Genomic DNA, 116,090 nt, shown 5'->3' with positions numbered 1-116,090 from the left:
GGCTTATTAGCTGTACCTCTTTGTTTTCTCTTTTTCTTTCTTTTTTCAGTGGTTGCTTTACAGGTTAGAGTGTATATCTTCAACTTATCACATTCTGCCTTCAAGTATTATCCTAGCATTGCAGGTGTAAGAACCTCATAACGGTTACTATTTCTTCTCTGCTAGTATTTGTGCCATTGTTGTCATACATTTTAGTTCTACATTTGATATTTACCCCATAATATGTAATAATAATAATAATAATATTATTATTATTATTTTTGCTTTAAACAGTCAACTATCCATTAAAGTAATTTTAAAAATAAGAAAACATTTTTATATTTAATCACTTATTTCAGTGCTTTTCATTCCTTTGTGTTGATTCAGATTTCCATCTGGTTTCATTTTCCTTCTGCCCAAAGGACTTGCTTTAACAACTCTTGTAGTGAGGGCTGCTGGTGATGAATTCTCCCAGCTTTGTGTGTCTGAAAAATTCTTTTTTTTCACCTTCATTGTTGTAAGATATTTTCACTGAATACAGAATTGTAGGTAGAGAATTTTTCTCTTTTGGCATTTTAAAAATGCCAGTCCATTTTCTTCTGGCTTGCATAGTTTCTGATGTGGAGTTTCCTCTGTTTCTTATCTAAGTATCTCTACATATATGTCCTTGTTTCTCCAGCTGCTTTGAAGATTCTTTCTTTATCACTGGTTTCTCAACTTTGATTATGATGTGTCTTGGGTGGTTTTCTTTATATTTATTCTGCTTGGAGTTTGTTGAACTTCTTGGATCTGTGGGGTTTATATTTTTCATCATATTTGGAAAATTTTTCAGCCATCATTTCTTCAAATATTTTTCTGTCCTCCCTTCTTTCTCCTATCCTTCTGGCACTCCAATTACATGTTGTAGAAGGCAGCATAATGGCTCCCCAAAGATGTCCACATCCTAACCCCCAGAATCTGTGAATGTTAGGTTACATGGCAAAGGGGACCTTTAAAAAGGGAGATTATCCTGGATTATCTGAGAGGGCCCAACGTAATCGCAAAAGTCCTTAAAAGTGTAAGAGAGAAGCATAAGAGAAAGTTAGAGTGATGCAACGAGAGGCCTTGACTCACTGTTGCCGGTTTTAAAGATGGAGGAAGGAGGCCATGAGCCAAAAAATGCAGGCGGCCTCTAGAAGGTGGAAAAGGCAAAGAAAAGGATTCTTCCCTAGAGCCTCAAGAAAGAAATGCAGCCCTGTCAACACCAGTGAGACCCTAGTTGAACTTCTAACCTACAGAACTGTAAGGTAATAAATGTGTGTTGTTTTAAGCCACTAAATTTGTGGTAATTTGTTACAGCAGCCATAGCAAACTAATACACACTAATATGTTAGACTACTTGGTATTGTCCCAGAGGTCACATGGATTTTTTTTTTCTGTCTATGCTTTATTTTGCATGGTGTATATTGCTTCAAGTTCACTAATCTTGTCTTTTGCAGTGCCTAATCTGCTATTAATCCCATCCAGTGTTTTTTTCTTTCAGGATATGGTATTTTTTATTTCTTGAAGTTCCATTTGTTATAAATATATATATATTCATTTATATCTGTCCTCATTACGTTCATGTTTTCATTTATGTTCTTGAGCATATCTATATTTATATAGCTGTCTTTAGGTCCTTGTCTGCCAATTCCTTCATCTCTGTCATTTCCTGGTCTGTTTTTCTCCTAGATGTAGGTCATCTTTTCCTGCTGGGAATTATTGGCTGGATGCTAAACATAGTGAATTTTATGTTGCTGACTGCTGGATTTTGTTGTATTCTTTTATGAAGTGTTGGATTTTGTTTTGGCTTGTAGTTAAGTTTCTTGAAGATCAGTTTGATTCTTTTGAGGCTTGTGTTTAAGCTTTGTTCAGGTAGATCCAGAGAAGCCTTTACCCTAGGGCTAACTGAACCTCACTATGGTGTGACCCTTTCAAGGCTGCTACCAAACGTCCTATGTATCATAAGGCCTCTCCCTTCCGACTGATGAAAAAGCAAACTATTCCCAGCTTTGTGTGAACTCTGGGAATTCTTAGGTCTATTGATTTCCAATTATTGTTTCCCCAGTTCTGAGGAGTTTCACCACTTGCATGCACAGATCATTACTTAACCAAAGACTTCAAGGGAATGTCTTTACAGATACGTAGAGATCTCTTTCTCTGTACCTCCCTCCTCTCCTATAACACGCTCAACAAATTCTATCTTCCTTGAACTTCAGTTTCATCTCAACTCAACAAGACCTCTAGGCTCTGTGTGGGTTACCCTTACCTGTGCTACAGCCTGGAGACTGCTCGAGGCAGTAACCTGGGGCAGTAGCCAAGGCCACTTCTTTTTTTTGCTCTTCTCTGGGGAATCCTCCTCTGCCTCCTGTCCAGTGTTTGAAAACAGTGCTTCCTTCATATATTTTGTCTGGGTTTCTAGTTGTTTACAGCAGAAGACAATGCCCATTGCAGTTAATCCTTCATGGACAGAAGTGGAAGTATATGACTAGAATTAAATAAGATAATATGTAAAAATGTGTAGTAAGAAGGCACTCAAGTGATTATATGAATCAATGAATGATTTGAAATACCTTCAATAATGATAGTAATAATATCAGCTAAGGCTAATTAGGCTCTTACTAGGTGTGAAATATTATAGTATTTTACATCTGATATCTTATTTAATCCATATGAGGTTGGGTAATGCTGTTATCTCCGTTTCATAGATAAGAAAACAGAAGTATAGTGAGTAAAGCAATTTGCATAAGGCTACACGTATAGTAAGCAGCAGAGTCAGAATTGGAACCAAATACACCTCAAAACCAGTAGCTATATGACCCCGAGTATAGTGCTTTTTGGTGTATAGGAATACTTAAAATGAGTCAAGATGATAAAACGGTGAGATTGATTCCTTTAATCAACAAACCAGAATTTATATCTTCAAGTGAGTATTATTCTTCAACCCTTGAAAGAACAAGAACTTATTTTAACAATATTCATAGCAGGGTTAGGGCTCCTGCTGCAAAATGAACTGAGCCACAAACACAAAATAGATTTTATTATAGTGTCCTTATTTTTAACCCCAAATAATAATAACCAGCTTACCCATGCGCAGTATTCGTCAGTCTTGGATCCAACTAGTTTTGATTGCTTCCAAAAAATCAAATTTATCCTTAAAAGATGAAGATATCCATCATTTCATCAAGCCTGTTTTTAGAAATGGGTCACAGATACTCTGGTTAACTCCCAAGCAGGTGTTCCAAACACATCCTAAAGATGGCAGCATCATTAGAATCAGATGATAGCCTCACAAGGGATTACTTTTAAAGGAACATTTAGTTGATCTTTAATGTTTATTAAAAATACTATTGACGTTATTTTATGGTCATATTTTGGATACAATTCCAAATTTACCCTCAAAAATTAATTAGATATTAATGCATTCCCTTATAAGAGAATGCATAGTATCTTTCTTTAAAAAGTGTTTCAATTTTGCAACCACAATAATTACCTATATGTCTGTAAAGATATATCTATTGTAAAAGATGAGATATTCCTGTGCCAGTAGGCTGCATATCCAAACATCTGAAAATAATCTTAGTCCTTGATAGTCAAAGTGTGGTCCATGGGCCAGCAGTTTTAGAATTAATTACCTATGAGCTTGTTAGGAACACAGAATCTCACCCTTACTCCAGATCTACTGAATCAGAAAATCTGTATTTTAACAAGATTCCCAGGTGATTTTTATGCAGGTTGAAATTTGAAACACAGCTGTAGCTGATCCTGTGAAGAGACAACATAATTTACAACGCCAATGAAACAACTATGAAGATACGGAAATTCTTTCCCTATAGAATAGTCAGTGATGACTATCTTAATTAAGGAGAAAGTTAATTCCACAGTTAAGTTTTAGGAATGTAAATCTTCAAGGGGACTTTAGCCAAATTTAGGTGGACCAGAGAGGAGTATCAAAAAATTAAGTAACTAAGCCATAAAATTCCTAAAAGAAAACATAGGCAGTAAGCTCCTTGACATCAATCTTGGTGAAGATTTTTTGGATTTGATACCAAAAGAAAAGGCAACAAAAGCAAAAACAAACAAATGGGACTACATCAAACTAAAAAGCTTCTGCACAGCAAAGGAAACCAACAATAAAATGAAAAGGCCACCTACTGAATGGGAGAAAATATTTGCAAATCATATATGTGATAAAAGGTTAACATCCAAAATATGTAAAGAACTCATACAACTTAATAGCAAAAAACCAAACAATCAGATTTAAAAATGGACAGACGATCTGAAGAGACATTTTTCCAAAGAAGATGTACAGGTGCCCAACAGGTACATGAAAAGATGCTCAACATCACTAATCATCAGGGAAATGCAAATCAAAACCACAATGAGATATCACCTAACACCTGTTATTATGGCTATTATTAAAAAGATAAGAAATAGCAAGGGTTGGCCGGGAAGTAGAGAAAAAGGAACACTTGTGCACTGTTGGTGGGAATGTAAATTGGTTCAGCCACTATCAAAAACAGTATGGAGGTTCCTCAAAAAATTAAAAATGGAGCTACCATATGATCCAGCAATTCCACTTCTGGTTATATATCAGAAGAAAACAAAAACACTAACTTGAAAAGATATATGCACCCCCACGTTCATTGCAGCATTATTTACCATAGCCAAGATAGGGAAACAACTTAAGTGTCCATCGATAGATGAATGGATAAAGAAATTGTGGTATATATACACAATGGAATATTATTCAACCATAAAAAGAATGAAATCTTGCCATTTGTGACAACATGGATGGACCTTGAGGGCGTTTATGCTAAGTGAAATAAGTCAGAGAAAGACAAATACCATATGATCTTACTTATATGTGGAATCTTAAAAAAAGAAAAAAAAAAAAAAAACAAGCTTATAGATACAGAGAACAAGATTGGTGGTAGCCAGAGGTGGGGATGGGGTGGGCAAAACGGGTGAAAGGAATCAAAGCTACAAACTTCCAGTTATAAAATAAATAAGTCATGGGGATGTTATGTACAGCATGGTGACTATAGTTAATAATACTGTCTTACATATTTGAAAGTTGCTAAGAGAGTAGATCTTAGAAGTTCTCATCACAAGAAAAAAATTTTTCTAACTGTGTATGGTGACGGATGTTAACTAGAATTAGTGTGGTGATCATTTCAAAATATATACAAATATCGAATCATTATGCTGTACACCTGAAACATAATTTTATATGTCAATTATACCTCAATAAAATAAAGTAAGTAACTTATAAGAAAGTTGAACCCCTTTAATCTGAAAACACTGCCAAGCTTTGAGGGGTAGTCCTATTGCAACACCAGGCCTGTTTTCAGGACACAGCAAGGTCCTGGGCCTCAGAGAAATAAAGGTAGCTAAGAGATCCCAGGAGAAACCTTACAGGGCTGGGGCAGAAAAGGAGTCCCATGGAACAAATGAGGTGGAAACAGCTGTGACATCTATTTCTTTCCTTCTGGAAGTCCAAACATTTTCCCATTTAGAATAAACTGAGAAATTCTATATCAAATATAACTGCCTGTAAAATTTTAAATTGCTTCAATCTGAGTTTAACAGCCACCTCTCCTTTCATCTCTTACTAAGTCATCTTAAAGCTACATCTAGAATTCAATAAGAAAAATTACAATAAAAATGGGTTTTAGAGTTTTCTCAGATTTATTTAATATTTCTACTGAGAAGGGATAAATCACAGCTCAGAACTCCAGCAAGAAACAATACCTTGAAGCTACACTTATGAGGAAACAAGTTAAATATACAGAACCTCCAGAGACAGTGTATATACCATTTCAAAATAGGCATGAGACTCTTATACATTTTGATTCTCCAGATCCAGCAGAAATGTAGCAAAGTGGAATTCACTCAATATTGAATGCTAGCGTCAATCTGTATTAACACTCAGGGGAAGGGGTCTCAGGAATGAAAATGTACTCTAATATTCCTGTTAGAATAAGATTGCATTAGCCTAATTAGACATAGCGACCAATTGAAGATCAATAGCTGTATTTTTGTACACATTCTGTCCCTCCTGCCTAGAACACTCTCCACCCCGCTCCCTCTGTGCCTGGCCTTAAAGGGCACTTCCTCGAGGAGGTTTTCCCAGCCCCACTGCCTGGGTAGTTATGAGGTAGCACAGTGTCTAGTGACACAAGGGATGCAAAAAATATTTGTTGAGTGAATGCAATAATTGAAAGCTGTTTTTTAAAGTTTTTAGTTTTCCAACTTAATAGGACAATTGCCCTAGCCTTCTCTGACGTATTATTTTTATGATGAACCATAGAGAGATTAGAGAGTGTTTCAGATTATATTAACAAAGAATTAAGCACACTACCATGTTGAGTTCCAACAGTATATGTCCCTATGGCTAGGGGTGGAAATCCCTATGGGAAACTTTTGAAATCTAATGGTATTAAACCCAAGTTTAAAAATAACAAAAGAAATCAGCTTATCTTCAGTCTTTTCCCTTTAAAATATTTGGTTCTCACCTCCTTTTGAAAGAAGGTATTAAAATTAAAATTCTAATCCAAGGATTCTCACATCTTAGCTTTGTAATACTCTAATGTTTTCAATTATCTCAAGATCAAAGAATTGTTTTTCCTATTTAATTATCTTTTTATTATAAAAGACAAGCTCCTTACAGGAAATCTGTAAATGACAAAAAAAGAGAGAAAAGAAAAATTGCCCATGTATGAGCATTGTTAATATTTAGTGTATTTCCTTTCAGTCCTTTTTCTATGGACCCAAAATTAGAATTATTCTGAATATAGTCATGTATTCTGTTTTTATTTTCCCACTAAAAAATGAATCTTAAGCACTTTCTAAATTTAACAAAACTAATAGTTGTTCAAAACAATATTTTTAGTGTGCACAATAAAAAGTAAGGCTGTCTCCCACCGCAATCCCAAACCTTAACAGTAACAACTGGAATTGCTGGGTGTGGATTCTTACATTTTTCTCTCTCATAAGCATTTTGCCATATTATTAAATACTCTGCAAGAAATTCTTCCAAAGACTGCATTATATTCTACCTTATAAATATGCCATGCTTTATTTAACCATTTTCCTAAATTTTTTCTAGTTTTTTCATACTGAAGCAGCTCTGTTTCCTTAGATTGTATTCCTAGAAGTGGAACGACTAGGGCAAAAGGTATGGACTTTCTCCAGACTCTTGAAACTTACGGCAAAATACCCTCCAGATAGGTGGCCCCAATTCACACTCCCATCAGCAGCACATCAGCACGCCTATCTCACAAATCTAGTTTTGATGAAGATTAATATTAATCCACTTAAATGATATTTGATAAGCACATTATTACACTGTACTAGAGCCGGCCCCATGGCTTAGCGGTTGAGTGCGCGCGCTCCACTGCTGGCGGCCCGGGTTCGGATCCCGGGTTCGGACGGATGCACCACTTCTCCGGCCATGCTGAGGCCGCGTCCCACATACAGCAACTAGAAGAGTGTGCAACTATGACATACAACTGTCTACTGGGGCTTTGGGGGGAAAAATAAATAAATAAATAAATTATTACACTGTACTGTAATCATTTATATGGGTTTATTCTTGTCAAAAAGTTAACTAGACTGTGAGTCAGTAGACTGAGTCTATGTCTTTTTTATCTTCATACCTCTTGAGACTAGCATCATACATGAAACATTCACTTATTCAACAGATATTTTTTGAATGCCTATTATGTGTCAGATGGCATTCTAGTTTCAGCTCTAATGTATATTACATTCTAGTGGAGAGACAGAAAATAAACAAGAGTAAAATTATAGTATGCCAGGTAATAAATGCTATGGTCAAAAATAAAGCAGGGCAAAAATAGGGGTGTGAGAAATGGAGAGGGTTTGCTATTTGTTATAGGGCAGTGAGGAAAGGCCTCACTGATAAGATGGAATTTGAGCAGATATGTAAAGAAGCATGCTGTGCAGGTATGTGGCAGGAAGGGTATTTCAGGCAGGGCAAAGGCCCTGAGTTGAGAGCATGCTTAGGATGTATGAAAAGCAGAAAGAAGGCCAGTCTGGCTGGAACAGTAAGGGACAGAATAGTAGAAAACGGGGTCAGAGAGAGTGGGGAAACTCATCATGGAGGACTTGTAAGCCTTGTCAGGACTCTGTTATTCTATGTGAGATGAGAAGCCATTAGGAGGGCTTTGAGAAGACAGATGACATGACCTGACATATTTTCAAAAAATCACAAGCTGCTGTGTTGAAATAGAACGTGGGGGAAACAGTTGAGGCTTTTTTGAAAATTCATGTGAGATATGATGATGGCCAACATTAAGATAATAATTGAGATGATGAGAAATGGATTCTAAATATATGTTGGAGGTATAGCCAGTGAATCTTGCTAAGCTGTTGAATGTCCATTGTATGAGAAATGGAAAGGAGCCAGGCATGAATCCAAGGTTTTGGGCTACTGAGAGGATGATGGTGCCATTTACTCAGAAGGAAAAGATTGCAGAGGAGATTTTTTTGAAGGTGAGGTGAAGAAATTGGGAGTTTTGCTTTTGGGTATGTTGATTTTGAGATAGTAGTCATCTCCCAAATCTCAGTGATTACATTGGTTGTGGGTTACTTGTCTTTCTGTCCCATGTCTTTTTCATTCAGGAATCTAGGTTGAAAAAAGCCCCTATTTGGAACATGTCACTCTCACGGAAGAGGGAAAACAGCTATGGCAGAATCACGCAATAGCTTTTAAAACGTCTGCTCAGATATGGCATATGTCACTTACACTAGCCAAAGCCTGTCACATGACTAAGCCTAATGTCAATGGGCAGTATGGCAAGTCGTATGGCTCCGGGATGATTATTCACCAGGAACGTATAATATTCTTACCACAGGGCAGTGAATAATTGGGAACAATCGTATAATCTACCACATCACCCAAGTGGAGATGTCAAGTAGGCAACTGGGTTTATGAGTCTGGGGTTCAATGCAGGGAATTCAGGTTTTAAGTCATGGGATTGAATTACTCAATGAATGAGTGTAGACAGAGAAGAGACATAGCCCTGGGACACTCCAATGCTTGGAGGTAAGGGCAATGAGGAGGAACTTGCAAAAGAGACTGAAAGAGAGTGGCCAGTAAGGTAGGTGGAGAACTGAGAGAATGGAGTTCTGGAGGTCAAAGATTCAGTGTCAAATGCTGCTGATAGGTAAAGATGAAAATTTAAGACTGCCCATTGTATCTAGTAGTATGGAGGTCAAGGGCAGGGTTAGTCGAGAGATATTGACCAATGCCTAATTGGAGTGGGCTTCTGAGAAAATGGGAGAAGAGGAGAGCAGCAAGTGTAGATGACTCCTTTGGGTTTTGCTGTAAAGAGAAACAGAGAAATGGGAAAGTAGTTGCAGGGTTTTTTGTTTTTAGGGTTTTTTTTGTGAGTGTGTCATTGTTTTAGTCTGTTTTTCTGAGATGGGAGAAATAACAGCATGTTTATAAAAATCCAGAAATTTTGTGAAGATCTTATACATTGTCAAAATTAGGAAGCTTAAGTGAACCTGGAAAAGCAAACAAATTAATTCTTCATGGGCATTGCTCAGAATACCTTCCATTAAGTGGCCTCAGATTAGGATCCCAACATCTTCTATACTTGAAATAGCCTGCCCATCACTGGCCCATGATTACCAATTGCTTGGTTCTCATCCAGGCAGGCCTTAGTGACCCCAAGAAGGCCAGAGGCCACAGCCATGAGTAACTCCTCTCTTCTGGTTCTTGAAAGAGGGGATGATCTGGATGAGACATCCGCCGCCTTTGACCATCAGGAATGATTTAGCTTATCTTGTTGACAACACTGCCATTACCATCCGTCTAGAAGGGTGCTACTGGCTTCTAGTACATCACAGGTATCATAGTATATAGTAAGTGCTCAACAAATTTTGACGTGGGCTGCCAGTCCATACAAAAGTATCATAAAGAAATCGGATGAATCTGAATAATTCCTTAGAACTTCAAGAACTATTGATGTTAGACCATCTATCACCCAATCCCTTAATGCTCTTCTAATCCAACCTGATCTGCCATAGTTCCAGGAGTAATCTAGAGTTAATCTCCTTTCAACAAAATTTAACAAAACAGAGATAATAGCATTCATATTGCAAAAGGATTTCTTTCAATTGTGAGCTCCTCTAGTGCATTTAAAAATACAGATTTAAAAATATTTAATTTACATACCTTCCAGGAACTTACTTCTTGTATAAAGTGTGGTAAACTAAACCTGTAACTCCTTCCTTTCTCACCACTTGAGCCCACCAACCCCGTTTTCATCCCGAAGGCCTTTAGATGACCCATGGTGTCATACTGATTTAGCTCTTTGCTGGAACACCACGTAAACTAACATTAACCCTCAGAATCACATAATTTATCAACCTAAGAATTTTTGATGGCTCAAGAACACTTTTTTAGGGTTGACTTATTCCTTAATGTTCAGCATGCTGATTGTGTATTTGAGAGATGAAGTCAAATTCAAACTGTTTTGAAGATGAGAAATTTACTTGTCCAAAGTAACACTAGTTGGTAGCCTAAAGTTACAGCCCAAGAGCTAATTTATATATCAATACATTTCTAAAAACTAAGCTAGAATTTCTTTCTTCTGCTTCCAACAACAGGAATTATAATTTTTTTTATTGTGAAATTTTTGTTGTACATTTTTTGTTTATCAGTCACCATATAAGTGCATCCCTCCACCCCTTGTGCCCACCTCCCAACCCCCTAGGCCCTGGTAACCACCAAACAGTTCTATCTGTGTGTGTGTTGGTTTATCTTCCACATTTGAGTGAAATCATGCACTATTTGTCTTTCTCTTTCTGGCTTATTTCACTTAACATAATACCCTCCAGGTCCATCCATGTTGTTGCAAATGGGACGGTTTTGTCTTTTTTTATGGCTGAGTAGTATTCCATGGTATATATATACCACATCTTCTTTATCCATTCATCAGTCGAGGGACACTTGGGTGGCTTCCATGTCTTGGCTATGGTGAATAATGCTGCGATGAACATAGGGGTGCATAAGCCTCTTTGGATTGTTGATTTCAGGTTCGTTGGGTGGATACCCAGTAGTGGGTCATAAGCTGGATCATAAGGTATTTCTATTTTTAATTTTTTGAGGCCTCTCCCTACTGTTTTCCATAGAGGCTGCACCAGTTTGCATTCCCACCAGCAGTGGATTAGGGTTCCCAATTCTCCACAGCCTCTCCAGTATTTGTTGCTTTCTGTCTTGGTGATTATAGCCATTCTAACGGGTGTGAGGTGATATCTTAGTGTGGTTTTGATTTGCATTTCCCTGATGACTAGTGATGTTGAGCATCTTTTCGTATGCCTATTGGCCATCTGTATATCTTCTTTGGAGAAGTATCTGTTCATTTCCACTGCCCATTTTTTGGTTGGGTTGTTTTATTTTTGTTATTCAGTTGTGTGAGTTCTTTATATATTATGGAGATTAATCCCTTGTCAGATATACGGTTTGCAAATATTGTTTGCCAGCTAGTGGGTTCCCTATTCATTTTGATCATGGTTTCATTTGCCTTGTAGAAGCTCTTTAAGCTGATGAAGTCCCACTTGTTTATTTTTTCTTTTGTTTCTCTTGTCTGAGTAGACATGGAATTCAAGAAGATCCCTTTATGGCTGATGGTGAGTAGTGTACTACCTATATTTTCCTCCAGGAATTTTATACTTTCAGGTCTCACCTTCAGGTCTTTGATCCATTTTTAGTTAATTTTTGTGTATGGCGAAAGAAGGTGATCTACTTTCATTCTTTGGCAAGTGGCTGTCCAGTTTTCCTGGCACCATTTATTGAAGAGAATTCCTTTCTCCACTGTATGTCCTTAGCTCCTTTGTCAAAGATTAGCTGCCCATAGATATGAGGTTTTACTTCTGGACTTTCAATTCTGTTCCATTGATCTGTGTGTCTGTTTTTGTACCAGTACCATGCTGTTTTAATTACTATCACTCTGTAGTATGTTTTGAAGTCAGGGATTGTGATGCCTCCAGCCTTGTTCTTCTTTTTCAGGATTGCTTTAGCTATATGGGGTCTTTTGTTGCCCCATATGAATTTTAGTATTCTTTGTTCTATTTCTGTGAAGAATGTCCTTGGGGTTATGATTGGGATTGCACTGAATCTGTAGATTGCTTTAGGTAGTATGGACATTTTAACTATGTTTATTCTTCCAATCCAAGTGCATGGAATATTTTTCCATTTCTTTATGTCATCATTGATTTTGCTCAATAATGTCTTTAGTTTTCATTGGATAGGTCTTTCACTTCCTTGGTTAAATTTACCCCTAGATATTTTATTCTTTTTGTTGCAGTTGTAAATGGGATTGTCTTCTTGAGTTCTCTTTCTGTTAGTTTGTTTTTGGTATATAGAAATGCAACTGATTTCTGTAAGTTGATTTTGTACCCTGCCACTTGGCTATAGTTGTTGATTATTTCTAAAAGTTTTCCAATGGATTCTTTAGGGTTTTCTATATATAAGATCATGTCATCTACAAACAGCGAGAGTTTCACTTCTTCCTTGCCTATTTGGATTCCTTTTATTCCTTTTTCTTGCCTAATTGCTCTGGCCAGAACCTCCACTACTGTGTTGAATAAGAGTGGCAAGAGTGGGCACCCTTGTCTTTTCCCTGTTTTCAGAGGGATGGCTTTCAGTTTTTCCCCATTGAGTATGATGTTGGCTGTGGGTTTGTCATATATGGCCTTTATTATGTTAAGGTGCTTTCCTTCTATACCCATTTTGTTGAGAGTTTTTATCGTAAATGGATGTTGGATCTTGTCAAAAGCCTTCTCTGCATCTATTGAGATGATCATATGATTTTTATTCCTAATTTTGTTAATGTGTTGTATCACATTGATTGATTTGCAGATGTTGAACCATCTCTGTGTCCCTGGTATAAATCCCACTTGATCATGGTGTATGATCTTTTTAATGTATTGCTGTTTTCGGTTTGCCAATGTTTTGTTGAGGATTTTTGCATCTATGTTCATCAGGGATATTGGTCTGTAGTTTTCCTTCTTAGTATTGTCTTTGCCTGGCCTTGGTATCAGGGTGATGTTGGCCTCGTAGAATGTGTTGGCAAGTGTTCCATCTTCCTCTATTTTTTGGAATAGTTTGAGAAGGATAGGTATTAAGTATTCTTCGAATGTTTGGTAAAATTCTCCAGAGAAGCCATCTGGTCCTGGACTTTTATTTTTTTGGAGGTTTTTGATTACTGTTTCAATCTCTTTACTTGTGATTGGTCTATTTAGGTTCTCTATTTCTTATTGATTCAGTTTTGGGAGATTGTATGAGTCTAGGGATTTATCCATTTCTTCTAGATTGTCCAATTTGTTGGCATATAGTTTTTCATAGTATTCTCTTATAGTCTTTTGTATTTCTGTGGTATCTGTTGTAATTTCTCCTTTTTCATTTCTAATTTTATTTACTTGAGCCTTCTCTCTTTTTTTCTTGGTGAGTCTGGCTAAGGGTTTGTCAATTTTGTTTATCTTCTCAAAGAACCAGCTCTTTGTTCCATTGATGCTTTCTACTGTTTTTTTAATTTCAATTTCCTGTATTTCTGCTCTGATTTTTATTATTTCCCTCCTTTTGCTGACTTTAGGCTTTGTTTGTTCTTCTTTTTCTAATTATGTTAGGCCTAGCCTGAGGTTGCTTATTTGGGCTTTTTCTTGTTTGTTAAGGTGGGCCTGTATTGCTATGAGTTTCCCTCTCAGGACTGCTTTTGCTGCATCCCATATGAGTTGGTACGGTGTATTTTCATTTTCATTTGTCTCCAGATATGCTTTGATTTCTCCTTTAATTTCATCAGCGATCCATTGGTGGTTTAGTAGCGTGTTGTTGAGTCTCCACAGCTTTGTCACTTTCTCGGTTTTTTCCTTGTAGTTGATTTCTAACTTCATGGCATTATGGTCTGAAAAGATGCTTATTATGATTTCAATATTCTTAAATTTATATAAGTATGGCTTGTTTCCCAACATATGGTCTATTCTTGAGAATGTTCCATGCACGCTTGAGAAGAATGTGTAATCTGCTGTGTTTGGATGGAGTGCTCTGTATATGTCTGTTAAGTCCATCTCATCTAGTTTTTCATTTAGGTCCCTTATTTCCTTATTTATTTTCTGTCTGGATGATCTGTCCATTGATGAGAGTGAGGTGTTAAGATTCCCTACTATTATTGTGTTGTTGTTAATATCTCCTTTTAGGTTTGTTAATAGTTGCTTTATGTACCTTGGTGCTCCTGTATTGGGTGCATATATATTTAAAAGTGATATGTCTTCTTGGTGGAGTGTCCCTTTTATCATTATATATTGCCCCTCTTTGTCTCTCATTACCTGTTTTATCTTGAAGTCAACTTTGTCTGATATAAGCATGGCAACACCTGCTTTCTTTTGTTGGCCATTAGCTTGGAGTATTGTCTTCCATCCTTTCACTCTGAGCCTGTGTTTGTCTTCAGAGCTGAGATGTGTTTCCTGAAGGCAGCATATTGTTGTGTCTTGTTTTTTAATCCATCACACCACTCTGTGTCTTTTTATTGGAGAGTTCAGTCCATTTACATTTAGGGTAATTATTGATATATGAGGGCTTGTTGTTGTTATTTTATCGCTCTTTTTCCGGTTCTTTTGCATTTCTTTTGTTTCTCATCCCATGTGTTTCGGACTACCAATGCAGTTTGGTAGTTCTGTATGGGGTTTCTCTTAGTTTTCTCTTTCTTTATTGTGTGTGATTCTGTTCTGATTATTTGGTTAGTGGTTACCATGAGGTTTGTATAAAAAATCTCATAGATGTGATAGTCCATTTTTTGATGGCCTCTTATTCTCTTAGACTAAGTCGATTCGATCCCTTTCCTCTTCCTCTTCTATGTTATTGTTGTTACATCTTATTGCTTCTTGTGTTGTGAGTTCGTGTTTAACATGATGAGGTTATATTTATGCTTGGTGCTTACCTTCCCTTGATCTTTGGTTTTATAATTAAGTATTTGCTAATCTATTTTGATAGAGGACTGCAATTTTTCTGGTTTTGTCTACCTATTTTCCTCCTTGTCCAAAACTTTGAATCCCCTTTCTCTTTTTTTCCTCAGGGATGAGGGCCTTCTTGAGCACTTCTTGTAGTGGGGGTCTTGTGGCAATGAACTCCCTTAGCTTTTGTTTATCTGGGATAGTTATTATTTCTCCCTCATATCTGAAAGGTATTTTTGCTGGATAGAGTATTTTTGGCTGAAAGTTTTTGTCCTTTAGAATTTTGAATATATCGTTCCACTCTCTTCTAGCCCATAAAGTTTCTGTCAAGAATTCGGCTAAGAGCCTGATAGGAAATCCTTTATATGTTATTTTTTTTTGTCTAGCTGCCCTTAATATTTTTTCTTTGTCGTTGACTTTTGCCAGCTTTACTACTATATGCCTTGGAGAAGGTCTTTTCTTGTTGATATATTTAGGAGATCTGTTGATTTCATTCACTGGTATTTCCAGCTCCTTCCCCAGGTTTGGGAAGTTCTCAGATATTATTTCTTTGAACAAGTTCTCTGCTCCTTTTTCCCTCTGGAATACCTATAATCCTTATGTTGGATTTCCTAATTGAGTCGGATAGTTCTCATAGTTTCTTCATTTCTTTTTAGTCTTAGTTTTCTTTCCCCTCCTCCTCCATCTGGAGCACTTCTGCATTGCTGTCCTCAATATTGCTAATTCTTTCCTCCATATTGTCAGCTCTGGTGCTTAAGGCTTCCAGATTTGTCTTTATCTCCTCTATTGTGTTTTTCAACTCTAAGATTTCTGATTTTTTTTTTATAGTTTCAATCTCTTTTTTGAAGAAACTCCTGATTTCACTGAATTGTCTGTCTGTGTTTTTTTGTATTTCATTAAGGTTTTTTATGATGGCTATTTTGAACTCTCTGTTGTTAAGGTTATACATTTCTGTGCTTTCCGGATTGAATTCTGAATGCTTCTCATTTTCCTTTTGGTCTGGAGATTTAATATATTTTTGCCTGGTGCCTGTCAGTGTTGGCTTACCTTTCCTCATAGTGAAAATATATGGTCACAGTTTCCTCTTGCTGCCGCTGGGTGGGGGTCAAGGGCTGTGTATTCTGGCCCACCTCAGTCTGTGGGCACTCTTGTCAGCCCCTGGCTGATCTGCAGTGTGGCTGAGTGGAGGCTGCTGGGTGGGAAGCGTGGAAACAGCTGGGGCTGGAGTGCAGCTAGAGGCTCGGGTGCGGGTGGGTTGAAGCAGCTGCAGCTGAAGTGCCGCTGGGCCAAGGAAGCTGGAACTGGAGTGCGCTGGGCCAAAGAAGCTGGAGCTGGAGTGCACTGGGCCAAAGAAGCTGGAACTGGAGTGCGCTGGGCCAAAGAAGCTGGACCTGGAGTGCACTGGGCCAAAGTCGCTGGCGCCAAGTCAGCTGGAGCCTGTGCGCAGGCCAAGCCGAAGCAGCTGGAGGGAGGAGGGGTGGTCTAGCCAAAGGAGCTGGGGGCAGGGCACAGTGGAGCTGGGGAAGCTGAGGCCGTGGCTTGGTCCAGCTGGAGCAGCTGGGGCTGTGCATGGTGGGGACTAAGCTGCCGCTGCCTCTAGTGCGGGGGCGCAGGCTCGCCCCACTGCTAGTTGGGCCTGGGCGCCTGGGAGCCGCTGCGTTGGGGACGGGGCTGAGCTGAAGCACTGCTGTGCTGAAGCACCAGTCGGCCGGGCCAGGTGGGGAAGAGGCGCTTACTTTTGCCTCCCTGATCTCAGAGGTTTCTTGCCTTGCTGTCACTCTCTGCTCTCCTGAGGGGCTAACTTGTTGAAACTACCCTCACAGCAGTTCCCCTCCCTCCGTAGGGGGATCCCCTCAGGCTGTGCAGGATCTTGGAGAGCGCCATTTCTCAAAGAGCGAGCCGCCCCTCCCCCTCCTCTGAGAGCCGCACAGTCTCAGTCTCTGGCTCGCAGTCCTTGGGGAAGGAAGGGAGCTCCTCTTACCTCCTTCCACTTCCTCTGGAGAGTCCAGCACCTCAATCCTCGGGTGTACAGCTGCCTGGGTGCTTCAGACGTCCCATGTTGTGTGAATAGCTTATGTTGGAATATGAATGTCCTTTTTGTTGTGTCTTGGGGGGAGAGTTCAATGGGGGAAGCTCACTCTGCCATGATGCTGATGTCACCAGGAACTACAGTTTTGTTTTACACTATAAGGATGCTCTCAAATATTAAAAAAAAAGATTAGGATTACTGTAATCCACCATATTAGTGCTGTTCAAAAATAGTTTCTCTGAAAATGGAACTGTTCTATATCTGCACCATCCAACATGGTAGCCCTTAGCCACATATTTAGCACCTGAAAATGTGGCTAATGCAATTGGGGAACTGAATTTTTATTTTAATTAATTTTAATGTAAACAGCCCCAAGAGATAAGTGGCTATCATACAGTAAAGCCCAGCACTATACCGTGTTACATCCTCTTGATGTAATAACTTTCAGTGAGCACAAATATATATTAGGGGATATATAATATATATATATATGTATATGTGTACAGATATACATCAAGTATCTATAAGGATACATCACAAGCATGTAACATCAGTTGCTTCTGGGAAAAGAAAATGAGTAGCTAGGGGTCAGAGTTGGGACTATGTTCCCTACATATCTGTTTGAACATTCTGAATTTTGGATATGAATATTTTATCTATTCAAATACAATTTTAAAGTATTTTTTAAAATTTTGATTAATGCTAATTTCCAAACCTTTCCATAAATTTCTTTCCTACATGGTTAAAATCTATGACCTGACAGTTGAACTAAATATTATGTTCTGGATATGCCTCTAAGGTGGCCTGTAAGTTATGCTTGAAAATAAATCTCAGAAGTGACAGACAATTCCTCGGCTTTCATAAAATGTCAATGTCACACCCCTGACCCCACCCCACAACCCCATCCCAAGCAATCCAAGTTAGATCCAGCTAGTTGTCTGACTACGGAATATTAATTTAGTTCCTTATTTTATAGCAAAATGAATATTTCATTTCTACTTTCTTTCTATACAGTGTTACTTTTCTTGGGCTCTTCTGCTCAGTAAGCAGTGACCTGTAGAGAGCCAGTCCTGAGTTCAAATCCTGACTCTACCTCTTACCAGCTGAGAGTCCTCAGGCACATCTTATATCTACTGTATCTCCGTTTCCTCATCTGCAAAAAAGTGAATAAGCTCCACTTCACCGGCTCTTTTTAAGGATTAAATGGGTTAATACATGTAAAATGGTACCTGAAATAAAGAGCTCAAATTTTCCCGTTGGTAGCTTTTATAAATCAAACAGGTATGTTTTTACTTTCAAGTCTCTTTTTTTTAATTGAGGGAAACTTGGTATATAAATAAGTTTCAGGTGTACAACATTATACTTCGACATCTGTACACCCTACAAAGTGATCACTACCAAAATTCTAGTACCATCCATCACCATACAATAGACTCCTTTCATCCATTTCACCCACCCCTCATCCCCCTCCCTTCTGGTAACCACCCATCTGTTCTCTGTAACTATGAATTTTTGTTTTGATTTGTTTAAGTCTATTTTAAAACCTCTATAAGCCCTTCAAGACATAGACACAATTCTATATTTTGCTAAGCAAATTCTAAAGTATAGTGCTTCTATTTTCAATATGTTTTGATTTTGGGGAGGGAACTGTACTCTCAAAATACCAAATTACTTTGAATAATTACTTTGGTTTAGTTTCTTGTGAAAAAGAAAAGAAAGTTGGAATTTCTACAGGATTAGTATAGAATTCAACTTGGACCCCAGTGCAGGCTGGCTCTGGGTTGTGGCTTTGGTGTTATGTTTTGTAATGTTTCCCCTTAATACACCATACAGATAAATCTCAAAAGAAATAACCTAATTAACATGTTTAAATAATCTAGTTTTCTCAAAATATAACGATAACGTTATCACTAAGGGACATAACTTTTTGGATTTGCACCTTACCAAACACATGATATCCTAACGGTACATTAATAATAGTTTTCTTTATACTGAAAACTGATTATAAAATGATTAAGAGTTGTTATATTTTGGTTCGGAAAAGCAGGAAACTTACAAACTAACAAGCATATTCAATGAATAATAAATTCTGTTCAAAAACATAGACATGATTTTTAAGGCAGAATTTATCAGATTACAAGAGTTTAGTTCTTAGCACATGAAGTAGAGAAGGATTTATGTTTAATAAACATTTATTTATCAGGGGAAAAAAAAATCCCAAACCAATAAGTGAACGGCTCTTATTTACATAAGACATTTATTACGGAAAAAAGCATCCTGAGAGACCAGGACCATCTTAATCTGCCAGCAAAATCAGACAGATTAAATACAATGAAATGGAAACAAAAATTTTCTTTTTCCATAAAACCAAGTGTACAGATGCTAGTAAACTTAAATGCAAATATAAAGGCTGCCAGACCAATCTTCTAAATAAATGCCTTCCAAAGTTCCATTTCAGAGACAGGGATGAGGGATTTAGGGGAGACAATCTTTGAATCAACATTTTACCTTCAATTCTTTGCTTCACTGACTTCTGACAGTTTGGCAAATTGGGGGTCATCACATTTAAAAGAAATGCCAAAGCTTGACGAATGCAATCTAAGATAGATAGTATAAATTCCAAATGACTGTGCAATTTTCTGTAGTTCCCAGCATTCTACCTCAAAAAGTTATCAGATTTAAAACTTAAGGCATCTCCTTTAGATGGTATAATTTTAGCAAAATGCATTATTCAAATTATGGGATAATTAAGGTAACACTAAAATCCTATAGCCAAAATTCAAGTCTTATGTCATTTTGTTATTCTGGGTTATTTGGTATGTGTGTAGAAGTATGTAGGCAGAGATTAACTTTGTTTTTGAAAAAACTAGAAAATTTTCCAATCTGATCCTATCTCAGTTTCCTCAGTTGTTAAGGAATCTCCCTCTTTGGAAATGGATACTATTGGCTACCAACATGGTCCACTTAAAAACAGGTCTCCATCCCTCATCATTCCACTGCGATGGTCTAAAAAATGTGCCACCTTACATAGTTTGGGACCTGCTACTTACAGTTGATTAGAGATCCATTCTCAGCAAGAGCTGAAAACAGGTATACTTTACCTTTGATAGTTCCCAAATTTCAGTGTAGTACAGTAGGAGTTATGAGCCCTTGACGGCCCTCTTCTCTGTCCAATATTAGTTTTGCAATTATTCAACTACAGAAGCTATTTTCCTTGAAAATATTAAGATTTATATGCTTAAATATTCAAATACTATACCTCAGGGCAAGACATAAAGTAAGAAGTATTAATTTGGAAAAAAGAAACCTGAACAACTAGATATGTATTATCTTATTTTTAAAGAAAGACACCCAAATCCATGGTTTTATATTCAAATTTGACTCTAGTTTAAAAGAGAAAAACAAAAGGACTAGTGATGTCATACATTTCCTGATTTCACAGAAATACTCAAATTCCTAGATATGCTGTACTTCTTTATGTCAAATTTTGCTTAAACAAACTTTAAAATATCAGTGCAGAACAGAACTGGGAATAAAAGTCAGAAACATAAGCGTTCAATTATTATTTAAGAACAGGTATGACTTCAATCAAAATCAGACTAGAGGGGCCGGCCTGGTTGCGCAAACGGTTAAGTGCCTGCGCTCCGCTGCAGCGGCCCGGGGTTCACTGGTTTGGATCCCTGGCGCGCACCGACGCACTGCTTGGCAAGCCATGCTGTGGCAGCATCCCATATAAAGTGGAGGAAGATGGGCATGGATGTTAGCCCAGGGCCAGTCTTCCTCGGCAAAAAAAAAAAAAAAGAAAAAGAAAAAAAAGGACTGGCAGATGTTAGTACAGGGCTGATCTCCTCACAAACACACACACAAAAATCAGACTAGAAAACTCAAAGAAATATCAGGAATTGGCCTCTTTTAGGAAGTCCTAAAAGATCTACCATTTGGAATAACTTCTGGACATCAACTTTGAGATTTTTTTTTTAGTTATTCTTGTCTAGCTATGTGAAATTTTTCAGAGTAATTTTACTAGGAGGAAATTGGATATAATTTGGTACCTTCCCATACAGCAGTGACATGAAATAAATGGCAGGTGGGAAAATGGAGAGAGGAAGACAAAGTATAGAGTGAATTATAATGGGTAAAAAATAGTTTTTAAAAAAGTAGGGGTGAAAAATTTGAAACCATAAGAACAGAGTATCAAATGGTGTGTATGTGTGTGTATATATATAAATAACAATTTTATATCTTAAAAAATAAAACTGGAATGTTATTTCACTTAAAATGTACAGCATGCAAAATGCTCTGTAATGGTAAAAAAAATGTACACCAATGTAAATTTTCACAATTTTCCAGTAAATGACATTTTTGGATCAAAAAATTATCATTACAAACCTTTTAAGCAAATGTTTATTTTTTGTTTCCAGCATTACAATTTGCTGTAATTCATAAACTTCCACGTAAGTTTTTAGACACTGACTTCACACCAGTAGTTAGGTCCTTATGTCAAGCACTCACTTATCCAGCAAAGAGCTCGCCCAGCCACCACTCTTCATGGACAATGCTCAGTGAATTGGACAATGCTACCTGAACAATTTAAAGTGCATATGAGTTGTTTTGATGAATGGAGACACAGCTGTAGTTTTGCAATAAATTTTCAATTACTGAATTACATGTTTTTTCACCTTGAAACCTTATGATCATTAGAAAGTTACTTACTTATATAATGTTATAGTCATACATTATGTTAAATGCCCATTTGTAACTGCAAGAAACTCATGTTACAGACACACTATTGACTAGGATATTATACAAAATCACGGCCACAAGTTTCCGCATGAGAGACTTACTTCTTTCTCTTAAAGCAAGAAATATCCTACAGTTCAGATTTACATAAGTAGTGCCTCTTTTTAAATAAATTAAAAATAAAATGCTGTCCTGTCTGTAAAATTATAAATATTTCTAGTCCATTTACAGAATGTTAAAATGCTTATAAATGCATTATCTCCTAGTAAATACACATTATGGCACTGAAGCCAGTTAAAAAACAAAAACAAAAAACCAGTCATCACACTGGCCTATGGAAACATCTAGGGTTATTTTATATCTTCTACCATTAGGAAAATTAAACTAAATAAGGAAAAAAAGGAAAGGTAAGAAATTTTACAAAATGGCAACTACTATGACCTAAAAAAGTGTACTGAAATGTCTTCCTTCAATTCAGTAACTAAGCCATTTCTGGAATGAACATTTATGGATACCTAGGTTACGAGAGTGTTCCTCATAGTGCTCAGGGCAAAATTACAAGGTATGTAGAAATAATTTCCACATCCTATAGGAAAGATAAACTTTGAAACGGAGTGACTGTTTAAAAAGCACAAACCAAGATTTAGCCAGAATGTTCAAGATTGGCAGGATTTCATGGAGTGAAATATTCAGTGGCAACAAAAGTAAAAATCATAATCCTATGGATGCTGCTTATTTTTACCAATGTGAAGAAAGGAAACATGATCACGAGGTACAATACACCCTGACAGACTAAAATGAGAAATTATGAACAATTTAAGTAACTAAAATGTTTCCTACTGAAACATGAAAACATGATTTCCAATTGATTCAACTTGTAACGTGTCTCTTAGAAGTCGTTTTCACTCTGTGGACCGTTGAATTGCCCTTTACATAAAATATTTCCTCCATCTTCAAAAAAGTTGCTTCTGAATGGTGACTCCTTCAGTTTGGGAGAGCAGGCTGGACAAACTTGTTTCCAAGGCTCCCTCCGAGGTGATTCATTCCGTCAAATCTATAGGATCTCCAAATCTACATGTCGAACTTCAGGATTTCGTTTCTGGAATGAAAAATCACAGCCACATTATTCAGAGCAAAACAAAACCTTATGTTTCCTTTTACTCCTTTTGATCACTAAAGCCACTGAAAACATTTGCTGAAACTATTTCATTGTAGCATACCAGAAAGACAAATATTTGCATAAAGAAAAAAATCAGATCAATAGATCAATTACACACTATAAACAGTACAGGGAGTAGTCCTACCTCCCTGAGTTTGTTCATATGTTCATTAATACAATAATGGACTAGGAATCTAGTATGTCCAAAGCACTGGAAATACACTCTTGTTCATGGTGAAAAGAAAATCACTGCAAAACAATAAGAATCAGAAAGAGTAAACTGATATTCACTTATTTTATATATTTTAGTAACAATCCATATAGTCTTGGGCCAGGCACTGTGCTAGAAAGTGGAGCTATGATTATTAAAGAAGACTGTTCCTGACCCTGAGGGACTCAGTTTAGCCAGGGAGACAAGTGTATCAATAACCATCTACGAATTAAAGCATTATACCTAATAATAACAGTTAACATTAATGAGCAGTGTCAAGTTTTGTGCTAAATAACAGGCTCCACATGCATGTGTGTGTTTTAAAATCCTTGTAATAATCCAATTATTTCCATTTTACACATGAGAAAAACGAAGTTTGAAGACATTAACTAACCTGTCCTAAGTTACAAAGCTAGTAAGTGATGGAGCCAGGATAGATTCCAGGCTCCTATTACAATGTACTAAATAATAACTCTAGGAACAAAAATGTGAGATCTGTTACTTTTGCTATGAGATCTAGAAAGACGTCACTGAGGATATAACATCTAAGCAAGGTTTGAACGTTGTGAGTTTTCCAGATAGATGCTGAAGAGGCAGACAGAAGAAACAGCATGAGCAAAGTCAGAGAGCCTGGAAAGTATGCACTGGCAGTACGGTCGAGTCAGCACAGTTGTGAAAAGGGCAGGATTAGTAACAAGGCTGGAAAGGCAGGCAGAAACCAGCTTGTGAAAAATCTTAAATGATAGCTTAAGGAATTTCAATTCAGTAACAACAAAAAATATCTTGATTACACGCCTGCTCTGTACCAGGCGCTGAAGAATATACAAAGATGAACAGGAAACGAACAGCACTTGCCTTCAATGAACTTACGTGTAGTGAGGAGACACAGGTAGGTAAGCAGGCAATTATAATATAGTCTGCTACTACAGAGCAAAGTAAAGGTTTTTGGGTTTTTTCCCCTATGAGTACATAAAATAAGGACACCTAACTCAATCTAGGGGGAACTAAAAGTGTAATACAGTGCAATATAAAGATATTATGAGAATGGAGAACAGAAAATAGTGTATAAAGTAACTAAATCTATGCCTATCAAAGAGGAAATAATGTTTAAATCAGAGAAACAGTATAAGACTTTTATGTAGAACAATGGCAATAAATATAAAATAAATAAATAAAAGTATTAAGAACAGTTATCTCTGAGAAGTAAAACTAAAGATTGAGGAGAGTGAGGCAGGCGGCCCTTATTTCTGTTAAAATCTTTTCAGTTCTGTTTGGCTTTATAAACTTTGTGTATTATTTGATAAAAATTGTAAAAATAAATCAATGCGGGAAAAAAGCTCTTCTAAGTGATTCTAATAATCAGTCAGGATTAATAATTCCTAGCTGAAAAAACAGTATCCTAAAACATTTGAATATTACTCATATTAAAGAAATTCAATTATAAAGACAAAAATCTGGTATAATACTGGAGCTTAGCTCCAGCTAGAGAATTCTATAAAGTGTACACTGGGATTGTTCTTATAATTAGTGTTGTTCAAGTGTACCCTGGGGGTACTTTCCTCTTGGATCCTGAGAGTGGGCAAGGACCCCCAAACATAGGGGGTATACTTTTGTTCTCATGTTTTCTTTATCTTAAACTATGCCCTGTGTCTAGAATTCCTTAAATTCAATATGGAATAAGGAAAGATTTCCTCAAACAGAAATGAAACTGAATTTTATTTTCCCATTCCAATCAACCCTTATCCATCCCAGTATGAGGTGAAAAATTTAAGCTGTTCAAGGAAAGTTTGAAATTATTCTATCCAAAAAGCACTACATATAACAAATGCGTACTAATAAAAATCTGATTTCAAGAAAAGGAAACTAAAAAGTTAATTTACTCTGCTTTTTTAAAATCAAGTTTTCAGAGAAAAGTAATAAAATTCCTAGAATGTAATATGCCCAATACAAAGTACATGTTTGCTAAATAAATGAATAAAAGAAATAGGATTAATATCCTTAAATTTTTATGTGTAGTGCATAATAAGATATCATGTACATAGTAGAAACTGAATAAATATCTGTTAAATAGAACTGAAAATCAATCATTGTTGTCCAACTTACAATTTTCATTCATTTATTCAACAAATACTTTTTGATCTATTTTATCCCAAGACCATTCAACATGAATTGGAACATTTTACACACTACAGACAGATTTTATTCCAACACTCATATTATGGAGAGATGAAAACCAAATTACATAATTTATTTTGTAACGCTGCAGTACTCAAGTTAAGAAAATACTATGTAAGAGGATGCAATTAGAGAAGCAAAAGACAAAGTAAAGGGCAGGCAGAGCATTTAACTGGACCATTACTTATCAGGAATTTGCAAATGCTGTGGCGTCTTCCCACTGACTCAATTTCCAACAGAATTATTTCCTCCCAAACACAAAAGACTTCATGGAGGGATAGGAGCAAGTTCTATCCACAGATTGAAATACAGAGGTAGAACAAAAAAAATTTATGTTAAATGGAGGGATAGGAGAAGGGTCTATCCATAGATTGAAATACAGAGGTAGAACAAAAAAATTTAAGTTAACAGTTCAAAGAACTTCAAAATAAGAACAAGATATATTTCACACATAATATAATACAGGGACTTTATAAATTAGCTGCTGTTATTCTTAACATCCTTACATAGAACTATGCACATAAATAGACTTTAAGGTAAAAATATCACCTATTCTAATACTTAGATCAATGGCATTACTCAACAGAGATGTCTATACTGCTGCAGAATTTTATCACTGTGTCCTTCCAAATTCAATAATTATTAATTATTATTAGAAGGCAACCATGCTTAGATACTAAAAAGGAGGGAATATGCCAACATACAAAGTTCTAGTTTTCAGAAGAAAATCAGCTTATTTTCATGACAAGAAAGAAGAATTACATTCACGCATTCTCTTGGTTTGGCACCTCAACTATGAAGAACCTTCCTTTGACTTAAGATCAGTTATGCCTTATTATCTTAGAGATGTTTGCACCTGAAAGTGGGGGTTAAACTTGGCTTCCTGGTTTGAAAGGCTAATATAACTCAAAAACACTTATGAGATAGCTCAATCTATTAATGATTTAATAGTTTCTAATTAAAGCAAAAAGTTAGCTAAACAAAACAATAAGCTTATCTGATTGCGATAAGTAAATCTAGTTAAAAATGACCAATTTGTTAATTATTCTTAAATCTGGCTTCTGACTTACTGCTTCTATTAAAAAGTGAAGCTAAAATAAAGATTTAGTTTAAAAGTCCATTATTTTCCTTGCCGAGGAAATAAAAACAGATAGAATAGAAAAGCAAAATTGATTCATTCTCAGGTCACCCTGCACAAAAACAATCATCTCACATTTTATTTAGAACAGTGGTTTTCAAAGTGTGGTCCAAGGATCTCTGGGCTCCTGAGACCTTTCAGGGAGACTCCAAGGTCAAAACTATTTTCACAAAACACTGATGTTATCTGCCTTTTGTACTATGCTGACATTTCCTCTGATCGCATAAAAGCAATGGTGGATAAAAATGCTGGCACCTTTGCACAGTTCAAGGCAACTGGCACCAAAGTATACTGGTAGTCATTGTGTCCCTTTACTGCCAGACACTCAGTTAAAAAAAAAAAAGCCAGTTTCATTTTAAAGTGTCCTTCATGAAGTAGTAAAAAGTACTGATTTATTAAACCTCAACCCTTAAGCACACTTTTAAAAATATTCTGTGACAAAATAGGAAGTATGTATAAAGCCCTTCTGCTTCATACTGAAGTCTGATACTGTCAAAAGGAAAAGGACTTGTGATTGCTTGATTTATGAGCTGAATCAGGTGCTTTTTTATCTGAACCCCATTTTCTTTTGCCAAGGAAGATTAGGCCTGAGCTAACATCTGTGCCAATCTTCCTCTATTTGGTATGTCGGTCGCCACCACAGCACAGCTAACAAGCGGTGTAGGCCTGCACCCAGGATCTGAACCCACAAACCCAGGCCACCGAAGCAGAACGTGCCGAACTTAACCACTACGCCACAGGGCCAGCCCCCTGAACACCATTTTTACTTGAAAGAATAATTAACAAACTATGATTATTCAAATTTGGGTATCTGGCAGGCATCTTCTTAAAATATGAACAAAATGAGTCTGTTACTTCAAGGAAAACAATAGTATTTGTTGCTAATGATAAAATACAAGCTTTCAAATGAAAATTAGAATGTTGGAAAACTCATATCCACCACCATGAGCATGACAGCTTCTCAATACTTAGAAATGTATCAACATTTGAAAGATGAGCATAAATTCAGTGTATCAATATTTTCCAAATGACCAACTCACGTTACAGTCATGCATGGCTTAAAAGATCTATTCAGAGTACAAAAACAGACCAACAGACTTTAATATAATAGTGTTTAGTAGAGAATTAATCATACCCAAAGAGAGGTCTGGCCTTTGCTGTTGGCTACTTGCTGTTGGAGGTGATCTCTAGGCCCTTGGAACGTCCTGCCTGATAATTATGTCTTTGTTTATCTTTTGGCCACACAGTACCTGCTCTACCTCCAGAAGGGGCTGGTGACTAAAGGTGCCAGCTCTTCCTCAGAGGGGCTGGAGATAAAAAGTCAGCTACTCAAGCAGTCAACCATGAAGCCCCAATAAAATTTCCAGATACCAAGGCTCAGTTGAGCTTCCTTGGTTGGCAATACTCTGTGCAAACTGTCACACATCATTGCCAGGAAAGTAATGCTGTCCATGATTCCATGGAGAGAGGACAACTGAAGCTCCATGTTTGGAAATCTGCCCTATGCACCTCTTCCCTTGGCTAGTATCAATCTGTGTCTTTTGATTGTAATAAACCATAACCGTGAGTATAACAGCATTCAGTGAGTTCTCTGAGTCCTTCTAGTGAATTATCAAACCTAAGGGTGGTCTTAGGAACCCCTCAAACTTTGCAATTTGTGTTAGAAACAAGGGTGGTCTTGTGGACTGTGCCCCCTAACTTCACGAACAGTATATGAAAAGTTCATTGATATGATTTCAGATTCCAAATTGCAACTAAGCTTTAAGAGGTTACCAGTGGTCAGGTTTTGGCATAATATCAAAAGAGAATATCACAATTATCTGGAAAGGCTATAAGAATACTTATGGAGGCTCATCTCTTTTCTTCATATTCTTCAACCAAAATAATATATGGCAACAGACTGAATGCAGAAGCAGATATGCGAATCTAGCTGTCAGATGTGCAACAATACCACTCTTCTCACTATTTTTTTCATTTTGGAAAATACAGTTATTTCTTGTTAAAATGTTATTTTATATTAACATGTAATAGGTTTATCATGTTTTTGTAAAGAATAAATATTTTTAAATTTCTCAGTTTTAATTTATAATTTAGTAAATATCAATAAGTAAAACTCAAATAAAAGCTCTTTGGGTCCTCAATAATTTTTAAGAATGTAAAGAGCCCTCAGACCAAAATATTTGAGAACTGCTCATCTAGAAACTTTGAAAATCATGCCTGCTAAAGCTCATGACTTAGAAAATTAACAAAATCACCTTCTTTGAAGTGTTTCTATTAATCTGATATCTAGATTCTAAAAGAAAAGACAGTAAAGTAGTGATAGAAATATTTCCCTTCAATTTTTGTTTTTCTTTCCCTTCAATTATTTATTTATTTTTTTTTTTGTGAGGAAGACCAGCCCTGAGCTAACATCCGATGCCAAGCCTCCGGTTTTTTTTGTTTTTTTTTTTTTGCTGAGGAAGACTGGCCCTGTGCTAACATCTGTGCCCATCTTCCTCCACTTTATATGGGACGCCGCCACAGCATGGCTTGACAAGCGGTGCGTCAGTGCGCGCCCGGGATCCAAACCAGTGAACCCCAGGCCGCCGCAGCAGAGTGCGCACACTTAACCGCTTGTGCCACTGGGCCAGCCCCTCTCTTCAATTTTTAATAAAGCTAAAAATGGTCAACATCAACTGAAGAAAATGCATTGCCTTAAGCTACATATGTTAAATATCACTTATAAGTTTTATTCATTGCAAACCAACAGAACTCAAATGTCAATAAATGACAATTTGAGAGCACTGAGACATTTTTAAAGGCAGTCTGATCAGGCAATACTTCAGTAGAAAACCAATAGGTTGTAATGATCTCCAACTGAACAGAAACAAACAGAAAATATACAGTAATGTCAGATGGACTAAAAGCAAGATGTATATATATGTTTAAGGTCACATTCTATTTTTCAAACTTTTGAACAGAATCTAAAGTTTCCCTTTTACCTTTCTCTAGAAACTTTTGAAGTGCTTCTTATTTAAAAACAAACAAAAAACCTTTGACTATTTTAGAACCTAAGCAAGCCGTATAGAATAGTAGTTAAAAGCACAGAATTTGGAATTGAACAACAAAGGTTCAAATCCCAATTCCCCTACTTCCAACTTCTCTACCTCAGTCATTTTCTCACCCATAACTACCAATACATCAGGAGGTTACTGAGAAGATAAAGTATACATGTAGTGCAATTAGCAAAGTGTCTGACACAGAGTAAGTGCTCAAAAAATAGTTGACATTATTATTATCATGAATACATCTTACTTTCAGTTCCTTCTCAAGTCTATCTACTTCAGCTCCTAAAGTATCAATAATATTTTCTCCATGTTTAAGCATAAAGGTCTCTAGTTCTTCAGGAGTTTTCACTTCTTGAATTTCCTATAAAGAAAATGACAGCAGGAAAACAAAATAAGTTTTTTAAAAATCATAGTGGTACACTGATATTTCTTTAAAAAAAATTATAACAAACACCATTAAGTTTAATGAAAAATGAAAAACTTTCAAGCCATAGGCAAGAGACTACCTATTTCCTAAAAAATTCAATTCAAGAAAAAATTGAGTACAATGATCCTCAGAGGTAGTAATTACGAAATTAGCAGGAAAAGAATAAACTATTCAATGAATAGTGCCAAGGCAATTATTTTTCTATAAGAAAAAAATATTAAATCCCTACCTCAGACCATTAAACAAACAAACATTTCTAAGTGGATTAAAAACCTAAGAGTAAAAAACAAACCATAAAACTTTTAGAAGAAAAAAGACAATATTTTTATGATACTGGGATAAGGAAGGATTTCTCAAGCATGATAATAAAAAGCACAGAGAAAAAGATTACAAACTTGGTATAAAATTAAAAACCACATTAAGGGCCGGCCCCGTGGCTTGGCGGTTAAGTGCGCGTGCCCTGCTACTGGCGGCCCGGGTTCGGATCCCGGGCGCACACTGACACACTGCTTCTCCAGCCATGCTGAAGCTGCGTCCCACATACAGCAACTAGAAGGATGTGCAGCTATGACACACAACTATCTACTGGGGCTTTGGGGAACAAAAAAAAAAGGAGGAGGATTGGCAACGGATGTTAGCTCAGAGCTGGTCTTCCTCAGCAAAAAAGAGGAGGATTAGCACAGATGTTAGCTCAGGGCTGACCTTCCTCACAAAAGAAAAAAAACAAACAAACAATACATTAAATCTTCTGTACAACTACAAATTGAAATGGTAAATCACAAATTAGAAAAAGACACTTGCATATACACAACTGAGGAAGGATTAGTATCCAGCATTTAAAAAATAAAATGTTTACAAATCTGTCAGAATAACAGAAATTAACTAAACAAACAAAGAAGCAAATAGAGGAATTCCCAATGCTCAATAAATTTCAGTGCTTATTAACCTCACTACTGCCAGGGAAATATAAATTAAATCAGCAAGATAATATTTCACATCTCTTGTAATGACAAAAATTTCAAAACTCTGTCAATATAATCGAATGAAAATGTAAAGCAATAGAAACTTTGATACACTGATGACGGAAATTAAATTGACACACGTTAGAGAACATTTGCCAGTATCTAGGGAAGTTGAAGATATGGTCACTCAATGGCTCACCTATTTTAAATTTAGCTCTATAATCCTCAAGAAATTCTTGCACATGAGAACAATGAAACATGGATGAGAATGCCATTGTGGCACGGTTCCTAATAGTTTAACATTGGAAACAATACAATGTCCAACTGGATAAATAAATTGCAGCATATTCATAAGATGGAATATTATATAGCAATTAAAGTAAATTAACTAGGGGTATATATATTAGCATGGAGGAATCTCAAAAACATGCCGTTAAGCAAATTGTAGAGGGAATCATACAGTATGATACCATTTATATAAATTTTTAAACATCCAAATGTTATTATTTATTATGCTAAGAAAAATATATTGAAAAGTATAAGAACCTAAATGGAAATGAGAGGTACTAAATTCAAGATAATTGTTAGTTCTAGAGATGGAGGAAGGAGAACGGGATCTAGCAGAAAACAAGGGCTTCAATTGTTTTTGTAACAATTTATTTCTTTTTTTAAGATCTTAAGCAAATACAGTAAAATGTTAAGATTTGACAAAGGCAAGTGGTAACCCCTGCACTGTTCATTATATTATCCTCTGTAAATTCTCTTTTAAACTACTCTTAAAAGCATGGGTTCTGGAGTCACAGAGATCTAAATTCATATGTGACTCCCTATTACAGCTCTGCAATTTTAGGCAAGTTACTTAATCCTTCTGTGTCTCAATTTGCCTATAAAAATGAAAATAGAATTTCTTTACCTCACGGGGTTGTTGAGAGTAAGTTAGATAACATATATAAAATGCCTGGTACATAACAAGCACTTTAATAATAAGTTTGCTCTTCTGCTGTCTCCTCTGACCCACTCTATAGTAAATAAAAGGGTCTCTGTCAAATTTTAGAACCCTAAGAAGTTGAAAGCTGAAGTGACTTTAAGACTTGTAAAAGAAAAAATTTTATTTTACCTACTTAAAAAGTAATTTTTCTAACCCTTGGCTATATAAGAAAACAATAAATACACAAACTTACTTGTAGCATTTGGTCAAAATCTTGTTTTTCCAAATAGGATCTTGTAACAACTCGTCCATCAAAATCTACTTCTGCCTTAAATCTTACTTTCCCTAATCCCAGATCTGTGGCTTTAACATCATGAATTGCCCTGCAATCAATAACAATGCATACAAATTTATATACACACACATACACACCTATACATTTTAATAGCACAAGGTCTAGACTTCTTGTTTTTTTCCACCAGTGATAAAAATGGACTAAGATGGCTTTCAGAGTGTTCACCATTGTCACCTATCATTTTCCAAACAAATGTCCATTTAAGCTTTTTCGGCATAATGCCATACAAAGGTGTAAACTTAATAAATATTATTTTATGGCAATTTGTATATATATAAATTATATAGATTGTGGTGGATTAAAAAATCAACTCTAAATTGCTTTTCCACAATGTTGTCATTTTCAATCCTTTTTTCAATAGCTTCTTAAAAGTCTTCAATACAAGTACTGTATTAGAATGAGGCTAACAATAAACCTAATGGGACTGATGTGGGGAATAATGAGCCAACACATATACAGAATGTTTAATATGGTACCAACTACATGGCAGGCATTTAATGAATGAGGTTCATAAAGTAGGTAAGATGGCATCTTTACTTTACAGATGATAAAACAGTCCTAGAGGGGCATAAATGACTTGCCTAAAGTAATTCAGCCAGTCAACAGCAGAACCAGGATTCACCCTCAGATCTTCAGATAACCCAAACCCAGTGGTCTTCCCATTATACCATTCTGCCTTCCAGAAAGGGAAACAGATGTTCAAGCATAACTGCTTTTCATCCCTCCTGCCCTAACCCTCAGGAATCAATCTTCCCTAAAAAACTGTTGAGAAATTCTTTTCTTTCTTTACAGGATATATAAAAAATTTAAAAACACTCTGAATCCTGGGGACATAGAGAGCTACTGGGAAAACAAGCCTAAATGAGGCTCCAAGTACTCTAAAAGCATTTGACGCTAATTTCTGAGTGATCTGGAGCAAGTTACTAAATACTGAGCCTAAAATTCTTTATCCAGGGGCCGGCCCAGTGCTGTAGCAGTTAAGTCTGCATGTTCCACTTCGGTGGCCTGGGGTTCGCCAGTTCAGATCCTGGGTGCGGACCTATGCAGCACTCATCAAGCCATGCTGAGGCGGCGTCCCACATAGAAGAACTAGAAGGACCTACAACTAGGATATACGACTATGTGGTGGGGCTTTGGGGAGGAAAAAGGGAAAAAAAAAAAAAAAAAAAGAGACTGGCAACAGATGTTAGCTCAGGGCCAATCTTCCTTAAAAAAAAAAAATTCTTTATATAAAGAAAGAAGCATAAGTGAAAATACGGATTAATGCTTTAATATTTATATAGCTGTATGTACCCAAATTAAAAGAAAACTTGTCCAGACTGGCAAGAGGCTATATAATTTATCCATTTAAAAAAAGTCTATCTTACCTCAGTCCTAATAAAATATTTTATTTGACTAATACTTAAATAGCAGCTAATGAAAATATTCTGATATACTTTTTCCTTATGTTCTTACACATAACTAACTGTAGATATAAAACTGTTTGTAATAGGCAGATTCTATCATGGCTCCCAATGATCTCCACCTCCTGCACTCAAGCCCTTGTGCAATCCTTTCTCCTTGAATGTGGGCTAGATCTAGTGACATCTCCTAACCAACAGAATATGGTCAAGTGATGAGATGTCATTTCCAAGATTAGGTGACTAATCTGTGACTTTTATCACATTCACACTCAATATCTATTGCCTTCTCAGCTTGCATGCTTTGATTAAGCAAGCTGCCATGTTGGAGAGGCCCACATGCCAAAGAACTAAATCCTGTCACAATTATGTAAGTTTAGAAGCAGATCTTTCCCCAGGAGATGACTATAGTCCCAGCTAACATCTTGACTGCAGTCTGTGAGAAACCCTGAAGTAAAGGACCCAGGTAAACTGTGCCTAGATTCCTGACCCACAGAAACTGTGAGGTAATAAAGGCTGTTTTAAGTCACTAAGTTTTGGAGTGATTTGTCACTCAGCAATAGATAATTAATAAACTGTTTAAAAAGCTGTATGTACTTTATAGATTACTAACATTTATTTTTTCCAACAATTTAATCTATACTCTGCCAGAAAATTTCAAATTTTCCACAATGAGTCTTTCCATTCACAGCTCTTTTTTAGACTTTAATTATAAACAATATATAAAAATTATAAACACACATATACCTAACAAAGCACTAAAATACATGAAGCAAAAACTGACGGAAATGAAACAAGAAATAAGCAATTCAACAATAATAGCTGGATACTTTAATATCCTACTTCCAATAATCGATAGAACAACCAGGCAAGAAAATCAACAGGGACATTAAAGACTTGAACACTATAAACCAACTAAATCTAACAGACATCTACACAACACTCCACACAACAGCAGAATATACATCTTCTCAAGTATACACACAACATTATCCAAGATAGATCATATGCTAGGCCATAAAACAAACCTCAGTAAATTTAAAAGGAAAGAAATAATACAAAGAATGTTCTCCAACCATAATGGAATGAAATAAGAAATAATGAAATAAGGAATAACAGAAAGACATTTAGGAAACTCACAAATATGTGGAAATTGAACAACACACTCCTAAATAACCAACGGCCAAAGAAGAAATCAAAAGTGAAATTAGAGGGGCCAGCCCTGAGGCTTAGCGGTTAAGTGCGCCCGCTCCGCTACTGGCGGCCCGGGTTCAGATCCCGGGCGCTCACCGATGCACCGCTCCTCTGGCCATGCTGAGGCCGCATCCCACATACAGCAACTAGAAGGATGTGCAACTATGACATACAACTATCTACTGGGGCTTTGGGGGAAAAAAAAAAAAAGGAGGAGGATTGGCAACAGATGTTAGCTCAGAGCCGGTCTTCCTCAGCAAAAAGAGGAGGATTGGCACGGATGTTAGCTCAGGGCTGATCTTCCTCACAGAAAAAAAAAAAAAGTGAAATTAGAAAATAGTTTGAAATGAAAATGAAGACATAAAACACCATACTTTACAGAATGCAGCAAAAGTAGTGCTTAAAGGGAAATTTATAACTATAAAAGCCTGTATTAAAAAAGAATCTAGATATCAAATCAAAAATTTAACCTACCATCTTTAAGACACTGGAAAAAGAGCAAACTAAACCTAAAGTAAGCAGAAGGAAGGAAATAATATAGATTAGAGCAGAAATCCATGAAACAGAGAAGAGAAAAACAACAGAAAGTCAATCAAACCAAAAGCTGGTAGTCTGAAAAGATCAACGAAATTCACAAACCTTCAGCTAGACTGACTGAGGAAAAAAAGAGAGAAGACTCAAATTACTAGAATCAGAAATGAAAGAGGATGGGCCGGCCCCGTGGCTTAGAGGTTAAGTGCGTGCGCTCCGCTGCTGGCGGCCTGGGTTCGGTCCCAGGCGTGCACCGACACACCGCTTCTCCGGCCATGCTGAGGCCGCATCCCACATACAGCAACTAGAAGGATGTGCAGGTATGACATACAACTATCTACTGGGGCTTTGGGGGCAAAAAATAAATAAATAAAATCTTAAAAAAAAAAAAAAAGAAATGAAAGAGGAGACACTACTAGTAACCCTAAAGAAAAAAAAAGGATTATAAAGGAATACTATGAACAGCCATATGCCAACAAATTAGATAACTCAGAAGTAATGGAAAAATTCCTAGAAAGACACAAACTACTGAAACTGACTAAAGAAGAAACAGACCATCTGAACAGGCCTATAACAAGTAAAGAGACAGAATAATTAATCAAAAAGCTACCCGCACAGAAAAGCCCATGCCCAGATGGCGTCACTGCTGAATTCTACCAGACATTTAAATAAGAAATAATACTAATTCTTCATAAATTCTTCTAAAAAATAGAAGAGGAGGGAACACTGCCCAACTCATTCTATAAGGTCAGTATTACCTTGATACCAAAATCAAAGATATCACAAGGAAAAGATATTAATATGGATTATCTCACATTAAGTTACTAAGCCTAATACTGATTCTAAGAATGTTCAGCTTCTTATCTTGATCCAGCTAGGTAACCACCTTTCAAGAGGAACCATATAGGGCTTAGAATATAAATCTAGTAGTCACTTAGTCATTTGTTTTACTGATTCAGATATACAGGTCATTCTTAAAAGATTTAACTTAAAAGAGTTTAATTATAACACAAAAGAAAAATATATTTTTATTTTCAAGTTTGATATATATATGTAGCTAGTAGAAAAATTGGGATTTTAAGGGTTGGTTCCTTCTACTTTGCTCTGAAACCACACTGCTGCTGAATTTCACTAAAAAGTACTATTAGAACTCTGAATCTCTTCTGATTATCTCCTAAGTCTTCTGTTCTTTATTCTTATGTCATTTAAAAGATAAAAATTATAAGGAAAAACTTTTAAAATAAGCCAAAACAAGAAGTCTATTTTCAGAAGGAGTATAAATTATATTCAATTTGGTAATCACTTCCCCATAAATAAAGTACTTAAACTTAATATATTCAATTTTTAATTGTAATACAAATATAAGGCAAATATAAATACAAAGGTTACACATAAGTGGTTCCACATCAAGGAGGCAACTACTTTGCAAACTCCTGTTCCCATTACATCATCTAACTGTTCCTTATTCTAAAAAATTAAAGATATACAGAATTTAAAAGGAAACTTAAGAGAGTTTCCTAAATGCTTTCACTTGCTTTCTTGTAAGGCTGCAATTCTGAAAAGTAATTAAGATTAAAAAGTTCTGAAGGCTAAGGATCCAAAACCTCTTCTGAAAGTATTTACACACCAAGCATTTCTATTTCTTAATATGTTTTTGTGGATCTTAACAGTGTCACTGGAATAAGCTGACCTTACGGATGGGTCGTTCTCCAGGAGCTCAGTAAGCCGCTGTACTTGTTCTGGCTGGATGGATCGCCCTAAGAGTGCTTCTGTGTTAGTGTAGATGAGGAATGCCGAGACCACTCCTAAGAGGGTGCCCACACCCAAAGAACCTAGGCTGTCATACAGTGGATTGCCTAAAGCAAGCACATAAGTCAGTAAATTAACATTTTCTATTATTTCAATGAGCTTTAGTGAGCAAAGAACCAGAATTAATAAATCAAGGGACTTGAAATTCATCCCTAATTTAACAACTTTCTCCTAATAGTACTATACTACAAAATGGGGATGTTACAACTTGCTTTATACTACAAAGGAGTATTATGCACTTTAATTACTTAGTCTGTTTCTTGCATCTGGCCATCACATGGGTGAGGGTCCAGAGCATTTTCAGATTAGAGACATGATATACATATTAATAATCTAATAAAGAGTCCATTTCTTTTTTATATATCAGTAGCACCTTTCCTACCCCAGGTTGACAAAATAATTGTGAGATCAAAAGCTGAAAGAAACATTTTTTTCTGTCTTATTCTTACCAAGGCTCTGTGAGAGAATTAAACCATACAAAAATAATATGGGTCACTCTTTTCTCATGCAACCAAGGACGATACACGGCTAGCATGACTCTAGATACAAAGGAGAGATGTTAATTCACTGCATGCTATGGGTACCTTAAAGCAGTGGTTTTCAAAGTATGGTCCCTTGACTAGCAGCATTAGCATCACTCAAGAACTTGGTAGAAATGCAAATTCTCAGGCCTCACCCAAGTCCTTCTGAATCAGAAACTCTAGAGGTAGGGTCTGGCATTCTGTGTCTTCCCAAGCTCTCCAGGTGATTCTGATTCTAAAGTTTGCCTTAGGTTGTTAGAACTTAATTCTCTCCCAGAACCAATGAGAAGAGTTGATTTATTATCTATGAATGTATAGGCTAATACTTACACAACAGACATCAATAAATATTATATTTTAAATCTCTCTAATAAATTTTACATACAAGGCTTTTATGATTAGAAGTCTTTTTATTCCAAAGATCAAATGTCAATATTAAATTTAACTCTCTTAACACTTGATAAAACATACATTTATTTTACTAAAAAAATCTCAATTTACATACTAGTTTTACTAACGTAGTCAAAATATAACACTAAAAAGTAAACTGACATCTATTAAAGTGTTATAAATAATCCACTTGTAAAACATAATCCACTAGGAGGTTTGCAATTACAGAGTTTAAAATCAAATATTGCTCTTTAGAAACTGGAATTTAACTAATTATTTTTATGTAAAAATATACATAAACAATGTATAAACAGTCCTACAGAAATCACAGGAATATTAGCTGGAAAATACTTCTTTCTTGGCATGTTAATTTAATTTAAATGAATTAAACTAATTAAATAAAACAATGTGAAACTCTTAAAACAAATATTTTTAAGTTTGATTTGACTGCTTTATATTATTATATAAAAGAAAATCATCTATTAAAAGTTGACTTATTCATCAAGTCACACTTTTCTTAAGCCTAAAATTCTGCTAAGTATTAATTTATGCCTAAAAAATATCTAAAAAGGTAGGTCAACCAGAAAATCAAAACTTCTAGAATTATTTTAGATCACAGTGAACAGAATGCTGATTTAGTCTTAAAATGTACATTCAAAATGAAGACCTACTCATATTTCAAACTATTTTAAGAAACACTGCAGAACTATGGAAGCTCATTACCTAAAATTATTTTAAACATGCAAGGACAAATGAGTAAGAATGGAAGAAGTTCCATTCCAAGAGAATTCCAACCTCAGAAATTGAGTCTTTTCATACTAAATGATTCTTCTGTTTTAGAAAATACAAATAAAATGATTTTTTTTTTTTTTTGTCTTCTCATTCACCTGTACTGAACTGTCTTTCAAAACACTTAACTAGCTACCAAAACAAGGATGGAAGCAACTAGAGAGTCAAGGAAACAGGAAAGCAACAGCAGTCATTATTGGCACTAATAGTGGAAAAAGACAAATGAACAAGAGCCATAATATATATTTATTTAGAACTTTAGAGTTTATTGAAGTTCTCCCTCATCTATTATCTTAATAAACCTGTGAGGTCACTAGGACAAAGATTATCAATAATTTTATAGGTACAACTTAATATATTATGCAACTACTCTACTCTAAGCTTTAAGTCACAGCTAGAAAGGTTTAGATTACAGAAATGCTCTATTAACAGCTTTCCTTATTTCTAACTAAAAGAAATTTCTAACTCAGAAAAATCTGAAAATTTTACCATCTTATTTGTTTTATACAAATAAATGGTTTAACTATCTATTGGTTTAAAATTATTCAATAAATATAAAAGACAATCTCCACATATTAAAGAATTATTTAAGTAGTACAAACAAATCACCTGTAATTTAAGAAATATTTACCTGTTATAGAAGTAAGGCCCATACAAGTGGCTGCTATGGTCACTCCCAAGACTGCTGCAGTATCCTCCAATAATATAACATTTGTACTAGGATCACGACTTTCCATGACTTAATCATTGGGGTAGAGACAAGAAAATAAACTTTCTGAAACCTTAACGATACTATCAGGTAACATTTTAGTAAGTATCCATTTAAAATTAAGATATAAATTAAGGTAAAAAATATATGAGACTGTGATTTTAAAAACCCTGTTTAATGTAAATATAATTTCTTGATTTAAATGTTAACAATAACTGATATTCAAAGTCAAATCACTTTCTCAAGTTATATAAGCATATAAAGGAGTACTGTAGTTCACTTAAGTTAAATCCAAATATAAAGTATTCATGTTCAAATTACACTACATTTCTCTTTTTTAAAAGAGCTGATGTCTATATAAGAGCCACATAGGGAGGGAAGACACTGAGATATATTTTGTACATATCTATAAGGAACAAAGTAATAGTACTAGGCAATTTTAAGCAAATGAAGGAGATGAAATAATACACCTGGTTTCTAAAACACATACCATACTTGTAAAATGACAATCCTTTGGCCCGAGCACTCCTACGAAGTTCATTTACAGCAACAAGAAGTGTTGCTGAAAGAAAAGCATTCATATCAGCAAGGAAGAAACTTCATGCCTCCAAACTTTAAAGATGGCATCTCAAAAGATAAATAAATAGGCACAACACTTTAATGCCAGGTTGTCAATAAGGACAAGTTCTACATTAACTAGTCCTTATAAATACAATTAATCATCATAATACAATGAATCCCATATTTCTAAACCATAATAATTTAAATATCATTACCACAACAGCTGTCTTAATTTATTGGACAGCTACTGTTTGGCAGGCACCACACTAAGCACAATCACTTTGATCCTCCCAACCTTTTGAGGCAGGTGGTATTATCACCATTTTACAGACTGTCAAAGATGAAGGGAACATTATGCATAGAAAATGAAAATGTTTCAGAAGTAAATATACTATGAGTAGGGCAGTGAATTAGGCAGTATCATATATGATATTAGCACTTCTCTGTGATAATACCGCTATAGCTGTAACTTCTGGAAACTGAGTTATTTGTATCACAAAAAGAGACAGCCTTCTCTGATTGACACTATTAAAACATGATTTTTAAAAACTCAGTATATAGTTATGTTTTTACACTCCATTTCAAATGTTCTGAGTATTATGATATGATGCTCAAGAACAAAAAAACAGCTTTTCCCTTGCCCCCATCCATTACAGGAACAACCACAGTACATCATACAAAGTATTTCCTCCCTCAAGGTAGACAAAACTTAGATTCCAATTCCCACAGTTTTCTTTAATCAACGGAACTTAGCAACCTATAAAAATTGACTGCTGGGGCCGGCCCGGTGGCGTGCACGCGCTCCACTGCGGCGGCCCGGGGTTTGGATCCCGGGCGTGCACTGACGCATTGCTTGTCAAGCCATGCTGTGGCAGCGTCCCATATAAAGTGGAGGAAGATGGGCACAGATGTTAGCCCAGGGCCAGTCTTCCTCAGCAAAAAGAGGAGGATTGGCGATAGATGTTAGCTCAGGGCTAATCTTCCTCACAAAAAACAAAACAAAACTGACTGCTGAATATATATTACTAAATTAAGAATAAAGAGATATTGTGACAGTACATACCTCCTTCCGATACTAATGATCCTGCTAAAATACAATATGCCTAGAAAATAAGTATTAAAGAATAAGTTAATATTTTACTGAAGAATCACAATGGCTCAGGCACAAAGTTTGTAATGCAAGACAGAAACATAAATTCAAATCCTAGCCAGATGAAGATCTTGTTGGGAAAAGCTCAAATGAGGACAATGAGATAGATGGCATCTTCATAAGACGAAACAAATAAAAGTTAAAAATTTGATGGCCATCTTACTTCTCAATACTTAGAAGAGTAATCTCTGTATACACTCTATGGAATGTTATACCATACCATGACCTAAGTTAAATTCATGATATAAAAGGTGAAAGAAATACTTAATTAGTATAAAATTTTTTTTGAAATTCAACATGAAAAACATTTGAAATCTGGGGTGTGGATACCAGATACAATAGGATCCACACCCATAACCAATAACTTCTAGATTTTGTTCGGATGCCCAGCACCAAGAGAATCCTTTCTGAATACTGATTCAAAAAGATAAGTAGTTATAAACAATCATCAATTTTTTGAGGGGAAGGTAACACCACTTTCCCTGTAGCACCAGGACACGCTTTTTTTTTTTTTGCTGAGGAAGACTCGCCCTGTTGCCAATCTTCCTCTTTTTGTATGTGAGCCGCCACCACAGCACGGCCACTAACAGAAGAGTGGAGTAGGTGCACGCCTGGGAACTGAACCTTGGCCACTCAAGCGGAGCACACGCACTTAACCGCTAGGCCACCAGGGCTGGCCCCAGGACACTCTTGAATTAAATAAAGATACCAAGAAAAGCTTTAATCTGACGTATACAGAGTTAATCTAGCAACACAAATTTTTAAAAATTTTAAATGAAACTCAAACCAAACATCTGTAGAATTTTCAACATTACCTTTTTGGAACCCTAGGGCTTCCCTGAAACAGAGGTTTGAAAATTTCTCACCTAGTCCAACACTCTCATATTTCTGTTAAGGCAACTGAGATTTCCCAAGGCTATGTGATTTGCTTGGGTGCATAGAAATGATACCAGAGGAAGAACTAGAATACTAGCTTTTCAGTCTCAATTCTAGGTGCTTTCCACTGAATCTTACTGATAATCTGAAATTTAATTAAAATAATAAACAGCCCAACTTCCCAATAATTCTTTTCAATCCTTCTGTCTCCTTCCTGAAAGGATTTAAGACAAGTAAACGTCTCATCCAATAAAGGAGACAGCATATATCAGCCAAGGAATCCAAGACAATATCAAACAAACATAAACTGGTCTATGGTGTGTTAAATCTATTTATTAAAGAAGAGTCACAGTCTGATGGAACCCCATTTAGTTACAAAAAGATTTAAGAGCTTCTAGGAGCTTTAAAACTTCTACACAATTAAAAGTTTAACTAATTAATCAGTCCCTAACTCCAGAGTCATTGACCTCTCTGCCTCTGTAAAGTAATACTATACAAATCAGATGAATGCTAAGAGAATAAGGTGGCCAAACCTTTTCAGAATGGAGAAAATATACTCGCTCTTTTTAATTATATGAAATGTGTTATGGTAAGAAATTAGTCAATAAAAAATGTAGGAAAAGCCTAGTTTAATAGGCTTGTTATTGTGTAGGTGTGTAGGTGTAACAAGATGTTAAAATGAGATGCATTCCAGTTGAGAACAAAATAGGTTACAAGTACCCCCACATTCCAAAATGAGGTGCTATACCATCCATTCAAGCCTTGCACAGAAGGGGTCCCAAGCCTGGTATTATAACTCCTAGCTCCACACCCACTAGCCCATATAAGAAGAGCTGAGGTTTAAGAGGCCAAAAGTGAAGATTTCTTTGGAGAAAGCTGTTGAGCTAGTGAGATTGCTCAGAAAGCTTAATGTGTGTACACCCTGGAGTTTAAGATCACAATGAACTGTGTCTAATGAACACCTTAAAAATAAATTTATAGGCAAGTCTACTAATTGATAATGGCTATGTCAGCACAGTAGATGTTTGTGTTTGGGAAAAAAACTGCATTCTCACAGAGAGTGTGTTAAAGATGTCTGTTTTAACACACAGAGCTCCTACTCAGAATTCCACGTCCATTCCTACTCAGACATGGAATTCTCAGTAGAAATCTTTTGAAAAGAGATCAACTGCCCAAAAGGCCTTCTTGCCAAATGCAAGACAACATTAGCAGAAATAGTCTGGAACTACACCATAAGAAACAGAAGCTAAGAGGGGATGCCACATGACCAATTTGTGCTCGACAAGGGAGCTACAGTAAAAGTGGCCAAGGAGGGTAATCTCCAAGAAGTTCCCAAGAAGGAAAAAGACAGCTGTAAGTATCTACCACACCCAGAGGAAACAAGTGCAAAATGACGTTAGTACCAGTTAATTAGCACTCTTCTGTCCCCTATCCCTACCTTCAATGCTGCCAGAGGCAACTAGGGAATAGGAGAGAAGGGCAAAAGCCCTAGGCGGGAAAATACAGAAAATGACCATGCCCCCTTCCTCTCATTCTACTAGCTACCTACCAAGAGGAAAGTAGAAGGTTTAACTTTAAATACAGTTCCAACATACAACTATTACATGGGACTGGATATTTTAATTACTGATAGGATATTATTCTTGAGACTAAAAGTGAAAAGAGGTTTTCTTGCTCTCTAACAGTAACTAGAGAAACTAATGGAACTCCAAGATTTTAACCAAGGAGGCAGTGCTTAATGACTGTACCTACAGAGATACTCTTGTTCAACATCATTGAATCACACGGATTTAGAGGTCATCTACAGTCGTGTTCTAAAAATCACAACTACAGATATATAACCCTATATTACAGTCAAAAGGTATATGTTAATCCCTTTCTTTAACATCAGTATGGACAATGGCATTCTACTGTACCTAACCACTACTTCACATTACTTTAAAACTGATGGGAAAAAAAAAGGATTACCCATAGAAGAGATTCCATTGGTTGAGGATTAAGCAATCCCATGATTCCATGGTACCAAGATAATCCTGCACCCATCATGAAAATACCAACACCACTAATTAGCGAAACAATATAGCGCATATTTGAAAATCCATACCTGAAAAATGAAAAAGAAAATATAGTTTACAAGAAATACAGATGGTTTCCTTTCAAAATGTATGTCTAATAGGTCAATGAAAAAGAAAACAAAAAACTTCTTACAATATCAAGATGTTATGGTTTTATACTTAAGTAAAATGTAAGTGCCAAACTCAAATCTAATCAGAAAATCAATATATGAAGTGGAAGAAACTGCAAGATCTTTGAAAGTAAATAAAAATAGAGTGAACATGATTTAATTCAGGTATTTTCTAATCCCTTTTCCATATAGTCTGTTTTGATTTAGTAGAGCTACTTTGCTATTATGTATTACAAATGCTGGTAAAATTAATCTCTTTTTAAATGCATTCACATATTCAATGAAGACAACACAAATTTCCTTGTAATGCAGCTTTTAATTGAATATTTTGGTCTTCGTGTACAGCCAATCAATGATTTATAGTACCTATAATTTGATGCTGGATACGTGTTGCTGGTTCTGAATTGTTTAGCACACAGCAGCTAACTACTGTTACTAGGACTAAGAGCTTCAGTTTTTTGGGTGTTTTTACGGCAATTTTTATTTTTAAATCTCAATTATTTTTCAAGAATCTTTGGTCAATATGTGCATTATTTTGTATTATTGTACATACCAATAAAATACTGAGTATTGAGAAGTTCAAAAATATGACATACTGTAAAAGGAAAAGAATCTCTCATTAATAAAAATATTTCTTGGGGCCGGCCCTGTGGTGTAGCGGTTGCTGCTGGCAGCCCAGGTTTGGATCCCGGGCGCACACCGACACACTGCTTGTCAGGCCATGCTGTGGCGGTGTCCCATATAAAGTGGAGGAAGATGGGCAAGGATGTTAGCTCAGCGCCAGTCTTCCTCAGCAAAAAGAGGAGGATTGGCATGGATGTTAGCTCAGGGCTGATCTTACACACACATATACACACACTAAATGAATGAATGAATGAATGAATGAATTAAAAAAAATATTTCCTGGGAAATTTACTGCCAAAATCAAACTATATGGCACCCTTCTGGCAGATACAAATTTAAACAAGAGTTCTCAATTAAAATTGTTTTTTGAATTCTTTTTGTAAATACATTAACCTTGTCATAGTGAACTCTAAGTTTATAGACGTGACAGTGTTCTACCAGCTTGATTTAGAAAAATTTACTTTCTTCTAAACTTTCCCCCCAACGTAATATATAATATATATATTTATTTAGGTTAAAGTAAATTAAGATCTAAATCAAATGGCATTAATTTCATTTTATGTGTTTTCAAAGAATTTATAGGTACTTATGAAAAAAAATTTTTTTTTACCCCCCAAAGCCCCAATAGATAGTTGTATGTTATAGCTGCACATGCTTCTAGTTGCTGTATGTGGGACGCGGCCTCAGCAAGGCCGGAGAAGCGGTGGGTCGGTGCGCGCCCGGGATCTGAACCCAGGCCGCCAGCAGTGGAGTGTGTGCACTTAACCACTAAGCCACGGGGCCAGCCCTGAAAATTTTAATCATGCAGATCTGCACTATCCAATATAAGTCACTAGCCACATAAGGCTATTTAAATTTAAATTAATTAAAACTAAATAAAATTTTAGGGGCTGGCCCCGTGGCTTAGCGGTTAAGTGCGCGCACTCCGCTGCTGGCAGCCTGGGTTCAGATACCGGGCACGCACCGACCCACCGCTTCTCCGGCCGTGCTGAGGCCACGTCCCACATACAGCAACTAGAAGCATGTGCAGCTATAACATACAACTATCTATTGGGGCTTTGGGGGAAAAATAAATTAAAAAAAAAAATTATAAAAAAAAAAAACTAAATAAAATTTTAAATGTAGTTCTTCAATGCACTAGCCACATTTCAAGTGCTCAACAGCCACATGTAGCTGGTGACTACCATATTGGACAGATATAAAATATTTCTATCACTGTAGAAAATTCTATTGGGCAGCACTAAAGTAGCTTGTTGCAAATACTTTAAGAAGAAATCTTTACAACCTAAAATTTTATCCTGTTTTTAAATTTTTGGTGTATAAAACTGGTCAGGAAAAAATTTTTTTTCTTAAGATAGTAAAATATTGTAATGATCTGTAATTAGCAGACTAGAAAGCTAGTTGTTCTCTATACTAGCTTATTGATAGTTCTAGGATATTTAAAATATGTTATCATTTATAAGAAAACAGTAGTGTCTTCCTTTTAAGTAAAGTATTTATATAAAGCATAGAGGTAGATTCCTTTACAGAAATAAAGGTGAACTTTTTATGCCTTAAGAATGAATAAATTCGATTACTGAAGCTTGTTTAAGAAAAATGATACATGTGGAATTCAAAAGTTTGTGCTAGTAGAAGCAGCACAGAAAAATCTCTATCAAATAACTCATATGATGCAAAATAATATATTCTAAAAAGCATACTCATTTTACAAATAAACAATTTTTGAAATAGTAACAGAAAACCATTTCCAAATTACAACACGGGGATTAAAATACATTAAGTATGGATTTAATAGAACTTAAAACTAGAATTTTAGATTGAGTGGCCTATTAGTCTAAATGTGGAATGTTTCCGTTGAAACATGAACTCTAACATCAAAATATGTGCTTTGTTATTAATTATCAAATATGAAGAGGACAAGAGCTCTATGCTATGTTACAAAGCAAAAAAATAATTTAAACTCCATTTTCAAATTATATCTTTTTTTTTTTTTAATTTATTTATTTTTTTTCCCCCAAAGCCCCAGTAGATAGTCGTATGTCATAGCTGCACATCCTTCTAGTTGCTGTATGTGGGACGCGGCCTCAGCATGGCCGGGGAAGCGGTGCGTCTGTGCGCGCCCGGGATCGAACCCGGGCTGCCAGCAGCAGAGCGCGTGCACTCAACCGCTAAGCCACGGGGCCGGCCCTCAAATTATATCTTGAATTTACTTGGACTCAGTGGTGAGTCTTGCATTTTAGATACATAGTACAGTGGAAGAAATGACCAAATCTTTAACATAAAACTGTAGGTACATAAACTGCAGGTTTCTAAAATTCAGTTGCTTTTATTTCAATGACTTGCTGCCAAAACAAACAAAAGCAAAATAAAAGCAATGTCCTTACGGATGAGTAGGATCTGGTGTCTGAACAGACTTACTGATGCCCAATGCTAGTAAACCCTATGGAGATGGAGAAAAAAAAGGTAAATAATCATTAGCAAGAAGGGAGTATAATGTGGTAAAGCCAATCTGGAGGGTGCAATCTGACAATGACAAAGAAACACTTAATATGCATATGTCTAATAGCCCAGCAATTCCGGTTTCCAGTACTTACCTTAGAGACCATAAAGATGAACCCAAAGGGGTTCAAAACACCATTGCTTATAAAAATGAAAAATGTGAAAGCAACCTAAAACTCCATCAAAGGAAATGGAAAAATAAATGATGGTATAGCCAAACCATAAATTACTTCTACAACAGTTAAAAAAAAATGGAGTTGGCATAGAGCTTTCTGTACTGATATGGTAAAAGCTCCCACACATACCTTTAAGTGGAAGGGAAAAAAGCAAGTTTAGGAACAGTATGTGCAGTACAGAAGAACTTACGTTTTTATAGTCTTTGTAAACTACATATAATGTAAAGAATAGGAAAAGGTCTGGAAGAACACACGTTTACCCATATTTATAACTCTGAAGAGAGAAGTAGGATTAGGGCGGTCTGATTTTTTACAGGAAGACTAACTTGTATAGCTGTACAAATAAAAAATAGTAAAAATTTTAAAGAGTATATTGTGTATGGACACATACATTTCCAGTAAAACTGCAAAACCCTGCACAGGAAGGATACACATCAATGTATATAGAGCAGTGATTATCTGGCGTGTGGAAGGAGGAAATAAAGATGTAGGACTAGTTGTAATTAAAATTTTATTTCTTTAAAAAAACAAAAATCTAAAGTAAATATGGCAAAAATGCAAACATGTCTTTAATTCTGGTCACCACCTTTCTCTCTTCCTTTCCTTTCTCCTGTGCCTTCATCTTTTCTTCCTTTCTTTCTTTCATTTCTATTTATTTGGTTTTTCGATTCTATCTTTTGTTAGAAAGTGTTATCCACTGGAACCTCTCAATATTAGTATGCTTGCCCCTAGTGTCCTTTCCATTCTAATTTGATGTGAATTTAGAAATCTGAAAAAGATTACTGTATCAGAATTATTTATTTAATAAAAAAAATAAAACCTCTGAGTGAATACCCTATGTGATTTTATTTGACTAATCTCAGACTTTTCCATTTTTTCAGCATGGTATCAAATAATCATACAGGTAAAGCTTCAAGATAACCAAATTATTCACGGATAGGTTTCCCTGTAGCTTACAAGACATTTAATAGAAATATTCTCTCTAGTAAAATATTACATTTTTACATCACCTTGGAGATTACATCACCTTGAAAATGGCTAAAACAAATATATATTGGATTTTTAAATTTTGATATTGGAAATCCTACCCTAAATACACAGAATATTACAAGTTGTTTTCTACTGGATTCCAAAGGAAAAGAGGGTGAAAACTAAAACACAGATGATGGCCTTTCAGTGAATTAAACCATAAGAATGGGTGTAAATCAAAAACAACATATAATTTTAAACCTATACATTAAAATTGAAATATTCCTAATATTCTTTATTAATTCACACCATGTGTGTATACATAACATGTGTGCGTGTGTGTGTTTACAGTGCTTATGAAAAAGTCAATGAGTATTCAATTATTATTATTTTTTCCTTGATGTATAATTGACATACATTAAATTAGCTTCAGGTGTACAATATGATTTGATATTTGTATGTATTGCGAAATCATCACCACAAGTCTAGTTAACATCTGTTACCATACATGGTTACAGAATTTTTTTTCTTGTGATGAGAACTTTTAAGATTTACTTTCTTAGCAACTTTAAAAAATGTGATATAGTATTATTAACTACAGTCGCCATGCTATACATAACATCCTCATGACTTGTTTATTTTACAACTGGAAGTTTGTACCTTTTGATCCCCTTCACCCATTTGTCCCACCCCCCACCCCACCCCCCACCTCTGGCAACCACCAATCTGTTCTCTGTATCTATGAGCTTGTTCTTTTTTTTTTTAGATTCCACATATAAGTGAGATCAAATGGTATTTGTCTTTGTCTGACTTATTTTACTTAAATAATGCCATCGAGGTCCATTCATGTTGTCACAAATGGCAAGATTTCATTCTTTCCCATAGCTGAGTAATAGTCCCTGATATGTTTTATACACCACATCTTCTTTATCCCTTCATCCATCAGTGGACACTTAGGTTGTTTCCATATCTTGGCTACTGTAAATAATGCTGCAATGAACACGGCGGGGCAGGGGACATACGTCTCTTTGAGTTCCTGTTTTCGTTTTCTTGGGATAAATATCCAGAAGTGGAACTGCTGGATCATAAGGTAGTTCTATTTTTAATTTTTTGAGGAAGCTCCATACTGTTTTTCATAGTGGCTGAACCAATTTACATTCCCCCCAACAGTGCATAAGGGTTTCCTTTTCTCTACATCCTCACCAACACTTATTTCTTGTCTTGTTGATAACAGCCATTCTAACAGGTGTAACGTGATATCTCACTGTGGTTTTGATTTGCGTTTCCCTGATGATTAGTGATGCTGACCATCTTCTCACGTACCTGTTGGCCATCAGTATGTCTTCTTTAGAAAAATGTCTGTTTAGATCCTCAAATAATTTTTCAATCGCATTTTTTTTTGGTATTAAGTCGTATGAGTTCTTTATATATTTTGGATATTAATCCCTTATCACATATATGATTTGCAAATAATTTTTCCCATTCAGTAAGTTGCCTTTTCATTTTGTTGGTTTCCTTTGCTGTGCAGAAGCTTTTTAGTTTGATGTAGTTCCACTTGTTTATTTTTGCTTTTGTTGCCTTTGCTTTTGTTGTCAAATCCAAAAAATCATCACTAAGACCAGTGATGGAGCTTACAGCCTGTATTTTCTTCTAGGAGTTTTATGGTTTCAGGTCTTAAATTCAAGTCTTTAATCCATTTTGAGTTAATTTTCGTGAATGGTATAAAATAGTGGTCCAGTTTCATACTTCTGCATGTGGTTGCCCAGTTTTTTCCAATACCATTTATACTGCCCTTTCCTTGTTGTATATTCTTGGCTCCTGTGTTATAAATTAATTGACCATATATGCATGAGTTTACTTCTGGGCTCTATTTTGTTTCATTGATCTATGTGTCTGTTTTTACACCAATATTGTACTGTTTTAATTACTATAGCTTTGTAAGATAGTTTGAAATCAGGAAGTGTGAAGCCGCCAGCTTGGTTCTTCTTTCTCAGGATTGCTTTGGCTCTTCAAGGTCTTTTGTGGTTCCATATAAATTTCAGAATTGTTTGTTCTACTTCTGTGAAAAATGCCATTGGAATTTTTTTTTTTTTTTTTTTTTTTTTAAAGATTTTATTTATTTTTTTCTCCCCAAAGCCCCGGCAGACAGTTGTATGTCATAGCTGCACATCCTTTTTTAGTTGCTGTATGTGGGACTCAGCCCCAGGATGGACGGAGAAGCGGTGCCTCGGTGCGCGCCCGGGATCCGAACCCGGGCCACCAGCTTCGGAGCGCGTGCACTCAACCACCAAGCCACGGGGCCGGCCCGCCATTGGAATTTTGATAGGGATTGCACTGCATCTGCAGATTGGTTTGGGTAGTATGAACATTTCAACAATATTAATCCTTCCAATCCATAAGCACAGAATATCTTTCCATTTATTTGTGCCTTCTTCAGTTTATTTCATCAATGTCTTACAGTTTTCAGTGTATAGGCCTTTCACTTCCTTGGTTAAATTTATTCCTAAGTATTTTGCTCTTTTTGACACAATTGTAAATGGGATTGTTTTCTTAATTTCTCTTTCTGCTGGTTCATTATTAGACACAATAGATTTCTGTATATTGATTTTGTATCCTGCAACTTTACTGAATTTATTTATTAGGTCTAACGATTTTTTTGGTGGTGTCTTTAAGGTTTTCTATGTACAGTATCATGCCATCTACAAATAGTGAACCTTTTTACTTCTTCTTTTCTAATTTGGATACCTTTTCTTTTTTCCTGCTTAAGTGCTCTGGCTAGGACTTCCAACACTATGTTGAATAAAAGTGGTGAAGGTGGGCATCCTTGTCCTGTTCCTGATCTTAGAGGAAAAGCTTTCAGCTTTTCACCATTGAGTATGATGTTAGCTGTGGACTTGTCATATAAGGTCTTTATTATGTTGAGGTATGTTACCTTTATACCAACATTGTTGAGAGTTTTTTATCATATCAATTATTTTAAAAATCCTTAATATTCAGGTTGGCTGAAGTGTGGGATATCATCAAATATTTTATAAATTGAACGTGGACCATATTTATTGGTTCTTCTTATAAAAATAAGACATCACAGACCATCCTTAATCCTGTTCCCCCAGAGGTACAGAAGTATCAGTTATGTTTGATGTGTCCTTCCAGACCTTTTTCTGCACATTCACAACATATCTATACATGTGTGTGTATATATCAGTTATGCATATATAACCAACATTTGTTTGGTTTACAGCATCACGAATATAACATCTAGTATCTAAGAAGCATTATTAATGCTCCCCACTCCATGATCATCTTTCCCTTTTTTGGTTTTCTGTCATACCACACTATCATGCAACTGCTTAAATGTTGCCTTGGAATATCCTTCTAGTTGTTTTGTGTGTATGACCCGCTTACAGAAGATAAAGCAAAGGGGCTGGCCCCGTGGCTTAGCGGTTAAGTGCGCGCGCTCCGCTACTGGTGGCTCGGGTTCGGATCCCGGGCGCACACCGACACACCACTTCTCCAGCCATGCTCAGGCCGCGTCCCACATACAGCAACTAGAAGGATGTGCAACTGTGACATACAACTATCTACTGGGGCTTTGGGGGAAACAAAAAGGAGGCTCGGCAATAGACGTTAGCTCAGAGCCAGTCTTCCTCAGCAAAAAGAGGAGGCTTAGCGTGGATGTTAGCTCAGGGCTGATCTTCCTCACAAAAAAAAAAAAAAGAAGATAAAGCAAGGACTGTGTCGTCTTCCACACATTTACTACACTGCAAACTCAGGTGCTCAATAAATTCATATGAATTAATATAAAATGATATACTATTATTATTTAGCAGAAAAGTTTTCTAAAATGAACTGGCAAAGAAATTTTAAAACTAGATATCATTAGAGAGACAGGTCTACTTTAATAGTTGGAGGTGTTTTACTCTCTCAAAAGGTAAAAAAAAATTAATACTATGGCATATAAACATTACAACAAATTAAATTTTTTCAAATGTTATTATAGGTTTCAAAAGAAATAGTTTTCAAAAGGACATGAGAAATACAATTTCCATTGTCTCAGTAAGGCTTAGTTGAAATTTTTTCATCAAAGCCTTTCTGACGACTCTAATCCAGACAAACTCTTCACCAAGGAGTTCTTCAAGCACTAGATATCATGTGATCTCAGCTTTTATTTACCTCTACAGTTGTTCAATCTGTTACAAAAGTTGTTATTCTAGTTACAAAACTAATACATGCTCATTGTAAAGACATTCAAACAGTATAGGAGAGGGGACCACTTAAGAGTTTGGAGTATATTTCAGACGACCTTTATATACACCTGTATACAGTTTTTAATGTTGCTTTTGTGAATATGTTTGTGCCAGATTTCAGGGCGGAGGGGTGTGTGTGCTTAAAAATATAATCACAATCTACATAATGTCTTTTTGCTCTTTATTTTATGGAAATTTTCTAAAGTACAGATACGTGGATGGAGAATACAATTCAAAAAAACCCAAGAGAACATTTCAATAAACCCAACTCATCCATTACTCAGCTTCAACAATTACAAATACATGACCACATCTGTTTTATCTAATCCATACCCTACCCCCCATGAATATTTTAAAGCAAATTCCAAGCATCATACCATTTCATCTTTAAATATTTTGGATGAATCTCTAAAAAAAAACTAAGCCTTTTAGAAAATACAGTCACAAGACCATTATCATACTTTTAAAAATTAATACTAATTCTGTAATATTATCAATATTACTGAGTACAAGTATGTACTCAGTAATCACACTTCCACAAATGAAAATTTTTAATTTTGATGTAAAAGTCATACAAAATGCAATGTACAAATCCTGAATGTACAGTTCTTTGAATTTTGACAAATTCACACCCTTGTACCATACATTCCTATCAAGACACAGAACCTTTTCATCACTTCAAAAAGTTCCCCTGTGCCTCTTTTCAACCAGTCCTCTTCCACATTAGAGGAGGATTTTTCTGAAATTTTTAAACCAAAGATTAAAGTTCCATTCCAGAACTTCATATAAATGAAATCACATAAGTACTTTTTTGTATTTGCCTTCTTTTATTCAGCATATTGTTGGAGATGCATATATGCTGCTTACTGAATAAGTATTTCATTTCTTTTTATTGCTAGATAATATTCCATTCTATGAGTATATCACAATTTATCTACTCTACTGTTGATAAACATTTGGGTAGATTCCAGTCTTTTGTCCATTTTAAGTAAAGGTGTTATAAACATTCTTATTATGTCTTTGTGGACATTTCTTCCCATTTCTATTGGATAAATACTTAGAAGTAGAATTGCTGAGTCAAACAGCAGGCATATGTTTACAAGAAACTGAGAAATGTTTTCAAGAGCGGTCATAACATTTTACACTCCAACACCAATGTCTGAAAGTCTGGTTGCTCTACATCTTCACCAATATTTGGTTGTCAAGCTTTTTAATTTTAGCCATTATAGTGAATGTGTAAAGATGTCTTGTTGGGGTTTTAACATACATTTCCTGATGACTAATGGTGTTAAGCATCTTTTCGTGTATCCATTGGCCACCATTCATGTACATTTATTTGTGAAGTACCTGTTCAAATCTTCAGCCTCTTAAAAAAACTGGGTTGTCTTTTTATTTTTTTATTTTTACTATTATTTTATGGTGAGGAAGATTCACTCTGAGCTAACATCTGTTGCCAATCTTCCTCCTTTTTTTTTTTGGCTTGAGGAAGATTAGCCCTGAGCTAACATCTGTACCAATCTTCCTCTATTTTGTATGTGGGATGCCACCACAGAATGGCTTGACGAGTGGTGTAGGTCTGCACCCAAGATCCAAACCCGCAAACCCGGGCCGCAGAAGCAGAGCATGCCAGACTTAACCACTACGCCCCAGGGCCAGCCCCTGGGTTGTCATTTTAATACTGAGTTGTAGAAGGTATTTATGCTAGATACTAGTCCTTTGTCAGATTATATGCTTTGTGAATATTTTCTCCCTACCTATGGCTTGCCTATTTAGTTTAAGAGTATCCATTAATAAGTAAAAATTTTAATTTTGATAATTGGTAAATTTTTTTCTTTTATGGTTTTGTTTCTGTGTTCTGTTTAAGAAATCTCTGTCTACCCAAAGGCCTAGAAGATATTCTCCTAGCTTTTCTTCTAGAATCTTCATAGTCTTAGCTTGTACATTTGGGCCTACAACCCATCTTGAATTTGTATACAGTATGAGGTGGGGGTCAAGGTCCTTTGTTTTTTTTCCACATGGATATCCAATTTTTCCAACACCATTTATTGAAAAGAGTTTCTTTTCTTCATTGAATTGCTTTGATGCCTTTTTCAAAAATCAACTGACCATGTAACTGTGGGTCTGATGCTGGACTCTCTATTCTGTTCCATTGGTCTGTGAATCCTTATCCCAATAGCTCACTGTCTGAATTATTGTGGCTTTACAATAAGTCTTGAAGTTCTTTAAATTTCTTTCTTTCTTTCCAAGATTGTTTTTTTGAATATTCCAGGTTCTTTGCATTTCCACATAAATTTAAGAATTTATTAGTTTTGCAATTTCTACAAAAAAAGTCTGGTGGGATATTATTAAATCTATAGACCAATTTAGGGAGATTTGACATATTAACACCATGTTATCCAATCTATGATCATGGTATATCTTTTCATTTCTTTAGATCATCTTTAATTTCCCCCAGCCACATTTTAAGTTTTCAGTGTAAAACTCTTACACATCTTTTGTTAAATTTACTAAGTATTTAATATTTTGTGATACCACTGTAAATAGAATTTATTAAAAATTTCATTCTCCATTCGTTTGTTGATAGTAGGAATGCAATTGATTTTTGCATACTAACCTTCTTTACCTATTGATTTTGAATGTTAAACTAACCTTGTATTCCTGGAATACTCACTTGATTATGATGTATTATCATTTTTATATATTGCTGGATTCAATTTGATGATATCTTAAGGATTTTTGCATCTAGGTTCATGAGGGATACTGGTCTGTATTTTTTTCTTGTAATGTCTGCAAGGTTTTGGCATCAGGGTTATGCTGGTCTTATTTGAGGAGCTGAAAAATGGTTCCTTCTCCTCTATATCTGAAAGTCTATGTACTACTGGTATTATTTCTTCCTTAAATGTTTGACAGAATTCTCTTGATACTATTCCACAGGTCACTGAGGCTCCCTTCATTTTTTTCAGTCTTTTTTCACTCTAGTTTCAGTATGAATGTTTCCTACTGTGATATATTTAAGTTTACTAATAATTTTTTCCACAGTGTCTAATCTGCTGTTAATTCTATATACTGAATTTTTCATATCAGATATATTTTTCAGCTCTAAAACTTCATTTGGTTCTTTTTCATGTCTTCCGTTTCTCTTCTCATTGTGTTCATGTTTTCCTTTTCAATACATGAACATAGTTGTAATAGCCATTTAACATCCTTAACATCCTTGTCTGCTAACTCTATCATATGTCAATTGAGTTTGTCTCTATTGACTGATTTTTCTCCTGGTTGTGAGTCAGATTTTCTGCTTCTTGGCTGTCTAGTAATTTTTTCATTAGATGCTAAACATTGTGAATGTTATACTGAGTGTTTGGATTTTACTGTCTTTCCTTATAGAGCGTGAGGCTTTGTTCTGGCAGGTAATTAAGTTACTTGTAGATCAGCATGATCCTTGAGAGCTTTGTTATGGAGGTTCTAGAAAAGCCTTTACATCAAGGATAATTTAGTCCTACTACTAAGGTACAAGCCTTCCACTGGCCTGGGTAATCAATGAGGACTCTCTATCTCAGATGGCCAGAACCTGAAATGCTCCCAGGTCTGTGTGAGCTCCAGGATTTACTCAGCTTAATGCGCCCTGATGGTTCTTTGCCCAGACTCATAGAGCTTTACCCCACACATGTGTAACTTAACATTCAGCAAAGATTCAACTCAACGAAAACCCTATGCAGACTTCTGCAGCTTTCTGTTTGCGTAGCTCCCTTCTCTGTGGAACTCTGCCTTGTAATTTCTAGCTACTTCAGACTCACTGAACTCTAATTTCTGCCTTCTCAACTCAATGAGACTGTTATCTCCCACCCTACTCCACTATCCCAAATGTGCCTCAAAGCAAAAAACCACAGAGATCATATAGTTCATCTGTTTCCCTTCTCTCAGCGATCATGGTCTTGCACTGCTATTGTCCAATGTTTGAAAATATTGTTTCATATATTTTGTCTAGTTTTTTGGTTGTTTACAGCAAAAGACTAAGTCCAGTCCCTACTAGTCCATCATGGCTGGAAAAAGAAGTTCTGTACATGTGTAGCAACTTGATTTTTTTACTCAAATCATGGTTATTATTCCAAGTCAATACAAAGCTATCTACTACCATATTCTTTTAAACTCCTGAATAGTATTTCAGACTATGGACACTTAAAAATTGTCTTTGATATTTTAAGTAACAATACTGAAATTAATACATACATAATTAGTACATATCTTCTTGCCTGTATGTACAAATATTTTTGCATTTCAATTTTCTAATGTTCAGATAAGCTTTCACCAAAATAGATATGTGTTATATATCTCTCTCCCATCCCATCTCCCCCCACTCCACATCACAACTGACTGGCAAAATATTATATAGATAGTAGTTACTAAGTATTTATGGAGTATAAAAATTTAATTCAAGAGAAAGATTGTTAGTACTAATAACAAATGTTCATTTTCTTTCTTTACTTTTACAAAAGGTTTTAATCCATTTGGCAGTGACTTAGACAAGTTCTCACATTTAATTTTGAGTTAAGATTGCTCTCCCTGCTCCTTACCATTTTATTATTATTTTTGACTTTGTCTTAAATATTTTTATTGTACCTGTGTTTTTACTGTGTTTTCCCAAATCTGTTCTTATATAACAGGAGTATAAATAAATAAATACTGGAAAAGTTTTCTTTTAATAGACTACATTCTTTAAAATGTGAAATGATACCGAAGTAGAAATTCTGTATTCTTAAAAAAGGCTTAGATTTGTAGTATTCAAAACTCGGATTAAAGGGGGTTTAAGAAGGTATTTTAATTTTATAAAAATCTTGCTTCATGTGCAAATTCAAGGAAAGGAATTCAAAATACTAGTCTAATGTGAAAATCATTTTAATTCATCAATCATATATAACTACTTTATATCTTTTTTCAAAACACTTAAATTCACTGGCTCTTACAGTCATAAGAACTCATTTTCAGACACCAAATTTCTACCTAACATAAGAATCCCTTCTACAAAACGTACAAAAAATCTCTGCGCAAACACTTAGTCAGTGATAATCTTATACTTCATATTCCACTGTTGGAAGTTCTTAAAGCATAACAACCTGCTTTAAAATTACTATGATCATATTTCTATGTACTTCATCATTCAAAAGTAAAATAATTTTGATCTTCTTCCACAAGCCAACTATATAGGAATCATTCAGTTTTTAAATAGGTCAACTTTTAGGCTAAAGCTTAAAAAAAATTACTTTAAAATTAATAAGATAGAAGCTTTTATCACTCACCTGATTACAAGTATCAGATAAAGAGTGTATAGCTTCTGAGAACATACTTGCTGAACCCGTATAAATCCAGGCAAGAAATTTAAAGAAGCAGTTTAATCCATTGCTAGGAGAGAAAGAGAAAATTATTTAGCATAGGTTTGGATAAAAATTTCCACCAAAAGCTTATTTAATTGATATATATATCTTGATACTAGATTCTGTTCAAAGTAAATTCTGTTCAAGAATCCCTAGGGGCCGGCCAGGTGGTGGAGCGGTTAAACGTACGTGCTCCACTTCGGCGGCCCAGGGTTCACAGGTTTGGATCCCAGGCGCGCACTGATGCAACTGCTTGTCAAGCCATGCTGTGGCAGCATCCCATATAAAGTAGGAAGATGGGCATGGATGTTAGCCCAGGGCCAATCTTCCTCAGCAAAAAGAGGAGGATTGGTGACGGACGTTAGCTCAGAGCTAATCTTCCTCACAAAAAAAAAAAAAAAAAAAAACAGAGGAATCCCTAGCCTTCAAGACCTATTATGTTTTAGGTAATAAGTAAAAATTTGAAAAATACAGATTATGGTATCATTAAATACTCAAATGAAGAGGCATGATATGTGTAAGCAAGTTACTTAAGTGCATTTGGAGAACTGATGAGAAAAGAGGGTGTTCTACATCTGGACAGAATGAAATTAGAAAAGAAATTATGTGTCTTAGGTAGGTACAGGAGGATCTGCACTTGATATAGTCCAGTAGGCCAGTGTCAAAGGCAAGACTTTGGTGAAGGTCTGTTTACTTAAGTAGACAGATGCCAGAGGTAAAGACAAAGCTAGACCAAAGCAGTCTCTGTGTCACAGCAGTAGACCACAGACACTAAAAGAAACATGGTTAGCTCTGAGGAAGCTAGCTGCTCAGATTCCAACAATAATGACTAGTATGATTTATCCCAGGCACTTACTATAGTCACTTACCATGTTTTATTATATCTATTATACAAATATTAACAGATATTACTATCCTCATTTTATAAATGAGGAAACTGTACATCTCCTTTCAGCTCCCCTTTTCCCCTCCCTCCACTTCAGAAAATTTCTTGAAAGAATCACATCTACTCTTGCTGTCTCAGTTTTCCTCACTTTGCACTAAGTCTTCAACCCACTAAACAATGGCTTCTGCCTCCAATATCTCATTAGATTGTTCTTAGCAATACCACCAACCATTTCTTGCTATTAAATTCCTGGAAACATTTTAATATTTTCCTTAATCTCACAGAAGCATTTGCCACTATTTTCTTAAAACAATGACTTCCTTGGCTTCCTTGATATCCCTGGTTTTCTTCCTACCTCTCTCCTTACTTTTCCTCACTCTTCTCTACAGACTGTTTTTCCTCAACTCATTTCTTAAATGTTAGCATTCTTCAAGGTTTTTTCCTGAGGGCTTTTTCTTCCTCACACTAGATACACATTCTCCAGGTGTTCTTAAGTACTCCGATGGCTTTAATTATCATCCATATACAAATAACTCTCAACTCTAAATCTCTAATCCAGATGTCCCTCTTCAGCTTCAAACCAATATATATTAACAGTAATAATAATTAAGTACATTTTATATACCAGATACTATGCTAAACAGTTTACATACATTACATACATTCCTCCAATGATGAAAGCTTTAATTATTAACCTTGTTTTAATGATGAAAAGAATTAATTCTGTTGACCAACTCTACATAAGTGCCCTATAGCTAACTCAAGCTAAAAATGAACTCATCATTTCCTTTGCTCTCACCCAGCCTCTCCTTCCAGTGTTCCTTCTCTCAGTGATGGTGTACCATCTGGCCAATTGTCCAAAGCAGAAACCTGGGCCCCATCCTTAACCATACTTTCTAAATACATTTTGAACCCAACCATGTCTCTCCACCCCTACCATCACTACCCGAGTTTATTGCATCATCTTTTTTTTTATTATTGTGAATGAATTCCTCTAGTCTAGTGCCCCTCCAACACTTGATGATAAGAATTATGTATTATATCTTTATATTTTAAGACCCTAGTACAATTTCTGACACATGTAATATATAAATATTTTAGAAATAAGAGAACTAATGAATCATGGAGTTAATGCTTTTAGAAATCCTAAAATAGATTAATCAGCAAAATGGATAAAAGGTAAACAAAACAATTGCAATCAAGAAGACAGAGGAAAAAAGAAAGGCAAAAACATGAAGTATGTTCTTCTAAGGTAAGCGGCAGAAAAACAAGAGTATAGATATTGCTCAGCAGCTATAACTCAGACTGGTTTTTAGTTACTCTAAAAATAACCTTGGGCAATTCAACTTTTTAAAAAAGACTTCTATCAATTAAGCAAAAAAGATATTCTTAGATCTTAATCACACATACATGGCACAAACATGGGTATATCTATGCAGACTCTTCCCCCATCACTTTATTGACAATAACAAAGACTTACTCAACTGCCTCCTAAAACAATATAAACCTCTAACTCTTCATCTAGATACCAAATAATACATTCATTCAAAGATACACACATTAAAAATAATATATTTCTATTCTAAAAGGCTTCTTTTTCAGTACTTACATGCAAATGGCAACCGTCACCACTTTTCCTGGCCCCTTAAAAAAAACTGATGTAGTTCTGGAGCGTGGCTATAAAAGAACAAAAACAAAACATCTCTAAAGTTTCCCCAAGAAGCACTATAAGGCTTACAAGTGACTCTGACACACCAGAAAATATCTCCTCTATCAAAGCCTCTGAATAACTAGGTCAAATGTTTTTTTTTCCTCCAGAATTTCCTCTTTAAAAAGTAGGAAGATGGAAATTGAAAGTGCATCTGGGTCCTTTTCCAGAACCTTAATTGTTTAGTTTCTTTGTCATTCATTTCCTGCCTACTTCCAGAAAGGATCTGAGTTGGTTACGTAGTAACTAGTGGTAAAATGATAAAAATGTATTGAACTAAAATCGACACTCTAAAATTTTTCCATTTCTTGAGCAACTTCTTAACTTTTAAACAAGCAACAGTCAAAGCCAACAAGTTTGCTGCTCTAATTTAACTCCTAAAGACCAAAGACCTCAAGTGATAATAATGTGTTTAATTCCAAAACAGACCAAAACAAAAGGAAATAAAACAAGTAGAAAAATACATTCAGGGAAAATATTTTTCCAGAGTTAAATGTTCTTTTACTGTTCCTTGAATATATAGACTCCGTGTTTTTTCTCTCCTTTCTGTGTTCTTCCTCTCCCTGGAATGCTATCATCTTCTACTGCAGTCTGTCCAAATTTTACTCGTCCTCTTCTATTGCCGGCCAAGTGTCACCTTTCTATGTAAATCTTTCCTTGGTCCCCCACAGAGAATAAATACTCACTCTGCTACAAATTTATTATTATACTTTACATTTCTATTAAAGCACTTCATATATTTCTGCCTTATGTCATTTATTCAAGAAATATTTATTGTGCAACTACTATATGCCTGGTACAGTTCTAGATGCTGGGGCATGACAGTAAACAAAACAGAGTCCCTGCCTTCATAAATCACACAGTCTAGTATAGGAAGATAGAGAATAAATCCATAGACAAATATACAATATCAGACAGTGATGAATATAATAAAGAAAATAAAACAGAGAACTGAGAGAATAATGTGTGTTGAGGGGGTGGTTACGGTGGGAAGGGTTATTTTAACTACACTAGACAGGGAAAGAGGCTCAATGACGAGAAGGAGGCAACCATGAAAAAATCTGGAAGAAGAATGTTTCAGGCAGAATATACAGCATGTTCAAATACTCTGGAACAGAAATAATTTTGGTGTGTACAAAAGACAAAAATAAGGCTGGTATGGCTCAAGCATAGAGAGCAGGGGAAATGGCAGGAGTTCATGGGAGAGGAGGAGGCAGGGCCACATCGCACAGGACTCTGCAGACTAAAGTAATTGAGTGTGAACCTTACTATAATGGCAAAAAGCCACTGATGAGTATTTTAAGCAGATACTCGACATAGTCTGATTTATGTTTTAAAAAGATATAGTTTATGATGTAGAGAATGAATTATGAGGGCAAAAGCAAAGGTGGAGACATCAATTTGGAGGGTATTCCAGGTAAGAGATGGTGATGGTTTAGACTAAGGAACAGGGTGCGAAGCAGTCATACTTGGTATCTATTTTAGAGGAATGTCTATGGGACTTGCTAATGGATTTAAATATAAAAGCCTCTATAATGAATCTCTGATGTTTGGAGGCTGGGTAAAAACAGCAGGGTCTTTAGCAAAGGAGACAGAGGAGAAAGAGGAATTAATGAAATAAGAGGAAAACCAAGAGAAAGATTGTCTTGAGCTCCTAGAGAATTAAGGTATTCCAAGGAAAAGGAATACCTGCTACTGACGGTAGGAACTTAAACACTTCTTCCTTACTTCTCTGATTTCCACGAAGAGCGGTTTTTTTTTCCCCTGATACTGTTGGTGTCTTGCACATAAACCTCTCCTCCTCCCCGCTGGCCCCCTGTAGGCTGACTAGGTTTAGTGAAGTAGATAAACTGGTAAGCTTAGAAGAGAACGCTGGGCATGCTTAGCTACCTCCTTTACTTTGGAATTTGGTACACATTTTCTTCTGTTCAACCACGGCTCTGTATCTGGGCAAAATGGGGAGAGCTGGCTACAATTTCCTGGGTAAGTCTAAATAGAAGAGTCTTTAAAATCTAATGCACTGGCTTGGAACTTTGAGAAACTGCTAAGGAAAATAAATAAAGAGTGAATTTTAGGTTGTTAGTGGGACCGTGCCATGTAAGGATTTGTTCTTGCGGGGCCGGCCCGGTGGCACAAGCGGTTAAGTGCGCACGCTCTGCTGTGGCGGCCCGGGGTTCACCAGTTCGGATCCCAGGCACGCACCGACGCACCACTTGTCAAGCCATGTTGTGGCGGGGTCCCATATAAAGTGGAGGAAGATAGGCATGGATGTTAGCCCAGGGCCAGTCTTCCTCAGCAAAGAAAAAAAAAAAAAAAAAAAGAAGAGGAGGATTGCCAGATGTTAGCTCAGAGCCGATCTCCTTCACAAAAAAAAAAAAAAGAATTTGTTCTTGGTAAGTTCACCACAGCTTATGGCAGTCTTGTCCCCTGGCAGGCAGGCCACAATGATCTTGAGTAAGTAGAAACAGCGCTCATCGAAAGTGCAGGTTCTGGAGCACAGGCTACTGCAGCTTCAACCTGAACTATTTTTTTTCTTTTGGTGAGAAAAATCAGCCCTGAGCTAACATCCAACACCAATCCTCCTCTTTTCGCTGAGGAAGACTGGCCCTGGGCTAACATCTGTGCCCATCTTCCTCCACTTTATATGGGATGCTGCCACAGCATGACTTGATAAGCGGGGCATCGGTGCGCGCCCGGGATCCGAACCCAGGCCGCCAGCAGCAGAGCATGCACACCTAAGCGCTACGCCATGGGGCTGGGCCCTTAAACATGAATTCTACAGATGCATCTGGGTTTGATTTTGCCAAGAAAGCTGAGATGGGATTCTGTTTCAGGTGTGAGGGGAGAAAAATGCCTTTTTTAATTTTTTGCACTTTAACAGCATTTTGCAGTCAAGTCTGCAGGCCAGGATTTTAAAGAGCACCTCCTAAGTTCCCTGTAGACAACAGAGCAAAAGATAGTTTAAAGCAAACTTTAAACTATCAGGGTCAGGTCTTGACAAACAGTGTGTAATTAGATGCCCCAAATTCTGTTTTGAACTGCTTTCAGGGATAAAACAAGGAACTAGGCAGGGACAAACCTTGTCCATATGGTTTTAACTTGAACTTAGATTTGTAAAACTGTAAAATCTAATCGCGGCTCTAGATTTCCAAGTTCTACTGATTATTGATAAATTAAAGACTAGACGATGTGTATTTTATTATATTATTATAATAAAAATATGCTGTATCCTTTGGTTGAATAGAGGAAAAAAACAGTGAAATTATTATAGGAACAGGAAGTAGAAAATGAATACAAATAAATGAAAACATGCTGCTTCAAGTGGAAGATGAGAGAGATTTCTTTAGAAGAAAAGTTTGAGAACTTATGGGATGAACAAGACAGGGAAGGGAACTGAGATCTTTAAAACCAGAACAGAATGTTATAATAAGGAAAAAGAGATTCACTGAGCTCAAACTGCTCTGATAAAGAAGGCTGGTGAAAAGGTGAAAATGTGTTGGTAGTAACTAAGTCAGAAACAGCGACAAGGTCCATGGAAATCTAGCAGCAAGAGAAGCAAAACCTGCACAGCAAAGGAAACTATCAACAAAATGAAAAGACAACCTAACAATTGGGAGAAGATATTTGCAAACCATATATCTGATAAGGGGTTAATACCCAAAATATATAAAGAACTCATACATCTCAACAACAAAAAAACAAACAACCCAATTAAAAAATGAGCAAAAGATCTGAACAGACATTTCTCCAAAGACGATACACAGATGGCCAACAGGCACATGAAAAGATGTTCAACATCACTGATTATCAGGGAAATCCAAATCAAAACTACAATGAGATTTCACCTCGCGGCCGTCAGACTGGCTATAATTAAGACAACCAGAAATAACAAGTGTTGGAGAGGATGTGGAGAAAGGGAACTCTCTTACACTGCTGGTGGGAATGCAAACTGGTGCAACCACTACAGAAAACAGTATGGAGATGGAGATTCCTCAAAAAATTAAGGTGGGTATTTATCCAAAGAACATGAAAACAGGAATGCGTAAAGATATATGTTCCCCTATGTTCATTGCAGCACTATTCACAATAGCCAACATTTGGAAACAACCTAAGTGCCCAAGAAGGGATGAACAGATAAAGAAGATGTGGTATATATACACAATGGAAACTACTCAGCTATAAAAAAAGATGAAATCTTGCCATTTGCCACATCATGGATGGACCTTGAGGGTATTATGCTAAGTGAAATAAGTAAGAGGGATAAAGTCAAATACCATATGATCTCACTCATAAACAGAAGATAACAACAACAAACACAAACATAGATACAGAGATTAGACTGGTGGTTACCAGAGGGGAAGGGGGGAGAGAGGAGGGTTAAAGGGGTGACAGGACGCATGTGTATGGTGATGGACGGTAATTAGTCTTTGAGTGGTGAATATGATGTAGCCTACACAGAAGTCAAAATATAATGATGTACACCTGAAATTTATATAATATTATAAGCCAATGTTATCTCAACAACAAAAAAAAAGGAAAAAAGAAAAGAGAAGCAAAATCTGGAAAAGCAAGAGATCCACAAGGACCCAAGATTCACAACCCTCTTGGGAAGCATCTTGTTAAAGCCACTCATAAGTTCCACAATAAAAGCAATTGGAGGACTGCTCCTTAAAGATCAGAATGGCCAAACTGTTGATAATTATTGAAATTGAATGATGGTTATATCAAATATCTATTTTTTCTATTTTCATGTATATTTGAAAATGTTCATAGTAAGTTTTTTAAATATTGGAACAAAAATAGAAAATTTGGAAAGATTTCAGAGAACACTGCTAGGAAAATCAGCACAAAATACTCAAAGAACTACTGGCGCATTTCAAGGTGACACTATCATTGCAAATGGAGATAACGGTACTTCCAATGCTCTGAAGGACTATCCCAAGAAATTCACAAAATTAGGATTCTAAGGGAAGGCACAAAAAAGTAGAAACAGGAGGCACAAGAAAGTAGACATGTATTAAAGGGGAAATATATTAAAGGACAATGAGAAATTAGATATCAGAGGGTTAGATATTGTTCTGATGATGGAGTGCTTTAAGCAGATGCAGAACATAGCGAGTTCGTATATCTCACTACTGGAGTTCCCATAAGACAAAGAAGACTATAACAAAAAAACAAGCGTCTGGGTCAGAAAGGAAAAAAAGAAGTAAAAGTAAAGATTTAATTCTAGCAAAAAGTACTAACTCCATATGTTTTATTTATTTTTTTGTGTGAGAAGATCAGCCCTGAGCTAACATCTATTGCCAACCCTCCTCCTTTTTTTTTCACTTTTTCTCCCCAAAGCCCCAGTAGATAGTTGTATGTCATAGTTGCACATCCTTCTAGTTGCTGTATGTGGGACGCCACCTCAGCATGGCCGGACAAGCGGTGCGTTGGTGCGCACCCGGGATCCGAACCCAGGCCGCCAGTAGTGGAGCACACGCACTTAACCGCTAAGCCATGGGGCCGGCCTCCTGCCCCCATGTGTTCTAGAGAAGGAATGCAACCATCTTCAGGAGGCTAGCAAGTGTTCCTAACAGGAATATGGGAACAGTAGAGGGAAATTAAATACTAAAGTCTTATCCTACTACTACAAAAAAGAGTGTAATAAAAAGAAATCCTATTCGAAATCTGGAACATTTCAAAGTTGAGGAGTACTAATCTTCAAAAGGCCTCTAGTGACACAGATTTCAGAAGTCAACAGCTACTATTGAAAATCTGGTGAGTAAGATCCTCCATGTGAAACTGACAGAAGGGCTAGGAATAAATCTTCCCAGGAAGCAGGTCTCACCAGCCTAAGTTATTCTACAGCAAGAGGCAGTGGCAGCAGCTGTCATGGCACAGAAGTAAAATGCTGGCTCACAAGACACATGAAAGCTCTACCACTGAATAGAGTTCACACCTTCAGTGCAACACTGGGGTGCCAGAAATACAGGGCTCAAGGGGAAATGGAGATTAAGAGGTTCTGAATATAATGAGTGGGAAAGAAAAGCAAATCAAATAAGATATGATTAGAGTTGTCATTACTGTGAAATTCTAAATTTTACAAGAAGGCAGCAATGTCTGAAATGTAACTCAGAAGAAAAAATGTAACTCAGAAGAAAAGAGACAATTTGTATAGACAGCCTTTTCTCCAGACAGGACATTCGCTTCTTTTTTTTTTTTAATTTTTATTTCTTTATTTATTTTTCCCCCCAAAGCCCCAGTAGATAGTTGTATGTCATAGCTGCACATCCCTCCAGTTGCTGTACGTGGGACGCGGCCTCAGCATGGCTGGAGAAGCGGTGCGTCGGTGAGCGCCCGGGATCCGAACCCGGGCCGCCAGCAGCAGAGCGCGCGCACTTAACTGCTAAGCCACGGGGCCGGCCCCAGGACATTCGCTTCTTGATAGGAGATCCCTCCCAGCTAAGTTTAGATGCAAAGCTGACTCTGGACATGACTACTTGGCATCTTGGAGGTGTTGGTGACTTTGGTTAAGAGCCATTTCAGTGGAGTGGTGGGGATGAAAGTTCAATTGGAGAAGATTCAGGAGAGAATAAGAGGTGAAATAATAAAGGCAAACTTTCTATGCTGGTCCCAATATTAATTTCTTTCTAGTAGGAAGAAAAACAGAGTATTCTGGCACACATGTAGATAAGTTAGCAAATTTGGTAATGGAAAGATGAGGTACTTTTATCAGATTGCATCTATTTTTTCAATGAAATATGCAGCAAGGTCATCAACTGAAGAGTGAAGAGAGGCTGTAGGAAATTTAGGAAGAGAAGAAAGCGTATGCAACAGCTATCTTAGAGAGTGGGACAGTGAATGTAGTATGGAAGTTTAGTAAGACTGTCAAATCATCTTGAGTGTCCATTGATTTTGTATACTCATATAATAAAGAAAGAATAATTGAAATGGCTGTGTAATTTTCTCCTCCAAGGGTTGAGCTTCTTGGGTTCAAGCAGAGAATTGGCAGTTTGAATGTTTAACCGTAGGAGTAGGAGAGAGGACAAAGGAAATTAAGAGTGTATATGAGAGAGCTAAATCTTGCTAAAAACCTAAGAAAACAGTCTTTTCCCTCATCTAATCTATATGCTTATGGCTTCTAACACAGTTATGAATTTATAGAGAACGTATCCCCCAATTTTTAAAATGTCAAGAAAATCAGACAGAAGCAAATAGAATGTAATTCAGTAAATTAAAATGTGTTCAAGAAAATTCTGGATTAGGATCACTGACATACTTCTTAGAATTTCACAATGGACTGATACCAGGATTTCACTGTGCAACACATACACACATAACATTATCAGAAAGATATCCTTACCTTGGTGTTTCCCAGAAAGTCTCTATATTCTCTTAATATTTTTTGGTTTCTAAATAGCCCTATAAGAAAAGAATTACAAAATACATTTAGGTCACATATATTCTTATCATTCACATTTTAGATTAACACAATATATTCTCTTTATGACTATGTTAAATATGTTCTACTAACTACCAGCAAAAAATCAGGTTATTATAAGAAATCTGGATTTGCAACCTGATTAAAAAACAGGCCAAGGACTTGAACAGACCTTTCTCCAAAGATGATATACAAATGGCCAACAAGCACATGAAAAGGTGCTCAAACCACTAATCAGAGAAATGCAAATCAAAACCAGAATGAGGTATCACCTCACACCCAAAAGAATGGCTACTAGCAAAACAACAACAACAAAAGACCCCAAAAAATAACAAGTGTTGGCAAGGAGACAGAAAAATTGGAAACCTTGTGCATGTTGGTGGGATTGTAAATTGGGGCAATCACTATGGAAAACAATATGGAGGTTCCTCAAAAATTAAAAACTACCATATGACCTAGCAATCCCACTTTTGGGACATACCCAAAAAATTGAAAGCAGGCTCTCAAAGAGATATTTACACACTCATGTTCACAGCAGCACTATTCACAATAGCCAAGAGGTGGAAGCAACCAACATGTTCACAGACGCATGACTGAATAAACAAATTATGGTATATACATACAATGGAATATTATTCAGCCTTAAAAAGGAAGGAAATCCTGTCACATGGATGAACCTTGAGGACATTATGCTAAGTTAAATGTCAGTCAAACAGACAAATATTGTATGATTCCATTTATATGAGGTATCTAGAGTAGTCAAATGCATAGAAACAGAAAGTAGAATGGTGGTTACCAGAGGCTAGGGAGAGCAGGAAAGGGGAGTTGTTTAATGGGCATAGTTTTAATTTTGCAAAACAGAAAAGTTCTAGAGATCTGTTTCATAACAATGTGAATATACTTAATGTGAATGTGAATATACTTAACACTTAACACTTGTGAACTGTACACTTAAAAATGTATAAGACGAGGGGCCAGCCCAGTGGCATAGCAGTTAAGTTCACGCGTTCCATTTCGGTGGCCCAGGGTTCACGGGCTCGGATCCTGGGTGCAGACCTACTCACCGCTCATCAAGCCACGCTGAGGCGGTGTCCCACATAGAAGAACTAGAGGGACCTACAAGTAGGATATACAACTATGTACTGGGGCTCTGGGAAGAAAAAATAAAAAGAGAAAGATTGGCAACAGACGTTAGCTCAGCGCCAATTCTCCTCAAAAGAAAAAAAGCATATAAGGCATAAAACAAAAACGTCTAAGATGATAAATTTTATGTTATGTTTTTTACCACAATAAAAAAAAGGGGAGGGAGAAATCTGGATTTGCAATGAGATAAAAGCAGTTTAATAAGATTCTGTCCTCAATGTTACCTAAAATATATGAGTTATTTAAGTTTTATATAAGAACCAATTCTTCACTTTTAGCTCAGAGTTCAAAAATACAGGAAAAAATATTATTCTATTATTGTGTTTTCTCAAATTTTAAACTTTAAATATCTCCTTTGACATACGTACAAGGCTATTCATTGTATTTTAATAGCAAAAGACTGGAAATGACTATGGGGTAATGATTGAATAAACCATGGTGTATCAAACAAAATGGAGTATTATAAGAAGAATAAAGAAATGTCTCTATTTACTGCTATGGAATGCTGCCCAAGACATACTGTCAAGGAAAAAAAAAAAAAAGCAAGGACAGAAAGTATGTATAGTAGGCCTTATTTATGAAAAGGCAGTGGGTTAATACCAGCATGTATGTTATCGTATCATATTTTTTAATGGAAAAAAATAACCCCAAAACTTAAATTAAAATGGTTAGCTATGGGGCCGACCCGTGGCTAAGTGGTTAAGTGCGTGTGCTCCGCTGTGGTGGCCCGGGGTTCGCAGGTTCGGATCCCGGGTAGGCACCGATGCACCGCTTGTTAAGCCATGCTATGGCAGCGTCCCATACAAAGTGGAGGAAGATGGGCACAGATGTTAGCCCAGGGCCAGTCTTCCTCAAGAAAAAAGGGGAGGATTGGCATTGGATGTTAGCTCACGGCTAGTCCTCCTCACAAAAAAAAAAAAAAAAAAAAAAAAATGGTTAGCTACGAGAGAGGGAGGGAATAGGATGGAGAGGACAGGGATGGAAGCTAGATTTCTCTGAAGTATTTTGTCCAGTGGATTTGATTTTGGAACCATGTAAATGTTCTATAAACTATAAAATAAAAATAAATCAAAGTTATTTTTAAAAATCAAAAGCAGGGGGCTGGCCCGGTGGCATAGTGGTTGGGTTCGCGTGCTCTGCTTCAGCAGCCCGGGGTTTGCAGGTTCTAATCCTGGGCGCGGACCTCCACACCGCTCATCAAGCCATTCAGTAGTGGTGAACCAAATACAAAAAAATGGAGGAAGACTGGCACAGATGTTAGCTCAGGGACAATCTTTCTCAAGCAAAAAGAGGAAGACTGGCAATAGATGTTAGCTCAGGACCAATCTTCCTCACCAGGAAAAAAATCAAAAGCAAAATGAAATGAACCTAATTTGATATCTATTTGATAGTTTATCCATAGAGAAATTTCAAGTGACTTTAAAACACAGAAATTTGACTATACACCCTGAGTGAGATATATATTAAAGACAAAGAGAAAAGCCAAGACATCTTAAATCACCCTGATAGCAACAATGTTGATACTGTTATTCTGAAACTGCACTACATTCTCTCTATATGTGTGTATACACATATAAGAATAAACTAAATATATAATGACTCTAGTTATGTTAATGAATTAGGAATTAAGATTTTCAGTGATAAAAAAGATACCAAAAAAAAAAAAACCAATAGATTTATCAGAATAACTTATGTATTTTCTCTCTTAAGAAGGAAAAAAAAAAAAGTATATCCTAGCTCTGTCCACTGCAAAGACCTTAAAAATATGCCAACCTATTAAAAATGAGTACCCCTAATGCCCAGGGTACGGTCTATCAATTTTATTTACCGCTAAAAGGAAAAGGGGCTCCTTTTAGAAATGGCTGATTCTCAATCTGGGGCAGGAAACGTACAAGATGATCCAAAAACATCTTATTGTCACCTAAAAGCAAGGATGCCCAAGTACTAGAGTGGTAATAAAAGGACTTAGGAGGCAACTTGAGGTGCTTCCACTGGTCAACAATGGGACAATCTGAGCACCACTACTTTGCCACTTTGTGCTTTCTTTCCTTGCACGTCTTCTTCACCCTCTTCCCCTTTTCCTTGATCTCCTTCCTATCCCAGTACTCTCCCTCTTGGTACTGAACGCTCATACTCTCAAGAAACTCTCTATGCCTTTTCTTCCTGTGTTACTGATCATAATTCTCTCACAATTTCCACTTAGAAATTTCACCAAATCATCAGGGGAAGGAAATATTGTCATCTTTAAACTTTGGTCCTGTGCAGAATTTAGAAATATAAAGAATTCAGAGTCCTCCTCAATATTTGTACTCCAGGGCTTCTACTTTTAGATCCTCTTATTAGGTTACTAGCTGCTCCTTCAAAAACACCAAAACAAAATGGGCTGGAGAGGCCAGCCCTGTGGCCTAGTGGTTAAGTTCGGCGTGCTGCACTTCGGTTGCCTGGGTTTGGTTCCTGGGTGCAGAACTACACTTGTCGCAGCCATGCTGTGGTGGCAACCCACATACAAGATAGAGAAGACTGGCACAGATGTCAGCTCAGGGCGAATCTTCCTCAGCAAAATAAAAAGGCTGGAATCTTAATGAGACAATTGAGATGGGGTTGGCAAACTTTCTATAAAGGGCTAGAGAGCAAATATCTTATGCTTTGGAAGCCAAGAAGCAATATATAGGATATTATGAAGGTACTTACATAACAAGAGAAAACAACTTCCCATTTTTCGGGGAAATAATTTAAAATATAATAAAAATATGTGAGTATAATTCTTGCAGTACAGGTTTACTAATAAGAAGAATGGAATTCTTTTTTGGAGGTGGAATAACGTTTCACTTAATTGGGATTCGAAGTTAGTGTTCTCTATCATCAAAAATGATTGTGCTATGGAAAACTGTGTGCAAGTTCCTCAAAAAATTAAAAGTAGAACTATCATATGATCCAGCAATTCCACTTCTGGGTATATATCCAAAGGAAACGAAATCAGCATCTCAGAGAGATAGCTGCACTTCCATGTTCACTGCAGTATTATTCACAATAGTTAAGCTAGGGAAACTAAGTGTTCATCAACTGATGAATGGATAAAGTAAATGTTACATATATATATACACACACACACACACACAATGGAATATTATTCAGTCACAGAAAAGAAAGAAATCCTATTATTTGCAACAGCATGGATGAACCTAGAAGACATTATGCTAAGTGAAATAAGCCAGACAAAGAAAGATAAATACTGTATGATCTCACTTATATGCAGAATCTAAAAAAGTGGAACTCACAGAGGCAGAGAGTAGAATGGTGGTTGCCAGGGGTCAGGGAGGGGGAAATATGGAGATGTTGGTCAAAGGGTACAAACTTACTTATATAATGAATAAGTTCTGGAGATTTAATGTACAACATAATTACTATAGCTAATAATACTGTATTGTATATTTGAAATTTGCTAAAAGAGTAGATCTTAAGTGTTTTCACCACACACACAAAAAAGGTAACTATGTGAGGTGATAGATGTGTTAATTAGTTTGATTATGGTAATCACTTCACAATTATAAGTATACAGAATCATCACACTGTCCACCTTAACCATATACAATGTCTACTGTCAACTGTACCTCATAAAGCTGGAAAAAACTGATTGTAAAGGGTGGCAGAATATGCCACTCCCAAATTACTTTGGCATAAAGATTATTTTGAGCTAAAGACACTTAAAAAACAGCAGGTATAAGAACATTCTGACCTCCCCTTTTCTTCCTAAGAGCTGGAGATAAAACTCGCATGTAAAAGATATCCTCCCTATATGAGGAGGAAAGAAACATTCTTATCACTAGAGAGGGAGAGACAAGGTGGAGAAAATTCTGTACAAAAAGACCTTGTCAAAAATAACTTACGTTCTTCCCCATAAGATTCAATTCTCAGGCCCAGCCAAAGACCCTAAGAGGGTAAAGGTAATATTTTGCCTTCCCTATAATTGCAAATGTTCATCTGTTAATGCTGACCTATAATGAGATTTTACATATTTCCTAGTTGAAAATTTCTTTTCTTACAGATCATTTTACATTGATGCCAAATACTGGCATCAATGCATCAGCATATTTTAAATAAGCATACTCATTGCTTGGAAGGCATTTATAGAATCCTAGTAAATTCTTCTCTCCTATTTGCCTTTTAGCATGTCAATACATTGATTTAATCACTTCCAATTGAAGATTAGGTAGAAGCTCCTCAAAAAAGAAAAATCCACAGTTCAATGGATTTTGGAATATGGAAATTTCCTCTGTATTTGCAACAAGGTCTGAAAAACACTTCTGGAACCGTAGGTTGGCCTTAGAAAATATATCTGCTACAAATTCCTTCTGTTTTAATTTTTAACAGCACAGGAAGCACATAAAAGCAGACTGACCGGGGGGCCGGCACGGTGGCACAAGCGGTTAAGTGCGCGCGCTCCGCTGCAGCGGCCCGGGGTTCGCTGGTTCGGATCCCGGGCGCGCACCGACGCACTGCTTGGCAAGCCATGCTGTGGCGGCGTCCCATATAAAGTGGAGGAAGATGGGCACAGATGTTAGCCCAGGACCGTCTTCCTCAGCAAAAAAAGAGGAGGATTGGCGGATGTTAGCACAGGGCTGATCTCCTCACAAAAAAAAAAAAAAAAAAAAAAAAAAGCAGATTGACCGGGCCGGCCCCATGGCTTAGCGGTTAAGTGCACGCGCTCCGCTGCTGGCAGCCTGGGTTCGGATCCCGGGCGCGCACCGCTTCTCCGGCCATGCTGGGGCCGCGTCCCACATACAGCAACTGGAAGGATGTGCAGCTATGACATACAACTATCTACTGGGGCTTTGGGGGGAAAAAATAAATAAATAAAATCTTAAAAAAAAAAAAAAGCAGATTGACATTACTCGTGATTTAAACAATGCTAGCTATTGTGGAAATGACTTTATTACAGAGTAAGTTTTGTATTTAAGCACTGTTTTGCCTTGTAATTTTACACTGAAAGCATAGGAAACATTATCTGGTGTGCAGGAAAAGCTAATTTTCAAAACCATTCAGTGTTTGATAATAGTGTTGATGAGCATGTCTTCTTAATCAGAAAAAATTTCGATCTTAGCCCTGAGCTCAAAAATTGCAGTAAAACTGCCAAGCCATTGAACTGCTGTATAGTAGGGCAAATCAGGATTATCAGCTTCTATTTCTGACAAAAAATTCACAGAACAGTGATAATGGTGAAGTCCACAAGAGTAAATGAAGTTCACTGTTGACGCTACTGGTTCAATTACAAATGACAGGTTAAGTATTTCCCCTAAGCACCTGCTGATGACAAGTATTTTACACAAAGTATCTACTGATGAATAGGCTTTAAACAGCTTACATTTTCACAAGCTTTGTAAGTTTGTCCAACTAAGCTTTTTGCTGCATCACACATATTTTTACCACCATCAGCTGTAACACATCTTAGCAGATTCCACTTCAGGTTTACTGAATTAGTATTTTCACATCTTTGAAAATATTCTTGCCTGTAGTTGTTCCACACAGACTATTCATAAAAGGTAACTCTTCAGTTGCTTCAAACTCAGCACTGATTCCTCAAATAAACAATGATGGAGTAGTATCAGTAGCATCTGTCAACTTAACCAAGAGCCAAGGAAAACCTCTCAAAATCATCTGCCTTGTTTTTTAATTGACTATCAATGTTGCTCCTAATGTCCTCAACTCTTAGAGCAACTATTATTGCCTAAAGACTACTAGACCTGGACAGGTTTCTCTAGCTGCTCTATTTAATTTAATTCAAAACAGCTTTCCTTGCTTGGCTAACAAATGAGCCACTCAAAAACTGCAACTCTGGTTGCAACCTTATTTTCGTGAAAAATTCCACTGTGATAATATTCCATTTTAAATTTTCTAATTTTTCTGACCATTGCTTTCCACTCAGTAAGGAATATTGTGATGGGTGATTAGTCTGGTAAGGTCAACATTTACTCTATTCTTTTCACTCTTACATCTCTGCATAATAAACACAGTGCTCTGCCATCTAATTCAGTAACAAAATAATCCACACTCAACTGTGCCTTGAAAGCATGATACTAGACAACTACTTTTCTCTCCTTATTTTGACAAGATAGGTATGCAATGTTATTAAAAAATAAAATGTCTCATACAGTAATACCCATGGCACTCGAAACACTACTGAATTGTAAATACGTTACTGCAATTTGTAGTGCACTGAGCAGCAGTGTGAAGCAAAAGGAGTGCCATGTATGGTCACTGTTGGGACCACTCAACTCTGCTGTTGGTAGTGCAAAGGTAGCCATAGAAAATATGTAAATAAATAAGCATTGTTGTGTTCCAATAAAATTTTATTTATGGGCTCTAAATTTAAATTCCATGTAATTTTCATGTGTCATGAAATATTCTTCTGATGTTTTTGTTAATCACTAAAAATATAAAAATCATTCTTGGCTCACAGACTATACAAAATCAGGCAGCAAGTCAGATTTGCTCCATAGGCCATGGTTTGCCAAGCCTGGCTACTGAAGACAGATTCCACAGCAACAAGAAAAGTTTAATAAAAGCCAAGGATATAGGTTGCTATAAGCTATCCAGAAAGCCTCCCTCTATTAAAATTGATTAGACTATGCTCTAAAACTATAAACAAAAAAACACAGACTCAATAGGTAATTTTTGAATTAGACTTGCTAGAAATGAACAATATTTGGACATTGACCCTGATGCAAAATGCCAAGAGACCCTTTAAGCCCTCTTTGGCAAAGGGCCTTAAAACAAAAATAGTTATGGTAAGAAGAATTAGAATGGACTAGCAGTTAGTTTATTTTGGAAGAATTAAAACAGACTGCAGAGCACTGTCAGGGAACCATAAAAGAAGATCAAAGGAAAGGAAGAAACTTATGTCACTAAAATCAGACAATTAAGAAACTAAGGGCTTTCAACAGCCATACAAGCCAAAATTTATTAACTCCTCAAACTCTAAGCAAGTCTAGCCCCTTTTTAATACTGATAAAAATTAATGTCATTATTATAAACATTATTATAAACATAAAAAAAATCATTATTTTATGAACACTATAAAAAAGAATGTCCTATAAAACTGAAAAAAAGTAATCAAAGCAATGATACACTTCTGAGAAACCTAAAGATGCTCAGTCACATATGTTAGTCAATTTACAGATAAAAATAAAGTAAGCCTAACTGTCAAAGAAAAACGTGTACATTTTTTGTAGATACTAGCACCTCTATCTCTAATCCTGCTACATTACCATATCAGTTCCCCAAAGTAACAGAATATAACCGTAGCGCGAATATCTAATTCTTCAATGGAATATGCTCTATTGGGACAACATTTAATTGTATCCTATATTTGCATCTGTATTACCTATAAAGAAACCCAATGGAAGCCATTTACGGAAGAGTGATACCACAATTCTGGGGCTCCATGATCCCAGTATGTATTTTTTCCACTGAAAGTAAATATTCACTCCTGTGAATTTAAGTGCAGCTCTCTTCAGTGTATGTGTGGATATAAAGATAGTCAACAACTCTTTGCTTCTTCTGAGGGGCCAAAACCCCTTAGACACTAGGATTCACTGACTCTCCTTCATACTTTTCAAAAGGAAAAACCAATGATTTAAAAGACCTGGATTTTGCAAGGAAATCTATACTTACTCAATATGCAGATACCTTAGTATTATATATTCCAGGCCTACAAGAATCTCAAATATGTTCCTTATTCCTCCTGACTAGATTAGCTGGAGAGGGACATAATGTTTTCAATTCTGTCAGGAAAAGGAATCATCAGCAGAAGGTCACTCACTTTCTTGGCCAGAGTTAAAGCTATACAAGAACATCCTAGACCTTCAATATGAAGGGGCAACTGAGAGGATATTGAGACTGACAGACTAATGCAGGCAGTGGATAGTGAACTTTTCCAAAACAGTTCAACCATCACTATCACATGAACTAACAAAAACAAACATCTGATCTGTTAGAAATACACACTGAAATATTTACAGATGAAATGATATAATAGCTAGGCCTGGTTTCAAAGTAATTCATTAGAGTGAGGGTTAGTGATGGGCATATAGATGAAACAAGGTTGGCCATGTTGACAATTGTAAAGCTGGGAAATAGGTATTTAAGGGGTTATTATACTTTCCTCTGCATTTCTGAATGTTTGAAATTTCCCTACTAAAATGGGGGAAAACGAAAGAAAATTTGAAGAATGTTAGAAAATATTTAGAACATACAAAACTAAGTATTAAAATCCACCAAAAATTTATGAAAATCAATTTAAAAAGACACACAATCTAATAGAAGAGTAAAGGATATAAAAATTATTACGAAAGAACTAACAAAAACCAATAAAAAGACTAAAAGATAACCAACCTCAGTAGAGATAAGAGAAATTCAAAATTAAATTAAAGGTACCATCTGTTGCCCATCAAATACAAACAAAAGTTAAAACACTGTTAATATACAGCATTGTCAAGGGTACGCAGAAAGAGCCACCCTCACACATTGTGAGTGTAAATGTAAACTGGTACCATATTCCTTTTGGAGAATAAATCTTCAGGATCTATCAAATTTTAAAATGCCCATGTCCTTTTACTCTGAAATTCTACTATTAACATTTTACCCAGCATAAATATTCATAACAATAGTATTACATGTTAAAAAAAAAAGAAAATGGAAAGTATGAGGACATTCACTGATTATGCTTCAAAATGGCAAAAACTTGGAGAAATAAAGCTTGCTATATCCATACGATGGAACACTATGCAGCTGTTAAGAAAGAATGAGGTAGAGGTAGATTTCTATATGTAGACATAAAAAGACGTTTATTATTACACTACTAAGTACAAAGAGCAAGATGCAAAACAACATGCATAGTGTCATCCAATTTATGTTTAAGTGAAAAAATGTGTGTATATAAATTTGAAAATGCATTGGAAATATTCTGGAAAGATATATACCAAACTGTCAACAACAGTTATCTCTAGGAAGGAGAATGAGAGGGTGTATTAGAAGAAATGAAAGGAGACATTTTATTATTTCTGTATTCCTTTTTAAATCACAAATATGCATCACTTTTGTCATTAATAAATACATACATATATAAACAAATTCTAAAACATATTTCACATTAACCTAAATCCTAATTCTATAAAGGCAGCTTTGTCACTAAACCACTGGATTGTTAAATTCCCTGTGAGTTTTATTTGCATCTGAATTTCAAGCACCAAGCACAGCTTCTGGTTCATAGTAAATGTCTGATAAATATCTGCTGAATGAATTAATTGAAGTAGAAATGTGGTAGCTGAATAACAGACTTTTCTGTAAGAAAGCACTGTCTAGAGTCTATCACTTTTAGAACAAGTATCTTCAAATCAGACCATAGGTTTTAATATTCATATGTCTTATTAAAGAAACCACAAACTAGTTTTGCTTTCTCTCATCATTTAAAAAAGCTATAGATGGGGCCGGCCCAGTGGCGCAGTGGTTAAGTGCACACGCTCCACTTCGGCGGCCAGGGGTTCGCAGGTTTGGATTCCGGGCGCACACTGACGCACCGCTTGTCAAGCCACACTATGGCAGTATCCTACATAAAGTAGAGGAAGATGGGCACGGATGTTAGCCCAGGGCTGATTTTCCTCAGTAAAAAACAGGAGGACTGGCATTGGATGTTAGCTCAGGGCTGATCTTCCTCATTAAAAAAAAAAAAAAGGCTCTAGAGGACAAAACCAAAAAGTAGATATTGTTTTAATAAAATAATTTATTCCCAAAATGGAAACTGGTATTTGCTAGAAACAACAAAGCCAGAGCCAAGAGGTACACAACCACTAGGGAGTGCATAGTTATTGCAGGCATAGGTCTTACCTACAAGTTACTTTTCTTTTTTTTTTTGTGAGGAAGATCAGCCCTGAGCTAACATCCATGCCAATCCTCCTCTTTTTGCTGAGGAAGACCGGCCCTGAGCTAACATCTATTGCCAATCCTCCCCCTTTTTTTCCCTTTTTCTCCCCAAAGCCCCAGCAGATAGTTGTATGTCATAGGTGCACATCCTTCTAGTCGCTGTATGTGGGACGCCACCTCAGCATGGCCGGCCAAGCAGTGTGTCGGTGCGTGCCCGGGGTCTGAACCCGGGCTGCCGGTAGCGGAGCGCATGCACTTAACTGCTAAGCCACGGGGCCAGCCCCTACAAGTTACTTTTCAATTGACTCAGCTTTAAACTGAATATACTTACTTTCTCTGTATTCTATTTCTGCTTCCTTCCGCAGTTTTTTCTCTCTGGCAAGAGCTTCTGGGCTTCCCCAAACTTCCAAAGATCTGCGCATACACACATGGCCACCAACAATGGGCAATTTTAATGACTTTACTGTAATCATATTTAAATCTAGATGAACTATAACTACATGAGAACTTTACAAGAAAGTACAAGGTCCTTTAGGAAAAATATAAAGCACTTAAGGAACTTTGCTAAATTAAACCTAAATAAGAGTAAATTCAACAGCAAATTTTCTTATAAATTATGACATATTTTTACTTAATTATTACATACTAGTAACTCCCAGGTAAACAAATTTGCAAATATAAGAATATTCTGCTTTTAAAATATGTCATTTAAGGGTGGGGGGTGGGCAAAGGGGGTGAAGGGATGCAATTATATGGTGACTGACAAACAATAATGTACAACAAAAATTGCAAAGGAAAAAAATGTAATTTAAAAAATGCTGAATCTATCTAAAATGTGTTTTTATTAATCTCAAATTCAGCTTGTACTTTTATTCTAAAAGAACTACGTTCTTGGGGCCGGCTGGGTGGTATAGTGGTTAAGTTTGCATGCTCTGCTTCTGCGGCTCAGGGTTTGCAGGTTTGGATCCCAGGCATGGACCTACACACTGCTCATCAAGCCATGCTGTGGCAGCCATCCCACATACAAAGAAGAGGAAAATGGGCACAGAGGTTAGCCCAGGGCGAATCTTCCTCAGCAAAAAGAGGAGGATTGGCAACAGATGTCAGCTCAGGGCTAGTCTTCCTCACCAAAAAAAATAATAATAAAATAAAAAAATAAAAGAACTATATTCTTACTTTGCCTCCACATCTGATCTCAAGTATACAGTAAAGGACTCAGTATCTTCATGGGGACTTCGTCGCCTGATTTTTCGAAGTTGTTCTAGATCACTGAAGAAAGAAATGTTGAATTTATTCAGACAAGGTTCATATAGTTTATGCAGTTAAAAGAATTATTAGGGACAGATGAAAGCAACTACATTGATCCTCATCTTAAAAGACTATAGATCTATATAGTCTTTAAAGATTTTAAAGATTGTATTTTGTACACAAAAATTAGCCTAGAGACAGTGAAAAAAACAGAATTATTCTTGATGCTCAATATAGATACCATAACATGATATGTAGAGATTCAATTTATTTATCAGTGTTTATATTTTATTTGCTATGGACACACCACTGCAATGTCTAATGTAGAAAAAAAAAACTGAAAAGTAGAAAGAGCATGGATGAGAGTATCATTCCTCTATTTAGGAATTTAAATTTAAAAGTTTAAGTCATATTTGTTTACATCCAGATTAACAGTAAGTGGTAAAACCACTGAAAGGTATCAAGTCGTAAAGAGGACATGTCAATTCCACGCTAATTATTTTTCTTTCTCTTAAATTCTAAAAAGTTTATATATATATTCATCAAGTCATTGCCAAATAGTCATTCTATATTTGATCATTCATCTTCCTAAGAAAATTCTGTAATGGTAATAAAAAGACCTATAAATAAAAATCTGGAATGTTATTAAGTTCTAGAAATTAAACCTGGAGTTAAAAAAAAACAAAAACAAAAAAATCAACAACCATCACATGTTAGTTAAAAAGTCTGGACAAGGTAGCAAAAGATATGTATTCTAGTCTCCTTTGTCGCTGACTCACTAAAGGAGCTGCGTCATCACTAACTTCTTTCTTATGTTTCCTGACCTCTAATGTGGAGACAGTAATACCTAACCTACTTAATTCACAAAGTTTTTATGAAAACTAAATGAAACACTTTTTGTGAAACAGAATATAGTTTTACAACAATATTATAACTGATTGTCGTTTTAACTGTTATGTAAGTTATAAAACTGATTATGGGAATCTTTATTTCTTGATACAATACCATAGGGGATATAACTTCGAGGGAGAAGGAAAAAAAAGGTTAGATTATCTGATCTCTCTAAAACACCAATAAATCTTCCACATAAATACGGCTTTTGTACGTAAACACACAAAGGAGGAGGAAAATTTTAAATCTGTGACAAATATAATCTCAATATATCTCTATGATTACAAGAAAATTAGTAACGAAAAATACCAGAAGGAAGAAAAAATAACTTATACTCAACAGAAACCACAGTTGCAATGTGAACATAAATATAACTAGCTAAATTAAGTACTCAATTCTGACAGCCAAAAAAAGCAACAAAACTTTAAAAAGTCAAACATAAATATGCAAATAATTTTATTAATAATTCTGCCATATATTAACATAACAATGAAATTCCTAAGGTCTTGTGTGATACAGAGATTTTGAAGTACCTGCCTTTTTGAATTTAAGAAGCCCAGAAAGACTGGAATTGCTCATGCTGGGGCAGAATTCAGTTTACTAAGTTAACATATTTAACATTTTCTTAACTGAATAAAAATATTTCTTCAATTTAGGAAGGAGCCATGGGAAAGTTTCCACATGGATGGCAGGCAAGTAACACATTCTAAGAAACAAATGGTTATTTAGATTAGATAGAGCAAACTACCACGTTTTTTTTAAATCACTGTACCTGGATTTAAGGCAGAACTCATTTATTGCTCTGACTCCAGTAATGAAATTATTCTGAGTATACTTTGGTCCATATTCCCTCTTCTTAAGCACTGCTTTGACTAAAAGCAAAAATATAGGAAAACATAATAAATATGGACATCGAAAGTCATAATTAAAGATGAACATATGCTGAGAGTCACTAATAAATTCCATAGAATATTGATCTTTTTCCTGATGCACTGAATGGCATCAGAAAAAAAAATTCTTCAAGTGCAGAACAGGATGGAATTACATTTGCACTCATCTAGCTTTCATTTCCGTAGTTCATCCGTACCTGATACCAAAATGTCAACTCTTTGTCTAACGGACACCTTGTATAGGTATTACTGGTTGGTTTAAATTGTACTAATAGGGGGTGGCCCGGTGGCGTAGCCGTTAAGTGCATGTGCTCTGCTGCGGCGGCCCAGGGTTCAGATCCCGGGCGCGCACCGATGCACCGCTTGTCGGGCCATGCTGTGGCGGCGTCCCATGTAAAGTAGAGGAAGATGGGCATGGATGTTAGCCCAGGGCCAGTCTTCCTCAGCAAAGAGAGGATTGGCATGGACGTTAGCTCAGGGCTGATCTTCCTCACACATACACACAAAAAAATTGTACTAATACAATCGAAATTGCTTAGGACCTAAATGAAAACGAACTGAAGTTTCAATTAAAAATTACAGGCTAGGGGCCAGCCCGGTGGCACAAGCATTTGAGTGCACACACTCCACTGCAGCTGCCCAGGGTTCGCCGGTTCAGATCCCAGGCACGCACCGATGCACCGCTTGTCAAGCCATGCTGTGGCGGCGTCCCATATAAAGTGGATGAAGATGGGCATGGATGTGAGCCCAAGGCCAGTCTTCCTCAGCAAAAACAGGAGGATTGGCGACAGATGATGTTAGCTCAGGGCCGAACTTCCTCACAATAAATAAATAAATAAATTGCTAAAAAAAAAATTACAGGCTAGTTCAGTGTTTTTCAAACTGTGGGGAAACCAGCATTTTATAAAAAATGAAAATAGAAAGTAACCAAAGAGTACTGCATGTAATTAAGAATACAGTCATGCGCCACAGAAGGACATTTCCAGTCAATGAGGGACCGCATATACGACATTAGTCCCATGAGATTAGTATCATACAGCCTAGGTGTGTAGTAAGCTTGTATATACAATCCAGGTTTGTGTAAGTATACTCTATGATGTTCGCACAATGATGAAATTGCCCAACAATGTGCATTTCTCAGAACAAATCCCCGTCATTATTCAACACATGACTGTAAGTACTTTCTGTGAAAACTTTTGTTCCAGTTACATAAAATAATCTATATATATACTAAGTCATTAAGTAATATTTCTTATGTGAGTTGCAAAAGAAAAAGTTTGAAAGCCACTGGACTATTTCACATAATGTAACAAAGGTGAAGTAAACTAAAGGAATATTTTTATCAGTTAAAAATTATAGGAAGTTTATTACAGATTATAGGGAAAATACTACCTTCTACTAAATTATTTGCCTATTATCAAGTATCAAATTGTTCATAAAAAGGCCAAAGATGAGCCTGGCCCTGTGGCCAAGTGTTTAAAGTTCTGCACACTCTGCTTCAGCGGCCCGAATTCGCTGGTTTAGATCTCAGGCGCAGACCTACTCCACTCACCAGCCATGGCGGTGTCCCACATATAAAGCAGAGGAAGACTGGCCCAGATGTTAGCTCAGGGCTAATCTTCCTCAAGCCAAAAAAAGAGTAAGATTGGCAAAGGATGTTAGCTCAGGGTCAATCTTCCTCATCAAAAAAAAAAAAAAAAAAGGCCAAAGACATCAATAACAAAATATCAAGTTGGCATTAATTATAGTCTATGAATTAAAAATTATACTCAACATTGGTCTCTGTTTATAAATTATGATAAAGTGAGACTTTTGGTTACATGATATAGACAAATAACATAAGTAAATATCTTAAGAGCAAGAGCAAAACAACAGAAACTCATATGTTCTGTTTCAAACTGTCACCTAATCACTTTCATATTCTATTTTCCTATGTATTAATTCATGAGTTTTCTGTCCTACTTTCAAGTTGAAAGAGCAAATTAAGACTAAAAATCCTTTAAAAAAAAACAAGCTCATAGATACAGAGAACAGATTGGTGGTTGCCAGAGATAGGGGTGGGAGGATGGGCAAAATGTGTGAAGGAAATCAAAAGGTGCAAACTTCCAGTTATAAAATAAGTAAGTCATGGGGATGTAATGTTATGGCAACTATCATTAATAATACTGTATTGCATATCTGAGTTGCTAAGAGTAGATCTTAAAAATTCTCATCACAAGAAAAAAAAAGTTCTGTACCTACGTATGGTGATGGATGTTAATTAGACTTATTGTGGTGATCATTTTGCAATATATACAAATGTTGAATCACTATGTTGTACACCTGAAACTAATATAATGCGGTATGTCAGTTATACCTCAATAAAAAAAAAAAAGACTAAAACTATCCATCACTACAGTAGGTAAAAAGACTTAAAACAACACATTATTAAAATCAAATGCACAAATAATACTTAATTAGAACATTTCGAAAATAAAGTTCAATGTAAAAATTAAAAGCTTTCTTAAAGTATACAAGGAAGTTCAGGTTTCTTTTTACATGAGTTTCAAATCTCTAAACTGCCTTACTCCAATAATCCTAAAACTCAAAATCCAGATGAACTCCTCTGGAGCAGAGAGCAGAATTACATCTCTCTTTTAAAAGATCAGTTTTTTTAATAAAATACTTTTTAAAAATTTCTTCAAAGTAGCTAGAAAACCCTGTTGGCCTGTCCTGGTCCAGATTATTGATGATGATGACTGCTATAACATTAATTATTCTTAATCGTCACTGTACATTGACATGTACACCATGTATCATCTTCAAAGTTGTCCTGGAAAAGTCCCATTTTTAGCACCATCTTATAAGAAAGAAAATTATGGTTCAGAGAAGTGAAGTAAATTGCCCAAGGTGATAAAGCTAGTATGTGCTGGAGCCACAAACTGAACCCAGTTTTGTCTGACACCAAAGCCACAGTGCTCCTTATCATACAGTTACTGCTTCCATGAAACATGCTGCGTTGGAGATGGGAGCCATAGCTCACTATAAACAACAGAGCTGCCAATGAGAATTCCTTCATCACTCAATTACTCCCAGGAAAGAAAGTCAGACAAGAATGTCCAAACTCTATTTGGATTTGAACAAGCTGTAGCTGAAAGGTGTTGGCCTCTTGTTCTTTAATCATACTACTTTTCTTAAAATGATAAAGCAATTGATGATTTTTATTTGCCATTACTCCTTTCTTTGGGCTTTTGAAAAAACAATTACCACAAAATTTATGACCAAAATGCAAAGTAAACTTCAGTAGAAAATTAGCTTATAAATAGGAGAATAAATCCTTATGGTCAATATATTTAAAGAAAAGTAAAAATGAACTATATCTTTAGAATAAGATAACAATATGGGGCTGGGCCAGTGGCACAGCAGTTAAGTGCGTGCACTCCGCTTCGGCGGCCCGGGGTTCGCCAGTTCGGATCCCAGGCATGCACCAATGCACCGCTTGTCAAGCCATGCTGTGGCGGCGTCCCATATAAGGTAGAGGAAGATGGGCACGGATGTTAGCCCAGGGCCAATATTCCTCAGAGAATAGAGGAGGACTGGCAACAGAGTTAGCTCGGGGTTAGTCTTCCTCACAAAAAATACATAAATAAACAAAATAAAACTTTAAAAGAAAAATAAGATAACTATAAAGAGCTCTATATAAACTAATTTTATATATTTAATTCAAAATACCAATAAATAAAAAATAGAATAAAATATATTTACCTCTTACTTGGAGAGGTTCTTGCTTAATAAGTGGAGCTTTGAGTTCTGCACCTATATTTTCTGCTGTAAAGTTTATTAAAAAAAAAGTTACATTAAACAGTTGCTTTCATACAACCCTATAAACTTAATATGAGCTAAAAATCTGGCAATGTATACAAAAGATAATATATCACAGACCACACTGGATTTATCCTAAGAATGTTTAAGAGTGGTTAAACGTTAGAAAAGCAATTAATTCTCCTCATTAACAAAGTGAAGGAGAAAAACTATAGAATCATTTCAGGAGCTAAAGAAAAAGCATTTAACAAAATTCAACACCCACGCAAGTTTCAAACCTTTTTAGAAAACTAGGACAAAAAGGAATTTCCTCAAAGGTTAAAACAAACCTATAACAAACACTGTCTTCAATGGTGGAAATTTAGATGCATTCCTTTAAAATAAGGAGCAAAACAAGGACACACACTGTTGGATCTTATACTCAGAACTGTTCTAGAGATACTATTCAATGAAGAAAAGGATGACTACTAAGTGGTTACTGGAACAACTGTACAACTCCCTTCTCCCCCCAAAAAAATTAAATAAAAAGGAAATTGGAATCAATCTCACACCATAAACAACAAATTCCTGGTAGATTAATGACTTAAATGTTAAAGCATTTACATGTCTAATAGGCAACAATATAGAATATTTTTACAGGAGAGACAGATTTCTTAAACAAGGAAAAACAGATATATTCTGCTAAATTAAAATGCAGAACATCTGTTCATCAAAAGAGCCTATTAAAAAGAGAAAAGAGAAGCCTCAAATTGGGAGAAAATATTTCCAACAAATAATCAACAAAAGAGAAGTATCAAGAATATTTAAGAATTCCTCCAAATTAATAAGAAAAACACAATCCATTAGGAAAAAAGGGCAGAAGAACTTGCACAGGAAAGGAAATACAAACAGCCAATAAACATATGAAGAGATGATTGCCTTATTATTAACAGAATCAAAATGAAACCACAAGATGCCATTTTACAACCATCAGATTAGGAAAAATGAAAAAATATGACAAAATATCTAAAGTTGGCAAGGGTATGGAGCAATGGGAACTCATACAGTGCTGGTGGAAATATTAATAGGCACAATTACCTTGGCAAACAAGTTGGCATTATCTATTAGAATTGAACACAAGCACAACTTATGACCTAGCAATTCTACTTCCAGGTCAATATACTTGACTTACAGAAACTTGCACAAGGGTAGGAGAGAGGTATATGAATGTTCAGAGCAGCACCGTGTTCTGTTGTTTCAAATCGGAAACAAATCAAATGCCCATAAGCATGAAAACAGATACATAAACCATGTTATATTCATACAACATTTCACACAGCAGTGAATAATAATAAACATAATGGCTATCTTTCTTTGAGCTCTTACTATGGGCCAAGCACTAGTCTAAGCGCTTTACATGTATCAACTCATTTAATTCACAAGACAGCCCCCAAAAGTATGTGCTATAATTATCTCCATGAAAATTAATGAACTAGACACATATACCGCTAGGATAAATCTTAGCAACAAAATTTAATGAAAAAAGTAAATCACAAAAGAATACATATAACAAGCTATCACAATAAAGTACAAAAACAAGCCAAACTAAACAATTAGGGATATATACAAATGTCTAAATCTATTTCTTTTTTTTTTTAAATCAAGAGACTGAAACAGAAAATTCAGGCTAGTCCCATGGATACACAGGGTGAAAAGGGATGTGAGAAGGAGAATGTGATCAAGAATGTAAGGTTCTCAGGTTGGGTGCTAAATCCCCAGGGGTTGATTTTATTATGTTTTCTAACTTACATATACATTGTATATATTCTTTTATATGTATCAACTATTTGTAATAAAAATCTTACCCTTAAAACATTTTCCCTTATTATATTTATATTCTCGTTAAATAATAACATTTCAGAGTTTAATAATAGCTAACATTTACTAAGCACTTACCATGTGCCATGTACTATACTATGTGCTTTATGTGCCTTATTTCATTTAATCCTCACAAAACTGCTCTGAGCTAAGTACTATTATTATCTTCATCTTACAGATAAAGAAACTGAGGCACAGAGAAGTTCTGTAATTTCCTCCAAAGTCAGACAGCTAGTATTTTAAACATGGAGGCACAGTCAGGATTGAAACCCAAGTCATTCTGATTAGTCTATGCCCTTAACCACTTTCCTATATTGCCTTTAAGTTTAAAATAATATTGAGGGGCCAGCCCGGTGGCACAGCAGTTAAGTTCACACACTCCGCTTTGGAGGCCTAGGGTTCAAAGGTTCGGATTCCAGATGCACACCTACACACCGCTTATCAAGCCATGCTGTGGCAGGCATCCCATGTAGAAAGCAGAGGAAGATGGGCACAGATGTTAGCCGAGGGTCAATCTTCCTCAGCAAAAGGAGGAGGACTGGCAACAGATACTAGCTCAGGGCTAATCTTCCTCACCAAAAAAATAAAAAGTAAAAAAAAACAAAATAATATTTGATTTATGAGTAGATATTTGTGTATTTTTCATGGGCGGAAAAGAGGATAGCAGACGAAAATGGAGATCCCTGGTAACCTTTTGACAATAGCAGTTTCAGAGGGAAGAGTGGGGATGGAGGCAAGAGGTTGAGGTGAGAACAGGAGACAAGGAAGTGAAAGCAATATCTGGACTTTCAGCAGGAGCCGGAAAGGAGCATGGAATCAAGGAAAGAGTGATTGTATTTTATATAGAGATGAGAACGAAGTAAAGAGGGAGAAACTGTTGGTGTAGTAGATTAAGAGGATAATCACATGAGCAAAGTCCTTGAGCAGATGAGATAGTAAAGGATCAAGAACACGTCTCTGAAAACACGTAATGAAACAGAAACTGTTTCCACATATTTAGAATATGAGTGTATTTAAATGATATGTAACACCATGAAACCTGAGTGACTACTTGATTAGTGGTACACTTGGACTTCTGTCATCTTATTGTCAGTTTTCAGTTTACCATCCTTTCTTCTTTCCTTTTTTATTTTGCCTTTCCTGCCATCTGCTAGATTGATAACGTTTTCTGTATCCTTCTCCCACTCCATCTCCCATACTGGCTGGAATTTATAAGATTATATATTCTATTGGTTTAATGATTCCACTTAAAAATTTAACATATATACTTTCCTGTAAATCTTTCTAACCATCTGTAAAGTTATTCAGTATCTCTACCTTCCTCTGGACAAGGAAAAAACCTTGAACCACTGAAAACTTCTTTCTCTTATTACTCTTGATTAAAATTTTAGCATTTAAAATAAAAAAAAAAAGTTTGCTATTACTTTTACTATCAATAGTTAATTTTATCAACACATTTTATCTATTTCTTGCTTTTCATTGTCTTTTATACCCCAACCATTCTTTCCTCTGGGCTTACCTTGCATCTTAGAGAAATACATACTTTAATAGCTTTTTCTTTAATGTGGTTGGGTTAGTAGCAAATGACATTCATCTTTATATATGTGAAATGTTATTTTGCCTTCACTCTACTGTAAAATTCTAGGGTAACATTTATTTTTCCTCTTATCTTTTCATGGATATTACTCCAAATCACTCCTCCTTTTGTTTTCTGCATATTGTTGCAGATAAAAAGTGTACTTCAAAAGGGGCCGGCCCGGTGGCGCAAGCGGTTAAGTGCGCGCGCTCTGCTGCGGCGGCCCGGGGTTCGCTGGTTCGGATCCCGGGCGCGCACCGACGCACTGCTTGGTAAGCCATGCTGTGGCGGCGTCCCATATAGGGTGGAGGAAGATAGGCACCGACGTTAGCCCAGGGCCGTCTTCCTCAGCGAAAAAAAGAGGAGGATTGGCGGATGTTAGCTCAGGGCTGATCTCCTCACCAAAAAAAAAAAAAAAAAAAGTGTACTTCAAAAGAGCAACAATTGGACCAAGAGCATTCCAACTTTTCTCTTTGGAAGCTTTTGATTTGTGTTGTTTCTTGTTTTGTTTTTTTATTTGTTTTTTTTGCTGAGGAAGATTCGTCCTGAGCTAACATCTGTTGCCAATCTTCCTCTTTTTACTTGAGGAAGATTCGCCCTGAGCTAACCATTTGTGCCAATCTTCCTCTATTTTGTATGTGGGCCACCGCCACAGCACAGCCACCAACAAGTGGTGTATGTCTGCCCCCAGGAACCAAACCCAGGTCGCCAAAGCAGAGTGCGCCGAACCTAACCCACTAGGCCACGGGGCCAGCCCTTGTTTTTAAACCTGTGGATTTCTTTTCACTTACCCTGCTTAGTACTCAAAATGTATTTTGGATCTGAAGATCCTTGTTTTTCTCAAACTCTGAAAAATTTTCATCCATTATCTCTTTATATATTTTTCCACCATTTCTCTATTCTCTCTGAAATGCCTATTAAAGGTAGGCTAGGGCTTCACACTTCTTAAACGCTTTTTCATTTTCTTCTGAAAATCTTTTTGCTTTCCTATGAGCATTCAGAATGAATTTCAATTTACTAATTCTCTACTTGACTATGACTATTTAATCTATTAAACTTTTATTTTAGTGACTACACTTTCATTGCTAGGATTTCTAGTTGGCTCTTTTCCAGATTCATTTATTTTGGTTTATTTATTTATTTAGTTAGTTAGTTAGTTAGTGAGGAGATCAGCCCTGTGCTAACATCTGCCAATCCTCCTCTTTTTTTTTTTTTTTGTTGAGGAAGACTGGCCCCAAGCTAACATCCGTGCCCATCTTCCTCCACTTTATATGGGACGCCGCCACAGCATGGCTTGCCAAGCAGTGCCTCAGTGCGCACCTGGATCCGAACCGGCGAACCCCGGGCCACTGCAGCAGAGTGTGTACACTTAACCGCTTGCACCACCAGGCCGGCCCCTATTTTGGTTTTATTTCTGCCAGTTTGTGTTTCAAAATACATCAGTACTTCATTTATTCTTTTGAGGATACTAAACTTATCTTAAAGCAACCCAGGCTGTTATTTTAATACCATCTGAAGTTAATTCATATTTGATTGTTGATTTTGTTGGTTTTCTCAGCATTAAGATTTTTTCTGTATTTTTTTTTATTTTTTATTGAGATATAATTGACATATAACATTTTATAAGTTTAAAGTCTACAATGTGTTGATTTAATACATTTTATATATTGCAATATGACCTTTTGTGTACTTTTAAATTTTGGAATTTGCAATCTATTCTGATGATATACCCTTTTATTCTCCTCATGCTATAGTGTTCAGAATTCAATCTGATCCTTCTGTCCTGAACCAGATCTCATACTACCAGTTCGAAATCCCTACATCTCAATCCAGTCTCCAAGCCAGCAAATAGCAGGCTTCAGTTCTTGTTCTTCCTCATGCCTCCCTACTCTACAGCCTCCAACAAGACACAGCCTCAGGTAATAAATGGAATAGGCTAGTTTCAGCCTCCAGTATGGGGTGGGTGGGTAAGTTCAAAGAGTCTGACTCCAGTACCTGGCTATGCATGTAGCATTTATAGATCCATTATCCCAACAAACCAAACTCCTGGCTGCCAGGGCCTGCTTACAGACCCAGAGCCAGGGACCTTGTGTTCTACTTCTTGGACATAGCATATCTTTTCTTGAGCCCAGCTGTTTCTTCAGTTTTCTCTTTCTATATTTTATCTATCACTCCAATAAGTGAGAAGTAGAGGGAGTACCTCAAAGCATCTATTCACAATGCCATCTTGATCAGAATTTCTGCCTATCCACTGATTTACCTTCTTTCAAGGTTTTTATTGATAAATTAAATGCCAACAGACTAGGCACTAACAAAGGTAAAACTCTCTTTGAAATAAAAGAAAAATATCTTACATGTAATTAGTATATTTCTTAATTATTTTCACTAAAAGCCACTGTGGAAATTATTTAACGTGGCATATTATGTTTTGATAATTAAAACACGTACAGAAAATCCAAAAAGGCTCTATTTTAACTACTCATCAAATTCTAAGCAGGTTATGATGGCATAATGGTAAGTTAAAGATAGGCTTAAAGGGGCTGGCCCAGTGGCGCAAGCGGTTAAGTGCATGCACTCCGCTTCGGCGGCCCAGGGTTCTCAGGTTCAGATCCTGGGCGCGCACCGATGCACCGCTTGTCAAGCCATGCTGTGGCGGCGTCCCATGTAAAGTAGAGGAAGATGGGCACGAATGTTAGCTCAGGGTCAATCTTCCTCAGCAAAAAAAGAGGAGGATTGGCATCGGACGTTAGCTCAGGGCTGATCTTCCTCACAAAAAAAAGATAGGCTTAAAAATACTTCTATTTAATTAACTACAGCTTGTAACATTTGACACTGAACAGTTAAATGATTAATATGATTTTATTTTTGTCTAGCTACAGAGCACGGAAATTCTAAAGCATCTTTACAGAATCTATATATCAATTTCTTAAAATTTTGTTTTAGGGAACAGGTGCAGGGCAGACAAAAGTGAAGGGAAAGGAGTGGTAGAATAATAAGCTTTCAACACTCACCTAACGTCTGAATAACTGAAATCTACAGTCAAAAGTTTCAGAGAGCCCTCCTTTCCACAGTGATCAAAGTCGTTCAACCAAATCACACAACATGAGTTGCTCTAAGACTAATATTTTTGTATATTCTTCTCACCACAAACTGTTTACATGTTACTAATTATATAGGGCTATGAATCACAAACAAGAAATGCTAGTAAATGGCTCAAACACATGTATGAATACTTATTTGCACACCACCATCTTAATAGACTTACACTGTCTCATTGGAGTAGAATCTTTATGATTTCAATAAATAACTATACATTCTATCCATGAATATCTCTAGACATTTTGTTTTAAGCTCAAACCCTCGCTGTATGCCACACATCTGCTGTCATTAGCAAAATTAAAACTCATTTTACTAAAATTTAAAACATCTTAATGCTCCTTAAAAACTTAAGGATTCCTCAGCAGCCTCTGTCTCTTAATGAGCGGTTCCTGACTTTCTCATGTGATTTGAATTATTCAAAAGTCAATCTCAAACCCTTAAATATACAAATTATCTTTCAGTCAAGCAATTACTTGCTGTCTATTTGATGGCTAACAAGGTCTAATTTGGCCTAAGCAAATTCTGAAAAGTTGAGCCCAAAATAAAATGATCAATAAACAATATATTTCTAATATAAGATAATAAACTAACATCTTTATTTTAGTCAGCAGAGAAAAAAGAAAACCTAGTCATGGATTTCTATTTCAAGCATTTTGTGTAGTAGAACCAACATTAAATATTTTTGCCTGAGTCTATGTTCACCTCAGAAGAGCACTATAACATATTTTACCCTTAATTATATTATTTCATCACTTGTTTCTTCTTCCATTTCTATGTTCTAATAAATATGCTTATTTCTGTAACTTAGGGACAAATTACACTCTCCATTCCTTCATCCTCCAATATCAAACTCTCAATCAATACTTACCCAAGCAATTCTCCATCACCACAAGGAAAAGAGAAGAAATTGGTTAAAACTGCACAGTAAGCCTAAAGGAAGGATGGGGCTTAGGGAAAAGGATGAAAAACAGGCATCATAAACATAAATACAGGTTTCTCAAGGAATCTGTAAAATCTTTCCCTGTGAAAGACATCCAACGAAAAGAAAGATAGTCTTGAAATGTTTATTCTCCTTCAAACACTCTCTTCTCCTGACACCATACTCTCCTTGGTTTTTCTCCTACTTCTCTGAGCTGCTCCTCCTCAAGTATTCTTTGCAGGCTCCTCTTCTTCCACCTGTCCCTTACTCAGTAAGGATTTTGTATTAAAAGATCTCATCTCCTAACTCTAAACTCTCTCCCTATACTGTCTCAAACACACTCACGACTTCAGTTACCACCCGGGTATAGCTAATAACTCCTAAGCCTCTATCCCCAGGTTAGAACTCTATGCATTCACTCATTTACAAATATTTATTAAACCCCTACTATGTGCAAACCACTGCTCTAGGCACTGAGTTGCCTGCTGTCATGGGGCTTGGAAACAAGTGAGAGATGAAGAAATAAGTAAAATAAATACTGAAAATATCAGTCAATAAGAAGTGTTACCTAGGGGCCGGCCCGGTGGCGCAAGCGGTTAAGTGCGCGCGCTCCGCTGCGGCGGCCCGGGGTTCGCTGGTTCGGATCCCGGGCGCGCACCGACGCACTGCTTGGTAAGCCATGCTGTGGCGGCGTCCCATATAAAGTAGAGGAAGATAGGCACAGATGTTAGCCCAGGGCCGTCTTCCTCAGCAAAAAAAAGAGGAGGATTGGCGGATGTTAGCTCAGGGCTGATCTCCTCACAAAAAAAAAAAAAAAAAAAAAAAAAAAAAAAGAAGTGTTACCTACACAGAGAATTAAAATTAGGGTGATATTAGAGACTGAGTGGCTAGTTTAGATTGAGTGATTAGAGAATGACTGTGCAGAGGTGAAATTTCAACTAAGATATAAATGCCCAGAAGGGGTCAGCCATGTATAGAAGGGCACCTTGGAGAGAGAAAGCAACTAAAGTAAAGGCCCTGTAACAAGAATAAGCTTGGTATTTTCCAAGAACCAAAAGGAAACTGGTTTGGCTGAAACATAATGAGCAAGTAAGAGAGTGGAAGCAGGGAGCCCAGGGAGAAGGCTATTGCAGTAATCCAGCCAAGAGATGATGTCTCACAGCAGAAAAGTAGTATACCTAACCACCTACCAGCCATCTGTTAAGATGTCCCAGAAGCACCTACAATTCAGATGTCTGAAACTGAATCATCTTCTCATTAAAATATGTTCTTGCTTTGCTATTCCTAATTTAAGAAGTCAGTGAAATCAACTACACAATCGCCCAATCCAGGCACTGTCCTTTACTTGACCCTCTTCTTTATTTCCCCAAATACAATCACCAAGTCCTGATTATTCCATTCCTAAATCTCGAGTTCATCTACTCTCCTAAAAAAAACCATTGCCGTTATCCTGGTCTAGAACCTCATTTGTATTACTGCTTTCAGTCTCCCTCCTTTGCAATGTGTTCTCCAGTCTACAACTCGTTATCTTTCTAAAATCTTAAATCTGATCAAGGACTCCCTCTACTTAAAATACTCCAACAGATTCCCATTGCCCACAAAACAAAGTCCAAACTTCTGAACAAGACTTTGATCTGACTACCACTTACTTCTTGAGTTTCATCCCTTGGACTGTCAAAACTACCAACCCCACCACCAGGTCCTCTAGTCATACTAAATTACTTGCAATTTTACCTTCTTTCGCCACCATTCATCCCACCAATATACCTACTTTTCTTTCAGGTCCCCAATCAGATATCATTTCCTTATGGAAATCTTTCTCAACCACTCAAGACTCAGGGGCCCCTCCCATGTGCTCCTGCATCACACAGTATTTCCTTTATCACAGTACTTACTACACAGTATCATATTTGTTTGCTTAATTTTCTGTATTAGTAACAAAGAGAATATAAACTCAGTCATTCTAATTTGCTTCTATATAAAAAGTGCCCAATAAATACTTGAATACATTAATGAATAAATAAATAAATAAGGGACTTCTTTTTACTGCTGCACAGCAGACTAGATATCCTGAACAAATCTTTTCAAATGCATTGCTAAGCTAGCAAAAAAATGATCTGAAGAGGGCAAAAACAAAGGGAAAGCAGGACCTCTACAGAGTAAGTGAATACATCAAAGCCAGCTTTTTCCCTGATGATTTCTGTTGAAGCTTATGCTCTTTGAGCTTCTACCACCACAGCTGCAAGGAGCATGGGAGACCAGAGAACAATAGGTTCTGCTCAAGATGGAATACAGGAGACACCCAGAAAAAAAGCTATTCACATGGTATAACTGTGAACTAGAAAAAATACACACAGAAGGGAACAGCAAGGAAGCATGACTGCCTTTACTTTGGTGTCAAGCAATGGGGACGGAAAACAGTCCCCTGAAAATCCTAAGGATAAGCCAGCTCTCACACAAGTTTGTAGTCTGAATTCATGCTACCAATGTGGTCCAAAAAATCTAAAGCAGAGAATTTAATTTAATGTGATCCCAAGTTGTGTCCCCAGCAGCTAACAGAGGCAAAAGCAAACTCTCTACGGAGGAATGCATCTTAAATACAGAGAGAGACATCAAATAGTTCCAAGATAGTAACCTGTATGGAAAATGAAAACGAACAACTCTCAGTTAAAAAACACAGATGTGGCAACATGAATGAAAGGAAGAAACAGAGGAAAAAGATAATATAGTGAGAACCAAAAGATTTCAGATAGCAAAATTTTCAGTCACGGAATATAAAATAGCTTTGTTTAATATGGCTAAGTAATAAAAGAGAAGTTTGAAAACATAAGTAAGGAACAAGAGACCAACCAAGTAAGGTGAAAAATAATTTCTAGAAATGAAAAATATAATCACTGAAATTAAAAACTCAACATATGTATCAACCAGCAGATTCGAAGCAACTAAAGAGGGAACTATTGAACTAGGTAGACCTAAGAAAATAATCCAGAATTCAGTCCAGAAAGATAAAGAAATACAAAATATGACAGGTTTAGAGACATGGAAAATAAAGCAAGAAGATGTAATATATTTCTAATTAGAATTCCAAAAGGAGATAAAAGAGAAATGAGAAGAGGTAATACTTGAAGGGATAGTGACAGAGAATTGTAGAATTCCAGAGCTGTAAAAAAATACCAATACTCAGATCCAGGAAGCCCAAAAAATCTCAAGCAGGATAAACACAAAGAAATACCTACCTAGTCACTTCATAGTAAAACTTCAGTTTACACCGAAGAAAAAGAAATTTAAAGATAAAGTTAATCAAATTTAAAAAGCAGTCAAACAGAAAAGAATGACAACAAAGGCATGATATCTAATTTCTCAACAGCAACAGTGGAAGCCAGACACTGGAATAACATCTTAAATGTGCCTTTACCATAACAATTTCCACACCTAAAGGAACTTCTATAGGGATGCACATCAAACAGAAAGATAGAGAAATAAGAATAGGTAGTTAAAGATTTCCAGATAAACTTAAACAAGTAACAATGTATATTTTATAGAAAGGAAAAAGCAGAATAGACACAAAATACTAGCCAACAACTAGCATGTAGGTTGGGAGGGAGTGACCAGAGTTAAAGCATTCTAAGTTCTTTACGTTTTTAAGAAGAAAAGTAAACATTTCAATTACCTTTAGACTTTGAAGTACAGACACAGAGTATATAATTCCTAAACAAATGTGTGGGGGCCTGGGGGGGCCGAGGGGGAATAGTGGAATAAGGAAAAAAAAGAAAAAATTTTAAAAGGCAAAAAAGGAATTAAAATAAATAGCACAAGCAAGCTCACGATGCAATGGCAGAAATATGTCCAAACATATCAGCAGCGATTATAGTAAATGTAAACAGACTAAACTTTCAGTTAAAAGACAAAGATTATCAAATTAGGAGGAAAAAAGTTTAAAGTCAAAGGATGGGAAAAATTTTATCAGGCTAATACTAATGAAATTTGGTGGAAATGCCTCTAAAAAAAAGAGCTGTTACATAACAATAAAAGGTGTAATTCAGCAGTGTTATGTAACAATTCTATAATATCATAGCCTCAAAATATGTAAAGCAAAATTTTAGGGAGAACTATAAGGAAAGACTATCAAATCTACCATCAGAGCTACCATGGCTTAAATGCCTACCTTAGAAAAGAATGAAGGTTCAAAATTAATGAAGATAGCTAACCGATAGTTAAAAAATCAATGACGGAAAACCACAAAGAGAGTAGAAAGGAGGGTATAAGTAAGGTAAGAGTAGTAATTAATGAAATAGGAAACAGACATACAATATAAAGGTTCAAAGCAAAAAAAAGTTATTACTTGGAAAAATGATAAAATGGTCAAAGCTCTGGCAAGATTAATTAAGAAAATAAGACAAACACCATTAAGAATGAAAAAAAGGATATAACTACATATGCTACTAAGAGTATAGAGAGAGTATCACGAACTTTATGCCAATAAATTAAAAATTTAGTTTAAGTGGATAAATTCCTAGAAAAAAATAGAACATACCAAAACTGCATAAAAAAGAAATAGAAAAATTAAAAGAAATTAAATTAGCAGTTTAATAGCTCCCCACAAAGAAAACACTAGTCCAGATAGTTTTATAAGTAAGTTCTAGCAAACATTCAAGGAGCGAATCTTATACAAACTATTCCAGTACAGAGAAAAAAAATGATTTTAAAAGATTTATACATACCTGTTTCATCAAATGATGGTACTTTTTCCACTCCGAGAGTTTGTGATCCCTGTCCTTTCTGAACATTAGTAGAGTACAACTTTACTTGATTCAGTGTACTAATGCATGGGTGACTACAGGGAACCATACTTGAAAAGCTTCCAAATGTCACTAAACTCTGCCATTCTAAAAGAAAAAAAAATTTTTTTTTAATTTCAAATTCACAATAAGAATTTTATACCCAATAAAACATACCTACTATGATTAGAAAGAGAAAAATGTTACAGAATAAAATTAACAGTAAAACTTTCATTCTGTTAGATACTCAAATGCACAATGCCAAGCCATCCTCTCCATGGAGGTGTTTCATTGACCCCGTAGGTGTAGAGGGACTACATTTTGTAAAGAAAAAATAAGGATAGTATTCCTATTCTCTAATTTGTAAATTTATTTGTATGGAAACTTTTTAAATATATAAAATCAAATAAAACATTCATATTATTCAGCCATTCTGAAAGGTCTCTGGCATATAATACTATTTTGTATGCTCTTTTGCATGCTAAAAAAAAATGTTGGCATAATGTACTTTTCAGAATAGAGAACTCTGAGAGGGGGGAGGTCAGGAGGGCTTCCTACTCAAAATTACCACGTGTCTTCCTCCTGTTAGCTAGAGATTTATTCCTCTTTCATTTCACAATCAATAAAGTGAATTATATTAATCAGCCTTTCACACTATCACTGATTTTTTTAATCAGATAATTAGATCAACATTTGGTGAGATTCCTCAGTACATCGGAATTCTAATTGAGGGAAGAATAGAGGACTAATTACAAAGCACTTCAGCTGCTGCATCTGGGTTGACTGTAGGCTTTGGAGGGGTGAAATAGAGAGGAAAAATATATTCCACAGTTGCACTGGAGTGGTAGAAAAGTAACCTTGTCTGACTCTACTCTCATGTGACTCTCTTTCTCTTTTATTTTTTACTATGAGTACTTAGAGCTTGAAAACCTTGTCTAGATATAATTTACATATTTTCTAAAGTTTTAGGTAAAATAATGAAATTATATCATTACAGATAGGCAAGTTTTTCCGAGAGTGGAGGGTTAAGCGTTTAAGAGTTGAAACTTTTCTAGCTGCTTATAATGATCTTCCAAAAATGTTAATCATGTATATGCATGTGCAGATATATGCCTTTTGAAATCAAGAAAAATAAACCTTTTCTTAATGGCTCAGAGAATTCATCAGGAACACAAGTTACTGTGAATTTTCAAGATAATTTGAAAAGCATGAGGGACATTAGGCAGCATAAGTAGTCACTCAAGTTTCAGGCTTGGAACTTGTTTTCTTGAAAAACTTCCTGAAGTCAACTTACTCTTTCATTTATTTGGCAAATAATTGTTGAAGGCCCAGTATGTTTTTTTGGTCATTTGCCTCTATTTCTTAAAAGCTAAGTAAAGCACATATAACAATGTATCTTCTTGCACATTAAAATATGTAGCCTACTAGCAAAATTTATTAGTGAAGCAAAGGCTAAAGCAAATTCTCCTAAGAAACCCACCCTCCAGGAAAGCATCTTCTTCACCATGGCCGCTGGTGTTCTGACTTGTCAGCCCTATTCAAAATACCTTTGTGATGATTACCTAACAAAGACAACATGGCACCAATACTTTTTTTGTCACCCACTAATGAAATGCTTTTACAGAGATTGTGCTAAGGTGTTTAAACAGCGATTACTCCACAGTCTAAAAATCCTTTCTCAGATGATGACAACATTTCCCTGACTTGATCCTGGATTTTTTTCAAGGTTCTTCTTAGTTTTTAAAACATTTTATTACAGGAAATTTCAGACATATGCAAAAGGTAGAAAAAACAGTGCAATAAATGTCCACGTACTCATTGCCCACCATCAACAGTTATCAACTCACGGTCAACCTTGTCTCATCTCTACTTGCCCCAGTATCTCCTCATCTGCACATTAATTTGATGCAAATCTCAGACATGAAATAATTTCATTCATAAATATTTCCATATGTAGTCTAAGAGATAAGAACTTTTTAAAACATAGACACACCACCATTACAAGTAAAAAAAATAAATAATTCCTTATGCTTAATATCATCAAATATCCTCCATTTCTAATTTCCAATTGTTACAAGTGTCAGAATTTTTTTTTTGTAAACAGATCCTAATAAGGTCCACATACTGTGACTGAGATGTCTTTTAAGTCTCTTTTAAGCTACAGGATGTCTTTTTTTTAGAGCAATTTTTATATTGAAGAAACCAAGCTGTTTGTCCTAAATTTTTATCCTGATAGTTTTCCAGTCTCAATTTTGCTGATTTAATTCCCATGGTGTTGTTTAACCTGTTCTTCTATATGTTCTATAAATCAATGGATGTAAAGGCTGTATCCAAATTCAGGTTCTTTGTCTTAGGACAACACTACTTGTGAAGAGGTGATGAGCTCTTTCATCAGGAGCCACATAATATTTGTCTGTCTCTTTATTTAGGATAGTGTCTGCCGTTGCTCAATGCCTAGAACCATTTATTCATTAGGTGGTTACAAAATGGTGATATTTTAATTTTATCACTTCATTTATTAATCAGAATACTTCTACAAAGAGAAAATTCCCCTCATTTATTTGGTTATCCAGCAGTATAGCTCATATAGGAAAGTCAGGCTAAATGGTTCATTCTTTCCCTTTATTTACCAGTTCTCAAAATAATGAGTTTACTACCTACCATCCTGCAATAGTGACACATTAATTTTTGTGTATGTACCATTATGATTTCATAGATTTAAACATTATTTGAGGTATTTCAATCCATTTTAGTCATTATCTTGATTAATGTTCCAACTGTCCCATTTCTGGCGAGTAGGGGTCTTCTGTGTTCTTTTGACACTATCCTAGCTACCTTTGATAGCTTCCTTGCTAGCTGTTTCAAAAAGTCCTTAGTCTTTAACTTCAGTAGAATTTCAGGTACCAGTAACGTTGAAAGAACACATTTGGCATTAATACAAGATCAAAAATCGCACAGAACTTGCAGAACACCACCTTTAACATTTTATATTCTAAAAATATATAGGACATTTGATTCGATAAAACAAATATAATACCTAACACATAGTAGTAGAAACACAACCATTTGCTGAATAAATTACTGAATTCATTAATTCTAGGAGGCAGAATGACAGTAGAAAATATTACCCACAATTAATACCCTTTCTTCAAGGTGACTTCTAAAATAAGCAACCTATGGAAGATTAGTCTTCAATTTGGCACTCACTGTTCCATGGACCTGGACAAGGACGTTCTCACTGCTGCCTTTGTAAGGACTGTTTCCTCAACAAGACTGCAGAGCTACCGGTATCTTACCAGTCTAGTCACAACAATCACTCTTTCTGCTGTTACTTTACTGTTAATGTCTCTGCAGCTCCTAAGGACCACTGCTACTGATCACCACTTCTCTCTCTCCAATCTGGTTTGTCACCTACCACTTACTCTGGCTTTCAGAGGAAATTTGGCCTTCTTTTTCAGACTACAACAACAAACCACACAAGAAACTCTTTTTCTCCCACGCAAACTGACAATTCTGTCTACTGTGTACATTGCTTCTGCAACAAACAACAATAAAAACAAACAAAAACATTTCTTGCAGTTTGCAATGTTTTCTTTCTGGCTAATTTCAGGACCAGAGTCAAACTTGTAGCCTAAGTCTTCCAGAGGTCAGCCTCTTTACCGAAGAGACTATTTCAGGAGTTTTTCCCAAAATTTCTAAAGCACTGATATATTAAAAACTAAATCATTATTACAATTATTTTGGAAGTCAGTAAGTGTGAACTTAAAATACACAATAATAAGCAGAGTAGCACAGCAGAAGCTTGTTGGGCCCATAAAATACACAATAAAATACAATGCAAAAACTGTTCCTCATGGTACTATTTATCACAACAAAAACTGAAAACAACTTAAATGCTCCTTAACAGAAGGATTAAGTTATGAGTGGTTCCTCTATTTTCATTATGTATTAATTAAAGACTTTTAATAACATGGAAAAACACTCATGTTATAATGTTGCATTAAAAAAAGCAGAAGACAAAATAATACAGTATGATTTCAACTATTAAAAATGTGACTGGGGGGGCCGGCCCGGTGGTGCAAGCAGTTAAGTGCGCGCACTCCGCTGCGGCGGCCCGGGGTTCGCTGGTTTGGATCCCAGGTGCGCACCGATGCACCGCTTGTCAGGCCATGCTGTGGCGGCGTCCCATATAAAGTGGAGGAAGATGGGCACGGATGTTAGCCCAGGGCCAGTCTTCCTTGGCAAAAAAAGAGGAGGATTGGCAGGGTTAGCACAGGGCTGATCTTCCTCACAAAAAAAAAAAAAAAATGTGACTGGTGTGGGTTTGGCCCAGCCCTATAGCGGTTAAGTTCACATGCTCTGCTTCTGCAGCCCAGGGTTCATGGGTTTGGATCCTGGGCGCTGACATACACACTGCTTATCAAGCCATGCTGTGGCAGGACTCCCACATATAAAGTAGAGGAAGATGGGCATGGATGCTAGCCCAGGGCCAATCTTCCTCAGCAAAAAGAGGAGGAGTGGCAATAGATGTTAGCTCAGGGCTAATCTTCCTCATCAAGAAAAAAAAAAAAAGCGACTGGAGAAATATCTGGATTATGCATATACCCAATACTTTTTTATATTTTCAAAAAAATGTCTAAAATTAAAAAAACTAAAAATATATCCACTGCTAAATAACTTCTAATATTATTACCACTAATATTAATACACTAGTATACCACTAAGTATAATGCTTTCAGCTAGCCAAAAATGCAGGAAGAATCCCTTTTATGCCAAATCATCTAGCAAGCAAAAATGTGACCTAGACCAGGCAGCTCACAACCTAGAGGACTACTGCTGAGGTGATTTTTCTCCAGAGCAGAGTAAGCAACAGGGAATCCTTTTTTTTGAGTAAGAATATGAGATGCTGGCAAATTCCTGCACTGCCTCTTGGCAGATATCTCTACTACCTTCCTTAATTCTTGTTAATATTTGCTTAGAAAAAGTAAAAACAATAACAATACCTAATACATTAAGGATTGACCAAAGCCATTGTCCTAAATGCTTTACCTATATTATCACATTTTATAATTTATATTCCAAAACATAACTCAAAGCCATCTACTTCTCTCCATCTCCATGCTAACTACCACACCCAACCACAATCTTGTTTGTGTAGATAATTATAATGGCCCCCTAACGATCTCCTTATTCACACAGATTAGCCCAGGGCTAATCTTCCTCACCAAAAAAAAAAAAAAAAAATTCTATCACTAACTTTAACTATATAGAATCATGCTGTCAGCCTGCCACAATGGTCTTTTATAACTGTCAATGTTCCTGTTAGTCATTTAAGGGGGGCAGGGGGCTGGGCAAAAAAGTTCAATTCCCACTCTACTTTTCTTATAGTAATAAATACTAGCAGATTAGAGACAGGAATAAAATACAAAGGTTTAATTTCTATATTCTTCTTTAAAAACGACACTTCTATTAATTTTAGATTTAAGCAAAAGCACGTATCTGTTAATCTGGTATGCAGTACTTAAAGGAGCATCGTCTCATCTCAAATTTTTATTCAATGAGGCAAGGCATAAATACATGAAAAAATAAGTACTCTATGCAAAGCCAAAGGAACTTTAAAAAAAAGGATATATTTACTATAAAAACTAAGTAACATTTTTATTATTTAAAAATATGTTTATTGTAGATCATTTGAAAAACAAGAAGTTAAAAAAATCTCCTAGAGAAACTCACTGTTAGTATCACAGGATATATAATGAACTTACTGTATTTTTTCTAGTTTTATCTAATAGTACATCAAGAGCATTTTCTCATGTTACTAAATGTTCTTGTAAACTACAGTTTTTTTAAAAAATTGTTGGGGGCCGACCCAGTGGCACAGTGGTTAAGTTTGCACACTCTGCTTCAGTCACCCAGGGTTCGCAGGTTCGGATCCCAGGCACGGATCTACGCACCACTTATCAAGCCACCCTGCGGCAGGTGTCCCACATAAAGTAGAGGAAGATGGGCACAGATGTTAGCCCAGGGCCAATCTTCCTCAGCAAACAGAGGAGGACTGGCAATGGATGTTAGCTCAGGGCTAATCTTCCTCACAAAAGAAAAAAAAAATGTTGCATATAAATGTATCATAATATATTTCTGTTTCCAACTCTTCATAACTACAGATGTTACCAATTTATTACTATGAATAATGAAGTTGTGCACACATTTTAATACGTATCTGATTATTTCTTTAAAGTAAACCCATTTAAGTAGAACTGTTGGGTTAGAAGGCATAACCCTTTGAAGTTCTTTTTATACAAAGAATAACTCACCTCCAAAACACTGCTCAACTGTCCTAATCAGTAGTAAGAAAAGTTCCCGCTTTCCTGTACCCTCAATATGAGGTATCATTATGAAAAACTTGGCCAACGAGAGACAGGCAAGTACTAAATCCTTTACACTTATATTTCTATGCTTATTAGTGAGTATGGAAGATTTTTACATTTTTATTGGCCACTTGAACTCCTTTATGAACTCCTTACTCATTTTCTTTGTCCATTTTTCTACTGGAATGTACACTGGCTTGTAAAAATTCTTTACAAATTAGGGATACTAACTCTAAACAGTAGTCATTTTTACTGAGCACTTGAATTGTCATTAGTCTGAACTAAGATGCGTTGTTAAGTGTAAAATACACACTGGACTTCAAAGATTTAGTACAAAAAGATAATGTAAAATATATCAATAAATTTTACATTGATTACATATTGAAAGATTTTTAATATACTGGATAAATATATTATTAAAATTAATTTCATCTGTTTTTATTTTTTTAATATGGCTATCAGACAACTCAAAATTACATACGTGGCTTACATAGTATTTCTTTTGGACAGTGCTGCTCTAGAATATTGTTTTCCTTTTCACCTTTAAATGTTTTCAGTGTTAGTTTGACATACAGGCATTTTTCATTTTTAAGTATGCAAATGAAGCAACTGTTTCCCTCTCTCCTTGTAAGTTTTTCCCAGTCGCATAGGAATTTTAGAAGCATAAACTAAACTTTACTTCATGACAAGAAAAACATCTTTTTAGAATTTTTTCCCAAAACTTCTTCAAATAGTCTTTTCTTCTTACATGCATCCAACTTAAACAGTACTTTTTTCAAACGATTTTTAAATTTTACCATAATTATGATTGCCCTTTTAAAAACTGTTTCAGTATTATTGAAACTAAATTTTCACAAACAAGGTTATTTTTAAAACCTACTAAGTGTTTTTTTAAAAGTGAAACATATTTTAATTTTTTGGTAATAAACATTCCAAAGAACTTAGCAAAGTCAGTTTGGTGAAAACACGTAATTATTACCTGTGGTTCACAGACAGATGAGACAGAGCACATAATTTTCGACATGATGACAGCTACAGAGAATAGGTATTACAAATTACACTATTTCCACTCCTTTTTACCAACACTTAAAGGGCAGTTTAGACTCAATTCAACAGCCACTACACCTAATTTAAGCGTAAATTGCTTGGTCAACAGAAACAATTACACTTGAAAGTCTACTTGGGGATTTGAGTACAGCATAACTAGATGATTCCTTTTGTTCATAAGAGTATATTGCCGATATAGGAAAACTCAACAATTATACTTTTCTATCACCACCAAAAAGCCCAAAGAACAGTGCTGTTAAAATTAACCCTTCTGGAATTTTAAGAGCCAGTTTCTACATATATTGCAAATAAAAGACACGAATATATTCTAATTTATTTGCACAGCCCGGGCGTTACTATAGCTTATACTACTCATAAACTTGAATGACTGGACTACAACTTCCAACTTCTACTGCGAGGTCACAAACAGGCTCCAAGTTTTTTCAAACATAAATTTTTGAGAAATGTTTCTGTAAATACTCTTTGCATCCCCAAGAATCCGGGAGATTAGATTAGGGGCGGATTTGGTTCTCTCTTCTCCCTCATTGTTCCTATCAGTTCTCAAGTGTCAAGCTACAGTATGCCAAGCTATGACAAAAACGGAGGTAAGCCTGATTAAAACTGACAAGTTCAATGTTCTTTTGGAAACTGTCAGAAATTTTAAATTTGAGTCCGAAAAGAATGCTGAAGGAGAGGGTAAAAATTCTCGTCAACCACCTTTTTCCGGGTTACAGCCTCCAGCTTTTTCACCAAAAAGATTGTTCAACAGAACTGAAGAGTTCGTTTTTCTATCCCAAACTGGGCTCATTCAATGACCGTGGGATGGTCCTACCTTCAAACTTATGAATGAATTGTACAAGCTGAGTAGCATCCCCTCCCTTCCTCCTTTTACAAAATTTAAGAAAACAAGTTGGGGGTATGAGAAAAGGAGATCAAAAAAACCTACTCAGCCAGTAGTGCTCAATGGAGGTGAGTCGGTGAGCTCAAATGACCCTGGAACTTGGGGGAATCCGCAATTGCTCACTGCCAGGATAGTGGGGAGGGGTCACCGAGGGACACTGCGACGCACGTAACGTTTTACTTGGTACAAAGCGCTTGGCTTCAAGGATGCGACCCATCCCAAGAGCTGCCCTTAAGTTTCCGCGGGGGTCTCGTTAGGGCCGTAGGCGAAACCAGGGTAGGGGAGGCCTGCCGGGAGCCCCCACGGGTTGCGGAAGCTGAAAGGCAAAGGCGAGACCCGAAACGAAGGTTCTGGAGTTGGGGAGGGGCAAGCGGGCGTACGGGCCGAGGCGGCGAAGCGCCGAACCCGAGCTGGTCCGCCAGGCCGGCTTTCGCAGTCAGTGACCGGAGCGGGACACTCACCCTGGCGCTCGCTGGAGCGGCGGGCCGCCGCCCTGCAATGCAGACGGAGCCGGCACAGGGAGGACCAGCTACATCTGTGGGCCGCAGCGGCGGCGGCCAAGCCCGGTAACATCCTGGCGGGGCAAAGGCCCCCACTCGGACACCGCCTCCTGCCTCCGCGCCGCCGCCCGCACCAACTGACTCCATAGACCACACACCAGCTAATAGCGACGCCCGCGCCGCCGTGGGCGGCCTGGGCCACCCGGAAATGGTAACATCATTGGGCGACGCCGGCCGCCGAGGCGGCGGAAGTGACGTGCGCGCGGAGCCAGACTCGCGTGGCTTTGCCGCCGCAGACCGGGTCTGGGCGGCGAGGGGCGGGCGTGGCTGCAGAGGCAGTGAGGTTCCGTCCAGTCTATTTCCGCAAGTGTCTTTTGCACCTTGGTTGGACGTCGTTGCGTAAATTGTTTGCGTTATAACAACCGGAAAAGCCTTGGGAGAAGTGACAGCCTTTGGGACCTCTGCTTACTTCTTTTTATTTTCTGGGCTCGAAACCTGGGCCATGGTTGTTGGAAATGGGACTCCAGCCTTCTGAGCCTCTCTCTCCAGGGCTTTCCTAGATTAAGCCCAAGCGGCGACTAACGTATCCTCAGTACTCCGAACTTTTACCACAGTACATCGTTCTCCTTGTAACACCATTCTGTAGCCAGTACATGAAGGCAAGTACCCACTTCGGAATCAGTTACTTGCCCTACTAAACTCTGAACCTCAGATTCTCGTATGTAATATAATAAAGGATTTTTTTATGTGTTCAAGATTTGTCTGGGGAAACGGAGATGTGCAGGTGTCGGAGCAGGAGTCGGTCTAGTCCTAGAGAGAAAGAGACCGGAACAGTACTCAGCATAGCGTTAACCGTGTTTATCTCTGATATCCTCGTTCAGGTCTGAGCTCAAACTTGACAGTCTTCCTTGGTCACTCTCGCTATAGTAGGCCTGGTTAGTCTCTACCCCGTTGCCCTATTAAATTGTCTTCAAAACGCTTATCACTATTTGAAATTATCTGTGTATTTATTTTTATATTTTCTGTCTCTCAGAATAGAAAATAAGCATCATGATGCTGGAATCTTGTGTATTGTACATTGCTGCTTCCAAACCGCTAAAAGAAGGCCTGGCACAAGTAAATTAATTGAATGGAATGCATGGTGGTTTGTTTTAATATTAATCTGAGTCGCTTAACTGTATTACTACAAAATAACGATTTCAAGGGGAAATAAATTAGCATGTTACTAATTTAGGGAGAATCAACGCAGTCTTTTATGCTGATTGAGATAAGTATAACCAGATTAATGAGGTCGTGGTGATTAAATTATCACAAGAATGGTAAGCAAATTTAACTTCCTCTGACAAACATAGTTTAAAACGTTGTGGTCAAACATTAAAAAATGCTTTCCCATAAATATTCATAACCTCAAGATTACTCAAAAATCTGAATATTACTGGAAAGTTCCTATCACTTCCTTGTAAATAGATTTTAGATTGTAAAGAGATTGTAAACAGAAATTCAACTTTATAATATAAAATACATAAAAGCTTAACCCTAATTTTATGTTGACTGTATGTAAATATACATTAACTTTTGCTGTAAAGCTAACCTAAATGCTTTGTATTCTTCAAGTAGCCCCTGGTTTCAACTATCATTAATGAAAATTGATCAAAGCTTCTTAGGGTTTATTTTTATTATGTACAATAGGATTTTATTTTCTTCTTGTTTATATATTTTCTAATCATTCTTTGAGGAATATTCGTTCCTTTTGTGATAAGAAACATTTTTTAAATACATTTTTTGCAGGGTTATTTTTTGCAAGGTTATTAAAATAATTTTAATAACAGCAGGGTGATGTGTAGAACATAATGCTGGTGCATGATACGTTTTCATCATGCGTTAGTTTTTTCCTACCCTCCTTTCCCCTGATATAGCTGGGATGTTACTTGACTTAGACACTGTGTTTTGATAAACCTCCAGAAGCCTTGACTTGCCAAATAAGTTTGAAGAATAGTGGATCATGCTGTGTTATCTTGTTTAACCCTCACAATGCTGTATCACATAATAAGGTCTCCATGGACTTGGATTAAAATACTTCTGCAGTCTTGGTGTTTACACCTGTATTGTCATGATATACTTGTCCTGCTGGATAGTCCTCAGAATTTCCTCAAGTGCTGAAAATTAAGGCAATGTCAATTTTAGAGTTCCTTAGGGGAATTTCCTTTGACTCTAAATTCTTTGAGAAATTCCATCCTTATGAAGAGACTTTGCTTTAATGCTCCACTTGAGACATTCAGCAACTGCAAATATGTACTGAACAGGTAAGATTCTAGAGCATCATGGAGCTTATTTTCTATTAGAGGAGACAGAAAATTTAAAAATAAGCACATAGAAAATTTGAAATAGTGATATTAGAGTAATATGGATCATTTACTAATTGCCATACCCTCTGTGCATTATCTCATTCATAACATCTGAGCAAGTTAGAGATGAGGAAACTGAGGCACAAAGATCTTGCTCTTAGCCACCACACTTTACTTTCTAAATCAGTGGGTTTCTCTTTTGGAAGACAATATGAGGTATTTCAAAAGACTTGAATGACAGTGTGGTCTTTCATTGTTTTCTGAAATGTGGGTCAAGAGAGAGCATTTCCCCAGTTTTTTTTAACAGCATTTTATGTGTGATCAACATGATATTAAATTGTCTGAGTTTCATGCAGATTTGTGGTATAAATAGATGCCTAAATATAGGTAACTATTAAGTCAGATGGATGGAAATAGAAGTAGAAAAAAGGAGAGGTGTCATTTGATTATTACCATAATGCCACAACTCCTGCATGGTTTTCCATTTACTCTGTAGAAGTTCCAACATCTTTCAGAAATTTGCTTCTCTAATTGAGCTGACTATTCCTTGATTTCATCCTGTTTATAGCTTTGGGAAAATAATGATTCTCATCATAGGACAAACTTGGCTGTTTATCTGGAAAACTGACTTAGATAATCCATTACACGATAAAGTGAGTGGTTCTATCATGAGCCTTACCAAGAACACAAATTTAATTTTGAACACAGATGTATTTGTTGGCATAATGTTTTTGCCTGTGGAATTGGAGGAGGAGGGAGCTTTCCCACCTGAGCACTTCAAAAAGAAAATGGTTTACATGTGGATAAAAGGGAGACTATCTGACCACACCCAAGGGGGTCATTCCCTACCATTTCCTGGTCAGAAGCAGTTTGGGTCTGCACAAACACATTTTGCATCTATAGGCAAACATCTCTTGCATAAGCAAAGGAAGTGAATTGTGAAGTTGGTACGGTTTCTGACCAGGTTGCTAATCTTAGTCTCCGTTTTTCAGAGAAGTCATAGGATTTTCCTAAGATTGCTCAGCAGGGATGGGCTAGAACATAAAAGCAGACTCAGGTCCTCTGACTTCAAATCTGTGTTTGTGCTTGAGTGAGCATGAGGTTGGGGGGATGGGGATTGGTTGCTCTGATGTGTTTTCTCCCCATGTTATTCTGTGAAGTTACTTGTGGGGTTTTTTTAATCACAATTATTATGTGAAATAACCATATAATACTCCACCACCATTCAACTTAGGTTCACTCTTTGCCACTTCCATCCAGGAATAAAAAGGAGAATGATTTCTCCAATGATGACCATATTTCTGGGTCCTAGCTCTCTTATTCAACTCTTCTTAGCTTCTTCAATAATACCCCCCTCTCAGTAAATTAGGAAAAAAATTTATCTACATATCTTCCACCTGCATCCCCCCCCCCCCCGCCACCCAGAGATTAGTGAACAGGATTGGGATTACAGGTATTACAGATAGGACAATCAAGTTACTAAATACTCCTGGGGGCAAAAGAGACTGAACTGTTTGATAACCTTTATCCTTGAGGAAATAAGCTGGGGACTGAGAGCATGTAGATTTGGTACTTTTGGGGAGGGCAGCATTTGTGAAGAGTCAATTTCTTCCCCAAAGGAAGAAGGAGAGGTGCGAAGCAAAGATACATCCAGTTTTCAGAGGTAGTAGGGACAGAAGTGCTGGAGAGTGGGTAAGAACGGTGACTGTCTCCAATAGAAACTGCAATAGGAAGCTGCCTCGTTCCTGGTTGTATAGCTCCCAAGCCTGATTCTCTACTCCTTCCAGACTTTGTTAGCTACACAGTATTCTTGAGAAAAAAAGGATCCTTTTCTGTTTAGGGTGGATTTATTGAGTGCCTACTATGTTCTAGGAACTGCCTTTTAGCAATGAAAAAACAGAAACAGGTTCTTGTCCTGATGAAGCTTACACACTGTGGTGGGGGAGACAGATTATAAATAAAATAAATATATGATAATGCTATTTGCTATATGATAAGCATTATAAGACAATGATAAGTACTATGGAGAAAAATCAAGGAGGAAAGGAGAAGAAGAAAGGCCAGTGTAGAGGTGGCGTGTAGGGTATTTAAATAGGGTGGTCAGGAAAGGTATCACCAAGGTGACAGATGAATAAAGATCTGAAGGGGTAAAGGAATAGTCAAATGGATGTCTAGAACCACATTCTAGGTAGAAGTGACACAAGGAGTACTTATGTGCTTGGAGCAGGAGTGTGTTTGGCACATTCAAGGACGAGTAAGGAAGCCGGTCTGGCTGGAACACAGTGAACAAGGAAAAAAGTAGTAGGGGATGAACACTAAGAGGAGAAAATGAAGTAGGTGCTGGTAGGTCACTGGAGGGGCTTCGAGAGTGGAAGTCACTGAAGGGTTCTGAGCAGAGGAGACGTGTTTGGAGGTACGATTTAACAGGGTCATGGTGAGGTGTTGTATTGAGAACAGAAACGGGAAGGGGGCTGGCAAAAGCAGAAGAAAGAGAAAAGTGAGGAAGCCATTGTAACAATCTAGGTGAGAGATGAAGGCGGTTTGGTCCATGGTGGTAATTGAGGCTAGTGAAGAGAAATAGTCCGGTTCTGGATGATTTTGCAGGTATAAATGATATGACTTATTGACGGATTGGTTTGGGGACATTCTGATGACTTAACACTTCTGACAACTAGGATTAGCATATATGATTTACTGTGCTTTCTAAGAATCAAAAGGTAAAAATATATGCATTCTCAACATTATTAGTAATGGTATAAACCCTCTTACATTGATATAGAGCTTTAGCATTAACACTATCTGATACATATAATGATATATATCATCATTACTATGCTGGTGTCATTTAAAAAATATTTATTTTCAGTGCTTACAATGTGCAAGACATAGCAATTTGATAACATCACCAAAAATTTAAATAGCACTAGAGTTTACAAAGCACTTTAACATCCATTATTAAACTTACAACCACCTTAAGAGATAGTTATTATCTATTTTAAAGATTAAAAAAACTGAGACCTAGAAACCTAAGTGACTGGTCTCAGGTCACCTACTAGTAAGTGGCAGAGCCAGCCTTGAACATGGCCAGATCCTTTAACTCACAGATGAAAGTGCTGTATCACAGGTACGCTCTAAAGTGGCATTCTACCATCTCCTAAATTTCACTTTTATTTCTTAGTTATAAAATACTTTGTACATTTGTATCTTGAACACTAAGCCCATATGCTATGGACGGAATTGTGCCCCTACCACCAAATTCTTATGTTGAAGTCCTAACCCCCAGTGTGACTGTATTTGGAGATAGGGCCTTTAGGAAGTAATTTAGGTTAAATGAGGTCATGGGGTAGGGCGCTAAGCCAATAGGACTGGTGGCCTTAAAAGAGGAGGAAGAGAGAGAGATCTTGCTCTCTCTCTCTCCCTGTACACACACCAAGGAAAGGCCACCTGAACATAGAGTGAGATGATGGCTACCTACAAGCCAAGAGAAGAGGCCTCAGAATGAACTCTACCTTGCTGACACCTTGACCTTGGCTTTCCCAGGCTCCAGAACTGTGAGAAAATAAATTTCTGTTGTTTAAGTCACTCAGCCTATGGTATTTTATGGCAGCCTGAGCAGACTAATACACCATGTTATGGAAGACAAGGGTGGTTTAATCTATAACAAAAGTCTTAATGTTGGCCAATTTAATATACACACGAAATCCCAAAGAATGTTCAGTCACGACTTCATTTTCAGGCCATGTAATCCAAACCACACAAAGTCCACAAGTCCACAGGCCAGCAGAGACTAGAGTCACTGTTTTAATCTATTCAGCTTGCCCCTAAGCTGCATTCAGAGCCATGGAGTCTTAGTCCTAGACTCTGGAGGAGCAACATGTAGTAACACCAATGTCACCAGAGAATCTCCAACAATCTCCTTCATACCTTCAATATCTGCATTGTCCAATACATTAGCCACTAATCATATGTGGAGAGTGAGCATTTGATATATGACTAGTCTGAATTGAGATGTGTTATAAGAACAAAATGCGTACTGGATTTCAAAGACTTAATAAGAAAAAAGAATGTAAAATATATTAATAATTAATAACTGTTGAAATGATAATATTTTTGATACAGTGGGTTAAATAAAATATATTACAAAAATTAATGTCACCTGTTTCTTTTTAATGTTTTTAATGTGCTACTAGAAAATTTAAAATGACATACGTGGCTCCCATTTGTGCCTTGCATTGTACTTCTATTGGACAGCGCTGCTCTATACACACACACAGTCTCTTAGTCCTTCTGATAGACTCACTCTTTCCTTAAAGTCCCAGCTCCAGCTCTTCTTGGGTCTTGCCTCCAAAGGATGTTGTCAGTCTTTCTCTGCTCCAACTGGTTCTGCTATTGATAGTGGGCAGGTTTCAGAGCTAGAGTATGCATGAGGCAGGGTGGGGAGAAGTCCTCATGGTGGTCTGACCCCCAGATAAAATATTGCAATTAGATCCTTCCTCATTGCACTGATGCTTTTTCTCCTTCACCACTTTAGGTAACATTATTTAAAAAACACTGTTCTATTAATGTAGCCTTTAGAATTTAACATTCTAGAAAATAGAAGGGAGTTGTAGGGAAGAAAATCTCATCCCACTGTACATTCATTAATGCTTTTGATCCTATATCATTCTCTCTATTTTTCAAAAGAGGAATCATGTGAAGAGTGGTTAAATGCATTACTCAAGGTCACAGATCTGTATGAAGTAGTTGCTACTGAAACCTGCGTTCTGACCCTTACTCTATGCTCTTTCCATTATAACACAGTATCATGTAATCTCCAAAATTTAAACTTTCTTTGACAATTCAAAATTTTACAGTACCTGGGTAGGGGAGAAGATGGGAGGTGGTCATGGTTACAAACATCAATTATTACTAAACATACCTGGAAAATAATTATAGTTATTTTCTGACTGGGATATATATAAGTGGCAAATTATGTTAACAACTACTCAATTTATTCAATAAAGCTCTCCACACAATTGTTCTAAATTGCAGATGATGACAGCCAAAATGTTGTGAGCCCTTGTATGTGAAGCACTATGCTAAACAGTATGTGCTTGAGCTCATTTTATCATCTCACAATGTATGGGGTATTATTATCCCCATTTTACAGGAGAAACAGAGATCACACAGCTAAGAAGTGACTGAAACCAGGTCTGTCAGACCTCAGAGCCCTAGATCTTGGCCATGCTCTACTGCCTTCCAATGATAATGGTCTTATCTCCACAACTTCCTAGGTGTCTCACTTAGGATGAGAATCAAGTCACTTCCAATTTCTGGCAGATTTCCTAAAGAAGACAGAATTGTAATTCTGGGCCTCATTTTCTGCACATTAAGATAAATTTAGTTTTGAGCATTTCTTAGACTATTTTTTTGCATCCTTCTTATGCTTTCATTTGGGATAGTTTAGAAAGAGCATGCATTGGAGAGGACTTTTAATCATTTACTGATTTTGAAGATGTACTTCTGGAGAGAGCTCTTACAGAGGTTGATCTGATTTTGCCAAGTAATAGCACTTTTGCTCTCTGTCCCTTGCATAAGCCTCTATGTCCCTGGAATTGTGAGAGTAAAAAAAATATCTAACCATCAACACAAGGCTTTGTATTTTAATGAGGGAAAAAGAAAAAAAAAATTCTCTTAACAGGTCCAAAATTTCTTTTTTTCCCAGAAAGATGTTGAAACATGGTAACATAAGTTCTAACCAACACTGACTCATCAAGTAGGATCTTGAGGGATGTTCTTTAAATTAGAAGAGTCCCAGAATCTCCTAAGGTAAAATGAGAAGCATAATTTTATATAAAATGTAGCTATTTGTACAAACTTTTACAGTATACAAATATGTTCACCTCAAACATTCCTCACAATAATTCTCTACTGCACCACATTCTACAAATGAGGAAATTGAGGCCAAGGGAAACTAAGAGAATGTCTAAAGATTGGAACCACCATCTATGGACTTTCTGACATTACTCCTGATGTTATATGTATTTGTAACTCCTTGATCATGTTTTTTTTTTTGCCCCCTGAGGAAGATTTGCCCTGAGCTAACATCTGTGCCAGTCTTCCTCTATTTTGTATATGGGATACTGCCACAGCGTGGCTTGATGAGTGGTGTAGGTCCACACTCGGGATCCAAAACCCGTGAACCCAGGCCACCAAAGCAGAGTGCGCTGAACTTAACCACTGTGCCACTGGGCTAGCGCCTCATGTTTTTTTTTTTTTTTTTTTTCCAGAGAGGAAGATTGCTCCTGAGCTAACATCTGTTGCCGATCTTCCTCTTTTTGCCTGAGGAAGATTGGCCTGAGCTAACATCTGTGCCCATCTTCCTCTATTTTGTATGTGGGAAGCCCCCACAGCATGGCTTGATGGGCGGTGTGTAGGTCTGCACCTGGGATCCGAACCTGCGAACCCCAGGCAGCTGAAGCAGAGCGCGCAAAGTTAACCACTATGCCGCTGGGCTGGCTCCCCCTCGTGTTTTAACATATGAGCTGATATGTTGCTTGAATCCATCACCAGAAAGAAAACTGGAAACATCCTGAATAAAAAGGGAACCCAGAGAATATGGCAAAACATTTATTTACTTTTCCCATGGAGTGTTTTATCAGAT

At 36.5% G+C, this 116,090-nt stretch overlaps 1 protein-coding gene across 2 annotated transcripts; it reads right to left on the bottom strand.

The window, feature by feature from the left end:
- Positions 1–21,394: 21,394 nt before the first annotated feature.
- On the bottom strand, positions 21,395–107,293 carry SLC30A9 (solute carrier family 30 member 9). Of its 2 annotated transcripts, XM_058546975.1 has the most exons (18): positions 107,064–107,291; positions 98,230–98,394; positions 86,001–86,063; positions 82,139–82,238; positions 80,404–80,496; positions 79,559–79,641; positions 68,089–68,147; positions 60,645–60,712; positions 58,075–58,177; positions 47,274–47,329; positions 44,049–44,184; positions 41,118–41,157; positions 39,984–40,055; positions 39,416–39,523; positions 36,966–37,131; positions 32,049–32,178; positions 29,726–29,839; positions 21,395–22,847 (listed from the first exon to the last, which is right to left on the bottom strand). In XM_058546975.1, exons 1-18 carry the CDS (start codon positions 107,173–107,175, stop codon positions 22,803–22,805), a joined length of 1,713 nt encoding a protein of 570 aa, XP_058402958.1. In that variant the 5' UTR covers positions 107,176–107,291; the 3' UTR covers positions 21,395–22,802. The 2 variants fall into 2 exon arrangements, with proteins under 2 accessions (XP_058402958.1, XP_058402959.1); XM_058546976.1 differs by lacking the exon at positions 86,001–86,063 and having other exon boundaries at positions 107,064–107,293.
- Between the last annotated feature and the right edge of the window lie 8,797 nt (positions 107,294–116,090).

This window comes from Diceros bicornis, chromosome 8, assembly GCF_020826845.1.
Source record: "Diceros bicornis minor isolate mBicDic1 chromosome 8, mDicBic1.mat.cur, whole genome shotgun sequence".
Lineage (NCBI taxonomy): Eukaryota > Metazoa > Chordata > Mammalia > Perissodactyla > Rhinocerotidae > Diceros > Diceros bicornis.
The sequence above is the reverse complement of the archived record's forward strand: the minus strand, read 5'-3'. Positions and strand labels throughout refer to the sequence as shown.

Excerpts from the sequence above, each read along its gene's own strand:
- SLC30A9 (XM_058546975.1), bottom strand. The coding sequence starts at position 107,175 with ATGTTACCGGGCTTGGCCGCCGCCGCTGCGGCCCACAGATGTAGCTGG. Across the intron at positions 44,185-47,273 it reads ACACCAGATCCTACTCATCC|GTATGGATTTTCAAATATGC; the intron begins GTAAGGACATTG and ends TTCATTTTTCAG. Across the intron at positions 29,840-32,048 it reads ATTTTGACCAAATGCTACAA|GAAATTCAAGAAGTGAAAAC; the intron begins GTAAGTTTGTGT and ends TTTTCTTTATAG.